Here is a 131,045-nt window from a genome sequence, read left to right as displayed (position 1 = left end):
CAGATGAGGGTGCAGGCACCGCTGACTTCACACATTCCCTCAGAATGTAGCGAAAATAGCCTTGCCATCAGATAGACCACGTCTCACCTCTGGGCAGCAGTCCACGGCTGGGCCCCGTGCCCCACCCCCACCTGCTTTGCTAAAAGCCTGGAAAAACACAGTTAGGGGCTGGAGCTGAAAAGCCCTTCATGAACTGAGTGATCAAGAAGGCGCGTCCCCTGCCCTCGTGGCACTCACATTGTAGCTCCCCACCTGGGGCCTCAGGGGCCAGAACGCAGTCTCCGGGCCAGACAGCCTGCATTCAAGTCCTGGTTTCCCCGCACTCTCAGGGACCTTAGCCTTGTTCCTTAGAACCTCTTGTGCCTCACTTTCCTCACTTGCAAAGTGAAGACAAGCTGTGGGGATTAAAGGACATGATGCTTGGCACATAGCAGGCCCTCAGTCCAGGCCAGCGGTCATTCGTGCTCCGCCTGCCCAGTCCCGGGGCTGCGGAGGACCCTGGGTCCTTCCCACCCTCGACCTCTGCCCCAGGCTGAGCTTCTCCTCCCCTCTACCTGACCAGCTTGGGAGAGGGAAGGTGGTACGAGCCCAATGGGCTAGCTCAGGATCCAGACCTCTGGTCCTCTGCATCTACTCTGGGATATTTCCAGACTCCTTTTCTGCTCCTAGGATCTCTGCTCCCTGAGGGAGCGAACATCACCCAAGGGCCGTCTCCACACCTGCCAGGTGAAGAGCTCCATCTCAGTGTGGGAGAAGCTGGGGTCAGGGCTCAGGTTCCTTCCTGCCGCCTCTGGACACACACCCTCAGACACTCAGCCACGGACTTGTCAGGTGCAGGGTCCTAGGGGACCCTTCCTCTCCAGATGCCAAGATTCTGGCACCCTCCTGAGGCAAAACCAGGGAGTGCAGCAGCGAGGACGATGGCTCACCCCAGTAGGAAACTCAGCCAAGAGAGACCCAACCAGAGGATGCTGCCAGAGCGGCAGGACCACCCCTCCCCACTCCTTTGGCAGATATTTCTTCAGTGTCTACTATGTGCCAGACACTGTTCAAGGCACTGAGAACTCAGCAGGGTGTGAGACAGAGTCCCTGAGCCCACGGAGCCTGCCTTATAATCTACCTCCCAGTGCTTTAAAAGACTGCCCACAAAGGGGGAGGGCAGAGCTCAGTGGCAGAGCCCATGCTTAGCAGGCATGGGGTCCTGGGTTCAATCCCCAGTAGCTCCATTAAAATAAATACATAAATAAACCTAATCACCTCCCCCCTAAAAATAAATAAAATTAATTAATTAAAAAATTAAGTGTCCACAGAAGTAAACATATCAGCCACTCCCCTTCCCAATGCTGGAAAAACTCACAAAAACTATTACTGTAACTAGCCCCTGCAGTCTTAGGCTGGGTCTCCCCAGAAGGCAGAGCCTGAGATACAGGGCATGTATGTGGCCGTTGATGGGTGCAAGGAGCAGATGTAGGGGGCCGGGGAAAGTAACGACAAGGCCAGATAACAAATGCATCACCCCTCAGGTGACTGAGTCAGCACATTCACTCTTGTTTGAGTGGGGATTCTGTGGCTTGCAGTCAAAATCATCCTAACACAAATGGAAGAGAACCTATTAGGAGTGATCCCTGCCACCCCGCAGTGCGTGGCCTATTTGTGGGCTCGGTGGTGTGCAGGACAATCTCTGCCATCAAACCAGTGATATGTCATCAGAGTCAGAGTGGAGGCTTAGGTAAAAGCCACCGGGAGCTTTCCTAGGGGCCAGTATATAAAACAGAACCGGAGTAAACCAGTTATAGAGCAGCCAGTTTACCGCACACCCCGCCTTTGATTCCTTAAATAACTGGTTAAAAGTGAATTAGCCCCGCCTCACTGAAGTGCTGAAAAGCGAGGAAAAAGAACTTCTTGATAACATTGCCTCTTTTTGCTGAATATTTTTGTAGGGCATATTCACTAGAAGTCATTGTCAATTGAAAGTCAGAAATTCCTAACCAAATGCTGCCCAGGGTCTCGCTGGGCATTGGCAGCAAATGACTTATTTTATCATTGACATTGTAAACCCTAGACTATGCCTCCCCAGTAGGTGTGGTTCAGAGAACCCCCTTCCCCTGGATGGAACTCGGAGGAGATAGGACAGCAGCCTTAGCATGACAGAGTCAGCTGGAAGGAGCCTGGGTCCCCAGCACCACAGAGTAGACACCAGCTCCAGTCGGATGACTGCACTTTTAGTTGAGTGAGAAAAATCTTCTAGCCTGTTTCAGCAGCTATTATTTAGAGGTTTTGTTACCTTAGTTCAATTTATATCCAATTAACACACAACCTGAGGCAAGAATGAGGACTGCAGAGGAGTAGGAAATAGGAGGGCTTTTTTTCAGCCTCTGAAATTGAGTCTGTTTCTGTAAACAATCTTTTCTTTTTTTCTTTAAAGCAGCTTCTACATGGCCAAACTAAATGCATGATGATTAAATATTCAAAGACTGGTTTGAAGGGGAGTAAATTACTAGCCTATCTGTGCCCATATTTCACAATCCAACCCTCAATATAAAAAAAAAGTGTTTGCCCACTTTTTTTTTATATAGGGAGTAGTGGGGGGAGGGTATAGCTCAGTGGTAGACTGCATACTTAGCATGCATGAGGTCCTGGGTTCAATCGCCAGTACTTCCATTTAAAATACATACATAAACAAACAAACAAGCCTAATTACCTACCACCTCCCTCAGAAAAAATGTTTTTAAAAATTAAAAAAAGATTTTTAAAGTGCTCGTTGTCTTAAGGTATTTTATGTGGCAATATTGCACAACCCCTTAAGCATATGAAAAGGTACTCAGCATCATTAGTCATCAGGGAATTGCAAATTAAAACCACAATACCATTAGATTACCACTACACACCCACTAAAAAAATCTGGAGCACTGATAATTCCAAGTGTTTTGACAATAGAGCAACTGGGACTTCAGTGCATTGCTGGTGGGAGTGTTAACATGTTCAACCACTTTGAAAAACTGTTTGCATTATCTACTAAAGCTCCACTCCTAGGTATATATTTGTGATAGCTGATTTTGTGTCAACTTGGGTAGGCCACAGTACCTGGATATTTGGTCAAAGATTATTCTAGATGTTTCTCTGGAGGTATTTTTTAAAAGATGAGATTAACATTTAAATCAGTAGACAGTACGTAAAGCAGATTGCCTTCCATAACATAGGTGGGCCTCATCCAATCAGCTGAAGTCCTTAAAAAACACGATCTTCCCTAAGGAAGAGGGAATTTTGCCAGCAAATCGCTGCCTTAAGATTCAGATTACAGCATCAACTCTTTGAGTCTCCATCTTGCCAGCCTATCCTGCAGATTTTGGATTTACCAAGTGTCCACAGTCACACAAGATGATTCTTTGTTCATAATAGCCAAAAACTGGAAATAACCCAAATGTCAACCAATCAATTATCTTTTCTAATTGAAGTATGGTCAATTTACAATGTTGTGCTAATTTCTGATGGGCAGCATAGTGATTCATTTATACATATATATATTCCTTCTTATATTCTTTTTCATTATAGACCATTACAAGGTGTTGAATATAGTTCCCTGTGCTGTATAACCAGTCAATTATGATATCATCACACAATAGAATACTGCCATGCACCACAGAGGTAAATCCCACACACATTACACTAAGCAAGAGAAGCCACACAAAAGAATTCATAGTATATGACTCTATTTATATGAAATTCAAAAACATGTAAAACTAGTTTATGGTGTTAGAAGCCAGAATAGTGTGTAGCTTGGAGTGTATTAACTTTGAGGGAGGATGAGGGAAACTTATGGGGTGTTAGAAATGGTTCTATACCTTGATCTGGGGGTGACTGCCCAGGTCTGTACAGATATGAAAATGCCCAAAGTCCACTTAAGAGCAGTGTACTTTGCAGTATGCACAACACATGTGTAATAATGTATTTATGTATGTATAACACCTCAACAGCAACAACAAATTTTAAGCCCTAAAATTTAAAAAAAAAAGTTGAGGTAAATTTCCCTTTGTTTGCCATTTTGTGCATCAGTTTGCTTTCTGTGAAGCAAAGATTCTCTACAGTACTTGTGGTTTGATAGCATGAGGGCTCCTGGTAGCTCCTTAGACAGTCAGTCCCTCAATCACAAAGACCCAAGATCTCTTTTTGGAACTGGTTTTTCGCTCACTTGCATAGTATACGGGAAACATACTTTACACTTTCAACCCATTGGAACATATGGACATTTCTATAGAAGCCATTTTGTATGTGTTCCACGTGTGCTTGAAAAGAAAATGTTTTCTGTGGTCCTTTGGCTCTTCTATATTATTCTAGTTGCTTTCTCTGCCTGTTCTACCAATTACTAAGAGAAGCATGTTAAAACATCCCAATGTAGAGTGGGAGAAAACATACGTGAAACAAGATTGACAAATCACACACACACACACACACACACACACACACACACACACACACACACACACCGATTGCAGTTTTGTCTATTTCTCGTTGTAATTCCATCATATTTTGCTTTATGTAGTTTGAGGCCATGATATTAGACACATACAAATTTAGTATTTTTATAACTTCCGGAGAAATACTGAGCCTTTTCACATAAACAAAATTCCCTCTATTTTTTAAAAAGTTTTTTATTTGTTATTTGTTTTTCGCTTTAAGGTCCTGCTGGCCTGACGTTAATGTGACTATACTAACTTTCTCCCAGTTGGTGCCTACAGTGTATCTTTTTCACCCTTTTACTTTCTTTCTGTATCTTTCTGCTTTAAATATGTTTCTTGTAAATACAATAGAATTTAACGTTCTTTTGTTTTTCAATCTGATACCCTCATTTAACTAGAGTATTTAAGTCTATTTACCTTTTTTAACCTAAATTTTTTTTTAAAAATTGGGGGGGAGAAGTAATTACATTCATTTGTTTGTTTGTTTGTTTGTTTGTTTATTAACAGAGGTACTGGAGATTGAAACCAGGACCTCATGCATGCCCACCATGCACTCTACCACTGAGCCCGCTGCCCTAAATTTTTTCTTTTGAGATAAGAAAACACCTTGCAAAACTGTAGTGCAGTGTCACACCCAGGACATTAACATTGATACAGTCTACCCAACTTGTTCAGATTTCCCTGATTTTAGTTGGACGCATGAGTGAGTGTGTCTAGTTCTGTGCAATTTTATTACCTGTCCTGGTTGGTGTAGCACTGCCAGTCAGGATCCTGAACAGTTCCTCACCACAGGATTCTCTTACATCAGCTTTTACAGCCACACCCCCACACCTCCACCCCCCCACCCCCCACCCCACTCCCCTCTCCTGTCCTTAATCTCTGGCTACCACTAATCTCTCCTCCATTTCTATAATTTGATCATGTCAAGAATGTTATATAAATGGAATCAAACAGTATGCAACATAATGGGATTAGCTTTTTTTTCGCTCAGCACAATTATCCAGATCCATCCAGGTTGTTCTATGTATCAATAGTTCATTTCTTAGAAACAGATTCACAGATGTAGAGAAGGAAGTGGTTACCAGTGGGGAGAGGGAGGGGGAGGGACAAGACGGAGGTGGAGGATTAAGAGGTACAAACTATCAGGTATAAAATAAGCTACAGGGATGTGTTGTACACCATGGGGAGTAGAGCCAATATTTTATAATAATTATACATGGAGTATAACCTTTAAAAATTATGAATTACTATATTATATACCTGTTACATATAATATTTACATCAACTATACTTCAATTTTTAAAATATGATATTGTAAAATAAATACATAAATAAATTTTAAAAATAAAAATAATACTTCATTTCTTTTTATTATTGAGTTGTATTCCATGGTATGTTTAACCACTCACCCATTGAAGGATATCTGGGTTAGTTCCACTTTCGGGCTATTATCAATAAAGCTTCTCTAAACATACATATACAGGTTTTTTGTGTGTGTGACCACAAATTTTCATTTCTTTGGGATAAGTATCCAAGAGTGTAATTGCTGGGCCATGTGATAATTTGCATGTTTAGATTTATGTGAAACTGCTAAATTGTTTCCAGTGACTGTATCATTTAGATTCCCACCAGCAACACTGAGTGAGTCAGTTTCTTCAAATCCTCACAGGATTTGGTGTTGTCACTAATTTTTTAGCCACTGATCAGTGTGTAGTGATATCTCATTGTTGGTTTAATTTGCATTTCCTTTAGTGGCTGATGAAGTTGAACATCTTTCCATGTGCTTATTTCCATCTGCATATCATCTTCAATGAACTGTCTCTTCATGTCTTTTCCCATTTTCAGATAGAATTGCTTGGGGTTTTGTCAACTGTTGAGTTTTAAGAGTTTTTAAAAAATCTATTCTAGATCCTAGTCTTTAGTTGGATACGTGGTTTGCAAATATTTTCTCCCACTCATAGCCAGTCTTTTCATTTTGCAGAGAAAACGTTTTCATTTTTATGAGGTCCAATTTATCAGTTTTTCCTTTTACAGGTCATGCTTTTAGTGTCAATTCTAAGAACCCACTGCCTGGCCCTAGATCCTGAACATTTTCTCCCCTTTTTTGGCCTATGATAATCTAACTGCTCCAGCACCATTTGTTGAAAAGCCTATTTTCCCTCCATTGAATTGTTTTTGCATCTTTGTAAAAAATCAACTGGGCGTATTTGTGTGGACAGTCTGTTCACATTTCATTCAACTGCTAATTAAATTTGTATTTTAGTCAGTCTCATTTTGTGCTATTTGTCCTGCCTGTTCTGTTCTTTCTTTTCTTTCTTGCTTTCTTTTGGATTGGTTGAGCATCTCCTTCTATTTTTCTTGACCGCTAGTTCATGTGACATACAGTCTGTTTCTATTCATTTAGAGGTACCCTAAAAACTACTCATGTGGTCACCTCTTTGCCTGTCTGCTTTCTTGCATCTCTGTTCTTCCTGTGATCGGTCAGCTTCTGCCTGAAGAACATCAATGGTTGATGGCAAATGAACCACAAGTCAGTTCTTCCATTGTCCCGCACAAGCCCCTCTGCAATGTGAATTTGCCACTCGTCCCATCAGGAGCTAAAGAATGTCTCCACCTCCTGAGGTCTGGGCGTGGCTGAGTGGCTTGCTTTGGTCCACAGGAAATTATCAAAAGTGACACCAGCAGGGGCCTGAAAATCCTCATGTGTTGAGGCTTCCTCACTCTTGCTGCTGGAAAACCTTCTGCCTCCACATGACCAAGCTCAGGCTGGCTTCCTAGAGAACAAGGGGTCATGTGGAAGGAGGTCCCAGGTGTCTCAGCTGAGGCCCAGGCAGTGGGAGGGAGGGCGACCTGCACAGTCAAGCCCCAGTTGACTGGCCTGGACCAGGAGAGCCACCCAGCCAAGCCACAGAACTGGGAGGAATAAGACATGTGAATTGTTTTAAGCTACTACATGTTGGGATGGTTGGTTACATAGCAGACGACAAATATGGTTACATCAATTTGAGGCTTTCTTGGATCCAGTGACATCAGCAAACAGAGAGTAAATTTTTCCTTTGGGAGGTGAGGCTGGAAATGTTCACACGAGTAACCTTCATCGAGCTGTATACTTAGGCGCATCTACTATATGGAAGTTGTAGCTCAGTTAAGTGGAAAAAGAAGAAGACAATAATAATAACGCAGTCCCTTCTCTCCAAAGGCTCCTGGGCATAGAATAGGAAAGCAGACATGTAATGAGCATTCTAGCACAAAATAAAATGTGCCCTTGAGACCTGGAGGCCCAGACAGTGCTTTGGAATCATAGAAGGGAGCACCAGGGGCCAGCTTGAGAGCTGGTACAAACTGCTGGTTTGCCAAGTGACCCTATTAATCAGTGCATTTCGCATCTCAACAGAGTGACTGCAAGGCTGGTGCATCTGTCACTGCAAAATAGCACAGGCCAATCCCAGGCTGCTGGGATCAGCCCCTGCGGGAAGACAAGGAGGTGTTCAAGGTCAGAGGGCATCGGGGCAGTCCTGGAAGAAGTTCACCACGTGAGAAAAGATGTGCAGGCATAGGGGTGCCGTGTGTGAGGAAGGACGGACATCCCAGCAGATGGCCCTTCCCTGTGTGTGTGTGTGGTGGTGGTGGGGGGGGTCATCCAGTCCACTGAGGGCCAGAAGAACAAGAAGTCGGAGGAAGGCTGAATTCACTTTCTGCCTGACTGCTTCAGCTGGACTTCCATCTTCTCCTGCCCTGAGCACTCCTGGTTCTCAGGCCTTCTGACCTGGACTGGAATGTACATCAGCTCCTTGGCTTTCAATCCTACAAGCTACCCCACTGGCTTTCCTGGGTCTCCAGTTTGTAGGTGGCAGATCGTGAAACTTCTCAGCCTCCATAATCATGTGAGCCAGTATCTTATAATACATCTCTCTTTTTTTTTAATTAAAAATAAAAAAATTTTTTTGGCGGGGGGGCAGTAATTAGGTTTGTTTGTTTGTTTGTTTGTTTTTAAAGGAGGTACTGCAGATTGAACCCGGGACCTCATACATGCTAAGTATGAGCTATACCCCCACTTCTATATCTTTTTATATATATATATCCCCTACTGGTTCTCTTTCTCTGGAGAATGCTGACTATTTAAGCAGAAGAATCACCTATCAAGGGCTGTCTCTGAAGAGAGCTTTTCCACCTCTTGTGCTTGGAACAATCAATTTGATTTTCATCCTTAAATAATGTGTTGATTCTAAAAACTGAATAATTAAAAAAAAAACTTGGTTAAAAAACTTTACTTAAAAAAGTAAAGACAAAAACTAGAAAAAAAAAAAAAAAACTTTACTTGGAGAGGAAATCACAACGTAGTAACATTTATTCATTTCATTCTAAACGCCCAAGTGCCCAAATGATGACTTGGCTGAGTATGTCGAACTTCAAGTTTTGCTAGAGGTCAACTGACCATCTATTTCTTTTTTCTCTTGCTCAGTTGTTTATTTGTACAAAATATCTGGTGAAAGAAGAAATGACACTTTCTCTAGATGTTGAGATAGTGTCAAAGCTAGTGGGGGTGACACTATCCACAAAGCTGAGTTCTTACAAAAATTGTTTTCAGCCGTTTATTGAGCACTTATTATGTGCTAAATGTTTTAGGTGTGTTGTCCTGTTCGGGCATGAGCTCAAGAGCACACCACAAGTAAGGGGCAGGGTTGGGACCTGAAGTCACGCTCAACAGCTGTCCTCTTAACCACCGCGGTCTCCTTCCCACCCCTTCAAGGTGAAAGAGCTGCCTGGAAAAACTAACTGCTGGAATGTGCACTGCGGTGCCTGGCTGCCCTGGGTTTGCAGCCAGGAATCAGGGTCATTAAAGGAAAGATTCCTGTTGGAAGGATGCACCTTTGTCCCAAGCACTGACCGACATTTCTGCCCAGTGGCCTCAGAGAAGAGGCCAAGCCTCAACGGAAAGAACCAGGAAAACTTAAAATAGCTCATTAAACCTCAGAGCATCTACTTTGCTTTATGAATCTTTTTGTTAAAAAAAATTTTTAATGGAGGTACTGGGGACTGAACCCAGGACCTTATTCATGCTAAGCGTGAGCTCTACCACTGAGCTATACCCACCCCCCAATGGTGAACCTTGAAATCTGCTCCACTTTCATTCCGCACTGAGGCCGGTTGGTATTGGCCTGGTTCCTGCTCTGTATTACTTATCTGTTGCTGCCTAACAAGTAACTTCCAAGTTTAGCCTCTTGAAACAATAAGCGTTTATTATCTCCATTTCTGAGTCAGAAATTTGAGAGTGGTTTGGCTGGGTGGTTGTCGCTCAGGGTCTCTGCTTTAAATATAGGTTTCATTATCATTTAAGTATGGCAAGGCTAGCAGATCAAGAGATAACTGTCGTTGAAAGATAGTTTGTTCCTCACAGATCCCAGGAGAACAAGGCCTGCCACATCAGGAGGCCACCCGAGTCAGCACCAGGGTCGGTCAGAAGGCAGAGAGAAGAGAGATGGGGAACTGTGGGCAGGAGTCTTTATTGTACTTTCCCCGGAAAGGAACAAGCAAGGCAGGGTAAGCCTTGAGGATTGACAACCCTGGGTAATTTCAGCAGGCTCTGGAGTTACAGGGGCTTTTCCTAGTTGTCCGGTACCTGGTCCTGGAGTGGTTATGGCAGGTAGATAGTAGGCCAGTGTATAAGAGCCCATTAGAGGAGGTAGCTGAGGGTGTCGGCTCTGAATTGGTTAGTGTGTATTTGAAAGGCACACACTCAGGCAAGTTATTTACCATCTCTAGGAATTAGCTAACCCTAGGAGCAGCAGTCCCTCCAGGGTCAGCAAGGCCCCAGATGCCAAAGCATCAGAAAATAGAAAATAAAATTATGTGGTCAATACACTTTCTTACAAGATTCTAATGAAGATGGCAGCCAGGGCTGCAGCCATCCAAAGGTTTGACTGGGGCTGGAGGAGTCCCTTCCGAGACGGTTTGCTCACATGGACCGTGATTTGTGCTGGCTTTGGCAGGAAGCCTCAGTTCCTTATCACCTGAACCTCTCCATGGGGCTGCTTGAGTGTCTTCATGACATGTGGCTGGTGACCCAAGAAGGGGAGCCAGGAGCCTTGAGCCACAGAGCCTTCCATGGCCTGGCCTTGGATATCCGACCCTGCGCCATCGCCTCCACATCTGCCGGTTAGAAGCAGGTCACCAAGTCCAGCCACAGTCAAGGGGGAGGATGTTGGTTCCAAATTCCGAGGGGAAAATTGTCGAAGGATTTGTGGACATATTTTAAAATGATCACAGTCTCTTTTCAGCTTAAGTCACCAAAACCCAACTCTAAAAGAGGCTTTTATGGGGTCATGTGAACAAACCAGGGGAAGGACAAACTTCCCCTGGAAGAAACACACTCCCTCTCTCTCTCTCTCTCTCTCTCTGTCTCACACACACACACACACACACACACACACACACACACACACACACACACACACACTCCACTCTCTCAGCTGTAACCAACCCCTCACAGTCTGTTCTGAATTCACAACCTCACAGACTCTAGTGCAGAAGAGAAAGCTCTGGTCACAGAAGCCTCTCCTGGCGCCTGGCAAGCAGCTCTGCGCTGGGTCAGGGGAGGACTCTGACGGACCCCATGGACCAAGCACTGTGCCTGGGGCTGGGGCTGGGTGACTGGCTGGCTTTGGGTCACATGTGTCTGGGGGGACGGGGCCTGGGACCAGCAGGCGACTATGCGGGGGAGGAGCTGCTCACAGACATTGCCAGGTCGGAGCTGAGTGGCCGTCGGCCATCCCAGGTGTGTGTCTAACTCTGCCTTGGCTGGACTCATGAGCCAAAGTCCCAGTTGCCCTATTTTTGGAGTAACAGGAAAAAGCCTCTGCTTCAGACACTCAAAATGGTAATTTTCCACAGATGTGGCCTGATCAGTTAGTCTATCTGCAAACGCAAACATACTGAGCCTGAATATTTGAGAGGCCACCACCCTCTCATTTTTGACACATTTTTGTGCCAGAACCCAGTCATGGATGCAACTGATAGGTGGACTAAATATCTATTTTATTTTCTCCCCTGGGCCTACTCTGAAGAACAGGTTCGTGTGGATACGCTGCAGGAACAGCACAGATCACGCCCGCAGGATCCTGGTTTCCCGACCTTGCAGAAAAATCCCATCTGGAGATGCAAGGGCTCCCCCTCAATCCGTTCAAAGTCTTCCAACGGAAAGGTTTGGAGTTCAAGCTCCGTTGCCAAAAACACTTCCTGGACAAACACTCGGCTGTTCTTAGGGGTAAACGTCTCCACAGGGTCAAGGAGAGGAGACTCCGGGCTGCACCCGCTCAGCGCGGTTCCGTCTGCGTGCATTTGCAGAGCTGGTTTCCAGCCTCTAGGCCACTAAAGCAAACAGCAAAGCCCAGTGGTTGGACGTGACCTATACCCTTGCTTCTAAAATTCCTGTGGCTTTGACTTGATTGCAATCTGGACATTGAACATTTTACTAGCATTAACATTTTAAATAACCGCTTTGTAGATAACTAGATTCGGCCAGAGCACATTTGAGAGCATTTTCTGAGGCTTTTGGGGGGAAAAGCTGGGCTTCGGTGCATATTTCAGCTCTGACCACAATCTTCTCATTTGTAAAATGGAGATTTTAAGACCTGCTAAGTGTCTGGCACCTAGGAGGTGCTTGGTAAACAGTGTGGTACTTTGTGACCTCCCAGGATGTCAGAAGAAGAAACAGGCCCAGAGAGGTTGTCCATCTGGGCGAGGGCAGACCTCCAGGGCAGGGAAAGGAGTCTTTCAGCGGCTCACCAAGTGGATTCAGGGGGAGTGGGCTGGAAAGGGGAATGGAGCCCAAGCCAAAGTCATCTGGGACCTTGACAGAGCAGGGAAAAGGTGAGGGAGGCAAGGGACGAGGCTGGCAGGGACTGAGCTAAAGTTCCCACAGCTTCCCTGCCTGTATGGTGTGGCTGGGGGAGTGAGACCCACAGGCTAAGACCTGGACGTAAAGCCTCAAAGCAGCCTCGAGTTCTACCCCTGAGGTCTGGGGTGACCCCCTGCACCCCCATCCCCATTCTCCCCAGGCTGGTACCCCAGGAGAGACTCTTGAGTCCCACAGCTGTCACCAAAGGGTAAACCCTTGCATGCACTGATCATCCCCCTAATTCCACCTCTTCTGACCTGACAGCAGCTGACTGGGGACCAGGAGCTGCCAGGAGGACCAGTACTTTTAGTCTGTAACTGCCACGTCATTCCTCCCTAGCTGGGGAGCAAACTCGGCCGTCAATCCGTAAATGTTCCAGCCTTCAAACTGGACCCAGTCCCACCTCCACCCTGACAGGCTGGAAGCCCAACCTTTCTCCTAGGGTTCCTGTCCCCCATATAATTAGGGGGGTCACCAGAGTTACCAGCTTCCTGCTGGGGACTGCAGTCACCCTATACCAGAGAGCCTGAGTTCGAATCCTGGCTTGGCCTCCTCACCAGCTGCACGCCCTCAAGGAGGTCATCTCGCCTCTCTGTGCCTCGCTTCCTCCTCTGTAAAATGAGGATATTTATAGCCTCTACTAAGTGGGTTCTTTTGTGAGGATCAAATGAGTCGATACATGTGAAATGCTCTGGGCACTGCTTTGAGGGAGCTCAGGCCAGGCGTCACCTGCTGCCTCTCCAGCTAGGGGGGCTCCCAGCCTCTCCCCCACCTGCTGATCTCACCACCCCTGTCCTTGCTGCACCAGCTCACAACAGTCCCCAGACTCCCAAACCGAGGCCCTGCCCCTCCCTGGAGTCCCTCCTCTCAGCTGCAGGGGCCTCTTCCAGGCACCTTCTTGGGGTCACAGAGCCGCGCAATCAAAACATCCAGCCCAGTCACCCCAAAGAAAGTGGAAGCAGTTGGTTGCAGGAAGTTTTCAAAAGAGCCACTTTCCTCCTGCTGTCCTGGGACTACAGGACGCCTGAGTGTCCCCCAGGTGGCCTCCCTTGGCCACTGTCCCGTCTGCCTGTGCCATGAACCACGTGGCCCTGGGTGTTGGCATTCTCCATCATGCACACCGGCCAGGGCTGTCGGCCCTCCTCGCACCAGGTGGGGCTGGGGGCTGCACACGCTCTGGTGAATGCCCGGGACACCGAGGGGGCTCACAGGCTGTGGGGCTGCAGGCCTCAAAAGCCTGCAGTGACCCCTGTGCCCTGGGAGTCAACTCCAAGTCCAAAGTGTGGCTCCACTGTGGACTCCAGTGCCCCTGCCCACTCTGCCCCACCCCGGGAGCCTCTGGCCCCTGCCCGTGCCTGGCTCATTCCTGCCCCTGAAACTGGCCTTCTTCCTGCTCTCTCCTCCAGCCCCAACCCCCTCTCTACTTCCCTTTCCAAGGACCACCTGGGAGTTACTCAGCCTCGGGTTTGGATTCCAGCTCTCCCGTTGTGGCCTTGGACAAGCTGCCTTACCTCTCTGAGTTCTGGCTTCCTCCCTTGGGGGTTCGGTGAGATAACTAAGTCCCCGGTGTAGGGCCAGCATGGAGTGGGGGCACCAGGTCTGTGAACACAGACAGGCCTCTGATAGGGGACCCTTATAAAACAGACTTGGCTGATGAGGGAGGGAGGGAGAGAGAGAGCATGGGTGGGTGACTGAGGCCCTGCAGCCTCTCCCATGGAGAGTTCTGGACATAAAGATTTGGCTCTTGCTGGTGTTTGCACACCCACTTCCTGACAGGTAAAGGTGAGTCAGCCACCTCACTTGGGGGCAGGGGAGACAGAAATGAACCTGATCCGGCCTCTGACCTCACAGGAGGAGGGTTGGAGGGGAGACAACGGGGCAGGCCAGGACCCCACAGAGGTAGAGGCAGCAGGCTCAGGGCACCTGGCCGCTGCAGAGGGGCAGTGAAGTGAGCACTGAAGTGCGTGGCCGTGGGGGTCACAGGGACAAAGGTTGGGAGGGGCAGAGCTTAGCTGTCTGGAGAGCTGAGAGCAGCTCTAAATGTGAACCAGGCAGGTGGGTGGGGAATGTTCTAGAGATCGGGGAGGTCATGTCAAGAAGGCCTGCCAGGCTCATCAGGCTGTGGTCTTTGCCAGGAGGGCAGCAAGGAGCCACTGAGAGCTTCGCACAGGCAGTGCCAGGCCTTCTGGAATTGTCTGAATCCACATTGTCTGATGAGCCAGCAGGAGGTGCTGGGCAGGTGGAGGGAGCCAGGCAGGAGGCGGTCATAGCCTTTCTGGCCGGGGAGATGGGCGGGGACTCCCACCTCAGGCTGACAGGGGCTCCCCAGAGCTGGAGGAGACCCCTTGACTCCCATCAGGTCCCCAAGCAGCACGACAAACCCAGAGCTCCCAGGTCTGCCTTCAGTCACATACCTGGGCCCTGCTGGCCACCTGCCATACAGCCTGGGGATGACTGTGGGTATCACATGAGAACGGGCAACATCGACAGGTGTGTGAAACACCCAAGTGTGTGTGTCACTCCCAAGTGTAGTGTATGCGCAGCACCTGAGCCTGCAGAGACCAACCACCCTGCATGTGCCCAGGTGATGGAACTCATCACACCGAAGGCAGGGTTTGTCTGTTACATTCACAACTGCCCTTCTCTCAGATGGAGATGGTTCCCCAGGTTGCCATAACTAGGAGTGTCCCTGGGAGGTCAACCGCCTCCTGCAGGAAGTCCTCCAGGATGGATCTTTGAGGTTTGGAGTCTCATCTTCCTCTCTGGACTTGGAACTTCTCTTTGTCTCCTGGCAGCTCTGGAGGCCTGAAGCTTTTCCAGGGCCCAAACCAGCCCTCATCCTCCCCTGGGAAGGGGCAGGAGACCCCCTGTGGCCACCCAGCCCCTCAGTGATCACAGCACAGCTGTCCTCTCACCGTGTTTATTGGTTCCCTGGGCAGCCCTTCTCCCAGGGGAGGCTGACTGGGCTCATATCTTGCGGCCTCCAAAGATGGGGCGGTTAACATGCTCAGGGGAGGCTAGGAAGGCCTTGAGCTTGGGCCGGGTATTGAGGCGGGTCACATAGGCCGAGAGCAGCGGGAAGGAGTCCAGGCAGCCAGGGACCAGGACCTGGTGACTCAGTAGCAAATCCAGCAGGTTGTAGTCCGCGAAGGAGATCTGCAGGGCAGGGGGCGCCAAGAGGCTTGAGCAGGGTCAGGAGAGAGAGGGGTGGCTGGGAACACTGGCTGCTCCAATGGCAACCTGCCAAATCCACTAAATTCGGAAGCTCAAACTGAAATGAAACCAAATATCCCATGACTTCTCCAAAAATAGTTACAGAATAATTAATTGGAAACCAGAAGCAATCAAAAAAGATGTAGACACACATTTTACAATTTATGCCAAAATTCACTCAAAATTGTCCATTAAACAAATTTCAAATGTAAAACTATAAAAACTGTAGATGAAAATAGAGAAGAAAATCTACCTAACCTTGGGTTTGGTGATGAAGTTTAACACAAAACCCCAAAAGCCTATCCACAAAAGAAATAAAATTCTGAACATGACTTCAAAAATTCTAAATTCTATGAAATGTCTGATTCAGAAAGCCAAAAGACAAGCCACAAACTGAAATATATTTGCAAAATACATATCTGATAAAGGATTTGCACTCAAATTACACCAAGAACTCTAGAACAAACCCCATTTTAAAAAAATTTTTAAAGGGGGGGGGTGCTTGACAGAGTCATGGCCCTGCTCTGGGTCTCAGTTTGCCCTTCTGAGAAACGGACCTATAATGGGTCGGACCCAGCACTCACCTGGTCGCTCACGATGAAGGCCTGGCCCCCCTGGTTCTGGGACAGCAGGGTTTCAAAAGGCTTCAGGTGCCTCGGCAGCTCCTGAACATACTGGGCCTTGCCCTCCTCCTGCAGAAAGGAGCGACCTCAGTGGCGGCATTCAGCGCGTCTGGCCAGGGCGGCCTCCCAGCCCCAGCCCTCAGCACCAGCCACTCACACAGCTGTGGTGGATGAGGTGGCCGCAGAGCCTGCGGAGGTCCTCCACGCCATCGTTCACCATGTCCACCAGCGCTGCCTCCCGCTGGTCTTTGCCATAGAGCCCTGGGTCAGCCGACAGGCAGCATGTCAGTTCTGCCCAGGCGGGTGCCCCTCTGCTCGCCTCTTTCCCCAAAGCCCACAGGCCTCAGATCCCTTGCATTGTTCTGCCCAACTCTGCAGCTCCCATCTCCATGAGTGCAAGGGAACGTACGTAGCTGAAGCCCACGCTGCCTTCGGGGCCACATCTTAGGTCCCTGGGACTCAGGAACTCTCTGCCCAAATAGCCCCAAGCCTCTCCTCCAGGTTGTCCCCCTACAAGGGTGGACTGAGCCTCTGATGCATGCCTCCCTAGGCCTGAGGGGTGGCCGTTTGTGGGGCCTGGACAGAATGTGGCATGCAGACTGGTGTGTCCCTCTGCAGTGCAGGACAGCATGGAGTGGGAGAGGGGGAGGCAGGCCGACGCTGGAGGCCTCTGTCCTCTTACCCTGGGTCCTGCAGAAGTTAGGCTGAGCCTGGGCCTGGCTGCTCCCACTGCTCTTCTGTCCTGTTCCCTGATTGCCACATCCTCCCGGGGACCCAGGGCTTTTCTGGACACCCCCAAGCTAGCCAAAGAAGAGGCAGCCACCTCCCTCACCCATATTCCTGCCACACTTGAAACAAGGCCACAAGCTTGCTCACTGTGAGCATGGGTTTCCAGATTCAGGTGAGGCCAGAGCAGGAAGAAATGGGCAGGAGGTCTGCTTGGAGCCCCCTGGCAACAGCCACAGTGGCCTCTAGCCTACAGCGGCACACACGTGGCGGCTGGTAACTGCTTCTGAGCTGTCATCCAAGAAACAGCCCCTAACAGCCTGGCTAGGGGCTAGCCTGAGATGTAAGACCCCTGCCCAAGTGGACTGGCAGCCTCAGCCCTATAACCCAGACCCACCCTAACCCAGGCCCTGCCCCTTCCTTGGGGACCCTTTGGTCCACCCTCCAGCTGGGCAGGACTGGTGGCTGCAGGTACAGCAGCTCGGCTCCAGGACATCTTGCTGGGACCTGTCAGGTGCTTTTCTGGTCTGGGTTGCCTTCGACCTCAGGACTCACCAAGTGAGCGGCCCAGGTGTCGGAGGATGGCATTGGACTGGTACAGGGTGAGGTCTCCGTCCTGGAACTTGGGGAGCTGCCCGTACAGCTGGAAGGAGGGATGGTTCGGTGAGGGACGCAGAGCTCAGCTGCCCCCCACCTACTGTTGCCTGGCAAAGGCCCAGTACCTGCCCTGCCTGACGCAGTCACTCACACAGGAGGCCTTGAGTGGGCCCTGCAGCCAGGTCTCCTTGGTCACCACCTCCTCCTTCCAGCTCTGGCCCTGGTCAGCTAGCAGCATGCGCATGGCCTCACAGCGCCCTGGGGGAAGCGAGGACCGGGTAGCGGGGATGGGCAGAGACCCCAGCCAGGCAGTGCCCTGGGGGAGTCCCGATAATGGGGACTGGACATGGGGACAGGATAGAAACCCTAGCTTGGGAGGCTGATGCAGCAAAGATGAACTGTGGAGAAAGAACGGAGCCCTCAGCCCGTGCAGTGTCTTAGTGAGGTGGACAGGAACAGAGACCCCAGCCCACAGTGCCCCAGGAAGGGACCAGAGACGGATACATGCACCACCTGTGGCCCCAAGAGGATGCAGCCACGAGGAGAGCTGGCCCTGGCCAGACCCGGCGATCCCGGCCCCGCCCCCGGCCTCCCTCATCCTGCCTCCAGCCCTGGCCAGAGCCCTGGGAGCAGCCTGTGAGTCCGGCCGGCGCACTGTCTGTGCCCTTCGCCCTCCTGAAGGAGCAGTGACCGCACCTCGGGTGGGGAAGTAGAAGATGGTGTAGGGCGGCACTAGGAGAGACAGACAGGACGTTGAAGGAGGACCCCGCGGGGATGCAGGGCCCAGGGGCCGGCAGCCTGGTCAGGGGTCAGACCCCCAAGAGAGGGGGTGGCTCAGCCGGCCCCGCCCTCCACCCTGTTTGGACCCTACTCACTGGCGGCGGTGGAGCGCAAGGGCGGCAGGAAGTGGGGAGGAGCCCGGAGGCCTGATATTTATGGTCCAGCTCCACCCCCGCCGCCCCACCCCAGGGATGCGCCAAGTCACCCGGCGGATTTTGGTCCTGGGCGAGGCTGGGTGTGGCGAGGCGGGGCCGGATGGGCGCACCTGCTCGTCTGCAGGGGTGCATCCTGCCTGCTGGGCTGTGGCTTTACAAGATGCACCCACCTCCTCTCCACACCAAACACACAGAACTTCTCAGGGCCCTCAGAGGGCCAGGATTGAGCACCTGCACACAGTAGGTGCCGCATAAATGCTTTTGGCATGCATGAATGAATTTCAATAAACATCCATTTACACATCCTGTCTCCATGATAAAAATAGCAAACCCTTAGAGGTCTGTGTTGAGAGCTTTACAGATATTAAAACCCTAAGACTTGGGCCTGTTCTGATTCCGCTTTACAGAGGAGGAAACTGAAGCACAGAGTGACTTTCCCAAGGTCACACAGCTAGTGTACAGGTCTGGTTGGCTTCAGGGGTCTCACTTCTAACCCTCATTCTTTTTTCTGCAAGGCCCTGTAATCTTCAAACCGGTTTTTGACCGAGTCTACATGCTCTGTACTCTCCAAATACAGACTGAGCCTGGAGATGTGAGTGGTTGAAAAGACTGGATGGACTGGAACGAGCAGGGCCTCCTGGCCCTGGGAGGGCTGTATGCTTCCAGGCAGAGCCCCATGCCGGCCTCCCTGCAGGCGCATCTTCACCCCGAGCCCAGTTCTCCTGGCTCCCCTTCCCGGTGGCTGGGGGTCGGGCTGGGCAGTGGCGGTCTTCCTTGGGAGACTAACTCAGCCTGGTTTCCCTCTCAGAGCCCCAAGGAAAGAGGAAGGCATCCTTCCCAGGTGTGGAGGTGTCCACCCAAAGCACAGGAAAACACCAAACATGCCTAATCGGGAGGACCCCTTAGCCTCATTGGAGCCCACAGCTGCCTGGGGCTGGGAGTGGGAGGGGGGCGCTGGAGCTGGGTTCCGTCTCTGACTCACAGCTGAAAGAACATCTGCCCAGCATTTAGCAGCTTACAAAGAGCTGTCGTATAAATGGTTTCACTTCATCTCCACAGTACCCTGGGAGGGAGGGAGTCACGCTCCCGCTACGCAGAAGCAGACACCGAGGCTCAGGGAGGTCCATTTATCTGCTCTGGCCTGGAGCTGGCATGTGCTCCTTTTGCGCACAAGCATCACAGACCCGGGGCAGCCTCCTGCCGGCTCGCTCTCTCCAGCCGTCACGTGCAGGTCCCCTGGGCAGGCAGCCCCCAGGATGGCTTGGCGCTGTGCTGTGGTGGCTGCTCTTACCCACAGGCCCAGCCTGTGGCTTAGGTCTGTCGCTACCCTGGGGCCTCCTCTGGGGCCCAGAAGCATAGCTTTCCCAGCCGACAGGGCCAGGCACCTCCCTGTGTCCACCTCCGACCTCCAGTCCATGTACACATCAGTACCTGTCTTTGGTGGGTTTTAAAATATATGTAAGCACTTTATTGCTACATGAAAGTCACCCTCTTAAAGCCTGCGTTCTGTGGTCTTTAGCATATTCAGTGTTGTGCAATCATCACCACTAATTCCAGAACATTGTCATCATCCTCAAAAGAAACCTTGTACCCATTAGCAGTCATACTTCACTCCCCCGCGCCCCATCCCTTGACAACCACCAATCTATTTTGTCACTATGGATTTGTCTGTTCTGGATGTTTCATATAAACAGAATCATACACTATGTGGCCTTTTGTGTCTGGCTGCTTTCACTCAGCAGGGTGTCTTCAAGTTCATCTATGCTGTACCCCGTGCAATACATCATTCCTTTCTGTGGCCAAATAAAATTGGGTGAGATAACACTTTTTCTTTATTCACTTATGCATTGATGGACATTTGGGTTGTTTCATTTTTTGGCTGTTACGAATAACGCTGCTGTACACAGTTGTGTACAAATGTTTGTGTGAAGTTATGTTTTCAATTGCTTTGTGTATGTACCCAGGAGTAAAATTGCTGGGTCATATGGCAACTCATTTTGAGGAACTGCCAGAGTCTTTTCCAAAGTGGCTGCACCATTTTATTAACCCAACAGCAGCATATGAAGGTTCCAACTTCTCCACATCCTCACCAACAATTGTTGTCATCTGTCTTTTTTCACTTCAGCCATCCTAGTGAGCGTGTAGTGATATCTCAGTGTGGTTCTGTGTGTGGTGTTTCCCAGTGCCGAGCCTGGGTTTGGCTTGTGGGTGGAGAAAGAGTCATCCATCATTTTTGCCATCAGAGGAATCACAGCTCAGAGCAGGGGAGATAGACAGACGCAGTCTCCATTCACACGCTGGTTATATGTCTCTGCAGCGAGTGAGCTAGATGTCAGGGGAGACACCGCAATAGGTAAGACATGGCCTCCACCCTAACGGACTCTTTTTTTTTTTTTTAATTTTGGTCTTCTCTACTCTTTTTTTATTTTGGGGGGAGGTACTTAGGTTTATCTATTTATTTAAATTATTATTTTTTAATAGAGGTACTGGGGATCAAACCCAGGACCTTGTGCATGCTAAGCACAACACTCTACCACTAAGCTATACCCTCCCCCCTCCTAATGGACTCTTAATGAAGGATATAAGACCTTCACCAGCAGTCTATCCACCCAGCCATCTACCCACCTCCACCTATCTGTCTATCCATCTACAGAACCATCTACCCAATCATCCAGCCATCCAACAACCAAACGTTAGACCAGTAGTCTGTCAAAACATCCACCTACCCATTTACCCATCATCTCATTTACCTACCCAATCATCCTCTACTTGTCTCTCCATCCATCTCCTCGTCCACTCATCTATCCATCCAGTTAACCATCCATCCAACCATCTATCTATGCAACCATTCATCTACCTACCAACCATTTAACCACCGGCCCTTCAAATCATCTACCCATCCTTCCATCCAGTCAGCCACCCCACTGCCCATTCATTCATCCATCCAGCTTCCCCATCTACGACCTTGCAGAAAACAAGAGAATTCCTGTCTCTGAGGGATGTTTGCAGTGCTGCTGGGGACACAGTGCACTCCTGGCCTCTGGGGGGAGCTGTGACCTGAGGTGCAGAGGAACTGAAGGATGATCCTCACACCCACTCAGGGCTTTGTGGGAGCTGTTGCCTCTGCCTGCATGGCTGCCCTCCTTCATGTGGTCACTCCCTTCATCCCTGTGGTCCTGGCTCACAGGTCACTTCCTCAGCCCCCTGTCACAGCAAGGTCCCCGTTCTCTTCCCTCTCCATCCTCCTCTTGGGTCCCTCCCTGCACTTAGCCTTCCATCTCATTCTGGGTTTGCTGAATATGCAGCTCCCACCACGTGGGAGTTTGCAGGAGGCAGGGACTGGTTTCCAGCACCCAGGAAGGCAGAGCCTCCACAAACATTTGCTGAGGATGGAGCCTCTCTGACGTCTTCTCCAGTCTCTTGCCACACACATCCTTTCCAGGGGCCACTGACCCTGATTTCTTCCTGAGGGCCTCCCCTCACATACCCTGCTGGAATTCATTGCCTGGAACACTCCAGTTCACAGCTGATCCCTGTCGGGAACCCCGGGACTTGCCCAGGACCAAGTTAAATATTGGTGGGCAGTGCCTCATCCGCTCCAGGAAGCATTCCTGAAGCTTTGGTCAGTGCCCCCAAACACTTGGGGACTGTCTGTTGGCCCTTTTCTGAATTAGATGTGTCTGAGAGCAGGGTCTTCAGGGCAGACAGGGTCTATCGTGTGGCCCCAGCAACTGTCCCCGGGCTGGATCCCAGCAGACCTCAGATGTTTGCAAAAGGAATACATGAACAGATGGCCATGCATGGCCAAGAGAGGCCAGAGCCACCAGCTCAGGTGGCAGGTGCCTGGCAGGATCTAGTTCCCTCGGACAAAGGCTGGTGCAGGGGGCAGGTAAATAAATCATGAGAGGCCTGAAGCCGGGCTGGGGCAGGACAACTGACCTCATTCTGGGAGGTGAGGAGCAGGTAGCTGGGCGGTAAGTGGACTGGGGGCATGACAAGGGGCCAGGAGAGGCCCACCCCCACCCTTTTCCCTGAGAAGCAGGAGGCTGGAGGTCAGCAGAAGCTGGGTGGGAGACGTTGGCAGGAGGCGGGCGGTGGGGAAGTGCAGAGGTACCAGGGCACTGAGTGAGGAGAAGGGAGCGTGTCTGGGGCGGGCTTGAGTGGGGATGCTCTTTCCAGAATCCAGGAGGCATCCTGGGAGGAGAGATGGCGAGAACAGGAAATGCAAGGATGGACAGACAGATGGACAGACCAATATGAGAGAGTCTCATGCAACAGAGGGAGGGAACTGACAAAGAGATGGGCACGAGGGGACAGAGAGACACAGCTAGACAGATATCAGCCAGGAGCAGAGGGTGCAGAGAGGACCACAAGTGAGACAGACACAGAGAGACACCCCTGGAGCGGCCGGGACAGAGAGCAACACAGAAACAGAGGTGGAAGGGGATGTGGGGAGGTGCAGAGACCATGAAGAGAAGCCAGGTGACCCAGAGTCGGCAAAGACAGTGTGGTGCGGTAGAGCCCCAAGGCGCAGTCTGTGTCCAGTGTGAGGGCTGGAGGGTGGCGGGTGCAGGAAAGGCTAAGATTTCAGGCTGAGGCTGTGTGAGGGGCCTGGGGAACTAGGGAAGACGTGGGCCTCGGAGGTCCTGGGGCTCCATCAGCCAGTGCAGTGACAAACAGGGAGCAGAGTGGCAGGGGACCACACCACAGCTGCCCACTAAGTCCCCCTCCCCAGGAACAGGGAGAGCGGAGCGGGGCGGTGCCCCTCAGCCAGCAGAAAGTGCCAAGCCCTCGACTCCATGGCCCTTGCCCAGAGCCCGGCAGACGGCAGCCTCCCCACGGGGGACCCCAGCCCCTCTGAGGGCACTCCCGGGCCTAGCCGGACCCCTGCCAGCCCAGCAGCCACCAGGCGAAAGGCACTTCTCCAGGAGCTTGAGGCCCAGGTGCAGGCCGCCTACGGGCAGGTAAAGGGGGCAGGGGTGTGGGGCCATCTTCAACTGGGGGGACCCAATACTACAACTGGGGCCCTGGAGGACAAACCCAGGGCTGAGCCCAGGGAGGGGAACTCAGACGGATGGGCATGTTGACAAAGGGGTCAGTCAGTCAGTCAGCTGCCCAGCAGGGAGGCTGGCGTCCCTCCCCACCTCTGCCCTCACTGGGCCCTGCTTCCAGCCCACAGAGCCCAGAGTCAGCTGCCCTCAGCTCCTCAGCAAAGTACAAGGGCCTGGCAGCTGGTCCAGGCGAGGATGCTGAGGGCAAGCAGGCTGGGCAGATGCTCTGAGGTGAGAGCAAGGGTCCTGGTGGGAAGGCGCAGGGGCTTCCTAGGTTAGGTTTGCTGTTCTGGGAGGACAGCCTGCCCTGGGACACCAGACACACAGTTTCCTCCTCCCAGGTCCAGGCCCTGCTTCTCAAGACATTAAATCTCTCCTGTTGGGAGAGATTAGGGGTAGGGGTGGGGGGAGAGGATGCAGGAGAGGGGGTGTCTAGAAGACCCTCAGGAGTGGGCATGAGGAGGCTGTGCCTTCCAGGGGGCCTTTCACCCGGGGTGGCCCCCCTCATCAGCAGAGATGCTCAGAGATAATCCCGGATTAGGACCCAAGCCCCTGTGCCCAGGGCTCCCCGCCTGCCCACTCACCCCCGATCTTCCCCCACAAAACCCTAGGAAAATCCCCTGCAGTGCTCCAGACTCTCACTGGGAGCGGCTGGGGGCTGGTGGGAGCCCACAGCATCCTCTGAGGCCCAGCTCTGAGCCGCCCCTGGGACTCCAGGCCTGGCATGGTTCAGGGGCCCATGGGAAACTGTGCCAAGCGGCCCCGACGCCGGGGGCCTAAGGTAGGAGGGCTAAGGGGAAGAAGCCAATGCCAGGAGGCTGGACTGGACCCTGGAAGGGTCTGGTGGGGTGGGTGGAGCCCTGTGTAAGGGCTGGGCTGGGGTTACAGGTCGGGCATAGCAGGGGGATGGAGGGATTGCTTCCCATTGCCCTAGACCGAGATTTTTCCCGGCAGCCCCCAGACTCTGGCCCATCCTGGTCTTGACTCCTGCAGACCACTGGACCTCTTCTGCTAAGCCCATCAGGCCCCCAGCCACCCATCCAATGGCCCTGTCCCTACTGCTGTCCCTGTGCTCTGCCAGCTAGTCTTGGCCTGAGGGACTCGGAGGATGTGCTCAGGGTCTCCCTGTGCCATTGGCTTTCTGAGTAACCTTGGCCAAGTCTCTTGCCTTATCTGGGCCTCGGTTTGTTTAACTGAACAGCTTAGAGTGTTGACGGTGAGGGTCCCCCATCCTGTGCTGGGTTCTAAAGCTAAGAGAGGCTGATGAGTGGATGGAGAGGGGCCAGAGCCCCAGCTCACGGCTGGCTCTGCTGCAGGACCGCTGGCAGTGGCTTGGCTCCCCCCCAGGGGCCTCCCGCCACGGCCCAGGCCCCAGCCCCAACCCTGAAGAACAAAGGGGCCCAGGGCCAGGCATCCAGGGCTACTCGGTGCTCAGCAGCCTGGTGGGGCCCGCCTGCATCTTCCTGCGGCCCAGCATTGCCGCCACCCAGCTCGTATGTACGGCCACTGCCTGCCTGCCTCCTCATTTTTCCTCTCCTTGAGTGGGGGCCTCAGAGCAAAGGCACAGAGATCTGGGAGTATGGGGTGTAGGGAGGAGTGGAGAAACAGACACATTATCAAACACGGGGGAGTCCTGGGGAAACATGCCAGGAAAACAAGAAGAGGGGGCAGAGAGAGACCCAGAAGAATGGCAGAGACAGCCACCAAGGGGATGGGTAGGGAAGGGGCAAGACAGGGACAGAGATGTACAGTGACACTGAGGCCCCCATGGCAAAGCCCAGGGTTCTGCCTGAACCCAGACCCACCTCTGGCAAATGGAGCTCCTGGCCCTAGAAGAGGGTGGGCATGGGGGGAGACCCTGGGAAAGATCTGGGCAGGGGACAGGGAAGGGGGGCCCAAGATGCCCAGGCCTGTCAGCAGGAATGGCGGGGGGAACCAAGTCTGAGCAGCGCCAGACTCGGGCCCTGTGCCTGCATGTTGTAGGGGGCTGAGTAGGGGACCTCAAAGAACAAGAGGGGGTCCAGGAGTTCTTAACCCCTCTGTGTCCCCTCAGGACCGGGAGCTGCGGCCAGAGGAGATTGAAGGTAAGCTTTTGGGGAAAGAACTAGAATTTCTAGAGTTGGGGGCATAGGGTGGGGCATACAGGGTAGGGGGCATTGAGTTGGGGCCTGAGCAATCTCCAGGAGGAATGAGGAGCAAGAAGGCTGCAGGGGACCAGAGCAAGAAGATGGGGACAAGACTGAGCAGGGAGGGGTTGAGAGAACCCCCAGCGATCAGTTCCCTCATCTCCTTTGCCAGGCAGGTCACAGTCCCATTACGTTTGTTCATTCAGCAAACCCTTCCCAGGTGCCCACTGTGTGCCTGGCCCTGTGCTGGGCCCTGGGGCCCGTGGCAAATGGGACAGATTTGGCCCATGTCCTCAGAGACAGATGTCAATAAGTCAACTACAAGTACAATGGTGCCAAGTGCTCTCAAGGAAGTGAACAAATGGGCCGAAGGGGACTGAATTGAGAGGGAAGACTTCCTTGAGTCAGTGACATAAGGACCAAAGAGGAGGGGAGAGTGTTCCAGAATGTGAGCTCCATGAGGTCAAGGATTTGTTTTTCTCTCTTTCTTCCTTGCCTCCTTCCTTCCCTCCTTCCCTCCTTCCTTCCCTCCTTCCCTCCCTCTTTCCCTCCTTCCTTTCTTTCATTCTCTTCCTTCCTTCCTTTTCTTCCTTTCTTTCTCTCTTTCTTTCTCATTCTTCACTGCCATATCCCCAGTACCTAGAACAGAGCTTAGCACATAGCAGATGTCCCTTAAATATTTGCAGAAAGAATGAATTAAAAGAATAGCATGTACCAAGGCCCTGAGGCAGCAAAGAGAAATGGGTGTTTAAAAGGAGAAAATGATCGGACCAAGGGGAGAAGGTTCAATCCAGGCTGGGATCCAGGGGCACATGGGGGAAGGGCTGACCTTGTCCTGCCTGGCAGAGCTGCAGGCTGCCTTCCAGGAGTTTGACCGAGACCGGGACGGCTATATTGGCTACCGGGAGCTGGGAGCCTGCATGCGGACATTGGGCTACATGCCCACCGAGATGGAGCTCATCGAGATTTCACAGCAAATCAGTATGTGCTATGCCCCGCCCCCAGTTCTCCAGAGGCCATAGTCATGGTCAGGACAGCTGGACAGCCTAGGGAAGAGGGGTGTCTACACAGGTTGGCCCCCAGAATGACCAGGAGAATCTCACTATCCCCTGGGAGGTGTGTGGGTCAAGGACTATTGTCCCCATTTTTCAGATGAAGAAACTGAGTCTCTGAAAGGTTAAGTGACTTGCCTAAGGTCATACAGCCAGGTCATTGGAGCCAGGACTTGAACCAAACTGAGCTCTTCAGGAACTTCAAGGAAAGCCCTCAGGAAATACAGATGACCCAGCCTGTGAGGCCCAGAGGGAGAGAGAGGCCCATTTAGTGGGGCAAGGGAGAGGGACACAGGCCAGAAGGGGAGGGCAGAGGGCAGGGGAGGGCCAGGGTTGGGCAAGGGTCTCTGATGGGCGTGGCCTCCAGGTGGTGGGAAGGTGGACTTTGAAGACTTTGTGGAGCTGATGGGCCCCAAGCTACTGGCAGAGACCGCAGACATGATTGGCGTCAGGGAGCTGCGGGACGCTTTCCGGGAGGTGCGGTCCCTGGGGCAGGAGGGCGGGTGGGGACTGCGTGTCTGCTGTGAGAGAGGGGCTGCCTGGATGAATGATTCGATCTGTAACCCAACGGCACAACCGACGCAACCACAGTTTGACACCAATGGGGATGGCTGCATCAGCCTGGGGGAGCTCCGGGCGGCCCTGAAGGCCCTGCTGGGAGAGCGCCTCAGCCAGCGGGAGGTGGACGAGATCCTCCAGGACATTGACCTCAACGGGGATGGCTTGGTTGACTTTGAAGGTACTGCCCACCACTCACCACGCTCAGCACCACTTACCCCTGGAAGGGTTTTAACAGAGAAAGAAGTGATGAAGGGAGCATTATGGGTGTGCCCCAGGCCCTGTGCTAAGCACACCTCTGTCCTCTCCCAGTTAATCACCATGAGAATCCAGGAGGAAGGAACTATTATCAGCCCCATAAGCAGGAGGAGAAAGTCAGTCCTTAGGAAAGTGTAGGTCCTTAGCAAAAGAAGTGGATGGAGCCAAGATGTGAATCCAGGCAGCCACCCAGGACCCAGCTCTTCCTCTATGCTTCAGTCCCAACTGAGGGGAAATAAGGATTAAATAATAATAGGAAGCCAAGGAAAAGCAGTATGTAGAAAATCTCCAAAGTAGTGTTCCCAAGCTTCCTAGTGGCCAAAGCAAAGAGGAAAATAGGTTCAGTTACAAGATTTTTTTTTTTCCCATAAGACAAAGCCCCTCTTCCTAGGCCTTCCAGAGGCCTATTCGCTACCAGATCTAGGGGACTCCCTTGCAGGCCCTGCCCTCAACTACACCCTGTCCCACCCCAAGGCCAGTATATTAGCCTCACCTCTAGGGAGGTCAAGAATAGCAGACTCAAAACTTTGGCTTTGTCATGGCAGAGTTTGTGCGAATGATGTCTCACTGAGCCTGCACAGAAGCTGGAGGCAGCAGACAGGACTTGGGACAAGAGCCACTGCCTGCCAGTGTGTTCCTGGAAGCCCATCACCTCCCGCTGGGACCCACCTCCTCTTTTCCCCTACAACCCCACCCCCTCGCCTGTGTGCAATGCCCTTGACTGCCCTCATGCCAACTCCCCACTCCTCCACCAAGCCCCCTTGCCCATCTGTTTCTCTGACAATAAAGCATCTTCGAGCTGGGGGAGATAGCTTCACTACTCACTTGTTCACCTTGTAAGACCCAGTATTTGGTCCCCAAAAGTGAAGTCCTAGACCACAAGCTCCCTTGACTGTGAACTTTGGGTGGCTAGGGTCCCTCCCTGGATCAGGGGCCTTCCCTGGACCCTGTGGCCAGCCCAGAGCAAGTGCTGGGAAACAGCCCTGGACGAGTACATCCAACCTGTTTCTCCTGGAGCTGGGTGTGTGGTGGCCCCACATCCTGCGAGTGGCTCCTGCTGGACCCAGGATTACAGCAGAGGAGCCAGTGCGTGAGGGCTTCTCCCACGCTCCATCTCATTTCGTCTGAGAGGGATACTGCTCAAAGCTCCCTTCAGGAAAGAACTTGCTGGTCAGCTGAGAGGAGTGAGTGAGCTCACAGCCCCCTTCAGAATATACCTCAGCTTTTGGGCTAGTGCTTCGCCCTTCTCCGGAGCCGGGAGCCACTGACCTAGCCGGCAGGGACCAGGCTGCGCACGTTTTTGACTAATGGGAGGCTCCTCTTGCAGGTGGTCTGTGCTCTGAGCTCCCCTCCAGGTTAGCCGAGGTGTGGTCAGATCAGCCTCGAATCAGAGGCTCTCCTGCCCAATCCTGCTTCTTCCTGCTTTCTCTTTTTTGTCTCTCTAACTTCATCTTAATGTCTGCTTCCTGGGAAAACCAAATGACACATTTCCTCACTCCACCCCTGCCATGGTCTTCATGGCCCCATTTTCCAGATTGAGGACCCCCGGAGGCCAAGTCCCATAGACTTGCTGGAAGTCACGCCGCTCCACTGCCATCTCTCCCCTCCAGTCCATGCAGCACTGGATTATTCTTCCTAAACTGCCATTTGCATTTCATCACACTCCTATTCAGAAACTGGTCATGACCCCCTGTGGCCCCCAGGATGATCCAGCCCCTTTGCCAGGCACCACAAGTCTCTGGGAGGATGAGGAACTGGCATAAAGTCACACACATTAGGATGAAGCAGAGGTGGGACTTGCACCAAGGCCTGGGGACTATAAAGTCACAGTGCCAACAAGAAAGGGTGCCACCAGGTCAGCATGGACCCAAGACAGGCCCCAGGCTCTTCGAACTACGGCCAAGTCCTGGCTGGTCTGTAGAGCGTGGCCTGACCAGGTGTTCCCACCTGCTGGGAGGAAGCTTTCAGTGCTTGTGTCTGGTCCTCACCATCTCTGTGGCTGACAAGATAGCCTTGAGACAGAGTAGGCAGGCAGCCACCGGTGCTCCGCCCCAGCCCAGAGCTTAGTACCGAGGTGCCAGGGCTGGCTGCAGCAGCCTCAGTACCACTTGCCTGGCAGATCACAATTAATCCTTAATCCTCAATTAGGTGATCTCTCCTGCCAGTTTGGCAGGCCTAGGGATGACGAAGAAGAGTTGCCCCAGCCCTGCAGCTTCTCCCTCCCACCGCCCTCCACCGGCTGGCACAGATGGCATCACTGCCTGAAAAGAAGTCTGTCCCCTCTGCAGGGGCTGGGGATAGTGATGGACATGTGCCAGGGGAAGACCAGACCCCACTCAAGGTCAGCCTCCCACAGACCCCTGGCCCCAGCTTAGCAGGCTCTGTGGTTGGAGTTGGGGTTGGGGGGCAGTTGGCAGGATGGTCTTAATTGGCTACAGTGTGACTGCTGACATCAGAAGTGCCCACAACGTCCCCCAAGTCTCACTCATGCCCTGCCACCCCAAAAAGGCTACTAGCCCGGAAGTTCCAAACAGACATAGCTGGAGCAGGGACCACGGCTGGGAAGAAACAGTCAGCAGGCAGCAACCATGCCGAGCCAGGAGCCCCTCCCCACCTGAAGGGGCCGTCTGCCACCCAACTCAATTGGTTGCTGCCAGCCGGAGCAAGCCAGAGCCACGGGTCTTCTGGTTTTCCAAAAGAAGCCATAAATTGAGATTTTTACATTAAGTCCACTTTAAATAGTTTGAGCATAACGCATATTCAGTGATGTGTACAAATCTTAGATGTACAGTTCAGTAAATTTTGACATGTATATGCGCATGGGTAACCATCACCCAGATAAAGATATTACATTTAGTTGTTTTATTTTAGAGAAGTTCTAGGTTTACAGAATTATTATGAAGATAGGACAGGGAGTTCCTGAATACCCCACATCCATCTTCTGCGAAGTGTTAGTCAAGGTTCTCCAGAGAAACAGAACCAATATGTGTGCGTGTGTGTGTGTGTGTGTGTGTAAAGATATTTATTGCAAGGAACTACCTCAGGCAATTATGGGCACTGAGTTGTCTTAAGATCTGCCATCAGCAAGCTGGTGACACAGGAGACCTGGCGGCATAGTTCCGGTCCAAGTCCAAAGACCAGAGAACCAGGAAGGTTGATGTCGTAAGTTCCTTTCTGAGGGTGGAAGACTGATGACCCAGCTCAATGATCAGGCAGGCAAAACTCCCTCTCACTCAACCTTTTGTCCCTTTCAGGTCTTCAACCCACACTGGGAAGAGCCATCTGCTTTACACAGATTCAATGGGTGTTAATTTTGTCCAGCTACACCCTCACAGACATACCCAGAATAATGTTTGCTCAAAGGTCTGGGCAGCCTGTGACCCAGTCGAATTGACACATAAATTAACCATAACACTCTATTCACATATTGCATTAGAATGGTACATTTGTCACTGTTAATGAACTAATACAGACATTATTATTAACCAAAGTCCACATTTTATGCACATGTCATCTCTTTTCCCGATTGTCCTTACTCTCTTCCGGAATGCCATCAGGGACATCACATTACATTAGGCATCATGTCTCCTTAGGGTTTTCTTGGTCATGATGGTTTTACAGATTTCCTTTTTTTTTTTTTTTCAATCTTGACAGTTTTGAGGACTGGTCCCTAAATTGGGATTTGTCTGATGTTTTTCTCACGATTAGTCTGGGGTTATGGGTGTGGGGGAGGAAGACTACAGAGGTAAAGTGCGGTTCTCCTCCCAACATGTCAAGAGTGCACACTATCAACATGTAATCACCATTAATTTTGACCTTGATTGCCTTGCTTAAGATAGTGTTTGTCAGGTTTCCGTACTGTAAAACCACTCTTTCCCCTGTTATGTACTATACTCTTGGAAGGAAGTCACCATGTACAGCCTGCACTTAAGGGATGGAGGGTTAATAAACCTCCTCATTAAGGGCAGAATTTCTACATAAATTACTTGAAATTCTCCTGTCCAGGAGATTTGTCTCTTCTCCATTTATTTATTTTTTCAATCATTTATTTATATCAATATGGACTCACAAACATTTATTTGATACAAGTTATAATCCAATACTATTTTATTTATTTTTTCCTCAAATTACTCCACCTTTGGCCATTGGACACTCTTTCAGTTGGTTCCTGTGTCCCTTTGACATACTCCCATCATTATGGGGTTTGGAGTTTGGGGTTTTTTGCTTTGTTTTGTTTTGTTTTAGCATTTTCTTACTTTCTGACACGACTAGATGCTCCAGAATCATCTTGTATATTTCCTGCCCCAGTCCTAGCATCAGCCATTTCTCCAAAACACTCTGGTTCCTTTTATTGGGAATGGTATCAGAAACCAAGAACTGAGTGCTGGGTTGCCTCTAGGCCCTCTCAGTTGATGGAGTGAGGAGACATATATATGCACACTAACCTGTAAATTTTAAAATATTTCTGTATGTAACCAACTGTATTTATATTAAGCTAAACATGAATTCATGCTGATATTTCCAACTCCAATCCATGACCACATAGATCATTCTAGCCTCCTCCCCTTGCTTACCTGTAACTTATTCCAAGAGAGAAGTCACCCAGTCTACATTTACATTTTTGTCTTTCTTTGTTCTTACAGACTCCACTCATTTCCAGCTTAGCACCTTATTCCCCTCCTCCCTTCAGTGAGGCTGCTTCATACATTTGTGATACAGCTGGATTTTTCTGTTATATTCTGCATTCCATCCTGGGATCCCTTGATCTCCTAAATAATTTTTAAAGTATGCACACATTAAAGTTTCCTCTTTGACAAATGCTTAATGTCTTGTATTTACCATTACAGTCACACAGAATCATCTTACTGCCCTAAAAAAATTCCCTATGCTTTACCCCTCAACCTCACTTTGGCAACCAGTAACTTGTTCACCTTCTGTATAAGTTTGCTTTTACCAGAATGTCATACAATTGGAATCATACAGTATGTGGATTTTTCAGACTGGCTTCTTTCACTCAGCAATATGCCTGCCTGTGTCTTTTTGAGGCTACTAAGACTATTTCCTTTTATTGCTGAATAGTCCATTGTATAGCCATTTCATGCTTTACTTATCCATTCACCTATTGAATGCCCCCGCCTCTGGGAAGACTTCTGGATGTCACGAGACAGACCCCTTCCTCTAAGTTCCAATGCATCTTGTCCCAGTTTCCACATTGTCTTACTGTATTGTGTGCTTTTGCTTCTCTGTCTGTCTCTCCTTGAGACTAGGAGCTCCTTGAGGACAGAAGCTATGGCCAGTTCACTTTTGTATCAGTGTCCAGAACAAGGTCTGAGATGGAGGATGAAGTCAGAAAATGTTTGTTGGATGAGTGAATGAATAAATGTCCTGGGAGTGAGGAAAACCTATAGACCTGGGGGCATCAAGGGTACACAAGGCCAGAGAAGTTTTGGGGAGAAGTAGCCTGGCAGGAAGGGTTAGTGCTTGGAGGACAGTCCAAGATCTTGGGTTGTGAGAAATAAGATTTGAGGGGAGAGGTCTGGGTGGAGAAATGGATGGGGAAAAGTAGGATGAAACAATAAGCAGTCTATGAATATTCATTTAATCCACACAAGAACCTTATAATTATTAGCGTCCCCATTTTACAGATGGGGAAGCTGAGGCATATCATCGAGGTACTTGTCCAAGTGCAAATCGCTAGCGGGGGTGGGGGTGTGAAATTGAAACCAGATGGTGCATGGCCCATGTCCAGGATGGTCCGTGGTACAGGGCCTGGCATGCAGCAAGTATTCAAGGTTAGCTGTTCCTGCTATTGTCCTTATGAGGCACAGGCCTGGAGCCTTGGAGGTTGGGGGGCAAGTTGAGGAGTCTTTGAGGTCGCCCTTGAACGTTACACTAGCCTAGACCTGACGTCCAGACAATTGGGAGGAGCAGGCGCGTCTGTAGCGTTGATGAGGGACCCGTTGCCATGGGAACAAATGAGGCCTGAAGAGGGCGCATGCGTGGATCGGGGACAGGTTGCTGAACCGGTGAAAGGTGACGTAAAAGCGCACGGGGTGGGGCGCAGGGCTCGGAACGTCAAAGCCCTGCGTCCTCCGGCCCCCAGAGCGGCGGAAAGGCGTGCGCGCGCGGAGGCGGCGGCTGCGGCAGCGACAGCGACGGCGACAGCAGCCCCAGCTGGATGGGACGGGCAGCGTGAAGCTGACGTACAAAGCGAGTGAGGTGTGAGGTTGGCACCCGAGCCCGGGAAATACCCGCTCTGCGCGAACCGCGGCGGACCAGACCCAGGTCCGGGTTTCCGAGGCCCCGCCTCTCGGGCTTTGGGACTAATCGAATTGAGAGCGCGCCTGTCCGGGCCGCGAACTCGCCAATTGCGGAAGGCGTCGGCCGCCGCCCAATCCGGAGCAGACAGGTGCGAGGTCCGGAAGGCGGGGGCCAATCAGCAGCGGTTGCGGCCTATTGGGTCAAGCCTCTGCCAATGAGAAGGTCCGAGTGACATCTTCGCGCGCCAATCGGGAGTGAGGGAGCGTTCCTGCCCTCCCGTCCTTCCGGCCTGAGCTCTATTTACCAGGGGCGTGCTGCCGGCTTGCCAATCAGAGCGCGGCTGAGCGGCCAGGCAGCCAACCCGGGAGGAGCGGCCGGCCGGCGTCTGCCGCACCCAGGAGTTGGGGATGTCCTACAAACCCATCGCCCCCGCCCCCAGCAGCACCCCTGGCTCCAGCACCCCTGGGCCCGGCACCCCGGTCCCTACAGGTGAGGATCCACCCCTGCTCTCCTGCCCGGGCGGTCGATGTCTCGAAGAGAAGACGGCCTAAGTTCTGCAACACTGGGCCTGCTGCTTACCCTCCCTGAGCCTCAGTTTGCTGGCCTGTGAAGTGGGCGTGGTCACGTAAGGGCTTGTTGGTGAAGCGCAGGGGGAGGGGTTTGTCTTGAAGTTAAGCAGCCTGACTGAAGCATTCCTTTGCAGGGAATGGTGTGAATCCGGTCGCCGGCTTGAACGCCGGGACGAGGCGTCCCTGCCCCTCGCTGACCTCTTACTCTTGCATGTTGCAGCCGGAAGTGTTCCATCGCCGTCGGGCTCGGTGCCGGGAGCCGCTGCCCCTTTCAGACCGCTGTTTAATGACTTTGGACCGCCCTCCATGGGCTATGTACAGGTGAGTGGAGCTGAAGGATTGCCTATGGATGGGCACTGGAGGCCCCCTCTTGGCCTAAGATCACTGCCCTATTCTCTTTTGACATAGGCAATGAAACCACCTGGCGCCCAGGGTTCCCAGAGCACTTACACGGACCTGCTGTCGGTCATAGAGGAGATGGGCAAAGAGATCCGGCCCACCTATGCTGGCAGCAAGAGCGCCATGGAGCGCCTGAAGAGAGGTAAGTGAGACCAGGCCCACCACCCCTGCCCAGAAGACTAACACTGGACAGTCCTTCACTAGGGAAGGGAAGACATCTGAAGGCCATCTGAGCCAAGTCTAGACTAGGGCCAGTATCACTATCCAGAGAGGCGTTTTGAATTGAATTGAAATTGAGTCAATTTCCAGGGAAGGGCCAGGGAATTTATATTTAAACAGAGAAGTTTTGAAGATTATCCAAACTTCTTATCTCATCCAGCCCTTCATTAGATTATAGTCCCTTTTACTGAAAGGAAAGGAGATAGAGGGAGGGGTCTTCCTCTGGAGGATGGGGGTGGGACTGTGGAGGGTCGCTGAGATCCTGTATGTTACTTCCCCATTCCCACTCTAGGAATCATCCATGCCCGGGCCCTAGTCAGAGAGTGCCTGGCAGAAACAGAGAGGAACGCTCGCACGTAACAGGACTAGACTCCACCTCAGCATCTGGACCTTTCCTGGCCACTGCAGAGCACCTGCTTCTCCCTGGCCTTCACCCCGAGTTGCACTTCCCATCCTGGGCTTCCTGACTTGTGTCCTCTGGTGGGTGCCCTCCAGGAACAAGTAGGCGGCTCTCACTCCAGTCGGCAGCACTAACTGAAACCCCTGAAAGAGTTAACAGCGAGGTCACTGTGAGTCCCATCCATGACCTGCCAACAGTGTTGATCCAACTGGAGCTTTCTCCTTTCTGCGGCCCCCACCACTCAGCACTTACCCAGGACTTCTCACCACTTTCCCCAGACCCCTTTTACCCCAGCAGGGCGTCAGAAGGCCTGTTGCCTCCCTGCCTCATCTCCTGGGCCATAGCGACTCTTTTCTCAATGTCTTTTGCTAAAATGCCATTTTTGTATAAATAAAAGATAATTTGGAATTGTTCTCTCAGCTCGTAGTCTTTCTGAGTCTGGTGCTTCTGCTAAGCCTGGATGGGTCAGGAAGAAAAAAGGGAAAGAGGAGTCTCTGGAAGGGGGTAAGGGGTGGTGCAGTGGGTGGGACAGAGACCAGCTGAGCCCGCCTTTGCCTTTCTTCCACTGTCCATTGACCTTGAGTGGTACTCTGTCCTCTGGCCTTCAACCTTCCAGCTGTAGGTAGTGGAAAGGGTTGAGCTCCATTAGCTGAGAACCCTGCCCTCCTCCACATGATGCCACCAGGGGGCAGTGCAGGGCCTTGGCTGCCTCTACAGCTGGAGGGCACTGTCTCCAGCCTAAGCCCAGAGGGTTATTCCTCTAGATTAGCCATGATGCCTTGCAGAGTGGAAATGCCAGTTCATTTAAGCCACACCCTCACATGCCTTAATGCCCTAACATCCTAAACTCGAATGAGCCCTGGAGGCTCTGAAAACACCCCAACTCTGCATCCTGAGGAAAGGGAGCACTGCTGTTTCCTTCCCCCCAGGACCTGAGAAAGTCAAGGAGAGAGTACTAGCCTCTGACGTGGGTGACCCAGCTCAGTGCTGCCATACACTGTCCCAGTGCCTTCTAGCCAACTGGGTGTGGTCCCAGGAGCCCAACCCTCAGCTGTCTCAGCTTTTGCCTGGGATCTGGTGGCTGGCTGTTGGCCAAACTTGTAGACCCGGAAGGTATAGGTGGGAAAAGCCATGGAACCCTATTCTGGGACTAGCCCAAGGATTTGGTGACTGCAGCCCTCTTCTGCTTGGGTGTGTAGCTGAATGACCCTAGAGGTGTGGGGCCCTGGAACCAGCTAGGTAGAGGCAGGTCAGAGACCAGCTTCTGGCCAGATTTTGGACGGGGAGACATTTCCCCCACCCTGGGTCCCAGGTTACAAAGGCCAGGGAGGTTGGGGATGGGACTCTGTCATATTTCCATAGTACACAGGGTCTGAGCCACGGTGCAGATAGGAACCAAGAGTGCTTTGGGAATCCCAAAGAACAGCAGGAGTAAAAAGCGCCAGTATTTGGAGAATGGCCTCTTCCCCGTCGCCTTGGGGAAGGAAGACGGGCCGCCCTCCTCCGCCGCGGGCGGGGCTGCCCGGACCCCGCAGGGGTGGGGAGGGCTAGCCGGGCCCAGGAAGGGGGCGGGGCGGCTGCAGTGACGCGGCGGGCGGTGGGGAGGGAGGGCAGGGGAGCCGGCGGGCAGACCGGGAGGAAGGTCGGGGCCATGGGCCCGCGCTGCTTCTCTAGAGGGTCCGGCTACTGCTGGAAGCCAAGGCTGGGGCTGGGGGCGCTCCGGGCCCCGACCCACAGCCGGTCCGCCCCTGTCCGTACCGGGTGAGGGGCCTCCGCTGTAAACTAGAGGTGAGCCGGGACGTTATCGGGCGGGCCAAGAGCACGGCGGGGGGCCGGGGCTCCGGGGAGCAGAGGGAAGTGGGGACAGCGGGGCCGCTACACTGCTCGCTGGGTAAGAGGTGGGGGTGGAGGCTGGAGCGAAACTGAGGAGCAAGTGGTCGGAGCGGGTCCCTTAGGACAGGGGCTTCGTGGGATACTTTTGCCTCACCCTGAAGAGGGGTCAGCCCCCAGGAAGGATGATGGGGTGGCTGCAAAGACGAGTGCCGAGGGTCCAGGGAGGATGCTGGGAAGGCGAAAGTTGAGGGCTGGGCTACCGGCCTGGGTGGGGAAGGCAGGTCTAGGGGGCGGAGGTGTTAGTTATCCGCTCCTAGAAGGTGGGTTTGGGTGCGGGGGGTGGGGAACATTGACAGTACGCTGACAGGAGGGGCTCACCGGGCTGCTCTGCGGAGAGACATCCTGGGGGACAAGGTTCTAAGTAGACGTCCATGAGTGGGGGACAACGGACCACATCAACTTGGGGAAAGGGATGCAGGGGGCGGGCCCCGAGGGGCCCGTTGTGGAAGGCCGGCCCGGAAGGAGGGGCCCGGGGGCTGCTGAGGGCGGGTCCCCAAGAGATGCTGTTCTGAGGGGGCTTAGGAGACTGCGGCGGCCGTAGAGGCCAGGTTGGCCCACTAGCCCGCCGGCCAGCGCCCGCCGCTCCGGGGGGGCCCGCGTCAGCGCGCGGTTGCCATGGCGATGGGCGGGCGGGGGGCGGGGGCTGCGTGGAAAAGAGGTCAGCGCTCAGCCTCGCCGCGGCTCCTGGCCCCCCGCGGCGCTGGCTGCACTGCTGGGCTGGCCTCCGCCTCCCCGGTGGAGTGGCCGGGCATGGGGTCCCGCGGTCCGAGCCCCTCGGCCGGCGGCCAGGGCTCGGGGCCGCGCGCCGCCGCCCCGCACTGACAGCCGCGCGGTGCCCTGCGCCAGGCGGAGCCGAGGCCGCGCGCGGCCGGCGGAGCGTCTTCAGGATGCTCATCAAGGAGTACCACATTCTGCTGCCCATGAGCCTCGACGAGTACCAGGTGGCTCAGCTCTACATGATCCAGGTGAGGCCAGTGAGAAAAGGGAGACCAAGGGGGAGGCCACGCTTCATGGTAGGGTAACCTCAGGAGCTCGCAGGCTACACCTGGGACAAGGGGGGCCGGGCCCAGCTTATCCCCCGTCCAGTCCAGCTCCGGGGCTTGGATGGGCTCAGAGGCTGGAGGAGGAGAGAGAGGTTCCCCAGTTGGATGTAGGAGCGGGGGTGGTGGTGGTTAAGGGCTGTGGGAAAAGGGGCAGAAGGGCCTAGTGGTACCTCCCCACCCTCTAAGTGCCCAGCTCCTGCTTTATGCTCAGCCCACATCTGATCTCCTTTAATCCTCAGAATCTGTAATCCTTTGAGGGTAAGGAAAGGCGTGCACAAGGCGGCAGGAGTGGGAGGCAGAAAGTGAGGAGGGGTCCCAGATGGGAGAGAAAGACTGGGAGGGGGATCCCAGATCGTGAAGGATCCTGGCAATCTCAGGCAGTCAGGGACGTGGGATGAGGATCAGGCCCCAAAACTGTGATGGAGAGGGGCAGGCAGACCCCGGAGGGTGAGGTCTGGGCTAAGAGGAAGGGGGTATGGGTCTGGGCTTGGGCTGTGAGAATGAGCAGGGCAGGCTCTCAGGAGCAGAGAGGAGAGACCTATTCCAGATGTGCTCCCCAGAAATGGGGGCCAGAGTCTGAGCAGGCAAGAGGGCTGGGATCTGGTCTTAGGGGGGTTGAGTGGGCCAAGTTCAAGCTCCAGAGCCACATAAGGGCAGGACTTGAGTGCTAACTATGAGGGATGGGGTAGGCATTGGTTTTGGGGTCCTAGAAAGGTGGGGACCCCCTTTACTCTCCTTGATTCTTCCAGCCCACCCACCCTGGGCCCCCTTGCTAGGAGCACATGCAGCATGTTCCCATCTCAGGAGCTTACACTGGCTTCCCCTCTGCCTTGAATACTTCCCCCACCTCACATCTGCTCAGCACTCTCCCTCTTCCCAAGACATATTCAAATCAAGGTCATGTTATCTTCTCAATGAGGGCTTCCCTGACCATCCTATGGAAACTGCAACCCCCAACTCTATCCCTCTTACACTGTTGTGTGCTTTCTTTTTACCATAGCTCTTACCACCTTCTAACATACCACATAATTTCCTTTTTTTTCTGTTATCTGTCTCCCTCCACTAGAATGTAAGTTCCACAAGGGCAGGCAGGGGCCTTTGTTCTGTACATTAACAGATCCCAATTAATATAATCCCAGATAATGCCCAGAATAGAGCAGATGACAATTACTTGAATGACTGAATAAACACTGGCTTGCAGAACCCCTTAGGGGACTGGACTCCTGACCCCAGGAGCTACCAGGGACCAGGGTAGGGTTTCCAAGAGTTAGAAAGGCTGGGACTAGGGCCTCAGAGCTGCACAGGGGGCCAGGCCTAGCTGGGGATCCCATCCCGAGAGCTGAGCTGGAGCTGAGCTGCTCATTTTGTTCTGCCCTGGACTGCAGAAAAAGAGCCGAGAGGAGTCAAGTGGCGAGGGCAGTGGCGTGGAGATCTTGGCCAACCGGCCCTACACAGATGGGCCCGGCGGCAGTGGGCAATACACGCACAAGGTGTACCACGTGGGCTCCCACATCCCAGGCTGGTTCCGGGCGCTGCTGCCCAAGGCTGCCCTGCAGGTGGAGGAGGAATCCTGGAATGCTTATCCCTACACCCGAACCCGGTGAGTGGGTGGGGCAGGCCTGGGGCCATGAGGGGAACAGCCCTGGTGGGCACAGTAATAACCCTCACCCCTGCCCTCTGCCTAGGTACACCTGCCCCTTTGTGGAGAAATTCTCCATTGAAATAGAGACCTATTACCTGCCTGATGGGGGGCAGCAGCCGAATGTCTTCAACCTGAGTGGGGCTGAGAGGAGACAGCGCATCCTCGGTGAGGCCTAGAGCCAGTGGGGGACCTGGAGCCCCTCTCAGGCCACCTGCCCCCTTGACAGGCAGCCTCTGACAAGTCTCAGGCTCTCCTGGGCCTCGGTTCCTGTGCATGAAAATCTGCCCTCCCGATCCCTAAGTGGGGAAGGGGTGGCAGGGGCTGGAGGGGGCTGGTATTGCTCAGTGCTGCTGGAACCCCCTCAGATACTATCGACATTGTGCGGGATGCAGTGGCCCCAGGCGAGTACAAAGCAGAAGAGGACCCCCGGCTGTACCGCTCGGCCAAGACGGGCCGAGGACCGCTGACTGACGATTGGGCACGCACAGCAGCCCAGACGGGGCCCCTCATGTGCGCCTATAAGCTGTGCAAGGTTGAGTTCCGCTACTGGGGCATGCAGGCCAAGATTGAACAGTTCATCCACGATGTTGGTGAGCACCCAGCCACAGGAGATTCCATTTACCTAGCATGCACCGGGCCCTTGTTTGAGCCAGGGATGCTCCCAGTCCACTGGGGACACAAACATAAAGCCATTGCTTCCATTTGATGTGGTGAGTGCTGAGGCACAGGGGAGCAGTGCTGCCTAGCCAGGGGTTGGGGGAACCTAGCCGTGAGGTATGGGTAAGAGTCAGGAGAGCAAGAAGCTGGAGATATGATGTCTGAAATTCAGAGATGCTGCTTCTCATCCATTAAGATTCTAAGCCTCTCCAGTATTCTGTGGGTCAAGTGAGGCTTAGAGACCCTCAGGAGGGTCACTAGCTCTAACGGGCATGCTAAGGAGTGTAGGCCAAAGCTGTGACTCTGTCATTCTCTCGGGAGTCCCTCCCACCCCTAGCTCCAAGCCCCATCCTCTGGCCCTGTTATCAGAAGGCCCTGTTTCACACCCCCTAAAACTAACCCAACAGCTTATCCCAGGTCTGAGGGTGGGCTACCTGCATGTAGAAGGATGGGGGTATCCAGGGACCTGGGTTCAATTCCACCACAGACTCACAGAACCTCTAGTGAGACACTTCCCATCTCTGCACCTTAATTTTCCCTTCTGTAAATGAGGAAGAGGTTGGGCCAGATGTTAAAAGCTAATATTGATTACAACATGCCAAATCCTCTGCTAATCACTTTTCATGCAAAATCTACTTTAACACCCACAACACCCCTCAAGGTAAGGACTAGTATTCCCATTTTACAGATGAAGAAATTAGCTTAGGGAGTGATACAGACTCCTCGTCTTACATTTGGAAAAATGCCAAGAAGCAGAAATAACAAAATGAAATTCACCCATGTATAACCACTATTAAGATTCTGATATATTTCCTTCCAGAAGTTTATAATTATAAGTCAATCATTATTACTTTAATTCCTAGATATTGAAATTTCTAACTTTATTTCTCTGCTTAAGATGAAAATATCCCAGAATGGCTATCATGTTTTGCTACAACCTTTGTTAAGTGCCAACGCTTCCATTAACTATTAACACCTTCATTAACCATCAACAATTTCATTAACTGTTAACGCCTTAATTGTTAACGTCTCTGAAGAAGTCAGCAGGAAGCCAGCTGAAAGAGATCAAGAACACACATTTGTCCCAGCTTCCCGGGGTGCTGGGTGGGCTCAGTGCTCAGAGTTGGCGTGTCCAGAGGGATAAAAGAGGCAGTGGGCAGGGAGGGAGGTGGGGCAAGAAGACACATGCCCCAGTTTCCACTCCCATCTCCTGGACCGCACTTGCCCTGCCCTACTTTGCTCTGGGTGGGTGGTGTGCCCAGGGGAGCCATTACCCGAACTCAAGGGCTGGGCATGTGGCTGCAGCGGCAGGAAAACTCAGGATTGGGGGTGAGGGTGGTTTTGATGCCTGGGCATCTACAGGTCTGCGTCGGGTGATGCTGCGGGCCCACCGCCAGGCCTGGTGCTGGCAGGATGAATGGACAGAGCTGAGCATGGCTGACATCCGGGCACTGGAGGATGAGACCGCCCGCATGCTGGCACAGCGCATGGCCAAGTGCAACACAGGCAGTGAGGGGCCTGAGGCCCAGCCCCCAGGGAAGCCAAGCAGTGAGGCCCGGGCTGGGGCCAGCCATGCTGGCACCCCCGATGGGCCTGAGGTCCCCCCAGGCCCTGATGCCTCACCAGATGCCAGCTTCAGCAAGCAGTGGTCCTCATCCTCCCGTTCCTCCTACTCATCCCAGCATGGAGGTATGGTTGGGGCATAGGGATGGGAGGGAGTGACCCTCAAGCTGGACTCCCAGGCTAAGGCCGATATGGCCCTGCAGGGGGCGTGTCTCCCCAGAGTTTGTCCGAGTGGCGCATGCAGAACATTGCCCGAGACTCTGAGAACAGCTCTGAAGAGGAGTTCTTTGACGCCCATGGTCAGCATCACAGCCCTTTGGGGTGTGGGGGTCCCTAAGAAGCTCCAACCACCCCATAACACAGGCCCTTGTCCCTTCAGAAGGCTTCTCGGACAGTGATGAGGTCTTCCCCAAGGAGATGACCAAGTGGAACTCCAATGACTTCATTGACGCCTTTGCCTCCCCCATGGAGGCTGAGGGGGCACCAGGTAAAGATCCCACATTGGGTTGCCAGCCACCAGCACCTCGTATGCAGTGGGGACTTGGAGAACAGCTCATTCTGAAAATTAATGGGGTCCTAAAATGAATGTAAATCCAGAAACGGTGCTCCTTAAATACACAGGTGGATAATGGGTGGATGGATGGATGGATGGATTGATAGATGGTTGATGATTGGAGTGTAGTCAAGGTTCAGACACAGCATGAAGATTGGAGTTAAATTTAGAGTTCAGGAAGGCTTCAAGTGGGAGGTGATGTCTAAACTGGATTTTGAAGGATTGGACCAGCTCTGTTCAAAAGAACTTTCTGTGATGATGAAAATGATCTAGCCACTAGCCACATGTGGCTGTCAAGCACTTGAAATGTGGCTAGTGTGACTGAGGAACTGAATTTTGTATTTTAATTCATTTCAATTTGAATAGGCACGTGTGGCTAGTGGCTACCATATTGGACAGGGCAGGATTAGAAGGAATTTTCCAGGCAAACAGGCATTGTGGGGAAAGGCATCTCTGTCAGCAGCATGTGCAAAGGCCCAGAAACGTGAAGTGACCTGGGAGAGTCGGGTGAGAGGAGGTCAGAGGAAGATGGGGAGCAGATGGGGGGTGCTCAGGCAGACAGCAGAGCAAGGGTACCTGAAGTACCAGATGAGGGGATCCCCACAAACCCCTCAGTCTCCTACACTGGCTTTCCCCATCCTACAGACCCTGGAACTGAGGCCACCAAAGACATTGGGGATGGGGCCCGAGCACCCAGGGACTCAGAAGTGAGTATGGTTGGCCACCCCACATCGCAGTTCCGCCCACCAGCCGGCCGGGCCACTGCTCTGACACCCCTGGCACCCCATTGTGCCCCGCAGGGCCCAGATGGAACGGGGGATCTGGGGGCTGAGACATGCGCAGTCCACGCCCTCTTCCTCATCCTGCACAGTGGCAACATCCTAGACTCGGGTCCTGGAGACACCAACTCCAAGCAGGCGGATGTGCAGACGCTGAGCCTGGCCTTCGAGGCTGTCACCCGAATCCACTTCCCTGAGGCCCTGGGCCACGTGGCGCTGCGCCTGGTGCCCTGCCCACCCATCTGTGCCGCTGCCTATGCCCTTGTCTCCAAGTACTTGTCGGGGTGGAAGGGTGGGGGACACACAGGGTCCCCAAAGTGTGGAGAGCCACTTGGGGGCTCCTGGGACCAGAGAGGCCCCATGGGGGGAAGGGGAGGAGGCCAGGAAGCCAGACACCTAGGCCAGTCACACACCCAGCTGGACCTCAGTTTCTAGTCAGTGGCTCCATCATAAAGGCCTCTTGGATACTGACTGTCTTCTCCACAAAGGCCCCACAGTGCTGGGACTTGCCAACAGGCCAAGGGGACTTAGAAGGGGCAGTGGTGGGCCTGGAGGCCCCCCGCAACCCATTATACCCACTCCTCCTACAGCCTGAGCCCCTACAGTCATGACGGCGACAGCCTGTCTCGCTCCCAGGACCACATTCCACTGGCTGCCCTGCCGCTGCTGGCCACCTCATCCTCCCGATACCAGGGCGCTGTGGCCACTGTCATCGCCCGCACCAACCAGGCCTACACCGCTTTCCTGCGCTCGTCTGAGGGCGCCGGCTTCTGTGGGCAGGTCAGGAGTTAGGGATGTTCTTGGGGAGCCTGCCACTGGAGCCCACCGTCCGCCCGCCTCTGATGGCACTGGCCTCTCACCCAGGTGGTGCTGATCGGAGATGGCGTCGGAGGAATCCTGGGCTTTGACGCGCTCTGCCACAGTGCCGGCGCGGGCCCTGGGAGCCGGGGCAGCAGCCGCCGAGGAAGCATGGTCAGTGTGGCTGGACCCCATCTCCTCAGGAGGGGATGTCTCTCCAGCTCTAGGTCTCTGCCCTGGGAATATGACCTCTCTCACGCCTGTCCCCTGCTGCCTCTTTCCATCCCCTCTGGGGCTCACTGGCCTGCTTGGTTTGAGTCCCTGCCCAACCCTCAAGCCTCTTTCCTCAGTTTCTCATAAGTAGAAATCAATTGTCTCCAGTCCTAAGGATGTTTCTGTCCCCTATTCCATCTAGAACAATGAGCTGCTCTCCCCAGAGGTCGGCCCAGTGCGGGATCCCCTGGCAGATGGGGTGGAGGGGCTGGGCCGGGCCAGCCCAGAACCCTCGGCCCTGCCCACACAGCGCGCCCCCAATGACATGGCCAGCCCTGAGCCCGAGGGCCCTCAGAACAGGTGACGTTCCTGCCCCATCACCCCCACACTGGACTTGTGCTGGGCTGTGGAGGCAGCAGCACTGAACACCCCACCTGCCCCACAGCCTGCAGACGGCTGCCCCAACCACCTCTGGAGAGCCCAGGCGGGCTAGCACAGCCTCCTGCCCATCTGCTGCCGCCACCTCTGAGGCTCCTGATGGTCCCACTAGTGCTGCTCGCCTCGACTTTAAGGTCTCCAGCTTCTTCCTCTTTGGCTCTCCGCTGGGCCTGGTGCTGGCTCTGCGCAAAACCGTGATGCCTGCCTTGGAGGGTGAGCCCACACCTTCGTCCACTCTTTCCCCTTCTCCTCCAATTTTTATCTCACCTGAAATGTGGGTGTTAATGCCATTCTCCACTGTACAAATTAAGTGGTCTGGCTAGAGAGGGGGAACCTGAGGCCCAGAAAGAAGGGACCTGCCAAGGCCAAGTTCCCCAAAGGGCACCAAGAGGAACTCATACCCACAGATACTCTTCATGAGAAAGGGTCCAACAGGCATGGGAAATGCTTCATCCTGAATCATATCAGTAAATTGAAGGCTCTGATCTCTTTTTAGACAAGAGAACTGTCTCACTCTAAGCAGGACCCCAGTAACCTCCCAGGGAGTACAGTCTGGGAAGTGCTGGTTCAGGATCACACAGCATGTCAGGGTGCTGCTTCCCACACCCCCTCCCAAATGCCCAGCTGAACCCCCCCCCTTTATCTTGTGGGTACCAGTGGCCCAGATGCGCCCAGCCTGTGAGCAGATCTACAACCTCTTCCACGCGGCTGACCCCTGTGCTTCCCGCCTTGAGCCCTTGCTGGCCCCCAAGTTCCAGGCCATCGCCCCACTGGCTGTGCCTCGCTACCAGAAGTTCCCCCTGGGAGACGGCTCATCCCTGCTGCTGGGTATGCCCCCAAACAAAATAAAGGGGAGAAGGAGGAGGGCACCAACTGTGGGGGTGGGGGTGGGGATGGGCCCCCTTAGCCAAGAAGACATGAGGTAGTTCCCACATTGTTAGTACCATCTCATGTCACCACTCCCAGGACCAGGAAGCCCTCCCCTGGCCCCTTGGGCAGTCTGGATCCCCAAGACCCTCTAACATTCTCTACCCAGAAGTTGGGGGGCAGTGGTGATGACTGGGCTAGAGAGAGGAGGCAGGGTGACCCTGAGAGTGGCCGCCCACCACGGAAGCTGGGGTGTGGCTCTGTCTGTGTATCGGGATGCACTGTGGCTCCATCTGCACTGGTGTTTGTGTGTTGGTGTGGGGTGTGTACTCATGCATGCAAATGAGTACCCATTTGGCCCCATGAGGCAAGTGGGCCTGCACTGGGGTGGTGATGGCAGGCATTCTGGCTGGCTGTTGGAGTGGGCTAAGAGGAGAGAATGCCCCCCTCCACTTCCACCCAGGTAGCGGGCAGTTCAGGCTTGGGGAGGGCTGGCAGGGAAGGTGGTGGAGGTGTAGGGGCCAAGCTGTCCTGGAACCTTGGGTCAGAAGACAGGAGGGCAGCCTGGCCCAGTCTGCCACTGAGGTTGCCCCTCCACCCCCAGCTGACACTCTGCAGACCCACTCAGGCCTCTTTCTGGAGGAGCTGGAGATGTTGGTGCCCTCAACACCCACCTCTGCCAGCGGTGCCTTCTGGAAGGGCAGTGAGCTAGGCAATGATCCGCCAGTCCAGCCAGCTGCCCCCAGCACCACCAGTGAGGTGGTTAAGAGTAAGTCAGCCAGCCACTTGGCCCAGGGAGGGGAAACATTCCACCTCTAACGCCCAGTGGAAACACCCCTGCCCCCAGCATTTGTTCTGAAAGGAGGGGGCCCCAGCACCCAACTCCGGACTCGGCAAAGAGCAGGCTTGGTGGAAAAGAGGGAGGGAAGAGCACTAGGGGCCAGACAGGTGTGCACGGGGTGGGAAGCCACCCCGACTCACTGCCCACCGTGGCTGTACAGTCCTCGAGCGCTGGTGGGGGACCAAGCGGATTGACTACTCGCTCTACTGCCCTGAGGCGCTCACCGCCTTCCCCACCGTCACGCTGCCCCACCTCTTCCACGCCAGCTATTGGGAGTCAGCGGATGTGGTGGCCTTCATCCTGCGCCAGGTGGGCCTAGGGATACTGGGTGGGAGAGGGAACTGGACAAGGATAGGGTCCCGTGGGCTGGGGGAGAGGCAGTCCCAGGCACCCTTCCCCACTTCACATGGCCTCGCTGGGTCCCATCCTGCACAGGTGATCGAGAAGGAGCGGCCACAGCTAACAGAGTATGAGGAGCCATCCATCTACAGCCCGGCCTTCCCCAGGGAGAAGTGGCAGCGCAAACGCACCCAAGTCAAGATCCGAGTATGAACCCTTCCCCTCCCACCCTCAAGAGCGAGGCCACATCCCCACGCCCCTCAAGACTTTCCTGGTTGCCATTCCACCCACTGTGGCCCTGGCCCCATCTCCTCAGCCCAGCCCATGGGCACCACTGGTCTCCCCTCCTCCCTCCGCCAAGTCAGGTCTCGGATTGGCCCTCACCCTGCCTCACCCTCTGCACCCCACCCTGTCATGACTCTACCCCTTCAGAACCGCAGTCCACGCAGAAGCCCTCACGACCTCAGAAAGAGGTCAGCAAAAGCGCCCACCCCTCAGGCCTCGCCCCTCTCGCAGCGTCCTCACCTCCTCCAGGCCACGCCCTACTGTCTTGGCATTGGTCCCTACCAACAGCTCTTCCCGCATCCCTGTCATCTCCTTGCTGTGGGCTCACTCTGTCTCTTCCTGCCAGAACGTCACTTCCAACCACCGGGCGAGCGATACGGTGGTGTGCGAGGGCCGCCCCCAGGTGCTGAACGGGCGCTTCATGTACGGGCCCTTGGACGTGGTCACACTCACCGGAGAGAAGGTCAGGACACAGTGGCCTTGGCTCCGGGTAGACCGGCCCCCCTCAGACTAACCTTGCCCCAAGCGGGAGCTCCCGGTCCCGCCTCCCGTCCCCTGAATAGCTCCTGGTCCCACCAGCTTGAGCCCCAAAACCCATCCACCCCCTAGAATAGGCCTGCCTCGGCCCTCCTCCACTTAGCGTCAAGGGGACCCTCTCCCCGCTAGGTGGATGTCTACATCATGACGCAGCCGCTTTCGGGCAAGTGGATCCACTTTGGCACTGAGGTCACCAACAGCTCGGGCCGCCTCACCTTCCCAGTGCCCCAAGAGCGTGCACTGGGCATCGGCGTTTACCCGGTGCGCATGGTGGTCAGGTGAGCGCGGGGGTGGGGCGGGCCACTGCGGGGAGGGGCTCCTCTGGGCCCCGCCCCCATGTCACTCACGAGGCCCACGCGCCTTAGGGGCGACCACACATATGCAGAGTGCTGCCTGACGGTGGTGGCGCGTGGCACTGAGGCCGTGGTCTTTAGCATCGACGGCTCCTTCACCGCCAGCGTCTCCATCATGGGCAGCGACCCCAAGGTGCGCGCTGGAGCTGTGGACGTGGTCAGGTAGGAGCAGCCACCTCCCAGCTCACTGCGGTGACTAGCCCCTACCCCCAGTGCACAGAGTTAAGCAGGTAGGAGCTGACGGCCGCCCCACCCCGCAGGCACTGGCAGGACACTGGCTACCTGATTGTGTACGTAACCGGTCGGCCCGATATGCAGAAGCACCGTGTGGTGGCCTGGCTGTCACAGCACAACTTTCCCCACGGCGTTGTCTCCTTCTGCGACGGCCTTACCCATGATCCACTGCGCCAGAAGGCGATGTTTCTGCAAAGCCTGGTGCAGGAGGTGCTGCAGCTGGGAAGGTTCCCTCCCCAGGCTGTGGGACGGGGAGGTCCATTTGGTCCTAATGCCATCACCCCCAGATCAGACCTAACAGAATGGAAGGGCTCCTATAGTTCCCTTGTGGACCTAGAGGCCCCTTATCCTTAGGGCCAACTAGGGAGGTCCAACCAGTCCCTCCTCGAGCTGGGGCCTGGTGAGGTAGACTATATAACCCTATCTGAAACAATCTGAACCCAGACACCCATCAGCCCCCACCCCCAGCCTTGTGACTCCACCCCCCCGGGGCTGCTGACTGGCCTCTCTGGCCACAGGTGGAACTGAACATCGTGGCCGGCTACGGGTCCCCCAAAGACGTGGCAGTATACGCAGCGCTGGGCCTGCCCCCAAGCCAGACCTACATTGTGGGCCGCGCCGTGCGGAAACTGCAGGCGCAGTGCCAGGTGAGGACAAAGTGAAGGTGGGGACTGCAAGGCAGCCAGGGAGTGGGAGCCTGGGTCTGGGCCATAAGGACCACCTGTGCGTTAACAAGCACCTGAGGGGGCTGGCTGTGCGAAGGCTCAAGACCTTGAGTGCTGGTTCCACTCTGGCATGGCCCTAGGCATAGGCCTTGACCTTTCTGTACCTTAATTTCCTGTCTGTGAAATGGAAATGATAAAATGGCACAGACTTCAACAGCTATCCTGAAGATCACGTGATTTGCTGCACATCAAGAAAGCAAGTGCTTGCTAAACGTTAGCTGCTGTTATTTCCCCTCAAGAAACCATTTCACAGATGAGGAAACTCAAGATGAGGCCCAGAGAGGGGCAGAGCTAGAAGTAAAGCCAGGGTGCCCTGCCTCCCAGCCTGGGGCTGGGCAGACTATACCAGCTCTGCAATACAGCTAGCACTCCCAGGAGCCTGGGAAGGACAGGTGAGGGCAGCTTATGGGCCTGAGACTGGCCATCCCTTCATCCTGGACCACCTCTGCCCACAGTTCCTGTCAGATGGCTATGTGGCCCACCTGGGCCAGCTGGAGGCAAGCTCCCACCCTCATGCCCCCGCGGGATCATCGAGGGCCACCCTGGCCAAGAGCAGCTATGGCGGGGCTGGCCCTGTGGACTTCCTCCGAAAACAGAGCCAGCTGCTTCGCTCAAGGGGCCCCAGCCAGGCGGAGCGGGAGGGCCCAGGGACGCCGCCCACCACCCTGGCTCGGGGCAAGGCCCGAAGCATCAGCCTCAAGTTGGACAGCGAAGAGTGAGGCCTAAACTGTGGCTGGACTTGGACTATTTATTCACACACTTGAGGGGCCCAAGTGGCCGCATGTGGAAGGCTGGGCCCCCAGCCCCACATCCTGCATCTTCGCCTGCCCCTCAGTGTTACTTCCCTTTCGTGCTGGGGGCCAGCCCTGGGAGTGGGAGGAGGGTCCAGAGGCTTTTCCAGTGTGTGTAAATCCATGAAAATAAACACCACCTGCAGCCTACCTGATTGCCCACCTGCCTGGCATCACAGGGCAGCCCAGCCCACGTTTATAGTTTGATGGAGATGCTGAAGGGCAAAGAGAGGCCAGGAGGTGCCCAGGGTCATGCGACAGGCCAGACGACAGGGCCAGGATTGGGGCCTGGGCCTCGGAGGTCTTGTGAAGAGCTCTGTCCTCCACTTTCCACAAGGCCTCCTCCTGGAGAATCAGCCTACCCCACCCCTCCCCAGCCTCCCTACCCAGGCCAGCCTTTCAGTTCGCTGGGGCCCAGACTTGGGTCCTCACTGGAGCCTCTGTTCCCAGAAGCTGAGCCCATGGGACCATGGGATGAGAGCAGGGAGGGCTGCACTGGGAGCCCACCTCACCCGGACACAGCCTCCTGGCTTGAGCTTCCTTTGACTCCATCTTAAGACTGAAAGCTCCCAGAAGCCTCAGCCATGGGCAGCAAAAAACACTTCCTTTGTGACAAGATCATCCTCCTCATTTCTCTCTTAGGGTTGCTGAGGCCCAGAGAGGTCTCCAAGCTGGTGAAAGGGGAGCTGGGATTAGAACCCCAATCCTCTGCCTCTCAAAGCCACCCAAGTACCAGGAAAAGTGAGGTGATGACCCCGGCTCTCCCCATGGATCAGCTCAGTGGGCCCAGACACAGAGAGATAAATAAGGCTTTTATATACAGAGAAGCATGGTAGAGTTGGGGCGGGCGAACTGGCGACAGCAGCAGTGGGCTAGGCAGGGTGGCCGGGCCAGGCAGGACCCCATCAGTGGGAGAAGATGCCCCGGAAACGGGCCTTGTCCTCCTCATCCTTCTGCCGGATCCGTGCCTCGAGGGCCCGCAGCTCACGGCTCACAACGGGCGCCAGGGCGGGGTCCAGCTCCAGCACCTTGGCAAAGTCAGCCTGGGCCTCTTGGGCATTCCACACCGCCGCGTGCGCCTTGCCCCGTTTGAAGTAGGCCTTGACGTTGTCTGCAGGGGGTATCAGTGGGCAACATGCACACCAGGGCATGAGGTGGGACCAGCCAGCTTCCAGACTGACTTCTGACACCAGGCACCCATCATAGGACAAAGCCCTCCTGACTTGAGGATGCCAACCCCACCCCCAAGCCCCGTGATGCCCCTGATACCTCACTGGCACAACACAGCCCATGGCCCTGCCTGGGTGGGAGAGATTTGGTCTGAGCTCCTGTGGGAGCTCAGAATGCAAGTGATACTAAAGGCTCTGCCTTGTGCCCCAGTGCCCACTGGTGACAGAACAGACTGCTCGCCTGACCACCCACTGGCCCGCCCTGGCGGCCCAGTGCCCCATGCTCACCATCATACTTATTGAGGATGGAGGAGCAGTGGTCCAGCACTTCGTAATACTCTTGGGCCACCAGCTTGCACTGACAGTAGTTGAGCAGCAGCGGTGTGATCTGATGATCCAGCTGGATCCAGTCAGGGGACCCAGGCTGTTCCTGGAGGCATGGGGCAGGGAGAGGACAAAAGATACTGAAACCTGGGCCCCCCGGCCCCCACCTCCCCACCTCCGCTCACCCACTGCAGCCTCCAGGCAGCACCTTCATCTGAAGGTTCTTGAGGCAGGCGATGGCGTCGTAGTACTTGACGGCAGCCTCCTTCACGTGGCCCTCGCGGTACAGCCGGTTGCCCTCCTGATGGATGACAGGCACTGCCTTTGCCTTCTCCTCATCCGTCATTGCCCACGGGTCCTGCTGGTATGTGCCAGGGTTCTCCACCTGCCGAGATGGAGGCCAAGTCGGGGTGAGTGCCACAGCCTCCCCAGCTGCAGACCTGAGCAGCCTCTGGGCTGGCCGGGCCCAGGACATCTCCTATGTGCCCAGCACTGTGCCAGGTTCAACAAGATGGTGAACATCCCTGCTCTCACAGAGACCTGAAGGAAGGGGAGGGGCCTGAGGAGAAGATCCATAGGCACTGCCAGCGGTTCCACACAGGTGTCCTTGCACCCATCCTGTCCCAACAACCCACAGTCACTGAGCCCACCAGCTCTGGGCAGGCAGGCAGGGCCAGCACCCACTGTGAAGCTGGGTGGTGGTGGTTTTGTCAAGGTGTCTGGGGCTTGGTGGCCCCTCACCTTAAGCATCTCGATGTTGAAGATGAGAGGCTGGGGGTTGCGCTGCAGGGCGTCCAGATCAGCATGGCCCAGGGAATTGTGCTCGTGCATCTGGGCGATGCCGCAGCAGTGCCGCTGGCCCTCCAGGGGGTCCTTGCCGGCTGCGATGTTGCGTAGACTCTTGGCCACCAGGGGATACAGGACCACATGCTGCAGGAGAGTAAGTGGGCACCAGGTGCTCTGTCAGCGTGGGCCCAGGAGTCCCAGCCCCCTGCCCATCACCATGTAAGAAAGGACACTGAGGCCCAGAGAGGGGCAGCAACTGACTCAGGCCCCACTCCACAGAAAGACAGGAGAGCTTTCCCATCAGGACTACTCCGGCCTCCCAGCCCCATATTCAGTTCAGGCCTCACTCTTGCCACCCTTTCTGGCCACCAAACCAAGTCAAACACCTACCCCTCCACCTCCCACACAAACACACTCCCACTGTCAACCTGTCTCCCCTGTCCTTACAAACCCAGTGGAATTCTTATCTCTTTCTCCTCTTCCCAGGGTTGCAGCCCGCAAGCTGGACTCCTCACCATTACTGGGGTCCCTGCACATTCTGTTCCTAGTGTCTCTTCTTTCCTGCCCCACCCCAACTCCTTTCAGGGTCCATCTCAGAACTGGGTTCAGGGCAGCAATTTTAAAACATTCAGCGGAGACCCTCAGGCATAGGGGACCTAGCTTCTGACCTTTCACAAGGAACATCTGCTGGGATGGTGGGAGCCAGACTACCCCCACCCCAGTCTAACCAGCCCCTCCCACTGACTCTGTTGCCTGCTCAGCTAACGTTCATCCAGCCAACAGATGCGTCCTGGGTCTTGGCTCTGGGCTGGCCCACACTGGGCATTGTGAAGCTAAGGTAAACAGGCCCAATCCCTGCCCTGAAGTAGCCTAGACACAGAGGACCAGATCCTGGCTATGCGGAGCATGAGGGGTTGGAGGACCCAGAGGAGGGTGCACCACCAGTAGTCACAGAAGGCTTCCTGGGGGTGGCAACCCAGGAATTCACTTTGAAGAATGAGGGAGGATCTTGGCCAAGAAGGGGATAGAAAAGCAGGGAGGTGAGTGGCAGGGGGAGACCTGCAGGGCCACGTGACCATCTATAGCTTATGCTTTTGCCCGACAGTGACCAGGAGCCATAGAGGTTTGAAGCAAGGAGTTGTATGGGTCATTGCATTCTAGAATCAGTCCCCTGGCTGCAGTCTGGTTAATGGAGAGGAAAAGGCAAAATAGAGGCCAGGACGCCAGTGTCCTGGGGGTGTGGTACCCTGGAGGGAGTTGGTGGTGACCTAGCCAGGCCAGAGGCCCTGGGATGGGGAATCGGGCCTGGCCGGACAGACTGCAGGGAGGCGCGGGACATTGGGTACCTTGACGTCGCAGTAGAACTGAGCGATCTCCCCCTCACGCATGGTGCACACGATGGTCTCCCACACGGGCAGCTTGAACTTCTTGCCGATGATGAGCTCCATGGGCTTGCCACGCACCCGGCTGTCATCCAGCACGGTGCCTTCCTTGTCACTGTGCAGAGTCCGGTAGTGGAAGGTGGCCTGAGGGTCACATATGGGATCAGGCAATGGTACAGCCCTCACCTATCCCCCCAGGACAAGCCCAGCTCTCAGTCTGCAGGTGGCACAAGGGACAGGTCTTACCCAGGGGTCACCACCTGACGTGGCTTCACCATGCCACCCAGGTGAGGAAACTGTCACAGAAAGGGAAGTAAGGGGCCCAAGTCACACGGCTAGTGGATGAACAGGCTGAGATGGGAGCCCAAGCAGTCTGGCTCCATTCTTTCAATAAATATTTACTGAGCACTTACTACATACCTGAGCTCTGTGCCAGGCCCAGCAGTGAGCAAGACAGACAAAAGTCCCTGCCCCCATGGCACGCACATGGAACTTGTAGAGGAAAGAGACGGGCCTCACCCAAAACAATGTGCTACGTGGGTGGAGTAAGTGCTAAGGCTCAGAAAACAAAATGCAGCAGGTAAGGCAGGGCGAGTTTCTGGGGGCTTGGGGGGGTGCTCTCTGCGAAGGGAACGTCTAAGCACAGATCTGAAGGGAGTAAGGGAGAAGCAAGCCAGACAGGTGCTGGGATAGAAAGGGGTGGGAATTTTCTAGGCCAGAAGAACAGCAAGTGCAAAAGCCTTGCAGAGGGAGAGTGTGTGGTGTGCTCACGAAGCAAGAGGCCAGTGTAGTGGGGGGGTTGGGGGTGGGGAGTATGCATCATGAGGTCACCAGGTCGGCAGGGATGGACCCAAAAGGGCCTGCAGACCGTGGTGAGGACTTTGTTTTTTCACTCTGAGATGGGAGCCACTGGGTGGCTCTAAGTAGAGGGACATTTCCTGATTCTGCTGGGTTCTGCTGCTGCTGGGATGAGAACAGGTTGGAGGGGGGTGAGGACAGAAGCAGGAAGGTGACTTAGGAGGTTACTGCAATACGCCAAGGGAGAGACAGCGGCAGCCTGGACCAGACTGGTAAGGGGAGAAGTGGTGAGAAGTGGTGAGAACTGGTCAGATTCTGGGTGTATTTTAAGGAGCTGCTGTGGGATGTAAGGAGAGGAGCAGCAGAGACTGGGAGGTTTGGGGCCTGAACAACCAGAAGGCCCGGGGCTGCCCTTAACTGAGATGGGGAAGGCTTGAGTGGAACAGGTTAAATTTAAATTGCCAACCAGACATCCAGGTGGAGATGGTGAGTAGGGAGCCAGATATCAAAATTAAGGGAGAAGTAGCTATCCATTTGGGAGTCCAGACATGGGGAGTTTTTTTTTTAAAGAGATGAGCCTGTATGAGATCAGCTTAGGGTGAGTGAAGAGAGAGAAGGTCTAAAGACTGAACGCTCGACAGGATATGGTTAGAGGAGCCCACAGTCTTCCCCACCCCTCCTCTGAACTCTGTTTCCGCATCAGTGAAATGGAGTCAACAATAGTAGCTACCCAACATTGCAAGAATGACAGAAAATAAAAATATGAAGCATTTAGCACGGTGCTCCTGTGAGCATTCAATCACCATCAGTGACTGGTTATTTAATTTACCTGTCCCTATTCTTTCTGTCATTGTTCACAGATCTTTGCTATTTTTACAGTGTTTTCTCCATCTGGTGTCTGTTCCCTCCAGGAGCTCCCTTGCTAGGAACTCCTTCAAGTCCACCAACCCTCCAGCCCACAGGTGAATCCACCACATCCACATCCGTTCTCTCATCTCGGAAAGGATCCCTCTTAGGATCACTGATCACCAGAGCTACGCAGCTCCCCTCTGCCCTCACAGCACTGACACTGGGCCTGGCTAGGATCTTTACCTGCCTGATCTTGGCATAGTTCTGGTCAGGGAACATGCCCTCATTCAGAGTAGCTCTTACTTTTGGTTTCCCCAGCCAGGATCTTTAGTCATTTGCTCAATATGCATGTCCGTTGTGACTGCTCTGCTAGGCACAGGGCCTGCCCCCATAAAGTTCCTTACTCTACAGACAAGTGGCAACTGGGAAAGGCACTCCCGGTGGAGGGCACTGCATGAGCAAAAGCAGGGAAACCTGGAGATGTACACTGATTGGGGGAAGGGGCCAGAAAGGCTGGAGCTGGGGGCCTGGATGTACAAAGGAGGAAGATGTGAGGCTCTTTACTTCCCAGACTTTTTCTGTCCCGAGCAATGCCACGTAGAGCAGTCGGAACGCTGCCAAAGGGTTCTGGTCTGGCAGACCTGACCTCTGGGCCTGTTCTGTAGATTTGCGCATTCCAGACCCTCAGTTTTCCCATCTCAACAATGGGAGTCCGTCTATGTTTTCAGAAGGCCCTTCCATCTATAAAAGATCTTGAACCTTGCAATCGGGGGGCCTCTCCCCAGTCCCGAGGCCCTCCCCAGGACCCGGGTTTCGGGTTTCGGGTCTTCTCCAGCGCTGGGTCTGTGCAAGCAATGAGGTCAAACCCCTACCCACCTCCTGCAACCTGTTTAATGATAACTGCCGGCCACCACGCCCAATGCGGCCAGACAGCCAAGTCAGGGGGCGGGGCAGGCGCGTCCGAATTCACCCTCTATTTAAATGCAGACCAATCAGCGTCGAGCTCAGCATGTGCGCGGTAGGGTCAGCGACCACTACTATCTGGGCATGCGCAATCTCTCGCCTAAGGCCTCCTCCCGCCTCCTCCCGCCTCGCATGCGCACCGCTCGCGGCGGAGGGGTTAAAGAGAGGTGAGTAAACACGAACCTTGGTTCCATCGTGAAAGTCAGGCAGCTCTCCTCGGCCCTCCTGTATCACACGCTTTTGGATCCCGTCCTCCCGGAGTCTTGCGATGATATGCGCCATCCTCCTTCCCCGCTGCTCTCTTTCGGCAACTTCCGGATTCGCTCGGCAGCTTCCGGACCTGCTTCGGCAACTTCCGAGCTGACGCCATTTTGGCTAAGGGCAGACGGCGAAAACGACCCGAACGCGGAAGCGGACGATTGTTGGCTCTCTGCGCGGCGGCTGAGTGTGCGTGTCTGGCCAGGGGCGGGGCCTGAGACTTTCTAGGGGAGGGGAGTGACTGGGGCCTGTCAGAGAGACGCGGCCGGAGTCGGCCCGGCGGGGGCGGCTCTAGCGTTTGTGTCATTGATTTGATTTGGACTGGGCCCTCCAACGTGGCCTTCTGCCAGTCTATTTAAAGTTGTAGAAGAAGTGTCACAGCATTATAGAACTAGCATGGGGCGGGGGGAGCCCATCCGTAAAGCCACCGCTTGAAACTACTATGTTTGCGACGGGAGGTTGTAGCTCAAGTGGTAGCGCGCATGCTTAGCATGCAGCAGGTCCTGGGTCCAATCCCCAGCACCTACATTAAAAAAAACAGAAAAAAAAAAAGCTAGTAATAAATAAATAGACTCACTGATCTCCCCCCCAAAGTTTGGGGAAAAAAACCAAAAAACTCCTATATCTGTGTATTCCTTTCTGGGCTTTTCTTTTAGCATATCCAGCACAGTAGTCATGACTTTTGCACCCTGGATTTTTCCCACTAAAAAAAAAGAAATAAAACTAGGAGTAAGAAGGAGGGGAAAGAGGGTTTCACTATTCCTGTGGGAACTGTAAACTCCCCAAAGGAATGACAGCCCCTTGTGGAGTCCCGCGTGGGTGTGTTGTCACCACGGAACCCTCCATGGTGTCTGGCACATAGTAGGTGCCCGTGAATATTAGGGAATACACGAATGCTAGAAGTGAGGTACTTAGGAGGCTAAAACAACCTTTCTCTCCGCCTCTGGAAACGAGCTGTGAAAAACAGCTACCATGAGTCTTCCTCTCCCACTTTCCAGGTTTTAGGTAACTGAACACAGGAAGTGTCTTGGGGCGCGTGGGCTGTCTTCATCTCATCCCCATAACTGCGAAGGATATTGTCTGTCTCCTTTGACCCACATGCTAAGTGCTTCAGATACTTAGACTGGTACATTTCCCACAAGTCCCCTGAGAGAGGTGGAACCTCGGGGGTGAAAAGGAACCACGCTTTATTTGTCTATGCTTTTGTTTTTTACCCACACAGGAAGTTTTACAGGCAAGTTCTGCCAAATTTTGAAGCAACAGTCTGTCTTACAAAATTGTTCCAGAAAATGGTAAAAGAGGGAAAGCCAACCAACATTTTATGAGGCTTGTTTAATATTGATCCTGAACCAGATAAGAATACCATAAGGCAAGAAAAGTATACACCCATTTTACTAATAAATATAGGTGTGGAAAATCCTAAGAGAATGTTAAGCTAGTTGAAGCCACTAGTATATATAAAAACGCATCAATAATGCTAATGAACATCATTCACAAAAAGATACTATATGATTCCATTTATATGAGGTACCTAGAGTAGTCAAATTCATAGAGACAAAGTTGAATGGTAGTTGACTTTGGGGAGGGGGGAAGTGAAGCATTGTTGTGTAATGGATATATAGTTTCAGTTTGCAGGATGAAAAACTGGAGATTGGATGTACAACAATGTGAATATAATTAATACTACTGAACTATGCATTTAAAAATGTTTAGACAGTAAATTCTATGTTATGTGTATTTTACCACAATTAAAATTTTGAATTTTTTTCTCAAAAGAAATAAGCATCAAGATCAAGTAGAGCTCATTCCAAGAATGTAAGAATGGTTTCATATTAGAAACATCCACTATTTAATTCATCACATCAGGGAACTAAAAAAGAAAAGTCAAATGGTTATTTCAAAATATGCAGAAAAAGCATTTAATGAAGTTGTGTGACTATGACAAAAACTCACAGTTAGGAAAAAAGAACAACTTTCTCAGGTTGCCAAAAGTCATGTGCAATTAAGTATGATGGAGTAAGTATTGACATTCCCTTCAAGATCAGGAACAAACTAAAGAATGCTCTCCATTGGTAATGCTGTTTAGCAAAGTATTAGAAGCACTGGTCAAAGCAAAAAAACAAGAAAAAGAAATGAGAGTGATTATATCTACATAGAAAATCCAACAGAATCTATAGACTATTTTAACAAATTAGAGAGTTCAGCAATGTTACAGAGATATAAAATAAGCTACCAAAAATTAATAACACTCTTAACACTGTCCATAACCCACCCAATAATGCAGTAGAAAATAAGGTACCATTCACAACAACAATAAAAACTAAAAGTATTTAGGAAATAAAAACACAGCCCAGAACTTTTTGGAGAAAAAAAAACTTTTAAGGATATAGAAGAAGATATAACTGAAGTAACATACCTCGTTAATGACTAGAACAGTTTAACATTTAAAGCTGTGATTTCTCCTGAAATTAATCTAGAAAGTAAATGAAATCCCCGTGAAAGTTGGGAGGATTGTTGAAGATTTTTGTCAAAGTTCTGTAAAGGAATAAAGGTCCATGAAAGACTAGATCAAGTTTGAAAAAGATGACCAAAGCAGGGGACTTGCCCTGCCATCTTAAACCACACTGCAAACCTCAGTAATAAAAAGCACATGATACTGGCTGACAATTAGTCAAGCGGACCAAAGGAACCAAAAGAGAGCTTAACAAAGATATTTATGTTAACAACAATATACTTGGTATGTGATAAAAGTGCCACCACTGTTCAGAGGAAGAAAAAACTGATTATTTGGTAGATAGTGCTGAGGAAACTGGTTCACTCTACCTTGAAATCTAGGTCTTTTCTTGCACCACTTTCAAAGGTACAAACCATAGGGTTAAGGATCTTTTGAATTGTAATAATACCTAACATTGATCAAGTACTTAATATATGCCAGGCACTGTGTTATGCTCCTTACTATGTATTAACTCATTTAATCCTAAATTAATGCTGTGAGGGAAACACTATTATTACCTCCATCTGACAAATGAGGAAACTGAGGCACAGGAAGATTGTGTAACTTGCTCAAGCAAGGCCAGGACTGGAGTGAGGTGTCATGCAAGGTTGAATCCTTTTTTTATTTTTAAAAATTGGTATTTTGTTCATCATGGATTTTTGCCTTATATCAAATAATTTTTTAAAATAATGCATTAAGATATTGATCTTGCTTACTGAGTTTTATGGTGTCCCCTTAAATTTTTCACCCAAGGGGACTTCTTCATTCCCCTCACCCTAGTCCTGGTTTTCCAAGATCCCAAAGGTAGTGAGGAGAAGTCGGGAATTCCAGTACAGGCAGCTTGGCTCCAGAGTCAGTGAACTATTTTGTTGCAAGCCTTTTCTAGATAGTAAAACTATCAGGCCAGTAGAATAGATGTTGGAGAATATCTTTGTAACCTCAGAGTGAGGAAAGACTTCAAACAAGATTCAAAGAGCACAAACCTAATGGATTTGACTATATAAAAATGAGAGCTTTTCTTTAACTAAGGGTACCTTAGACAGAGTGAGACAAAGACTGACAAGGAGGAATTATATGCAACATCAAACCCTGCAAAGGATTAATACTTAGATATGTATAGACATACAAATCAGAAGGGAGAAGGGCTAGAAACCCAATAGAAAAAAAAATGGACAAAGGCTTTGAACAATCCACAGAAAAAGGACCACCAGAGCATGAAGAGCTGTTCACATTCTCCCATCAACAGAGAACTCAGATGAAAACGAGCCACCCCTTTAGAGTCATCAGATTGGCAAGCCATTAAAAAGCTGGAATACCGAATACTTAAGAGAAAACCAGAACCTGCGTGGTGGGTGTACAAATTTGTACAACCACTCAGGAGACCATCCATGGCACGTACCATAAACGGATGGTGTGAAGATGTTCACAGCAGCAACACGTGCGATGGGGCACTGAGGCCAAGCTAAGTGTGCATCACTGAGGGGTGCATAATAAAAGAGCTGGATGCTCAACATGCACAACCACATGCAGCTAGTAGAAGCAAAAAATGAGATGAATGTGGAAAACAGTGTTGAGTGTAAAAATGCAAACAACAGAATGAGTATTATACACGACGCCATATTTGTAAATTGCAAACATCCACAAACGAGCCAGTGCCATGTGCAGTAGAAGGCCAGGCAAGATTCAAGGATGCTGAGCCCACTGAAGTGGGTCCCAGTGAAAGAGAGGGGGGAGGAGGAAAAATGGGGAAAGGAGGAAGATGAATTAACATAATTCAGGAGGCCTTGTTCATAGTGAAGATGTGTCACAAACTGAGAAGCAGGATTGACTCAACTCTGTACATGAGGTCATAAAATGAAGTGGGGTGGAGAGATGGAGGAGGATGAGTACCCCTAGAGGTAGCTGAACCTGGATTCAAATCCCAGTTCTACCACTTGCAGGGATTTGGGCAAAGCACTTGTTCACATCTTTCACAAATATTTGCTGGGGATCTATTTAGTGTCAAACACTGTGCTGGGCACTGTGGACACAATGGTGAATAAGACAGTGGGAAATAACTTTAAGTAGGTGCTGTGTGATGTGAAACTGACTTCAGATTGCTTAGTCAGGAATGGCTTCTCTGAGAGGTGACCCCGCTGATGAAAGAGCAAGATCCAGTGCTTTCCAGGCATAGAAAACAGCACGTACAAAGACCCTGAGATGGGAACGAGCTTGGCCTGTGGCTGAGTGAGCTGAAAGACGGACAGAGAGGGACTTGATGAGATTGGGAGAGGGAGGCAGGGGAGAGAGAGGCAGGGACCAGGGCATTCAGAAATTTGTGGACCTTAATTAAGACTTCAGATATTCTAACCACAATGGGAAACCAATAGGTGGTTTTATGCAGAGTAGTGACTTGGCAGCATACTTCAAAAAAAATTTTTTTTAATTTAAGACTAACACGCAGGGAAAAGGGTCAGATATGCTTTAAAAGACCACTTAGGCTGCTGCGTGGAGACTGAATTTGGGGAGAGTACAAACCACATAAGCTCTCTGAGCCTGTTTCCACACCAGCAAGGTGGTAGGAGTACCCCTCCCGTGCAGGGCTGTGGTGAGGGAGGGTGGGGAACAGTTGCCAGGAGTCACCAAGGCACTCGAAGAGCGGGCTGGGATGCAGAACGCTCCATCTCCGGCCGGGGAGCCTGCGCCTGGCAGCCCCTCCATGCCCCTTGCACAGACGCAGGCGTAGCTTCCGAGAGCAGCCCCCGCTGTCTCTCGCCGGGGCGGCCGCTGGGCGGCGCTGCGAGCCCAGCTCGGTCCGGAGGAGAAGCGCCCAGTCCACTAGTCTGCTCGGCGCTCGGCAGCTCTGCCCTGCTGAGGGCGGGCGGGGGCGGGGCCGTCACGTAGGGGCGGGGCCTTGGCCTGGGCGCCGGACCGTCGAGCAACCTAGACGACGGGGCGGGGCCTGCGCGCATGGGCGGGGCCGCGGCGACGCGGGGCTGGCTGGCTCAGATGGCGACAGCGCAGGGCGCCTGAGCGGGCCGGGGCCATGAGCGCCTCCCGGCCCCAATTCAGCATCGATGATGCCTTCGAGCTGTCCCTGGAGGACGCGGGCCCTGGGCCTGAGTCCAGCGGAGTCGCCCGCTTTGGGCCGCTGCATTTCGAGCGCCGGGCCCGGTTCGAGGTGGCCGACGAGGACAAGCAGTCCCGGCTGCGCTACCAGGTGAACGGCCCGGCCCACCTCACCCTGCCTGGCTGGGGCGGACCCTAGAGAACCCCAACTTGGAAGAATCTGACTAGAGGCCTCAGCCGGAGCGGGAGACCGCCCCCCGGACGTGGCCACTGATCTGTGTCCCTTCCAAGACCCTCTCAGCTCTGATTTTGGTCCCCAGTCACCACTGGAGAGCCCAGAGTCCAGACCTGGGAGCTCGGCCCCCACCCTTAGCTGGAGATCCCAACCTGGAGTCCACCGATTCTGGGTACTGACCCTCCCTCCTCTTACCCCAGAGGGTAGGGGAGCTCTTCTGTACCTGAACCAGACTTAGTCCACACTCAGAAGCAGCCCTCTGAGTCCCAGGCCAGATGATCTAACAGGAACCAGTACCCCGTCTTTTGTGCTGGAAGTCCCCACCCCATCCTTCCCCTTTAAGCTGGAGGACCCCGCTCACATGATGAGTCCTTGCCTATGATTCAACTCCCACTAAACTGGAAGTCCCCCTTTTCCCAGAGGACATCCACCAACTCTAGGATCCTTTTCTTGGAAAATTAGTCCAGATTCCTTTGCCTCAAACCTGGAAATCACTGGCCTGTCCTTCCCTGGCACCCCAAATCCAGAGACTCTATCCTGGGCCCCTGAAATACCATCCTGACAACTGCACCCTGACTCCCAATCTTGGGAGATCTCCTGGCTCTGGGACCCCCGCTGGGAGCCCTCAACCAGCCCCTGCCGGCTCCTCCCTGCCAAAGCCCCCAGCACCCACCTCCTACCTGGGTTTCAGTTTCTGTGAATCATCAAACCTGTTCTGCGGGGAGGGCGGAGGGCCAGGTGAGCAGCTGTCAGGCAGCCAGGCAGCCAGCTGTGTGGGCTCACCTTCCTCCTCTCCATGAGAGGGGAGGAAGGACCTGAACTCAGTAACCCCTAAGCCCTGTGTTCTGGAATAGAACCTGGAAAACGATGAAGATGGAGCCCAGGCATCTCCAGAGCCGGATGGGGGAGTCAGCACCAGGTCAGGGCCAGGTGGGGACCCAAGCCATACTCCTAGCCCCATGCCTCTGCTCCTGTCTCCAGGGCCCTGCTCACTCCTCCACCTCACCTCACTCAGTTCTCTCCCATCCTGTCTACAAGGGACCTCTACATGGGGTCCTCTGTCCTGCACCCTACCCTAGTGCCAGCCTCACCCACTCACCCCCACCAGGCTCTTTATCCTGCAGAAACTCCCAGCCCTTGAATTCATCTTCATCCCTGTCCTTTCTCAGTGTCCCCTATCCTGCAGGAACACCCAGCCCGAGTCCCTGCACCATCCCCCACCACATCCTCATTCCCGAAGGGTCCCCTTCCTCACCTCCTCTTCCCCCCTCACTGGGCCCACTTGTCCTGCAGGGATTCTGGCCAAACATCCATCCGCAGCTCCCAGTGGTCCTTTAGCACCATCAGCAGCAGCACTCAGCGCTCCTACAATGCCTGCTGCAGGTGAGACCCTGTCCTGCTCATACCACCTGTGGCCTCGGCCCCAGCACAGGCAGCCCTGGCGAGTCCCCCTCAGCTCTCCGGGTTGGGAAAAGTGACAGGAGGGGCTGAGCCCACTACCACCTCTTTCACACCCACCCTGCTCTCCTGCCATCCAGCTGGACTCAACACCCTTTGATCCAGAAGAACCGCCGGGTAGTGCTAGCCTCCTTCCTGCTCCTACTGCTGGGGCTGGGTGAGTGCCCCTGAGGGCCCCCTGTATATCCTGCCTACCCCCATGGGGGGATCCACCCTTCTCTTCTTCAGGCTCTGTGTGCCCCCTGGCACACTCAGCCTCCTAGCATCCTGAGGAGGCAGCTGGCTGCCATGACCCCACCCCATTTTACAGGTGAGGAAACTGAGGCCTTGAGAGGAGCAGGTCCAGCCTCCAGGTTGCACAGCCAAGAAGTCAGACATAGTTGAAAATGGAACCTGGTTCAGTGCTCCAAACGTTTCCTTTCCTTTTTGGTTTTTGTTTTTGGGTTTTTGTTTGTTTTTTAGCCTGTTTATCAGAGAACAGAGAGTAACAGCTACCATTTATTCTACTTCGAGCCAGGGGCCGGGCAGGCTTATTTTCCATCCTTATAGAAGTCACGCAGCAAGTGAGAGGTTGGGCCACAGCCCAGAACTTATGTAGGGGCGGGTGCTCAGAGATATGCCTGGCCCCACAGCCGGGGCTGCAGAGCGCCCTGCCAGCCAGATCCACAGGGCACCTGTCACTCCCCCTTCTGTGGAGTCTGAGAGCTGACCAGGACCTATCTCCCACCCCCAACACTCAGATGGGGAAACTGAGGCCCAGAGCAGGCAGAACCACAGCCAGATGTTTTCTGACTCCCACGCTCCTCTTTATATAGGGCTGAGGAGTCAGGGTCCCCAGAAGGGATCTAGGGTTGGGATCAAGAGGAGCTCATGAGGAGGGCCAACTGTGGCAGCTGCCCTTCCTCCTCCAGGAAGGTCAAAGTTCCTTGGCCAGAAAGCTGGGCAGCATCCTCACCTCAGCTCTGGATGTCTGTGGGCAGGAGAGGGAACCACTGCTTCCCCAACACCTACTGCGTGCTGGCCACGGGTCACACCGGCCACATGCCTTATCTCAACACCCGACAGGGCAAGCATCACTACCCTCCCTCCCAGTTCAAAAATAAGGACACAGACTCAGGCAGGTGAAGGGTCACAGCTGAGAAGTAGATGAGCTGGGAGTTAAACCCACATCAGTGACATTGCCAGGCCTGTGGGCCACCACAGACCCATAAAGAGCCTTTGTAAGAATTAGAAATAGATGCCTCCTCCGCGTGGACAGAGCCCAAAGCCCTAAGCCAGGGTACAGGGAGTGAGTTTCAGCCCCATCCCACCCTTTTTGAGGTGCTCTGTGCTGTACCACACCCCCTTGCTGCAGAGCCCAGCTCCCCTCTTCCCCCCATCCCATCCTCTAACTGGGGACCCAGGACTCTCTCTGGGTCTGAAAAATTGATCCAGCCATGACCTCCCCAACTTCCCCAGTGCCCACTGTCCTCAGCCAAATTCTGCATCCCTCCCTAGGGCTTACAAGCCCTGCCAAACTCCTCAAGCCTGGACTCTTGCCTCTCCAGTCTCGCCAAAAGCTGGAAGTTCCTAGAAAGCCCCAAGTTCCCTCCAGACGCTGGGCCTTTGCCAGGCTATTCCCTTTATCCAGAATACTCCTCCTCTCCCTCTCTGCCTGTGAGATGCCCATAGCAAAGCCTCTGGAGTCAGATCACCTCCACCTTCCAAATGCAGCCCTGGGCAAGTTACTGCCTCTCTATGCCTCAGTTCCCTCTTCTGTGAAATGGGGATGATAATACCTGTTTGATTTAGTCAAGGTGACAATTAAATAAGGCATCTCATATAACACACTCAGCTCAGTGCCTGGCAGTACCTGGTAAGTGGTCACTAAATGGTAACTGCTACTGCTGCTGCTGTCTCTGCTCAGCTTAGATACTAGTGCCTCCAAGAAGCCCTCCACGATCTCCCAGGCTCCTGTGCTGCCTGATCACCAGGGAGGTTCTTGTCAGTTGCTCCACTAGGGAAGGGCCATGGACGCAGGGACCTCATCTGCCTTCCCCCCATGGGATTCCCAGTACCAGGCACTCAGCAGTTGCTCCATTAAATGTTTGTTGATTGATGAAAAGGCCACACCAAGAAGCAGACAAAAATCTCTCCTTTCACAGACTTTTCCCAGGGCCTGCCAGGTGCCCTGCTCTGGAAGCACAGAGCTTGGTGAGCCTGGGTGGTTCTCTGCCCAGGGGACCTTCAGCTCAGGTGGGGGACACCATTCCTCAGGCCTAAGCTATGTTGGGGGTTGCGGGTGAAGGTCCCCACCCTGCCACCTGCCACTGCCCCCCTGCTCCTTCCCTCACCTTCGCGGCTTCGTCTATGTGCAGTGCTGATCCTGATCGCCGTGGGACTGGAGGTGGCCCCCTCGCCAGGTGAGTGCCCCCTCCAACCCCCGCAGGCAGCGCTCACTCCCCTCCTGTGCTCAGGAGTCTTTGGCAAGCCCTTACACCTCCCCAGCACTCAGCAACCCCCCCCCCCGGCAGGAAACGGCCCCTTTTACCTCGGAGAGTGAAACTTGCCCAGGCAGTGACCCCGCAGTCCCGCCCGGGAGCCTCCCTGCCCTGACCCGGCCCTCCTCCCATCCCGCAGGTGTCTCCAGCGCCATCTTCTTCGTGCCTGGCTTCCTGTTGTTGGTCCCGGGAGGTGCGAGTGGGCGCCGGGCGCGGGCGGGGCGGGGCGGGGCGGGGCGGGGCGGGGCCCCGGCGCTGACAGACCCCGCCCTGCAGTCTACCACGTGATCTTCATCTACTGTGCGGTGAAGGGACACCGGGGCTTCCAGTTCTTCTACCTGCCCTACTTCGAGAAGTGAGCTGCCGGCGGTCGGCGGGATCCAGCGTAGGCTCTGAGAGGCCCGGTGCGGCCTCCTCGCGCCCCTAGAGGGCGCCCCTGGGGCCCTCAAGGGAAAAGTCCCTCCGGGACCCTCGAGCCCCCAGTCCCCTGGGGAGTTTGCTCAAGAAGTTTGGGGCATGCGGGCCTCGGGCCTGCAAAAGTCGCCCCCTCCCTGCTCTGTGCCTTAACTTATTCTCGGGCCCTGGGGTTGCTGGGTTGGTGATATTTTGTGCTAATAAAAGGGGTGCTTAATTCCAGCCAGTGGTTGCTTTTTGCTTCCCACTAGCCCTGGCCAGCCCACCAGCCTGACCCTGGAGCTGAAGGTCTCCAAGACTGTCTATCTCCCCATGGTACACAGGACAGTCCACAGGATGCTCCAAGACTTGGCCAAAGTCACACAGTGTGTTGGGGCAGAGCTGGGCCTGGGACTCTTCTGCCCTGCAAGCCTGGAGGAGGCTCTCCCAGTCTCCCTGCTCCTCCAGCCCTTAGCAGAGTCAGTCCTGCTCCATCTCCACTTGGAGGGGCAGTATTGGTGCCTGCCCTAGTGGCCCTGGCCACAGGCACTCAGATGACACAGGCCTGGGGCCTGGAGGCTGGCTGGTATCCTGGTTCCAGCCTGGCTCTGGGGCCCTGGGCTGCCACAGCCAGCTCCGAATGTGGGCCACAACCAGGCAGCAGCCTGGCTTCCTCCACCCACTGCCCTAGTTCCCAGGCCCTGGGGTTGGGAGAAGTAGAGGGCAAAGGACATAGGAAGCAGAGCCCGTATGACAGAAATCCTCAGTGAGCAAAGACTCTTAGAACCACAGAACATTAGAAACATACCATCTCAGAATTTTGGAAGGTCCAAGCATCTCAGAATCTCAATAACCAGGAAACAGAATCTTTGAGAACCCTGAAATCTGAGATCATAATAGCGACCATTTATTGAACTCTTAGGAGGCACCAGGTCCTGTGCTAAGCACTTAACACAGGTCATTTCTGGCAATCCTCAGAGGAAACTGAGGCCCAGAGAGACTGGCTCAGCCAAGGGCAGGGCTTTCGTGACTCAGAGCAAGGTGGGCGTCACTAAGCTGGTCTGGTCCCCAGCTGACCAACTGAGGGGCTGGCTGAATGAGTGTGGGCTCTGGAGACCCTGTTCACATACTTACATGTTTACAGTCTGTCTTCCCAGTAAAATGTGAGCGCCGTTAAGAAGGTATTTGCCTGGCTTGGCCTCCACTGTATCTGCAGCGGCCAGGACAGTGCCTTTAGATTTCTGTGACTTTGTTGAAAGGATGAACACCCAGACCCCTGCTCTTGCTCCTGCTCTCCTGGCCCACACAGACTCCCCACCCTCAGCCACCAATCAAGGCACTTTAGGAGGCACCAGTTGGATGCAGGAACTCCCAAATCAGTGGTTCTCAAGTCAGCTGTGGCGAAAGGACCAGTTTTCATTTCTAATGCATCATGGACCAATACTTTTGTAAGATAAAAATTAGAAAAGTGAAATAAAGATACATAATAAAAGCCCACAGTTTGTATTAACAGAGTAATCAGATTTAAAATTTCGTTTCAATAGATATAATCAGAACAAACATGGGAAAAAAGAACAAGGTATGAAAACCATTCACTTAAAGTGGGCAAATTAGCAAATTAATATAGAGTTGCTGCTACACTCATAACTTCACAATCTTAACTAAACAGAAAGTGATTCCAGAAGTGGTGCTTTTCCATGTTATAAGACTTTCAGAAAAAAAAATTTTTTTTAATTAAAAAAAAGACAATTTCAGGGGTCAGCAAGCTATACCCCATAGGCCCAAGCTAAGAATGGTTTTCACAGTTTAGTAATGGTTGGGTAAAAGTCAAAGGATAATAAGATTGCACGACACAAAAAAGTTAATAAAATTCAAATTTCAGTGTCTATAAACCAAGTTTAATTAATTATTATTAATTAAATTTCCAACACAGCCACACCTATATGTTGACTCTGGCGCTCAGCCATACAAACTACAGAAACCACATGGTCCCCAAAGCCTAAAATCTTTACTATCTGGCTTTTTACAGAAAAAGTTTACCAATCCTCGGTCTATGTGAACATGTTGACAGAACACTGAATCGCAAGGTTTAAAGTTTTAATGTGACCAATGTACTTGATTTTTGCTGGTTAATTGATCTAATCCAAGTTGACTGACAGCAACACTATCCTCAGGCAATAATGAATACTGAAACTCTATGAATTCCTTTTAGTTGGAAAACACATTAAGAGTTGCACGCGGATTAGGAACATTAGGTTTCCTCGGTGAATTGTGACTCAGTTTATCCCTAGTGCTTTTTGCCCCAGAGCTCATTTTGTCTGACATGCCTAGAGTTACACAAGCTTTCTTTTGGTTAATTCTCTCCTAGTAAATCTTTGCCCAAGCCATCACTTTCAGCCTTTCAGTTGTCACTATGCTTCAAATGTGTCTCATATCCTGCGCTCGGCTGTGAGGAAGAGCCTAGTATCTGCCTTTTGGGATCTGCTCTCTGCCCTTGTAGTAGAAGAACCTCTGGTTTCTGGCTGGGCACAAGGCCACTCAAAGACTGCACTTCCCAGCATCTTTAGCTTCTAGGCGTACCAGGTGGGGAGCCCTGCCTACTGGGGTATAAGTGGGTCATGCTCTTTTCCCCCTTTCCTCTTTCTTCCTGTCTCTCTCCTGCCAGCTGGAAAGCAGATAAACGTGGGCACACTGGTGGAATGACAGAGCAGCCGGCAGGAGGAGCCTGGGCCCCTAAAGACACTACAGCTGGATTTCATCTGAGACTCTGGGGAAAATACACCTCCATCCAGTGTAGGCATTGTTATTTGGGGCCTCTGTCACTTACAGAAAGCCCAAGCTAATATTAGTCTTTTCTTCTGGGACTGAGACTCTGTTAACCGAACAATTTTTCCCTTTTATTTGTTTATATTTTGGGTGTGGTTGGGGGGGCAGGTAATTAGGTTTATTTATTTTAAAAAATTTTAATGGAGGTACTGGGGATTGAACCCAGGACCTCGTGCATGTGCGCTCTACCACTGAGCTGTACCCTCCCTCCTTAACCAAATGACTTAATCTGCTTATATTTATTGTAATTTTTGGTTTTTTAAGCATTATTTCTACCTTCTATTTGAATGTTTTCTATAGATTTTGTTTTTCTTTGCCTTTTTTCCTCCTTCTCAGCCTTCTACTGGCTTAATCAAGAATTCTTGTTGATTTGACTATTGAAGGGAACATTCCATCTCAATTTCTTTTATATTAATGGTTCCCCTTACACAGTTAACAAAGTCTAAAGTTAATCAATGAATCTATCCTCCTCCAGGAAAAACAAGAAAAAGACTTCAGTATGTCTAAAGTATCCCCTTCCATCTTTTATTTTATTTTTGTCTATTTTTTAGCCCCTCCTTGTTTTTAAAATCCCCCCAATTTTTTTTTATAGTTAATGCTTCTTTAGATACACGGATATGTTTACTGATTTCCTTCCTGCTGCCTAGTACACACTCTGCCTTGAATTTCCTTCTTATTGAAGCCAGCCCTTCAACAAGAGTTTGTGGGTGGGAAGCCCTTGAGACTTGTTTGTTTTTGTTTTTTACTCTTTTTTTTTAAATTCAAGTATAGTCAGTTTACAATGTTGTGTCAATTTCTGGCGTACAGCACAGTGCTTCAGTCATACATGAATATACATATACTCAACCTTCATATTCTTTTTCACATAAGCTGCTACAAGATATCGAATATAGTAGCCTTTGTTTGTTTATATTTCATCTTCATTCTTGACTAGTGATTGAGCTAGGTATAGGCTTCTTGGCTGGCAGTCATTTATCCTCTGCACGTTGAACAATTTATCCCATTGTCCTCTGGCATCTGCTGTTGTCAATGAAAAAAGTCTTTGGAGAGTCTAATTGCTAATCCTCGGGAAGTAATCTGACTTTTCTCTTGAGTTCTTTACAAGATTTTTTCCTTTTATATTCTGCAGTTTCACTGGGATGCATCTAGAAATACATTTATTTTTATTTCTCCTTCTCTGGCTCCAATGTACTCCTTTAATCTGGGCTCTTGTCTTTGTGGAAGTCTTTATGGAAAATTTTCAACCATCATCTCTTTGTTGCCTCATGCCCGCTCTCTATTTTCTTCTTCTGAGATTCCTAATGACTTTTAACTACTCTTTAATATATCCCTCAGTGCTACCTTATGGGTGATTTCTTAGCTATAGCTTCCAGTTCACAATCTTTTCTAAAATTGTGTCCAATCTGCTGTTTAATTTATCCCTTGATTTTTCATTCCAATAACTATATCCTCTAGTTTTAGAAGTTCTATTGTTTTTTAATCTTTCTATTTTCATATTACACTGTTTCTGCATATTGGTCTCTCCTCCTTCTTTTATCTCTTTCTCTTTTTTTTTTTTTTTTTTTTGCATTGACTTAATAGTCTCTTTTGATTGTTTTATTATTTACACTTTGCTGATTCTCCTGTTTACTGCATCTGCCTAGTCCCCTCATAGTGACTTGTTTCCCTATGTGCTTTGTAATTTTTCGTCCTGAGTTCATCTTCAGAAGTGACAGGATTTGGGGTATTTTTTAAATCCCATGTGCCCTGGGTTGAAAGAGTGCCCTTCTCAGCAGTTTTTTCCTATTTCTTCAGCTTTTTCACACTATGAGGACTGCACTCCTGCTTGACATGCAGGCCTTAGTTTCAGGTTCTCTAGGGTAACTTTTTCCACTCAAGGTCCTGAACATCTGTTCCTTGCCACTTTCTCAGGCTGGTGGGTAGAGGTATATTTTGATCCCCTTTTCAAGAACAGGGTGCCTCTTTGAGGTCCTGGCATGTACTGGGGTCATGTCTTGCTCCCCAGCCTCTTGCAGGTCTTTTGTCCCTCCTGAGTGTCAGAGCCTAGGCTCCCAAACCTCCCCTCCTCTGAAGGCCCTGTGGCATCTGCTCCCTCCCGCCACCCAGCTTTGGATTCTCTCTGTCTTTGGTACCTGGGGTCATCTCTTTCTTTCAAGTTCAGCTTTCTTCTTTTTTAAATAAAGATATCCACACATAAGTAGTGGGAGATGTCCAACCACCCTCTCAATTCACCATATTACCAGAATACCCCCCCCAACACTGCCCCATCTTGGAAAGCTGCCAGTGCCAGGGAGCTCCCTACCTCCCCGGGGGCTGGAGAGATCCAAGTCTTGCTCACATTGGGGAATGATGGGTAGTTGAGGGCAGGGTTCCTCCAGGCAGATCAGATGGAGGGGAGGGGAGGGGAGGACGAGGCTGGGCAGGTGACATCACAAGCCAACTCTCTTGCCATATGTTGTCAGGAACAGAAGTCTGGGGCTGCTGGGTCTCTTTCATCCTGGGGCCTCATGAGGAGGGTGTGCCGCATGGACCCTGCTGGTGTCTGGGGCCAGAGGAGCAACATTCTCCTTCCTGGAGCCTCAGTGGGTGGTAAGCATCATCACAAATTCTGCGGGAGAAAAGGGGCAGTGCTTAGGCTGGTCCAAGCCAGGGATCCCAGGACGCATTGGGCTCAGCCTAGGAGCTGCAGGGATGCGGGGGGTTGGGGGGGATTGTCTGGGAAGGAGACTCACCATCAAAGTCTACAGTGCCATCCCCATTGAGGTCCACTTCTCGAAGCATTTCGTCCAGCTCAGGATCCACCAGCGGCTCCCCAAGCAGAGCCGGTGCTGCCTGTCGCAGCTCTGCCACCGTGATTCGCCCATCCCTGTCCCTGTCAAACTGGAATTCCGGCAGTCTTCACTCCCTCCTACCCAAAGCTGTCTCGACCTGCACCGACCTCCACCTTGCCACATCCTGTGCCTGGATGTCCCTATCTTTGTCCATCTACGCCTTCCTCTTCCTCCCAGGCAGAGGAAGTGAGCCCCTCTGCCCCAGGAAGTCTCCTTGGGTGGATCCCCAAGCTGGGAGTGAGCCAAACCCTCTCCGACCCTTCCCTGGCCCTAGTCCCATCAGCTTCAGGGCTCTGGGCTTCCAGAGGCTGAGGCTCCCAGTTTCTCCTGGCCTCAGTGGGAGGCGAGTAAGGGTGCTGCCCAGCCACCCACGCACCCTGGAGGATGCTCCACACCTCACGGAAGGCGATGCGCAGCTCCCGCACCCCCAACATGTGCGCCGTCTCCTCTCTCAGCTTCGGGCCCATCATCTCCACAAATTCCTCGAAGTCCACACGGCCACCCACTGCAGACCCAGGCAAAATGTCACAGTGGTGAGGGCTGGGGCTCAAGGAGGGATGTCATGAGGGCCAGCCGCTCCCCAGCTCTGCATCCAGGAAGGACACCCATGTAATGGCCCCAGGAGGGTAGGAGGTTGCAGCCCAGGGCTCTGCTGGAGGTGAAATGCTCAGGAAGTACTCTCAGCAAAGCAGCCAAGTATGTGAGAAAGAGACCAGGCTGTGCAACCAGACAGCCCCAGGTTCGAGTCCTGGCTCTGCCACTAATATTGTGGCCCTGGGTGACTTACTGAACCTCCCTCCTCATCCAAGGACAGGGTGCTGTTGGGGTTGGAGTTCATGGCTATAAAGTGCTGGAACCTCATTGGCAGCAGTAAATATCCCTTAGGAGCATATCCACCTAGTCCCTGGATTCTAAGATGCCATCAATTATAAAAAGTACCAATGATCAATTAATAGCTTTGAGGAAAATAAAGAAGTATGACACTAAATATTCACGTTAGTTGTAAGTCACATCCTATTTTAGAAACTGTAAAGAAAAAAACAAATGCAGGTGTCCTGGGATGAAGGGAATATGATATTTGACAAATCAGCTCATGCTAATCACACAAGTGCAGCCCATTGGACATTTAATTGCAAGGAATGGTAAGGACTCTGTCACACTAGTCCTCACTCTTTTCAGGAGCCTTGGGAGGGCCAGAGAGACAGATAGACAGCCCAGGTGGCTGTTACCAGCACAGACCACTTGGTCTCAGTTAGAGATGGGGTCCTCGGTCTGAGCCCCAAGGGTCTCTCTTGGCACCCCGTGCTTTCCTTGCCCCCCAACCCCCGTCTCCTGGCCAATGTCAAACTATCCTGAAAATTGCCACCCCCCTCACTCCATCATCACCCCTGCTGTGCTCCCAGAGCCACCTCCCACCATCCCTCTGGGGTGGAGCTGACCAGGGCTGCAAAGCCAGGTGGCTCCCACCCTCCCCGCCCCATTCCACCCCAGGCCGAGGGGGGTCAAGCACTGACTTCGCATCTTGACGTGCTGGGAGACCTCAATGAGCTCCATCTCGGTGGGCATGTAGCCCAGCGTCCGCATGCACTCGCCCAGCTCCCGGTAGCCGATGTAACCATCATGGTCTGTGTCAAACTCCTCAAAGGCAGCCTGAAGCTCTGCAGGGGAGGGAGGTCAGAGGCAGGCAGCCAGGCTCTGGGATACTTCCCACCCACCACTGCCGGCAAGGGCCACTCACCATCCAGCTCCTCAGGGCCCAGCTCACGGTCCTGCAGGGGCAGAGTCCAGCATGTCGCCAGGGCCAGCCAGGGCTTTGGCCATCCTTCCTCCTCCAGCCCCAGCCCGTGCTGGCCTGGGCAGAGCCAGTCCCACAAGGGCGGGAGAAGGCAACTGAAGTCCCATGGGTCTCAGGAGAAGTGGTGACTCCCTTCCTGCTCCTGGGGCCCCAAGCTCCCACAGAACCCTGGGTTTGAGATCTGGCTCCACCCACTGCCCAAGCTGCCCAAGACCTACCCTTCCCCAAAATGCAGAAACCCTGCCCCCACAACCCAGGCCTGCATCCTAGGGGCAGGGTGGACTGAGCCTGAGGCCAGGAGTCCCCATCCCCACCCGCAGGACCCAACCCTGCCCTGCCCAGGCCCCACCTGACCTTCCCGAAGATGCGGTTCAACAGGGGCCCATATGTCCTCTGAGCAGCATCATGCTGGGGGGCAAGACGATGCCGGTGGGACTGGCGACGAGAGGCCGGCCTGGGGGCTGCAGGGGCTGGATCTTCCTGCCCTTCTCCAGTCTTAGCTGGGTTCTTACTGCTTCCCAGGGCCTCGGGGCCCTGTGTGGGGGCCTGCTCCCCGGAGCTGTCAGTGCTCTTTCTGGACCCTCGGAGCCCCTTCTCCTTCTTGCTCCTCCTCCTGGTCAAGGGGGGCCCCTCAGCACCGCTACTGGAAGCCTGGGGGCTGGGGGCTGGGGCTGAGCCATGCTGTCCCCTCCTTTGCTCTGTGGCCATGTGGAAAGGGGTGACGGGGCTCAGAGACACAGCACTAGAGAGCACCCTGAATCCCAGGACCCATAAAGCTGCTTACACACCCCCACCTGAGAGCTGATGGCCACGGATCGGGCCCTGAGGGGGATTAGGGTAAGTGAGGTAGGCAGCCCAAGCCCTAATCCAGGCCCTCTGCCTTGGGGTGGCCAGGGCAGAGCCAGCTGGGTCAAGAGAACAGTTCTCAGCAACATGGGGTGCCAGGACACGGTGGCCACTGTGCGCTTCGGACTACAGTTCTACCACTTATAAGCTGGGAGACCTGGCAATTTGTCACTAAGCCTCAGTTGCCTCATTTATAAAATGGGGACAATATTGCTGGAGAGTCGAAGACTCAGCCCTGTTGTGTGCCGTGGGCAGGACGTAGCTAAGTGAGGACATGGGGAGGCCTCTTAGGCGGGAGGAAGAGTGGGGGCAAAGGCTGGGAGGTGGGAAAGGAGAGGAAGGGTTGCCCACTGTGGACCCCCATGGGTGGCATCCTGGCTGGAGCAGAGGCTGTGTGTAATTGAGGAAGAGAGGCCAGATCACAGAGGCCTTGAATCACAGATGATTGAGGATCATGGGAGTGTCACAGGAGTGACGTCAGACGAGGGGGACCCAGACCCTGCCCGATCTGGAGGGGCCCAAGGTGAGGAAGTTTCAGCCACCTGGCCCTGTTGAGGTTTGGTGGGTGCCTGGCTGGTCACTTGGCCCTACTGGGCTGGGGTTAGGGTTTCCCGGCAAACAGCCCCATGAATGATTGATGTCCTCTCAGCTTGGGTTTCATGCCGGCCGCCTTCGTGCCGCCGGGCGCCATGCAGCAGGCCCCGGCGTGGGGCCGTGTGGACAGCTAGACCTCCAGGCAGGCAGGCAGGCACGCCCTGCTCCTTCCAGCCAGCAGCCTGCACTTCACAGGTAAGCCAGACCTCACCAGTCGGGGCCCAGGGAGCCCAGGGCTCTGATCCAGTAGGGGTTGGAGCCGGCAGAGTTGGGGACTGCCTGAGTAAGAGCACTAGGGGTGGGGAGACCATTAGGCTAAAGGTCAAGTGGCCGGAGCCATGGGCTACAGGCAATATGGAGCCTTTCTGGGGCATCTGGTTTCCCTACCTTCAGAGGGAAACTCCCACCCCCAGCTAGGGAAGGTAGGGTGGGGGCAGCAGGCCTCTCAGGACCCAGTCACCCTTATCCTGGTCACACTGCTGAGACTCTTGCCCCCTTTTCTGTTTAGTAGCCCCATGGAACAAATGAGAGCCATCCTCTGCCCTAGACTCCCTTACCCACCCTTGGATTTTACCGGCCCACGGGACCCTGAGCCCTCCCCACTTTGACTCTTACACTCTTGAGTCCAGGATGCCAGGCAAAAAGGAACCTGCGATGCTCTGACCAAGGGGCTTTTAAACTCTGTTCCCTGGAGCCCTAAGGGTGCTCTCCCTCCTTTAATCTGAGCACACCCTTTTAGTTCATAAAAGAATCCCACTATAATATTTTATTGAAATATATTTAAAACCTCTGGTTTAGTCTATTTGGACACAATGGGATGCCCTGTAGCAGAATGGTTAGTCTGAGTTCTAGTGCCCACATCCCTACCTCTGACCTTGGGTAAGTCACTGATCCTCTGAACCTTCCTCTCCTTACTTGTAGAGTGGATTTTATGAGGACTAGGTGAAGCAATCTATTTAAAGACTCTGGCAAAACATAATCACACCAAAGGTGATGATGATGGACCAGAGAGAAATAGTGACTTGCATGGAGAGGCACAGCATCCTCTCTCTCATCAGTCATTCATGCTTTCATTGATTCACCAGGTGCCCACTCCATGTCCGGTGGTACACTGGGGACCTCAGATGGACACTGCAATGGAAGCTAACCTGGGTGCCGTGGGTCACGGGCCCCGTACAGACCTTGAAGATGAGGACTACTACCCCCAGGGTGGCTGGGACACGGTCTTCCTGGTGGCCCTGCTGCTCCTGGGGCTGCCAGCCAATGGGCTTATGGCATGGCTGGCTGGCTCTCAGGCCCAGCAGGGAGCAGGCACGCGGCTCGCCCTGCTCCTGCTCAGCTTAGCCTTGTCTGACTTTTTGTTCCTGGCGGCAGCAGCCTTCCAGATCCTGGAGATCCAGCATGGAGGGCACTGGCCTCTGGGGACGGCTGCCTGCCGCCTCTACTACTTCCTGTGGGGTGTGTCCTACTCCTCCGGCCTCTTCCTACTGGCAGCCCTTAGCCTGGACTGCTGCCTCCTGGCGCTGTGCCCACGCTGGTACCCTGGTCATCGCCCAGCCCGCCTGCCCCTCTGGATCTGTGCTGGGGTCTGGGTGCTGGCCACCCTCTTCAGCGTGCCCTGGCTTGTCTTCCCTGAGGCCGCCGTCTGGTGGTACGACCTGGTCATCTGCCTGGATTTCTGGGACAGCGAGGAGCTGCCGCTGCGGATGCTGGAGATCCTGGGGGGCTTCCTGCCTTTTCTCCTGTTGCTCGTCTGCCACGTGCTTACCCAGGCCGCTGCCTGCAGGACCTGCCACCGCCACCAGCCTAGGTCCATGGCCTGCCGAGGCTTTGCCCGTGTGGCCAAGACCATTTTGTCAGCCTATGTGGTCCTGCGGCTGCCCTACCAGCTGGCACAGCTGCTGTACCTGGCCTTCCTGTGGGACATCTACCCCGGCTACCTGCTCTGGGAGGCTCTGGTCTACTCTGACTACCTGATCCTGCTCAACAGCTGCCTGAGCCCCTTCCTCTGCCTCCTGGCCAGCGCCGACCTTCGGGCCCTGCTGCGCGAGCTGCTCTCCTCCTTCGCGGCAGCTGTCTGTGAGGAGCGGCCAGGCAGCTTCACGCCAGCTGAGCCACAGACCCACGTGGACTCTGGTGATCAGACTCTGCCAGGGCTCACGGCTGAGGCTCAGCCACAGGTGAACCCCACGCCCCCGCCACAGGAGAACCCCGTGGCCCAGCCACGGTTGGATTCCATGGCTCAGCCACAGGCAAACCCTATGACTCAGCCACAGTCAGAGTCTGTGGTCCAGCCTCAGCTGAACCCCGGGGCCCAGCCACAGGAGAACCATGAGGCCCAGCCCCAGCTGGATCCTGTGGCCCAGCCACAGGCAAGCCCCGAGGCCCAGACCCCTGGGCCCACTGCCAGCCCAGTCCCCAGCCCCTGCGATGAAGCCTCCTCTGCCCCATCCACGGATTCCACCCCAGAGGTCCCTGTGAACCCAGCCACACCTGCCGCCTCAGCGGGAGAAAGCCCCAGCAGCGTCCCCCAAGAGGAGGCCCCGGGTACAGGCCCTACGTGAGGGTCCAGGAAAGCCCAGGCCCGTCAGGGCAGCAGAAGAACCAAGGGAGACAGAGGAACCAGCCAGTCAGAGAGGAGGGCTGCTGTGAAGGAGGTCCTCGTGGAGCACCCCACCAAGGCCCTTGGGCCTGGCAGGTGGACTCGGGGGAAGTGATCATGAAGCAGCCAAAAGTCCCGGACAGTTTGTTGCCACCCTCGCAGCCCCGCCCAGGTCCCAGCAAGCTCCTCCATGCTTGGCCCACACACAGGGGCCCGAGCGCCCCCTGAGCTATCACAGCCGATGGTGCCTTGCTGGGCTCTGCCCTCCAATGTCCCCCAAACCCCACTGACAGTTTCCCCCTTAGCTTTGGTCCTGGAGTAGAAAGACAAGCAGGCTGACTCCCCCAGCTTGATCTGACCTCCCCTTATCCTTCCCTGCCTCCCCTCCTTCCTGTTCCATCCTCTAACCTGGGCACCAGGAGCCGAAGGAGGGAGTCCCTGTAGAGAAGGGAGGCACTCAGGAGCTATCAGGAGTCCGGGGTCTTAGGAGTCCACAGGCTGGCCTGACATGGCCAAGCCCTCTCCACCAGCCCCCTGCCTTCAAGAGGCAGTGATGCTGGGACAGGACTTCCCTCACTCAGCAAGGTGATGGGAGTAGAGGTGAGAGCTAGCAAGCCTGGATTCCAGTCAGGCTCTGGGTGACTCTGGACAAACAGATTCGCCCTCTGAGCTCCTGTTTCATCTGCCATTGTGAGGATTAAATGAGAAAGTGTGTGAGGTGCCTGCCAGCAACTGGCTCACAATAGGGGCTCAGTGAACAGAGGCTCTTCCTTCACTGACAGCCAGGGATGTCCCTGCTGGGGCTCGGGATTGATGGGAGGAGGCACTTGGGATCCTGTGTGCTTCAGGGGAGATTAGCTGTGCCCGTGACCAGCTCTGGGCTGCAGACACCCTGGTGGCCTGAGGGAGTATGGGGCCACCTCTGTGCCTTGGGCAGCTCAGGGGACTTCCAGGTCTGCTACATTTAAGGATTCAACTAGTGTTCACCTGTCCCCTCACTGTGGTGGAGGCTGGAGGTCCAGAGTGCCCTGATTCTGTCACCACCAAGCCCCTTCTATACACTCAGCCCAGATGCAGAGATGGGCGGATGTCGAAGCAGAGAACTCTGGGGACCAGTGGCTCCAGAGATAGCCCAGGCCCCTTGGAGGTCACGCAGTGTCTCTGGAACATAGCCAACCTCTTCCCTCTCAAGCTGCAGACACTGCTAGAAAAAGTAGGAAGTACTGAAGGTCTATTTTCAAGCCCTACCCCACTTCCTTTTCACACCCACCACTCTCTTCTGGCACTCTCTCCACCCAGCTTTCTTTCAACCCCCAGGGCTTCAAAATCATGAACCTCTTCCTCTTCAATGCCCCCCCCCAAAACCCTTCCCTTTAGCTCAGGACTGTGACCTTTAGAAGCTGAGAAATGCCCTTACCAGTAACTGTAAGTGACAATAACATTTTACATGCTACCCTTCCCAGGGGTACTTGCATTTTTTAAAGGCAGCAGCCTGTACAGGCAGCCTGAAATGGCGCAGTCAGATCTGTCCTCTGGTTCCGAGGCCTCTCAGTTTTCTTCTCTGTAAAATGAGGTGATAATGTTCCCCTTGCAAGTTTGGCTGTTGTGATCATTAACCAAACCCAGGGATGGAAGCGCACTGGGTGGTGGTGGTGATGGTGGTGAGAATACTAGCCGAGTTATAGCATTTCCTAGAATTGTCGGCACTGAGGCTGGTGGAATAGAGATTTCTGGACAGGCACAAATTTGTTGAATTCACTAATTCAGCAGATATTTATTGAGCACTTGTTAGGTACCTTTCCAGCCAGCCTTCCATTTTGGAGACACATGGGTGGGGTTAGGGCACAGCTCCTAGTGTAGCTCAGAGGTGGTTTGAATCCTGGCTCTCCACCACTCACCAGCTGTGTGACGTTCAGCCAGGCTCTTGGCTTCTATGGGACTCAGTTTCCTGATCTGTAAAATGGGGACCATAATAATAATTCCATTTTCTAGGAGTATTAATTCCTATGAAGTGCTTGGATTCTTGCCTGGCACAGAGTAAGTGCTTCATAATTGTTAGCCATTAATTCAATTGTGCCAGTGGACACCCCCAGGCCTCACTCAGGCCTGGGACCAGCACTGACCCACCAGAGCCCATGTGGCAGCACTCTGTCCACCAGGCATGGTCCCCACCACCACACAGCCTGTTCTCCACTTTCCATTAGAGTACACACTTCCTGAGGGCAGGGTCTGGACTTACGACCCCTTTGCAGAGTGCCCCTCTTCCTTCTCCCAGGTGGGGGTCTCAAAGCCCTTTCATGGGGCAGGCAGATCAGGGACTAAAACCTCAGTGCCAGACACCCGCCTTCAGCTCTGGTCCATACTCCAGACCCCACCTTTGGAGAGTGGTCCAGCCCTACCTCCAAGGCCCCAGCAGGGAACGCTGCTCATAATGGATACTTGTTATTTAGGAGAAAGAGTAGGGCCATGAAGGGTTTTGTGAGATAAAAAGGAGTTCTCCAGCTGGCCCACAAAGGAGAGTTTTGTGTTGGATGAAACATGCACACCCAAGGCCAGAGAGGATGAAGGGAGGACTTACCCCCAAATTCCCCAGCTCCTCTACCTCACCCCTAACACACTCCAGGCGCCTGGGCTCCCTTGCTTCTGGAATATTCATTCTTCTATAGGTGGGAGACACACTTCTCTCTCCTTTGTAGGGACCAGACATTGACTATGAGAATTGTGAATATGAACATTTTTCAATTCCACATTCAGGGCTGCTGTTCATTCATTCATTCAATGTACACTCATCGAACACATCCTGTGGGCTTGGTCTTACTCTAGGAACTGGGGATACAGGGGGGAAAAAGGCAAAGTGCGGCCCTCAATTTGCTGACATCCTAGTGGAGCAAGGCAGACAAAAAGCAAATATACAAATAATTATACAATATAATATCAAGTAGTGATTAAGAACAATACAGGGGGGATGAGTAAGGGCCGGAGAGTGATTGGTGAGGCGGGTGGTCAGGCAGGGCCCTCAGAAGAGGGGACATTTGAGCAGAGGCCTGGAGGAAGTGAGGGATGGAGACTTTTCAAGATCTGGGGGAAGAGTTTCTAGATGGAGGGAAAAGGATGTGCCAAGGCCCTGGGGTGGGAAGGAAGGTGGTGTGTTTCAGGGATAGGCTGGTCAGTGTCACTGTGCCACATGCAGGGAGAGGATGGAGGAAGGTAAGAGGTGGAGGGGGCGGGTGGGCAACAACCGTGGATGTGGTGATGAAGAGCAAAGGGAGGGCCCAGAGTAGGGGATCTGGTGTGGGCTTTAGACTGGCAGTTGCCTTGGGGACACAATGGAGAGGGAAGCTTTGTGGCTGCATTCCCTCTTCCAAGCCACCCACATTCCTGCCCTGGGCTGAAAAGATTGGCCTGTCTTAGGGTTTATGGAAAAAGCAAGGACTTTGGAGTCCAGCAGATGGGGATCGAATACCAGATGGAAGGGGCAGATCCTGCCTGTGTGACCTATAGGGACACCTAAGTCTCCCAGGGTGGGATGGGGAGGTTGTCGATCTGGGAGGCCAGCTGGGCTCCTATCTCAGGAGCTGGCTAACAGGAGGGAACCATCTATGAACAAACCTCCAGGCCTCCGTGGAAGATGGCTGAGGAAAGGAAGGACGGTGTGAGGGATCTGGGGGTCATGGCTCTATTACTATTTCTAATAAGGAGGCCAGGCAGGACCCAAGGATGCTCATCGCGAAGAATGAGATGGCTGGGGTCTTCCACTCACCCCTTAAAATACCGATGTTTTTATTTACATTGTACCAAGAGCATGTATCTTCGTACCTTAAGAAAAGGCATGCGAATATACCGACTATCCTAGTAGATAGTACATTTTGGAGTCAAGGTGGACTAAGGGACCCGGAAGTATGCATTGAGGTGGGGGTTTGGGGGGGCCGGTCTCCACCCAACTCTGGCGACTCCTGAGGACTCCGACAAAAGGAGCAGGATGGGGAAGGGGCCCAAGTCTGCCGCCAGGCTGCACCACTCCGGCCCCATCCCTGCCCCTGCCCCTGCCCCTGCCCCTGCCCCTTTGCCCCTTTGCCCCAGAGTGTCCCGGAGGCCGGCGGGGCGGGGCTCGCCGAGGCCCCGCCCCGCTCCCCTGGCGCTCCCGCCACCTCCGCGCCCCGGCACTCCCCGCACTGCCGGCGCCCCCAGCCTCCTGGTTCCAGCTCACAGCCTCCCGCCCCGCCCCTCCGCGCGTGATTTCGGCCCCGCCCCCGTGAGCCCCTCCCCGCTCTCGCCCCCGCCCCCCCTCGCTCCTCTGTCACTTCCTGATTCCCGCTTCCTGCTTCCCAGAGACTGGGATCCTGAGCCACCCGAGGCTGGTGCTGCAGCTCCCGGCGACCCCGGTAAGCGCAGCGGTCCGGGGCTGGGGGCGTGGGTAGGAGGTTGGGCGGGATTTCGGGGGCAGAGCCGTGGGGAGCTAGGATGGGGGTCGCGAGTCCGAGGAGCCCTTCTCCGCTGCGCTCCACCCTCAGTCCCAGCTCCCCTTGGCCGCATAGCCTCTCCCCTCCTGGGCCAGAATCCCTGGAAGTTGCGCTCCTGGTTCACCTTGGACCCCGCTCTGAGGACTCTCGGGGATGCTCTGTGGCTGGGAGCGACGTCCTGACCCCCACTAAGTCCCTGCCAGGTCTCCTAGGCTGGTCTGGGGCTCACTGCGTATTCCTGCAGGCACTGCACATTCCGTGGGACCCAGAACTGGGGCTGAGCGCGGTCCCACAGCGGAGACCATTTCTGTCTGTCCTCCCCATTACCTGGCCTCCAAATTCTGCGCAGGAAGGAGACTGTTGGGAGTTGACTAGGACCCACAGAGGAGCTAAGCTTGCTCTGGCTTCAGCACCTCACACCTCCTCCATACACATACCAGTACCTGGGAGGGGCCCCAGGTTGGGTCCTGCAAAGCCCCTGAGGACTCAGCAGTGTAGGCCTGAGGTCAATGCATTTCCACCTTCAGATACCCCTTGGGGAGAGGCAGCCAGATCTGTGCAGGGATCCTTTTCTGTAACTGGGGAAACTGACAGCCAGGTGGTTATAATGCCGATGCCCCCTATTGCATCCTCCCCACCTCTCTTCAGGCAGCTTGGGAGGGTTGGGGCTTCTTGGGATGGTCTTGGGATGGGTGGAGGCTGACCCCTGCTTCTCTATCCTGCAGTCATGTTCCGCAAAGTAGTTCGGCAGAGCAAATTCCGGCATGTGTTCGGGCAGCCTGTCAAGAATGACCAGTGCTATGAGGACATACGAGTGTCCCGTGTCACCTGGGACAGCACCTTCTGCACCGTCAACCCCAAGTTCCTGGCGGTGATTGTGGAAGCTAGCGGTGGGGGCGCCTTCCTGGTACTCCCCCTAAGCAAGGTGGGCCCCATTGGGACTGGGGAAAGGCTGGAGGCAGCCTGGTCTCACCTGCCAGGCCTCTCTGCTCACTTCACAACCCATAATTTGACCATCCCCACACTGCTGGACCAGTGTTGTAATCCAGATTTACTGCCTGGGAGGTGTTAACTCAGATGGAGACAGTCTTTTATTGCTGCAGAATCAGGGTCAGAGGCAACAAAGATTTCCTGCTCACCTGGTGATACCTGTCAGGAAGAGGTGGGTCAGGTAGACGCAGAGTGAGAGTCATAAGTGGTCCACCTGTGGGCCAGGGCAATTGCATCATTTCACCTCCATGGAGGGGAGGGGAGACTAAAGCTCTGGGAAGGATGGAGCCTGGTCATCTTAGATCCACCTTAACTGCCCACCTCGTGCCTACAGACGGGCCGCATTGACAAGGCCTACCCAACAGTGTGTGGACACACAGGACCTGTCCTGGACATTGATTGGTGTCCCCACAATGACGAAGTCATCGCCAGTGGCTCGGAGGACTGCACAGTCATGGTGAGGCGTGGGGCTGTGGTTGGGCTGGGGTCACAAGTGTGGCTCAAGGCTCCTGGCAGCCGGGCCAAGCAGAGGCCTCAGCTGACCTCCCCACCCCTCCCTAGGTGTGGCAGATCCCAGAGAACGGGCTGTCCTCCCCGCTGACGGAGCCGGTGGTGGTGCTGGAGGGGCACACCAAGCGTGTAGGCATCATCACCTGGCACCCGACGGCCCGCAACGTGCTGCTCAGCGCAGGTCTGCACCGCTGCTCCCACCCCACCCCTTGCCACACACAGCTCCGGAACACCCCCCACCCTCTCCCAGACCCATCCGACACCCGGGAAGGCTGAGGCCCACAGAGGTGGAGTGCAGGGTCTGGTCCCAGGAGGGTGGTCAGAGCGGGCCTGGTGGGCTGATGGCCCCCCGCCCGGCAGGCTGCGACAACGTGGTGCTCATCTGGAACGTGGGCACAGCTGAAGAGCTGTACCGCTTGGACAGCCTGCACCCCGACCTCATCTACAACATCAGCTGGAACCGCAACGGCAGCCTCTTCTGCTCTGCCTGCAAGGACAAGAGCGTGCGCATCATTGACCCCCGCCGGGGGACCCTGGTGGCAGTACGTGGCCCTGGAGGGTGGGGATGACAGGGTGAGGGGTTCTATTGGGGCACCACGCTGACCACTCCATCTCCCTTGCAGGAACAGGAGAAAGCTCATGAGGGGGCCCGGCCCATGCGGGCCATCTTCCTGGCTGATGGCAAGGTGTTCACCACAGGCTTCAGCCGCATGAGCGAGCGGCAGCTGGCGCTCTGGGACCCAGTGAGTGGCTGTGGCCAGTCTGAGGGGCAGGCTCAAGACTTGGGCTCCACCCTGGGCAAGGAGGGGAGGGGTCACCCTGGAGAGGCCTGTTGTTCCCAGGTTCTCAGCCTGGCACCCAAGGCACTCGAGAACCTGAACCCTGCCATCCTCTCCTCTCCTTGCCCCCCGCCCTCTGGCCTCCCCCACCGCCTGCAGCCACCTCCACATCTGCCCACAGTGTTCTTGCCCTTTCCTCCTTTGCTTGTCTGTTCCCGCCCGGCTGCCCTTTGAAATCCAGTACAGAGGTCCCCTCTTCCAGGAAGCCTCCCAGCCCTTCCCCGGAAGTGCCCTGCCCCACAGCCTTATCCTTCTGTATAGTGACCTCCAAGGGCCTCTCTGAGACAGGGACTGGTGCTGCATGGCACCCCTGGCTCCCATGTGGTGGGGACTTCCTCAGCATTTGCTTGGTGGCCTAGGAGTATTCTGAAGTCCTGGAGTAGGCAGGGAAAGTGGGACCATGGGAGCCAGGAGGGGATGGTGGGGCACTCTGTGTGGGCAAAGGGTGAGTGTGGTAGGGGCAGTGCCAGCCGGCTTGTGAGGCTGGCTAGGGTCAGTCCTCATGGGGAAGGAGGAGGGAGGTTCTGGCCTGGCTTGACTTCCCCTCACCCTGTGTGCTAGGAAAACTTCGGGGAGCCTATGGCCTTGCAGGAGCTGGACTCTAGCAACGGGGCTCTGTTGCCCTTCTATGACCCTGACACCAACGTGGTCTACGTCTGTGGCAAGGTGAGGCTGGGCAGGGCTGAGGGGTGCAGGGAGGAGAGAGGCAGGCCCGGGTGTTGACCCCTGTCCCCTCCCACCCTGCAGGGTGACTCTAGCATCCGGTACTTTGAGATCACAGATGAGCCCCCCTACATCCACTTCCTGAACACGTTCACTAGCAAAGAGCCGCAGAGGGGCATGGGCAGCATGCCCAAGAGGGGCTTGGAGGTCAGCAAGTGCGAGATTGCCCGGTAAGAAGGGCCCGGAGGCAGCCGGCCATAGCGTGATGGGTCTGCCTTTGGGGCAGGAAGTGGACCATGGGCATCCCAGGTGAAAGGTCAAGTCACAGGAGGTTGCTCAGGAGCGTGAACGGGGCCCCAGGGTCAGTGGGAGGGGCTGGGATAAGGACTAGAAGTGAAGCGTGGAGGCAGCTGGGAGAGCTGGTGAGGGGAGGTTTCACCCATGGGTCCTCCCTCCCCTCCTTTCCCAGGTTCTACAAACTGCATGAGCGCAAGTGTGAGCCCATTGTCATGACTGTGCCAAGAAAGGTGAGGCCACCTGGTTCCCTGCCCATCCGCTCCCTTCTGTAGCAGACAGGCCACACATGGGTGACCAAGGTGAGGCCTGTGAATGGGACATGGCCAAGTGTGGGTGCAGCCAGGGGGCTAGACGGACTCCAGCATGCCCGGCCAGGGGCAAGCAGGGATGAGACACGCAGTGAGCTGAGGCCTTGCCCTGGACAAGCTGCAGGAGACAGATGCTGGGCAGCCTAGGAGGTCTCCCTGTGGGAGGCAAGGCAGGACTGAGAGCAGGGCTGGGGCAGGGCCTCCAGTGAGGGATAGCAAGCCAGGCAAAGGCACGGAGGTGGGAATGGAGAGCGGAACTAGGGTTCTAGCTGCAGGGAGGCTCCCACAAGTTGAGGATTCGGCCACATGTGGCTTGGCCTCAGATCCCCAGCCAAGAGCCTTGGACGGGCTTCATTTTTCTCCTGCGAGCATTTACAGAGTGCACAATTTTGCATGCCAGGCACGTCCGGGAGCAGAGCTGTGAACGGGTTTGACAGGGCCTGCCTCAGGAACTCCCAATCCACAGAGCACAGACGTGGCTCCCAGAATCCCACAGAACCACGTAGCTGACCCCTGCTTGGAAAGGTTGGGGGAGTCTTCAGAGGGAACTATTGATGGTGTCCAGAAGGGAAGTGAAAGGGAAGATTTGAGCTTTAAAAATGTCCTAGGGGTCAGGCCTTTGGAAGATAAGTTGACAGGGTGCAAGCCTGGAGGCCAGGAGAGTGAGAAGGAGATGGCGACTCAGGATCCAGACAAGAGGACCCTGCAGGTGGGCCCCCAGCTGATCTGGACCTCTCCCTGCCGCCCAGTCGGACCTCTTCCAGGATGATCTGTACCCTGACACAGCTGGTCCTGAGGCGGCCCTGGAGGCAGAGGAGTGGGTGAGCGGGCGGGACGCCAACCCCATCCTCATCTCCCTGCGGGAAGCCTACGTGCCTAGCAAACAGCGGGACCTGAAGGTCAGCCGGCGCAACGTGTTATCAGATAGCCGGCCTGCCAGCGGCCCCTGGCTCCACCCACCCGGGGGCCTCTGTGTCTGCTGCCTCCACCAATATTGCCACCCCCAGCAGAAGCCTCGCCGGAGCTGGGGTATGTGCCGCTTAGTCAGGGGTGATGTTGGGAAGCCCCAGTTCTGCTGTGCATGCCTGAACCATTCACTGCCCTTCTCTGAGCCTCAAGTTCCTGCCTGATAGTAGATTTGGGGAGGGCTGCAGCTCTGCAACCCCTGACCCCGCTGATGCCCCTGCAGGAGGCAGGGAAGCTGGAGGAGGTGATGCAGGAGCTGCGGGCACTGAGAGCGCTGGTCAAGGAGCAGGGTGAGCGTATCGGACGCCTGGAGGAGCAGCTCGGCCGCATGGAGAATGGAGACGCGTAGGACCACGGACTCTGTGGATGCCACTCCCCACTCACCTCCTCCTCCTCCTCCTCCTCCACCCCCTTTCTCACTCAGCCTCTGCTGGCAAGGTCACACTGACTCCAACTGGCTGCCCCTTGCCCCCTACTGAGGGTTTCTGGGGCAGGTTCAGGGGCCAGTCTGCACCCTGACCCATCCTGTGGGCCCAGGCTGGAGCCACCACCTGGCTTTTGTCACTGTTACTGTGGAGGATTTTTGTACCAAGGAGAGCTTCTATTCTGAGGAACCATCTCCCCCGTCCCCACCTAGCCCCCCTGCTCCCTGCCCTGAGGAAGCTGGAGGGATCAGCTCTATATTTTCATTCCAAATAAAATTCTCTTTCTAAAAGCCAGGTTTGCCCTTCTGCTGCAAGGGTGGGGCTGGGAAAGGAAGTCTGGACACCTGGGGACATAAGTGGCCTCTTGAGATCATAGATCAGAGAAAGATCTGGGGACTGTGAGCATCCCCCATAGTCATCGAGTCCCTGACTTCTGCCAGGTTGAGAAACAGGCAGAGGGTCACTGGGTACCTCCAGGGCCTTGTCCTGCTTCAAGCTGGGTGCCCAGTTCCTCTTGGAGGCCTGGTCACAGGCCCCATAGCTCCAGCCTTGCTGGGTGAGAGACCGGTGAGGATCTGGTGTAGATCGGGGTAGTGCTGAGAGGCCCAAGGCCCCCCACGGAGGTGGGGGATGATGGGGTGTTGTGGGCAGGAAGCGGAAGCACTGAGTAACCCCTAGCTGCAGTCGAGAGCGCGAGAGCTCACTTCTCACTCAACACAGCCCGAGCTGGAGGTGGGCACCCAGTGCTGAGAGGCCCACGGACCATGGTGAGCGATGGCACCTGTTGGGTCCTTGGGGTGGGGGCCACAGGGGGTCAGAGCTGGAATGTTTGGGTCCCGCAAGCTGAGGAGAGATTGTCTGACTGGGGCCCAGGGGCAGGAACAGCCAGTCAAGGGCAGAGGCGAGAGACTCAGGGTGAGCACAGGGCAGAAACTGGGCCTTTCACCTCGCTTTAGATGGTCCTCCCACGGACTCAGGGTGTGGGCCCCCAGTGCCCTACTCCACGCTTGACCCCCAGATAGGCCCTGTCGCCTGCTCTACCCAGGAGCTGGGACTTGAGCACAGTCCCAGCTTGCCTCCCTAGAGCCTGGGCAGACAGCCGGGGGTGGGGGGGAAGTATTACTTGCACCCCAGCACCCCTCCCCCTTCTCCCCGCATCCCCCACCTGACTTGTTCCGACCGCAGGCTTCCTCTGGCAGCTGCACCTGCCTCTCTGAGCCCCTGGCCCTTCGAGCCTGAGGCCCCCAGGGACAGAGAGTTGAACGGAAATGCTGCAGCTGGGGCAGTCCCATGGCTGGGGGGAGGAAGAGGGGTCTCAGGGACTCCCATCCCAGGACCTGGCCCAGTCCCTTGGCTGGGGCCTTGGGAGGAGCCAGCCCCAACACCAGCCTCGCAGGCATCTTCCCTCCCTTCCATCTCCCACTCCCAGGTGGCAGTGTCTTAACACATTCAACCAGTATCTATTGAGCACCCGCTCTGTGCTATGAATTGTTTAGGTGCTTGAGCCAAAAAGACAATAAACACGATAAACAAGCAGAGTGATCTATAGTGTTGGGGAGTGGGTAGGAAAGCAGAGCAGGGCTGGGCTGGCCACAGGGGTAACTGTCAGGGTAGAAATCCAGGTCTGGTTAGGCCGCACTGAGGTCCTCTGAGCCAGGTGAGCAGGCAAGCCATGTGGCTCTCAGGGGAATGCAGCATTCTGGACAGAAGGAACAGCCAGGGAACAGGCCCTGGGCAGGAGCAGGCTTACGTGGTGCAGTGGGAGTGAGGAAGCACCGGTGGTCAGATATCACAAAGCCAGGAAGGGCCTTGTTGGCTAAGGACGGGCTTTTCTGCTTGACTGTCCCCATTTTGCCCAAGAGGCTGCCAAGCACAGGCAATGAGCCCATGCCTGTCTCCCCACAGGACCTGCCCTGTGCCCTAGGGCTCTGGACACTGCTGGCCCTGCCGGGGACCCTGGGCTCAGATGGAGGTGCCAAGGACAGCGGCGGCTCCAACTCAGTCACTGTTGTCCTGCTGCTGCTGCTGCTCCTGCTGCTGGTCACTGGCCTGGCACTGGCTTGGCGCCGCCTCAGCCGGGACTCGGGGGGCTACTACCACCCGGCCCGCCTGGGTGCCGCGCTGTGGGGCCGCACTCGTCGCCTGTTCTGGGCCAGCCCGCCAGGCCGATGGCTCCGGACCAGGGCTGAGCTGGAGTCGCCAGATGAGGAGCCAGAGCGGCAGGAGGATGAGCAGGACATGGAAGATGACTACGACCTGGGAGTTAGCCGGGAAGAGGCTGAATCCCAGGAAGAGGAGCAGCGATGCGGGGAGAGGCCCAGCCCACAGCAGGTCTCAGAGCCGGCTTTGGAGGCACATAACGATGATGCCGAAGGGGGCCTGGGCCTGGCCTCCCAGGGGCCAGCAGGATCAGGGGGCAGTGCCGAGGCCCTACTGAGTGACCTGCACGCCTTTGCTGGAAGCGCAGCCTGGGACGACAGCGATAGGGCAGCTGGGGGCCAGGGTCTCCACGTCACCGCACTGTAGGAGCCAGCCCTGGTGCTGCATCCCTGCCACTGTGCCTCTGCTTCCCAAGCTGCCATGTCTGGACATGGCCTACCCTGGACACATTGTAACCCACACCCCCACTTGGAGAACCTCAGACTGTCATGCCCCCCACTAGTTCTATCCCCGAATGTGTGTATCCCTGGCCCCTCCAGGAAGGCCACCCATCCCCAGGGGCACTGGGCAGCCATCTGAAATAAAACCTCTCCAGTCCCATAGCTCTGTGCTCCTGTTGTGACCTCCCCCACCCGCTGGCCCCAGAAGTCTAAAGGAAGAGCCAGGTCAGTGCCATGATTCAATACTTTAATTCTCCAAGGGCACAGCTCAACTGCGAGAGGCCAGGTAGGTGGCCCCTCGACCAGCAGCCCTTCATGATCATGATTCAGGGGCACAGCCACCCTCCCCAGAGACACACATTCCCACACACACTCACTCCTGTACCCCCAGCCCCAGCCCCAGGTCTCTGAACTGGCCTAGGGGCCCACTGCCCTCACGGCTTAGAGGGAGGGGTCTTCCTGGAGGCCTTCGCCCACCCGTCCTCCTAGCGCCCAGGGCGCCCACGGCCCCTCTTGGACTTCTTGGTCCCTGAGGGGGGTCGGATGGGGAGAGGGGCAGTGCTCGAGGGTGGCGGTGGTGGGGGCGCTGGCAGGAGAGGAGGTAGAGGAGGCTCCATGGGTTCTGGTGGGCCAGGGCTGGGCCGGAATCCCTCAAAGGGCGAAAACTTCAGGGGGCTGCAGGGGAAACCAAGGCAGAGTCAGTGCCTACTGGCATGGGGTCGGGAGGGCCGACTCCCTGCCTGGTGCTCAGGCTGTGAGGTCAAGTGCCCCTGCCGCTGGAGTCCCCTGCCCTGCGGTACCTGATGGGGGTCCGGGGGCTGCTGTTGAGGCGCCTGGGGGAGCGCAGCTTGGGCTGGAAGGAGAAGCCCTCTTTGATGCTGTCCAGCACGGAGGGTGCCACGTACGTGAAGCCCTGGAGGGGCAGAGGCAGGGCCGGGCGAGGCTCAAGGTCCATTGCTCCTTGGCCACAATCCCTGCCCGTGACCCTATAACCCTCAGGGCCCCGGACCTCACCAGGAAGGCCTGGTTGGCACTCTCACTGAGTGCCGTGTCGTCTGGACTGTCCACTGGTGTCTGCCTTGTGAAGTGGGAGTCAAACTGGCTCACGTCTTCCTCTGACTGCTGTGGTCACCCCGGCGGTGGGGGGAGAGGTCAAGGGTGTCCAAGGCAGGGGCCTCCACGCACCCACCCCAGGGCCAGTGGGACCTCCACTCACCAGACAGGGCCGGAAAGGGGGGTCCATGCGGCGGGCCAGGAGGTCGTCCCAATTAATGTGCCGGAAGAAGGGGTGCCGCTGTGGGTGGAGTGCCCCCAAACTTGACAACATTTCACCTTCCTTGGCTCCCTCAGAAACTCCCTGTGCCCTAAGGCCCCACTCCCTGCACAGGGCACCCCTCAGGGCTCAGCCCTGCCCTCTATTGGTGGCCCCAGACCCACCTGCACCTCAGCAGCGTCTCCTGGGCCACCCCCAATCCGTTGGCTGGGATTCCGCTTCAGAAACTGCAGGACAAGGGCAGAGGGTAAGGGTCTGCGGGAGAGGTATAATCGAGTGTTCCCGAATGGCCTCAAGGGAGTGATGAAAGGTGAGACAAGGGTTGGGGATTGGGGGGTTTGCTCTGGAGTGTGGTCTCCACCTACAGACACCGTTAGGACCTCCCAGATTTGGTCCAGTGGCCCTTCTCTGTGAAGCTTTTGCAAAGGTTGCTGGCACGACTCCAGGGCACTTCAGTGGTGCTCCACCTCGAAATCTGGGCGGGGCGCCTACCCACCCACTTTCATCCCCAGTGATTGCCTTTTTGGTGACAGTGACTAGTTTGTCATGCACATTTCACCAATTAAGACTCAGACTAGGGACCTGTCTGGGGTTGGCAGCTGGTCTGCATCAGAGCTGTCATCTTGGACACCAGAGCCAGTGCTCCTTATCCAATGGCAGAGTCTACAGGTAGGGGTGGACCTGCAACTGGCCCAGGGAGACTCAGGAGCCCATGCAGGGCCTGTCAGGGGCAGGAGGAAGCCCACATTTTTGGGGTTTTTTGTTTTTGTTTTTGAGTAAAGGTAGATTTATTTAAAGAAATACATACTGTATAGAGTGTAGGCTGTTTCAGAAGGCAAGAGAAAGGCCACAGGATGTGGGGGTTGAGTGCTCAGGTTAAAGTAAAAGTAGATACACACCACATAGACAGAGTGCGGGCCGTCTCTGTAGATGAGGGAGTGAGAGAGGCGGCCAGGAGCCCACCTTTTTGACGAGGTCCCGGGCATCCGGGGTGAGGTAGGGGGGCAGCAGCCAGCTTCCCTTTGATGATCTTGTCCATGGTCTTCTTCCGGTTCTCTGCAGTGAAGGGTGGCTGGAGAAGGCAGAGGGTGAGGAGCCTTGTGGGCCTCCCACCGGGCCCTGCCCTGCCCCAGGAGGGGGCCCTCCTCCTGCCCCCACTCCCGCCCCCGAGGAGGCTGGACTTGCCGATCCAGTGAGCATGTCGTACATCAGGGCGCCCAAGCTCCACCAGTCCACCGCCCGGTTGTGGCCACTGCGCACCAGAATCTCAGGGGCCCTGGGGGCCGAGTGGAACAGTCTGTCAGGCCAAGTCTTGCCTGGCTGTTCTCCCGACCGCCGGGCCCTACCGTCTACTGCTTACATGTACTCGATGGTGCCACAGAAGGTGTGGGTGACGGCGCCCTCGTGAATCGACTCCTTGCACAGTCCAAAGTCGGTCAGTTTGATGTGGCCTGAAGACAAAGTTACAGGGGTAGGACAGGGCCCCAGCCCACCCCACAGGGCTCACAGGGCTCCCTGGCCCTCCCAGCGGGTCCTGACCCCGGACTCGCAGCTGCGAGTGCGGCGGACGTGTGCGCACCCTGGCTGTTGAGCATGATGTTCTCAGGCTTGAGGTCCCGGTAGATGATGCCTTGGGAGTGGAGATGGCCCAGGGCCAGTGTGATCTCTGACAGGTAGAAACTGCAGAGACAGGACAGGATGAAGGCCAGGGGCGGGGTAGAGCCAGGCCCTGTCGGGGAGGGATCCCTGGACCCCCTCAGGAGAGAGGCAGGAGGTAACACTCACCAGGCCGTGTCTTCCAGGAAGATGCCCTCTCGCTCCAGATGTGTGAAGAGCTCACCACCTGTGACACAAACACGTCAGCAGCTGCATGCTGGGACCAAGCTCTTCTGCTCACTGAGTCTTGGTTTCTTCTCGGGGAGAGTAGGGCTCACAATTCCCACCCTACCTGCCTCAAAGAGCTGCCGTGGGGATTCAATTCAATTCAGCAAACATCTACCGATGCCTACGCGGTGCCTGGCCCTGTGTTGGGTGAAGCTGGGGACACAGAGATGAAGAGACCCAGCCACTGCCCTCAGGACGCTCAGTCTACTGGGAGACAGACACGCACGCAGCTGCTCTGATATGCCAGAGGCAACAGTTTCGAGAGCTTAACCCGAAATCCCTCAGGGGAGACAGGGAGACACAGCAAAGTGAGGGGAGAGGGAAAGTCTGTAGTAGCGGTGAGAATTTAAGAGGATGCTGAGATGGAACACAGGGGATGAAGCTCACAGGGGCTCACTGGTACAGATGGGCTCAGGGGGCAGCAAGCAGACCCGGGCCACTTTGGTGAGCAGGGGACACCAGGCCATGAAGGCCAGACTCAATCTGAGGAGTTACAGGGAACCATGGTATTCTGAGCAAGAGTGCTGGGGACAATCCTGTGCTCTCAGAAGATAACCCTGGAAGTTAGTGAAGGAGACACTAGGGAGAGGGTGAGCTGGAGGTCTCAAGTCCAGTTAAGAAACAACTGTGACTCCTCCCCCGCCCCCGAGAGAGCAGAGAGAATGGAGAATGCTGCAGAGAATGAACCACCTGGATCTGGGACCTGACTGGTTGCAGGGCACACAGGAGAGAGGACCAGGACGTGAAGAGGGAGTGGAAATGGACAAAACAACCCTCTGGACTTCTATACAAACTCCCACCATTCCCACCCACCCCCAACACAGGGGAGAGACACAAGAGGCACTGGACAGATGTTTGCTGAATCAATGAATGAATGAATGGACCAATGGATGGATGGAGTGGGGACCACCTGTCTATTCTACACACCACATCTCTCCCAGCTTCCCCCAGTGCTCCCTGTGCTGGTTCCTTGGCCTTGCCTACACCCCTGGTTGGGCCCACACTCATACCACTGAGGCACTCAAGGATGAGGTAGAGTTTGCCGCCAGTTTGGAAGGCATAGGCCAGTTCCACAATGAAGGGATGCTTCACTGACTCTAGAATGTTCCGCTCAGCCCGTGTATGTGCCGTGTCCTTGGCGTTGCACACAATCTTGGCCTGGAGAGGCAGGAATCGGTTAGAAGGTGGGCACCCAGGGCTCCTTTAGCCCCTCCAGCCACCACCCTTCTGCCATCCTCTCTAACCCCACTGTACTTCTCCATAATTCTGCTGCTATCAGCAATCATCCTTTCCAGGGACTGGTTCTTCCTAGTAGCACAGTGTGTCTCAACCACGGCACTAACGACATTTGGGGCAGATAATTCTTTGTTGTGGGGGGCCGTCTTTTGCACTGTAGGGGATTTAACAGAATCCCTGGCTTCTACTCACTGGATGCCAGGAGCCTCCCCTCTCTAGCCACGACTCGAAAATGTACACAGACATTGCCACATGTCCCCTAGGAGGCAATACTGTCCACGGTTGGGAATTACTGCAAAACAACAATATCACAACCGACGATAAACAAGCAAATGCCCACGACAGTGACCACCTCCTCCAGCACGCTCACCGCTGTCTTCCCAAAGCCTGGTGTTGTGCATCGGGAAAGGCAACCACTCAGTGAGGCTCTGTTGGCTGAACAATGACTCACCTTCCTTAAGACTTTCATGGCATATATTTTGCCCAGATTGGTGCCCTGCACCTTTCGCACCTGGAACACCTGTAGGGCAGGGGAGACGGGATCAACCTCCCTTTCCATATCCTATCTTCAAAAAGCCCCACCCTCAAGCTCTGGCACAGGGATCCAGAGGCCTAGGCCCACCCAAGGGTGGGCTATAAAGATTTCAAGTCTGAGAGGATTTACTCTTCCCTCCTTTATGTTTTTATCTCTGAGTTCTATCAGAGGCTCTACTGATTTACAAGTCTAATTTGTTTTGAGACCCTTTGCTGTAGCAAGAACTAAGGCTGTGAGAAAGGAGGGAGGGCCGGTACCTTGCCGTAGCCCCCCTTCCCTAGCACACGCAGCAGCTCAAAGCAGTGGGGTCCAATGCGCTCAGGGCCCGGGTTCACACTGGTTTCAGTCAACTCCACCTCCTCATAGTGTCCCACTGGCCTGTGGGCACAAGAAGTTAATGGGAGCAAGCTTCAGTATTCTTCAGGTCCCCTTCCCCAGCCCATTCCCTCCTCCCTCAACACAACCCTCACTCACTCCAGGCCAGCTGCCCTCAACTCGGCAAGGGGGCACACGTCCTGTGAGAAACCGAGGGGTAAGAGCCAAGGGAGGTTCCAGGATACCTCCCCCGCCACCCCCTAAGGCTGGACAGCTCAGCCCAGGAGGAGGGGATCAGCAATGGGAGCTGGCAGGAGATGGGCCAGGACTTGGGAGGAGAGGCGAGAGCGGGAAAGGGAGACTCAGGGGAAGGGCTGGGGGCCTGCAAGGCAGGTCAGGGTGAGGGTGGGGTCAGAGCTTAATAGTGGCGGGGATCTCAGACAGATCCGGGCCTGCAGGAGCGGAGCCCACTCCAGGTTGGGGGAGCCCGGGAGATCCCACCGCCCGGGTAAAGGGATCGACTCCGGGATCGAGCCGCGCCCAGGCGAAATACTCACCGCGGAGCTTAACTCTGGCTCGCCCTCGCCCTCGCTGCCTTCCTCAGTCTCCAGGTCCAGGTCAAACACCGCCGCCATAGCGGCGCCGGCCCCGCGGGCCACTCGGCCGGTACCCGGCCGCGATCTGACTGACAGGCAGGGGCTGGGGCTTATACGTCATCACTCCGCGACGGCCGCCTCGCGCACCGATGACGCAAGAGGTTGTCCCTCCCTCGAGCCAGCCGCTTAGCGGGCGAGGAGAAAAGATGGCGTCTATCGCAATGCATCTCGGGAATGGTAGTCCCAGAGTGCAGGGGTACTAAGTAAGGCCTTTCACACTCTTCCGCGGGCCCTTCAATCTTTCCAGCACAGCTTCACCGGGGCGGCACCGGACAAGGGAGGCCTGGAAGGCGTCTATCTTGGTTCTGGGAAGAGTTTGGGTGGGGCAGAGTCAGAAGTGCATGCATGTGTGAGTGTAAATGCAGTTCCCAGCAGCCGTGCCCTGTCAGGCTCTCTGAGTGGCGAGAGGCAGATGGCGTATATTCCTCCGTTCGCCCCCGAAAGGGAGCCGACTGCTGCATTGTGATCTCCCTAACGTGCCTCTCGGCTCCAGGACCCTGCAAATCAGAGCCTCTACTGCTCCATACTCTGCTCAATGCTGAGTTTTGTTGCCGGATTCCTTACTGAAAGGGTTTGGGTCTCATTGATCCACCAGGTAAATATGAGTTTGTGCTGGAGTTTGCCTGTTGCCAATTTAAGCACATTTAGTCGTGATTCGGTTACCTGGTACAGAATAGGTGCTTCATAAAACTTTACTACAATATTGAATGAATGAACACACCAGACTTTGTCTGTGAGTTTAGATTTGGACATGTATTCTTGTTGGATGGGGTTCTGAGGGGGTGAATTGGGCCAGACCAGGCCTTGGATGAATTCTGATCATTGGAAGCTGTCTGGATGTGCATTCCAGTTGGACAGGGAAGGCTAGGTATGAACTCAAATGGACAGAATTCAGGGGTCCCCAGGCTGGAGAAAGGCTATCTGGTTGGGTGTGGCCCTCTGGTTGTAATCTCACCCTTGGGAAACTCAGGTCTGGGTCCTGGTGTAGGTGCCCCTGGCAGGCCTCCCACAGGTCAGCTCAGAGGCCTGGCCAGTGTGGCGGTTTATCCTTAGCTCCAGAGGCTACAGGTATCCCCTAACTACCTTTCCCTCCCCCTTCCTCATCCCCTCCTCTAGCTGACCCTGAGAAGTGCTGTCCGAGTCGCAAGAACCTATCCCAGACTCTGGACAGTTCACTAGTCCACAAGCCTTTATTTGGAGAGGGATGCTTGTGGCGCTGTCCACAGCTCCTGTGCTGCACAGAGGCAAGAGTTCTTAAAGCAGCCTCCCCTGAATGAGGAAGTGTAGCCTGTGCTAGTTAGGTGTGCCTGAGGCCAAGCACCAAAGCTTGGTGAAGGTGCATGGTGCATTGGGGGGAGGGGGGAGGTTCACACATCTCAGGGCCACGTGTGAGGGCAAGGAGGTGAGTTGGGCCTAGAAGCTGAGTGGGCACGTACAAGTTAGTAAAAGCAGAAACCTGGACCTTGCATCTTGTCCCCTGACCCTTCAACCACTGTGCTATGACATGGAGGCAGTGGTTTTTCCTCTCTGAGCCTGTTTCTTTTTTTGTAGAATGGGGCAATAGTGTCTGCCTGGAGGGGAGATGGTTACTGCTGACCCCAGTCACCTGCTTCTACTGCTCATGCCAAATGAGGCAGGTGGGGCAATGTCAGAAGTTGTCACCAGGCATTCTAGGCCTGTCCTAAAATTTGTTAAATGAGGGCATGAGGAGAACAAAGGGTTCTTGGGATGTGTTCAAGGCCAGCGGCCAGCCAGGTTCTCTCCTGCAGACAGCAGGAAGAGAGACAGACCTGGAGGGGTGGGGAAGATGGACTGGGTTTAGGCCCACTCCCAGCAACCTGGGGGCAGGGTGTGTGTATGTGCAGCTGTTGTTGCTTCTCCATGGGTAGAGTCCTGGGACAGCTGTGGGCTGGACTGGGGCTTTGGGGAGGGCAAGAAGGCCTAACAGCCTCCCAGATACGTTCTTCTGTGCTCCTCAAGCCCAGGAGACCTTGGTGTCAAAATGGCCCTGCCACTCTGGAAGAGACCTGGGGCCTTGGAGTGGACCTGACCAGGGTTGGGGCAGGGCTTTGGCAAGAGATGCTGGGAGAGCACCAGGGAGCAGAGGGCACTGCAGTGCCCCTTCCAGCACTTTGCCCCTGCCCTCCGGCCCCAGCACTATTTGAAGTGGGACAGGAAGTAGGCAATGGGGTAGTGGGGCCCATCAATGCCGAGGCCCTGGCAGAGGCCCAGCAGGCGGAGACGGGCCTCGGCCGGGCTGGGCCCAGCACAAGCCACGCTGCAGTAGGGTTCCTCATATTCGCCAGGCACCAGGGCCTCCTCCAGTAGATTGAGGCGCAGCAGGCCCTGGTCGTGAAGAGCCTGCAGGGTCTCGCGGCTGGTGGTGGAACTCAGGACCTGCAGGTGCTGGGACACCAGGCACATGACGCCCACCAGGTGACCACGGGCGCGTGGGTGGGCAGGCAAGGCGGGCCGCAGGCCACAGGCCACCATAGCAGCAGCCAGCAGGAGGTCCACACCATAAAGCTCCAGGATCCAGTCTCGTAGGTAGAAGCCGCCCATGCGGGGGTTGATCTCGATGAGCCGCGGCCCAGCCCCAGTCAGCTTGAGCTCCACATTGAAGACACCATCCAGCAGCCCGCAGCCCAGGCAACAGCGGAAAGCTGCCTGCACCAGCTGCGCCTCCTGCTCTGGTGCCAGCCCAGTGGGCATACACGCGGCCGTCTCAGTGAAGCCAGGCAGCCGTGTGGGGCCATTGTCAGACACGAAGGCAGCCAGCAGTCGCCCACCAAACAACACCAGATCCACATCGTGTTCAGTGCCCTCAATGAACTCCATTAGCAGCATGGCATTGCCCCAGCCCAGCCCAATGCCGGGATGGTCGGCCTCGCCCTGCAGGTCACGGGCGATCCGGGAAAAGTGCTCGTGGCACTGTGGCGCATCCTCCACTAGCCGTACACCTACAGCGCCTGCCCCAAACTCCAACTTCATGACACCTGGCAGGGGTACCTGGCGGACAGCCTTGTCCACGTCAGCCTCACTCTCCAGTGGACAGCAGGGCACAGCATAGAGGGAGGGCGCGGGCCAGGGTGGGCCATGGCGGCACAACAGGTGCAGCTGGGTGCGGCTCTTCTGCTTGGCCAGGCGCATGGCGGCCGGCGGGCTGCAGGGCAGACCCAGCTCCTGGCAGAGCAAGGCTGTGAGCACCAGGCAGTCATCCCAGTAGGAAAAGCAGCCATCTAGCTGCAGGCCACGTGCCCGCACCAGCTCCGCCAACAACCGTGCATTCTCCTCATCCCTCTGGTGCTCTGTTACATCAAAGTGGATGAAGGTCTGCACCAGCTGGGACGCAAAGTGGTTGGGGTCCGACTCCACCAGGTGCAGCTGCAGAAACCACAGGACGGCAACACACTGAGATGAGCTTTTGCTGGGCGCTGGGCCATAGGATGGGACCTAGAACATAGTCCTGGCCCTCAGGGGAGACAGGCTCACCAATGCTAGGTGCTCCAAAAATATTTGTTGGTGATTATATGGAAGGTACAGAGGTGGGACACTTAATCCAGCCTAAAGGGGAGGGAAGGCAACCTAGAGGAGGCAGTGTCCAAGCTGGAAACTGGATAAGAGTCGGCCAGAGGAAAGACGGCTTCAGGAGAGAGAGGTTGTGAGCAAGGTGGGAGGGGGCTCGAGTGCAGAAGGGAGGGGTGACAGAGTGCAGAAGGGTGGTGGACTCTTTCCCATAGGCAGGCTCAGTCTGGTCAAGACTTGTAGGGGAACCTCAAGGGTTAGGGCTTGGGACTGGTGGTCTGGTGTCCCGGAGGCTTTTCACACCTGGCGGGAAGAGAATTCACCTAGAGGCCAAAAACAGTTGAGACTGCCCACCTCGGCGGGGCCTATCGCCCAGCCAGCCCACGCCTGAGCTCTAGGCCTCCTGCTAGAATGCCCGGCGCAGTCCCCGCCCCAAGGTCAACACCGCCCCGGGCCCGCCCCCGGGGCCCTCCTCCACCAAGGCCTGGACTTCGAGCCCCGCCCACCTTGAGCCCGTAGTCGCGCGCCGCCTCCCACACGAACTTCTTGCTAACGCCGCCGGCGCCGAGCAGCAGCAGCTGTTTTCCCTCCATGAGGTAGCGCGCCGAGCGCCTCAGCATTGTCTCCACCAGCGGCGCGGCCGCCGCCTCCTCGGCCACCAGCCCCGGGCGCGGTGCGGCCCACAGCCCCTCGAGCGCGCCGCACGCCTCCAGACATAGGCCTCCGTTCAGCTCCAGGGCCACGGGGGTCAGCGCGCGGCCAGCCACCGTCAGGACAAAGTCCACCCCTGGGCCGGGCACGGGGCGCGGGCTCAGTGCGAGCCGCCCTCGGGCCTCCGGCCCCCGCCCCGTGCCCCACCCCCGTCCCAGTCCCCGGCGTCCCGCACTCACCGAGGAAGTCAGTGCGGGCTTGGCGCCCGCCGCGCTGCTCAGCGCTCAGGCCAGCCTCCAGGGCCAGCACGGCGGCTAGCGCAGCCTCGGCCGCCGCCTTCACGCGCCGCCGCACATCCGTCACCTGCGAGGCCTCACCCAGGCTGCACTGGGCTAGCGCCACTTCCAGCGTACGTGGCAAGGAGTTCTGGTGCCGCAGAGGCCGGTCCCCACGGCCCACTCCGCATACCACCTGGGCAGGGTGTGGCTCAGGGGGCTTGTCCAAGAAGAGTCCTCTCGGGACTACCCCCGGCCCCCAACACACCTTCCCCTCTGCCACGATCCAGGCCACACCCCTCAATGGACATTCAAGAAGTCCTGTCCTCCAGTGCGACTTACTGCGTAAACTACTCATCTGGTCTCTAGACCACTAGGGGGATTCTAGCCAAGCTTCCAGGCCCAGCTGGGGTCTCTGCTCCCTAAGGTCTCCAAGCATGCTTGCTTCTAGTTCCTGCAGCCCTGGGGGCCTGTGCCACCCTGGTGGGCCCCAGCCCTAGAGCTCCTTCTCTCTCTGCTTGGCACAGAGATATGTCCCCAGGAAGGGAACCCAAGCCTCCCTGACCTCCCAACTTGGAGGGCCCTCCTACAGGGCTCCAGGCACTGGAGGTTTATCAAGGACCTTGGGTCAGCCTCTTCTTGGGCAAGAGCTCCCTAGAAAGAGAATTCAGCCCTGGGTCCTTGTACTCAGCGCAGGATACCAGGTAGGGCTCCTGATGTGGGGGGGGTACAGGGTTGGAGAGGAGGGAGAGTGTCAGACTCAGTTCTCCTGGAGGCAACAAAATGCCCACAAAGATTTTGTCCTCTCTCTGCCCTGGGGCCCCCCCATCAGCCCAGTGGAGCTGGGCTGGGGTGTGGCAGTAGGATCATGACCTGAACCTGAGCCATGCTCACCTTGCTCAGCAAGGGCCTGTCACCCTGTGTCCGACACACCACAGCACAGATACGCAGAGCCAGCTCAGGGCCAGGTGGGGGACTACCTGGGGAAAGACAGTGAGGCCTGAGCCCAGCACTGAGTAGCCAGAAGGCCAGGCCAAGCTCCACCCTTGGCCAGCCCAGGTGGCTCTCACCTGGGAAAGGGAGTCGGGCAGGTGGGCACACAGCCTCAACCAGGACACTCTCCTCCTCCTCCAGTTTCTCCAGCAGTGCCAGCACTGTGTCCACCACTGGGTCCAGCTCTGTTCGTGGGTACAGACGCAAAGCCTGCCGTCCCCGCCAGCGCCAGCCACTGAGCTTCACGGCTACCTGCAACAGGGAGGGGAAGGGGGCATCCTCACCATCCCATGTACCTGCAAGATGGGACACACATACCATAGGAGCTCATGAACAAACTGAGGTAAGGCAGGGGACTGCTACAGAGAGATGGGGCAGTGGCAGGGCTCAAAGCTGGGGACACTTTCCCAGCAGGACTTGGTAACCATCCATGGCTCCCATCCTGCTGGCATCTGTACAGCCTCAGGGGCAGTAGCCTGTTACCTGCAGGGCATCACCCAGGGCCTCGGAGTGCAGGAAGGCCCCTACTTCCTCCTTCACCAGTGTCTCCTGGCCCTCTTTGCCATTCAGCTCCACCAGCCGTAGTCCCGGGCTGGCATCCCCTCCCCGCAGCAGTGCTGGTGGCTTGTAGGTGAAAGCCAGGGTAGCTGGCACGGCCACGTCACCCTGCTGAGCCAGCAATCGCCTTGTCAGCAGCCGGTCCTCCAGCAGCCGGGCCAGCTCAGCCGAGGCTCCTGTGGGGCAGGTCAGGTCGCGGGCGAGCTCAGCTGCCTCTCGACCAGGGCCAGGCCCCAGCCCCAGGCCCGCCAGGAAGTAGGTGGCCCGGCGCGGGGGGACAAAGTCATCCAGGAATGTCAGGCCCCCCGGGTGGAAGCTCACAGCCTTGGAGACCAGCAGGGCTGCCTCACCGGGCTGCCCTGGTGCTGGCACCTTTGTCAGCCAAGCAGGGGACAGGCAAAGGAGCATGTTTCCTGTGGGCAGAGGGAGGAGGGTTGCTGGCCAGGGAAGGCTTAATGCCCCATGCCCTCCACCTCCAGCCTGGGCCCCTGGGTCGTAGTGGGCAGCTGCTGCCAGAACCCACCCCCACTCAAAGCAGGGCAGCTGGTGTGGTGGAATGCAGGCAGTTGCCAGGGTTGGCGGGTATTTTGGGATGTGGCCGGGCCAGGGCAGGACTGCCCTTTCTGTAGGAGGGGGTGGGGGAACTTGGGAACACACTCACCCGGGCTCTGGACCCCACCCTCCAGCAGCACGGACAGAAAGGTGCAGGGGGATCCCAGAATGCACAAGGTCACCTCCGCCCCAGGGCAGCCTCAGGGAAGAGAACATTGCCAAGCTCACCAGGAGCTCCCCTTGCTGTCTTTCTGCCCACTTTTCCCCACTCCCCTAGGCCTGCTCATACCCTTGGACCCCCAGATCCTTCCTGGGTATGGGATGAAAAGAGAAAGGGGACAGAGGAGGCTGGGGAGGGAGGGGGAAGCTGTCTGCCCACCCCTGCCCCGAGAGGCTGGCTCCTTTCTCTCTGTGGCTGGTCCAGAAGGCATGAAGGCTGGGTGACTGGAGACCTGGGTTCTAGCCTGAGCTCTGCCACTGACTTTCTGTGTGACCCTTGGTCCCTGTGCACCCTGTGCAGTGGGGAGAGGAGTCTCTGCACCTCAGTTTCCCCATCTGTAGAAGGGGGCAAAGTCTGAGATGGTCATGTATTCTAGCTGTAAACCTTCCGTCCACACAAAATCTTCTGTGGCTGCCTGGTACATAAAACAGATAAAACAAGGGAGGAGTTTTGGATCCCAACTGCTAGCTGGCTCCACAGCAGCTCCCAAGATATTTCTGTAGAAGCTTTGGCTCCACAGAACATGGATTGCAAATCCCAGGGCTGGATCTTCTGGGGGTGGGAGGGGAGCCTTGATATCTGAGTTTACTGGTGCCAGATGCCCTTTGAAATGCCTGCCTGCCTGAGGTTGACTGGCCTTGCCTCCCTGGCTTCAGATTGAGCCAGAGCCTGGGGGAAGGGGCTGACTTTGACAGAGCTGGAAAGAAGGCTGGGCTGAGGGTGCCTCCCTCCTCCCCAGGGATGCCCCCCTCCACGGAGCCCTTGGGCACCTGTGCGGGGCACCTGGCTGCGGTCCTGAGTCTCCGGAAGGCCAGCTTGCTGCAGACAGCTCTGCAGGAGGCTGTAGTAGTAGACAGTCCAGGCCCGGGCCTCTGCTCCCTCAGGGGAGCCCTTGCAGTCCAGGCCCACTTCATGGCTCCAGGAACCAGGGAAGAAGCCTGGGGGTGGCAGGCCAGAGCCCCCGCCCCATGGGCCCTCCTCCTCCTCCAGGTCCTTGGAGCCCAGGGGGCAATCCCACTCGGGACCCAGTGGGTCCAGGGAGAGCTGAGGGGGGCAGAAGTGGTGGGTCTTGGGCAGGGTGAGCAAGAGGCACATTAAGTCACCCAAGGGTATAAGCCCCCTACTGTCCTGTCCTTGGGTGGACACTGTCCTCGGAACCAAAGAGGATGGGGCTGGATTGGAGGATGAAGGCTGGACACCAGGGACATGTAGATGGAAGTGCTTTGTAAACGGTATGTGTGGTGCCCCCGGGGGTGGGGGCAGAAAGCAGTGCACTGCTGGCTGGACCATTGCACCCCCCACATCCCACACCCAGGTCCATCCCAGCTTGGTTCACAGGGGCAGAGGTTTTGTCTGTTTTGCTTATTGAGGCAGCCCCAGCACCTAAAACAGTGCCTGGCACACCGTAGCTACTCAGTGTTTGATGACTGAAGAATAAATAAGCAAATGAACCAAGCAATCAGTTGGGCTGCTCACTTCTCTCTGGCCTCAGTGACCCATCTACCATCATGGAGTTCTGCTGAGACCTAAATATGTAGGTGAATCTGTTCCATCATCATCCCCAAGCAGGCCCGAGGATGTTCTGAGTCATGAAAATGCTTTCTTTGGATGAAATCTTATACCCTGCCCCTTTCTGAGGCTGGCTGACTCCCAAATGAGGCTGCACAGAGGCTCAGTGTGAACACAGGCGGGGACACGGGTGGGCCTGTCCTCCGGGGGACAGGCTTGGCCTCCTTGGACAAGTCACGAGGTTTCTTTGAGCCTTGTGGGTGCCTGGGGCCTGTTATGTCCGCCCCCATGGTGCTGATGAGGCTTGGACCTAGGGAATCACCTCAGTCATTGGGAGACAGCATACTGCAGGCGGCCGGGAGAGCAGAGGTCTGGGCCTCTGACTTGGACTTGAACCCCAGTTTGGCCAGTGCCAAATTCTGAGCTTCAGTGCCCTCTCTTAGAAGTTGAGTTCCCTGAGAGCCCAGACTGGGTTCACTGCTATGTCCTCAAACTTAGACTACGGCAAGGCGCACGGTAATATAAATATTGCAGAATGAATGAATGCCGAAAGGGACCAAGAGTGCCTGCCTCCCAGGGCTGGTGGGGGAGAGATGGAGGGCCTGGCACACAGCCCCTGCTTGTCCCATGGCACACAGAGTGGGAAGTCAAGGCGTATGTGTGCAGCTGGTCATGGGTTGGAGCTGTCTGCCAGGCAGTCCCAGGGCTAGGCTTTTACGGCCAGGTGCTGCCCTCTGGGCCCTCCCTCTGCTTAGGGGCTTGGGCTTTTTGTCCGGAGGGGCCAGAGAAGACTCACCATCTTACAGGTGGAGAGGCTGAGAGGAAGAGAGACAAAAGATGGAGTCAGGGCAGCAGGGTCTCTACCTCAGCACCCTGCCCCTAAGACGTTGGGAGCTGAGAGGTGGCCGCGACAGTGCTTCTCTCCTGTCCCAGACAGGAGGTGTCCAAGGCTACCCCACCCCCACCCCAAGGAAGCAGAGGTTTTCGGAAGCCCAGACCCCATGGGACCCACACCCCGATCTCACACATCCTAAGTTGCGCTGGGCAGTGCTGAGGGTCCTGGCACTCAGCCCTTCCAGAGGGGGGCGCGCTGGGTCCCCGCCTGTGTGTGCGCGTGGTGGGGTGGGCATTGCAGGTAGTGTCGCGGGTCCCGCTGAGGGGCGCGGGCGCTTAAAGTCCCTGTCCCGGCGGCCCCTGCCCCGCAGTCCCCTCCCTGGCTCTCCCCGGGGCGCAGGCAGCAGCCGGGGTACCTGGCGGGCGGCAGCGGCTTGGCGGGGCTCGGTGGGGCTCGGCGCGCGGCGCGGACCCGGCGGAACACGGTGGCGGCGGCACAGCGCCGGGTCGAGGCGGCGCCGCTTTATATAGAAGCGCCCGGGGCATGCCCAGTGCCGGGCGGGGGCGGCGCGGGGCGGAGGGGCCACTGCCTGTCCGCCAGGGGACCTGCCCCGCCCCTCCCGCCAAAACCTCCGCCACTCATCCCGAACCTGGGGTCCTGGGGCTGGCGGCCCGACACGGCCAGAGGTAGGGCGCCGTAGGGGCCAGGGAGAGAGAGACAGGGGACCTTTAGAGACACACGAAGTCAAACAGAAGACCAGAGATCCTCAGAGAAGGTCACAGACCTAGGGCCGTGGGAAAGACAAGACAGGACAGAGGGTAGGGGAAAGAGAGACCCATAATGGAAAAGAGATGGAAGAGGGGGGAGGGGAGAGCTGGAGCCGGCAGAGACTGGTACCCGGGCTTGCCATTGGGGGTGGGGTGGCCAGGAGAGTGGCTGGGGCACAGTCTGGAGCTCTGCCCTTGGATGGAGTCCTGAGCTCCCCAGCACACACTGCAGCGGCTGTCCGCCCACTAGCCCTTTGCCCTATGGCGGGGAGCTCTCCCAGAAAGGCACCTTGGGCAGGCAAACCTGTAGGTCTGTGGGTGGTCCCCTCCTCACCTCTTCTGGCCCCTACAAGAGTAGTGACCACTGGGTAAGACACCCCCCCAAGAGCAGTCCCAGTTCCTTGAAATACCCCCTGCCCTGCAGGGAGCCAAGAGGGAAGGGGGTGGTCAGGCTGGGAGTTCCAGTGGGAAAAGAAGTGGGGTGTCTGCAGTATCTGCCCTGCCCATCAACACCCAGGTCAGCTGGACACCCACAGTTACACCCACAATCTCTCCAAGACATACATCCTTATCCCCAGGTGCACCCACTCAAATATGCAGACCTCAAGAGGTCTGGCTCACAACCACAAATTCACCCCAAGAAACACACCCAGAGACTCACATCCTCTCCTCAAGTATGTCCCACTAGGGAGGTTCCAATCCGAGCTCCAGGTTTGGGACCTGGGCACCTCTCCTTACTGGTCTGAACCTCACTTTCCTCCTGCCTAAGATGGGGCTACTTATCATCTTGACTGTGTTGAGGATTATCACAACATCCTGCACCCAGCACATTTAGGCTATTGTTAGAATTCTTCTACCTCATCCCCACAAACTCAGGCTTTCTTTCCAGAGACCCCTTGGCCATTTCCCAGAGCCTCCTGGGCTGGGGGAGGGTACTGATAGCCCCACAGCACTTGTGCAGGCAAAGGTGGCTGCTTTGGGCCTTTTCAAAAACTGTATACAGAGCAGCCTGTGAGGAACCACTCCTGTCTACCAGTGAAGTTACTCAGAGGGGAGAAGTGAATTATTCAGGGCCCCCCAGCCCAGCCCGCATTCCCCACACAGCTTTCCAGGGCTGCTCTGGGCTCCCCAGCTCCAGATCCACGTGACCCCCCTCCCTGTGGCCAGCCCAGGCTCCTGGAATGAGGCAAATCCACCCTAGAAGATTCATTGCATAATTGCTTGGGTAACCTGAGCTCCAGGGCCATCCCACAGGAGGGCGCAGGGTTGGGGCATGGATGTCGTGAAAGAGCATGAGTTTTGACACTTAACAAGTGTTAAAAACCAAAATTCAACTGAGTAGATTTTAAAGATCTTATTGGGTTTATTCAATGAGTTATGAATTGGGCAGCATCCAATCCAGCAGCTAGAAAGGAGCTCCAAGGAGCTGTGCAAAATGAAAGACTTTTATAGCCAGAATGGAGCAGACACAAAGGACTTATGTGAAAAAGAGGGTTGGTTACTGCAAGGTCGCTTTTCTTTAGGGGATGGCAGATGATCCCACTAGTGCTGGTCAGGCCATTCCTGATTGACTGGTTCAAGATACTATTCCCAGGAGATCTGAAATTGTAATTAAGTCTTGGTTTGGTGATGTGGGGCTTAGCATAAGTGACTCCATTTTGGGCCTGTTGTCTTGTTTTTAACCCAAGCAATGCAGCATCTATGGACTCAGTTTTCTCATCCTCAAATGGGGGTTATAATGCATACTTTAGCTCAGGCTTGGATGGGCAGGGTGTGCCTGGAAGAAAGTAAGCACTTGGTAGCCATGTCAGCAAGCATTTCTTGACTTGTCCCTGGTACCTGCAGAGGGCTTCAGTGAGATACACTTACCCCTGTGAGGTAACAGTTATGAGTCTCTACCTTTTACAAATGAGGAAATCAAGGCTCAGAGAGGTGATGTGATTTGCTCAAGGCCACACAGCTGATGAGAGGCAGGGTTGGGGTCTTTGTGTGCGTACGTGCATGGAGAGCAGCGTTGTTCTGTGCTCACTCCCAGACCGCCCTGGCTGGGCACTGGCTGTGATGACACCAGCTGCCCAGCTCAAATGAACAATAATTATCGTAATAATGAGACTGGTAGAGCGCTCTTGGGGCCAGGGTAGGAACTACTATTATCCTATTATCTGTAGGAGAAGATTGAGGTTCAGAGTGAGAGACCCTTTCCCATTCAGAGACTTTACAGGGAGTCCAAGCCTAGCCTCTGGCTAGTGTTGGGGGTGAGTGGCTGTCAGGATGCAGACCATGCCCTCCAAACCAAGGGGGGTCCATTTACCCTTCCACTTCTTTGCTTTCCCCCTACACCTATCCCCTAAGCTGAGCCAGGCCGATGGACATCGCAGGGTGCCATCCCAGCTTTGGTCCCTGTAGGCTGATTACTCTCAGGTTCATGCCTTGCCTTCTCTGAGCCCCTTTTCAGGCAGGTTTGTGGGGAGCTGGGGCTGCTAGGTTCACTGAGTATGGTTGTGCAGGTTGCTCACTGCACAAAGGTACCCAGCTGAGTGGTCATGTCATGTCCCTTCTGCTATGCATATGGCTGGAGGGGGGCATCTTTTCCCAACTAGTGCACAGGTGCCTTAGGGGCTAGCTCAGCCCTGTCTGTGGGAACAGAGAGAGTTAAAAAGTTTGCACAAGGAAGGAGCTGATCCTCCTCTGGAGCCCTAGGGCTCGGGCTCCCCAGGGAGATGATTGATAACAGAACCTGCAGAAGGACTACCCAGGAAATGCTTCCCTGATAGACAAGGCAGTGATTCAACCCTAGCTGGAGGGGTCCTGCTGGAGATAACCTGCCCCTAGGGTCTATATCCAGGGGAAACCGCTGCTACCATGGCCCCTCTCCAGACTCAGGATGGATTCTTGGCCCCAGGGCCAAGGCTGCTGCTTTCCTGCTCCCCAGCCTCCCAGCAGAAGAGCTGAGAGTTCACGGGTGGACTCCCTGAAGTTTCCCGCATCCTTCCTGCTACAACACCTGAGATTCCATTAAACACCCTCTCTCAGCCACAGGCATGGGCTGGCGGGCTGTGCCTTCACTGTGTTCCCAGGCTGTGTGCTCAACCTGGCCACTTGCCCCTTTCTCTCATGAGGCCATCGATGCCACCTGCAGAGAGAGGGTGTCTGGGGTGAAGTGAGGAGGGGGTCTGAGGAAGGGTTCCAGGAGAGTGTGCTATTATTAAGCTGCAAGTTACCCTAGTGGCGTGGGGAGGAGGGTGGGAGGGCTCAGGAAGTTCTCTTCAACTCACAGGACACTCAGAGTGGGGCAAGACTTGGGGAGTGGGTGGGAGCAGGACAGAGAGCACCCCCAGGAGGACAGACGGAGGTGGATGCCAGGTTGATGGCTGTTGATGTGGGGTGGGGGTAAACCTTAGGTCTGCCATGGGCAGCAAGGCTTTGGCCAAGTTGCGTCCCCTCCTGAGCCTGTTTCCCCCAGGCAAACTTCAGTCTGGCTGTGCGCTTCCGTGAGTCCCTCCTCCAGGCCATAAGCTCCTTGGGAGTGGGATGGTCTGCCCCAGAGCCAGGGCCTGGCCAGTCACACAGTCAAGGCCACAAGACTGTATGTAGAGGGAGTGTATCTCTGGAGCCTTTGGTCCTGTCACTAGACCATCCTGAATCAGGGGTCTGACAGGTGTCAGTGCTCTCATACAGCCACTGAGACAGTCAGATCAAGCCCTCTGCCATTTAAACAGACTGCAGACACTTTCTCCGTGTACTCCCGAGTCCTGCCATGCCGCCAACCCTCCATCCTTCTAGGGAGGGCACCCAAGGAGGCAGGGAGGAATGAGCCCTGCAGGGACACAAGCCTGCATCGGAACCAGCCCCGTTGTCCTGGCAATGGCTCCTGTCCCAGGCACCCAAGGCACCCCCGGGGGCAATTAGCGAGTGTGGGAGGGGGTTTCCATGGTGGCAGTCTCGAGGGGTGTGGCCTGGGCTTAGGGCGGGGGCAAAGGCGGGCGGGCCCTTTCTCCTTTGTCCAGGCACACTAGGCCTTTGTTCTCGCCTGGCTCTCTGAGGACCAGCCCAGGACTATGGGTAGGGGTCTTGAACCAGCAGAGGAGTAAGCAAAATAGGGAATAGAGCCCCACTTCTAGGCCCAGCAACCACTTGGGGAGCCCTCCTCCCACAGGTACAGGAGCCTTATCTGCCCCCAAGAGGCAGGGCAAGGCGCTTCCTATTGGTTCCTGCCGATGGTAAACACCTTCCAGCAGCCAATGGGCAGCCTCATTGTGCCCTTGGGTGCGAGGGATGGACTAGGAGAGGTGGGCTGTGAGGGGAATGAGGGCTGGAGGGGAAGTAGCAGCTGGTCTAGGGGTGGGGATAGGGGGCATTCGATCCAACTCCATACAGGCTTCCACTCAGACTTTATTCCAGGCCTCCCCAGGGGCCTTTCAGGGTCCCCTCGCCCAGCCCACGCCCTTACCCCCACGCTCCTTCAAGCACCAGCTTTTTGCTTGCAAAGGCTCAGGCATCTGGACAGCTCTGTGGGCAGACGGTGGGCCAGGGTCCCTGAAACCTCACTCTGTGACCTTCCTTCATCCTCGTGCCTGACAGAGTCCCTGAGAAGGGAGCTGAGGCATCAAATCCCAGCTGTAAAGTGCGGTGCCCACTTCAGGGCTGGCATCATCCATTTTGGCAATTGGGTTGGGGGACACTGAGTCCGTGGTACCTTCAGAATCGGGTGTCCAGGAAGGAGGTCGAGCCTCGATGGGACCTTGAGGGGCTCTCAATAGGGGGGCCCCTGGGCCGAGTCAGCAGCCCGTGGAAAGTCTTTCCTCGGGTCTGGGGCTTGCGCCGAGGCGGCCTGGGCTCTTCCGGGGGCTGCACCACGATGCGGGGCACCTCGGGCCTAGTGCCTCCCCGAGTTACTGCCAGCTGCTGGGCCTCAAAGATGGCTTGGGCCCCAGGCAGGCGGGCCTGCGGCCTCGGGGGTGGCCCGGATGCCGTCGCAGGCAGCTGGGCTAGCTGGGCCTTGATCTCCCGTTGCAGGTCATGTTCGGACAGGGCCACGCTGTGCACCTGTGGGAAGCAGTCGGTACTGAGCCTACCTGGCCTAGGGGAGGGCAGGAAACGATGAGGTCTCCGGGGGGCGGGCAGTACACAGCCCCAGGAAGTGGCTGAGGGGCTGAAAGACTTGCTAAGGGAGTCACAGAAAGCCACTTGAGGCCTGAGGACAGAAAGCGAGTCCCAGTTCTTACTCTGACTTCCTGCTCTGGGACTCAGTTTCCCCAACTGTGCAGCAGTGGTTGGGCCACTGCAGAAGGACAGGCAGGGGGCACCAACCTGGGGCATGAAGACCTCCTCCTGTAGCTGGGTGGGCGGTATGGCTCGAAGGGCGCCAAGTGTCTCCAGGAGTCCTGAGCAGGCCAGGCGCTGTTCAGTAGTGCCCAGCGCCAGGCGCACCAGCGTCAGCCCCACCCGGAACAGCACCTTCACACCTGCAGGCCAGGGGCTCATTCAGTGGGGGCCAGTCCTGCCCTTCCTTGGTCTGCATCTGAACCTACCCTCAGCCAGACTCCTTCCCTGCTCCTACAGCTCTGCTGCCGAGACCCAGATCAAGTATGTCTCAGCAACCACAGACACTTCTGACCAAAGCAGCCCGCCAGGAGCCAGGGGCTACTGACAGGCTTGCACCAAGCCTTTTCATTCTGGGGTTCAGCACCTCATCACTACAGGGAAGGGCTGGGTGGTGACACAAAGACCTTTCCAGCTGAGATCTGTGACTTGATTCCAGAGAGGTTCTAGCCAGAGCTCCTTACCCCTAAGCCAAGAGCACAGTGCACACGTGTGCACACACATGCACGCACATGGTGTGACCTTGGGCCTGTTCCTGGAGCCTCAGAATCCCTTCCTGGCAGCTTTGGGTCTGCTGAGAAAAGCAGTCAGGGGACCAGTGAGGCCTAGTGACTTTAAAGAGATAACAATGACTACTAACGTTCTCACTGTTATGAAAGGGAGCCTGCAGCAGAGAACAAGGGTAGTTCACCAGCCTGATGGGCCCTGCCCCACCCTCCGGGTCTGAGTCTGCAGGGGAGGACGCGTAGATGGTGACTTGGACACCCATGGCCAGAGCTCTAAGCTAGCCTGAAGCCAACTGGGCATACAGCAGGTGCTCAACAACGGTATTGATCGATTTCTACCACTTTTTAGGTGCAACCGCCTGACAACCCACATAGAAAAGAATGCAGGCGGGTTACTGATGGGGGTATCAAGGCAGAGCCCCAAAACCCGAAAGAGTCCAGCTCAGCTCTGCCCCAACTCCTCCCACTCTTGGCCACCCTCTCTCCATGTCTGGACCCCTCAAGTCATCTGTATCCTGGACCCTGTGGACAGTGTCCTTCCCGGCCTCTCAGCCTCCACAACGTCCCTGCCAGTTTGCCTCTTCCACAGTGCAGCCACAAGCATCTTTAAACAGCACTCGCCTCCTGCTGCTCCCCTACACTCTGGCACACCCTTTGTTTTATTTTCTTCGTGGAACTTATGACGATCTATAAATATCTTGTTAATTTGGTTACTGTTGCCTCCCATCCCCACCCCCACCAGAATGTAGGTCTCGCTCACTCAAGTGGCCCTGGCTTCCAGAGAAGCGACTGGGCTCTGTGAATGCTCACCCAGTGCCTGTGAGCTCCATCAGCCATGCCCCGACCGTGCCCAGTCCCTGAGCTGTCCTACTGCTGTGATCTCCCCAGCTCCTGCCCTGTCTCCTCATGGAAGCCTCCCTGACTCCAGCCTTCCACCAAGTAGATGCCGCCCTCTCTATGGTGGGCTCATTGCTGAGAGGGCTAGCATTCATTACATGGGTGGGATGTGGCCTCAGCACACCCCGGCACCCATACCAAGGGCCAGGATCGGCAGTGGCGGCGGGGCAGAGCAGAGTGGGCACGCTCGTTCCCTGGGCCCACCAGGCACCCGAGGCTCCAGGCCCCAGTCCCCCCACCAGTCCCCACCCACCTGGCCGGCCACCCACTCACCCTCGCTAAGGAAAGCGTCCCAGACACGCAGCACCGTGGGGAAGGGCAGGGAGCGGGCGAAGAGGCACAGGAACCACTCGGGCAGGTAGAGCAGGGGCCCGACGCCCACCTGCTGCAGGTGCTTGTGCACGCGCGGGAGCAGCCGCCGCAGCAGGGCCATGAACACCTCGGCGTCCAGCCGCACAGCCTCCTGCAGCCACGTCCGTCAGCACCTCCACTCCATTCCCAAACCCCTGGCTCTGCCCCACCCTTTTCCCCAGGCCCCCACTCGCCCACCCAGACCTCCCTCTGGCCCTGTCCCAGCCTCTCACCATGTGGGGCCCGTAGTAGCCAGGGAGATAAACCTCGCAGATCTGTACCAGGCACCAAAAGGCCTCCTGGGGGTGGGCACAGGTCTTGAGTACCCACCGTGGAGGAGACCACAGAGGGGACCACAGGGCAGAGGAAAGGGGCAAAGGGGAGGGCCTGGACCCAGTGGTGTCTGGAGTGACCCTGGAGCCGGAGCCTGGACTCAGTGCTGGGGTGGGTTAGGAGAAGTTCTTACCAAAAGCTTCCCCTTGCCCAGACAAAGGCCTACCAAGGGATTTGGGGGGTTAGAAGTCACAGGGCTCAGGGTGCTGAATTTGAGGGTCACAGGGTTGGTGCTCACTGGTCAAGGGTCAGGAGGATCCCAAAGTTCAAGTCCTGGGTTCTTGGGGTCACTGGGGTCAGGGATCATAGTCACAGGGTTCAGAATCAGGAGTCATGAGATCAAGGTGACAATGTCTAGATTCCTAGATCACTGGGGAAAGGGTCAGGGATCAGAGTTCCATGTTCCTGGAGCCAAGGCCATTGGGCTTGAAGGTCACTGAGGTTGGGGGTCATGAGGCTCTGGGTCACTAGGACAGGACCTGAGAGTCAGAGATCACAGGTCTCTGAGGCCAGAGTTCCTGGGGGTGGGGAGTCCGAGTCTTGGGTTGCTCTGGCAGGGCTGAGGGCACTCACCTCTGGGGGCAGATGCATGAGCAGCACGGCAGCCACGGGGCCCTGGGCCTGGCAGTAGCCCTGTTCGGGCCGGTACAGGGTGTAGGCTTTGAGTACCTGCAGGAGCCCCTGCTGCCTGTGCCAGAAGACCCCTTTAGGGGCCAGTCCTCCAGGCATCCCTTCCCCACCCTCTGGCGACCCCTGTGCAGGCCTCAGTCCCCACACTCCACCCCAGGGCCTTGCTGGGTCCTCTGAGATGCAAGGATAGAAAGTCAAGGTGAGGGACTAGGCCAAAGAGCCTGGGGGCTGTGGGGCTGGGGGTCCCTGAGCATCACTGGCCTCGTACCCGTGACCCTGGGGTGACACAAACATCTCATGCAGAGGGAATTGGCGATGCAGGTCCCTGCCAATGGTTTCCATCCACTGTGGGTCTCCAGGGGCCTCAGCAAGTTCCTGTGGGTGGGCATGAGGGTGGATGTGAAGGCTCAGGGGAAGGGCCTGGGAAGGGGAGGTGGGACTCCTGCCAGTTCCCTCACCTGATAAGTGCCAGGGTTGTTCTTCTGACACACGTGGGCCCCGCACAACAGGGGCCAGCACCGAGCCCGCAGGGCCGAGGGGATGCCTTTCCGGCACTGCATCTTTACCTGTGGGTGAGGCCAAGGGACCCTGTTAGGCCAGCCACGCCAGCTTCCCCAGCTCCCCCTGGCAGGCCCCAAGCACAACCCGTCATTGGACAAGAGCCATTTTGGGTAGGAAGGAGAAAGGCGTGAGGTGCTGGGACACGGAGGGGAAATTTTGCCAGGGCATGGCCGAGGCAAATGCGGATGAGCCAAGGAGGCCTGGGCGGGACCCCTCTTCTCCTCACCTTTTTGTACCGCCGAGACATGGTTTTCTCCCAGTGTGAGGTCATCTCCACCCACTTCATCTCTCGCTGGCGGATAAGGTCTGCAGGAGGGTGACCTGGCCTGGGGGGACATGGCACAGGCATCCAGACGCTGGGCAGCTATTACCTAGAGCCCGTATCTGCCACTCTTAATGTTACCCAGGTGAGCCCACCTCCTGGCCCTGGAGATCTCTGGCAAGCCCTGGGGGGCTGGGGGTGGGCAGTGACCTGTCACCCAGGAGTTTCCAGTGGTTGTCATGGGGACAGGAAAGGATGTGGCTCTGATGTGGGCAGAAGCAGGAAAGACTGAAAGGGGTGTGTAGGTGTGTGTTGGGGGAGGGGCTGGTTGGCTGTCCCCCAGGATGGGGACACAGTCAACTCACAGGGGAAGTTGGGTAGACAGAGCCCTGGACTAGAAGCCAGGAGTCATGAGTTTGCATCTGATTTTGTCTCTGTTTTGCTGTGTGACCTTCCTATCTGTCTTTGGACTTGTTTTCTTGTCTGTATGCTGGGAAGGGGGAGGGTTGTTAGGGGAAAGGGTGTAGGTTCTTTAATTTGGAGCTGGGATTCCTGGGCCAGAGATTAAAAGGGGAAGAATGTTAGCCCCAAGGGGGGTGCAAACCCTCAGAGATTGGAAGTAAAATAGGCATATAGGAAACTGCAGCCCTGCCAGACTTAGGATTCTACCTGGAACCTGAGGAGGGGTGACACCAGCTGAGTCCCCAGACCCTCCCAAGACCCTCGAGTTTGGGCTTCACTCTAGAATTCAGCCCTCAGCCCCCACCCTCTTTCCCAGCATCCCACCCCACCCCATCCCTTCCCCACTTACCCTGGTTCTGCTGAGCTGCCCCCAATGAAGCCATAGCGGTCAGCCTGGCGATATGGGCCAGGCCCACTCAGCTCTGAGTCAGATCCCAAAGAGCTGGAGTCATCCTGCAGCTCACAAGACTGCACCAGGTCCTCCCCCAAGGCCTGGGCCATGGTGCCACAGACCCCGATACCACAGGCTGCAAGATGTCGGCAAAGTCAATGTGAGAGGCAGCTCCTGGCCAGCCTGGGGCCTGGGCTCCTATCCAGCCAGGCCCTAGCCCCAGGTCAGAGGGGGCAGATTTCAGGGTATCTCACCAAGCCCTTTCTTTTATTGTAGGATGATAGTGGGGTAACACCCAGAAGTGGCAGAAAGGCCAGACCCCCTGGACAGAGACCAGGGCCCAGCCCCTGTCCCCACCAGCCCAGCTTACCTCCCTGCTGTATCTCACCTCCTCCTCTCACTTCCTCCTCAGCCACAGCTTCAGCAACCCGCTGGGGGCCCCTCCCAAATGTGTGTGGGGGGTTACCCCTTCCTCTCCCAGGCTCTTCCGGCCTGACCCAGTGGCCCTGGACTCCTCCCCCCATCCCAGTGGGCTGGGTGGGTACAAGCTTGGGTTCCAGATTTGAGGTTACTGGCACATAAGACACTCAATTCAGGGTTCCAATGAGAATTATGGTTTATTTAACGTTTGCTCTTTACAAAGTAGTACTTTTAACATGCACACAAGGCAGCATTACTATGCTGCTCAAAAGACAAAAATGAAACACACAGAAAATTAATTTAGTATACACCACAGGCAATGTGGACCAGAATGTGATCAGCGGTCAGCAACAGGTGTCTGGGTGGTCAGTTGTCCGGCGGCCACAGAGACTCAAGAAGTAGAGATCCTCCGTGAATGTGGCTTTGAGGCCCAGTCTTGGACCAGCCCCTTGCTATCTCTGAGCCTCAGTTTCCTTTCCTGTACTTCAAGGACTTAATTCGCAGTATTCGGAGAGGTGGTTACCAATGAGCTCACACCACCCTCCTGCCCCCGAAGAAAGAGAAAAACAACTTCCACAGTACTTCCGGTCCCATACCCTCCGAACAGGGGTGGGTGACTCCTCAAGGGCGGGACTAGACTCGACCTCGCCCCACGAAGCCCCGCCCACTGGGCAGGCTCCGCGCCAGAGTACGAATTCATTCCAAGTCCCGCCCCGCGACCGAGGCTCCGCCTCCCGAGCCTCCGCGGCCGCTGCTCTTGGCGTCCTGCGGAGGCGCTAGAGCGCTAGGGCAACGGGCGGGGCGGGGCGGGCGGCCGAGGAGGCGGGGCAGGCGGCCGAGGAGGCGGGGCGGCGGGCCGGGGCGGGCCGGGGCGGGCCGGGGCGGGCCAGGGTGGGCGGAAGGAGCGCCAGGCCGGAAGGAGTTAGAGGGAGGGCGGGAGGCAGGAGCGGGCCCGGAGCTGCTGGGCCAGAGCGGCGGCGCCGCCATGTCCGACAGCGAGAAGCTCAACCTGGACTCTATCATCGGGCGCCTGCTGGAAGGTTGGCCGGGTCGGGGGAGGTGGGCGCCCGCCGCGCCCTGGCCCCCTGCCCGGCCCGGAAGTGGCGCGCGGGTGGACCTGCCCCTCCTAGGGCTAGCTTAGACTGGGCGGGGACGGGCCGCGAGGTCCCGTGGCTGCAGCCGCTCCCCGAAGTCGCGGCGCGTCTGGGAGCAGGGCTGGGGGCTCACGGGTTGGCCTAGGCTTTTGGGGTGAGGGAGAAACACAAGAAGCCTAGCGCCCCAGGAAGGGGTCCTGCGCTATGAGATTTTGGGTAACAGGCCCCTGCGCACAGCAGCCCCCTCTCCAGTGCCTTGAGGGTAGTTGGGGTCCTGTCCCGGAGGCTTGAGGGGGGATCCCAGGAGGCTCAGCAGCGACAGCTGCCCCAAGGCAAGCAGGGGCCCAGGAAGCCGAGGTGTCCCAGAAGTGCCCATGGGGTCACCCGTGTTCTTGCCTGAGGGACCAGGGGCCTGACGCCTCATGCCACCCCCAGTGCAGGGCTCGCGGCCTGGAAAGAATGTCCAGCTGACAGAGAACGAGATCCGTGGTCTGTGCCTCAAATCCCGGGAGATTTTCCTGAGCCAGCCCATTCTTCTGGAGCTGGAGGCACCCCTCAAGATCTGTGGTGAGCCCCCTGCCCAGGCCCTTTTGTTTCCTTAAAGTGGCTTTGGCCCCCCCCTACAAAGTCCCTGGATCCCTCCTCCCTTGAACCCAACCCTGGCCCTGCATTCAAGTTTAGACTGCACCTAGTACTGACCTGGTTCTCTGGGTCACAGGTGACATCCACGGCCAGTACTACGACCTCCTGCGGCTGTTTGAGTACGGCGGCTTCCCTCCAGAGAGCAACTATCTGTTCCTGGGGGACTACGTGGACAGGGGCAAGCAGTCTTTGGAGACTATTTGCCTGCTGCTGGCCTATAAGATCAAGTACCCCGAGAACTTCTTCCTGCTCCGTGGGAATCACGAATGTGCCAGCATCAACCGCATTTACGGCTTCTACGATGAGTGTGAGTAGGCTTCAGGCCTGGGGCTGCCAAGGTCCTAAACGGCCCTGTCATTCAAGGGGATCCTCATGTTGGCCTGGTGGTAGGGGTATCCGTGTCTGACAAAAACTTGTCAGGCTGAGCTCAGTGAAGGCAGGGCCAGGCCAATTCATGTCTCTGGGCCCTGCCCCCCTCCCCCTGCTTTCCCCGCATGGATCCTGGCACTCCGGAGGGATCTGGTGAAGCTGGCTGAAGGGCTGCCACTATTCTAATGCAAGGCCTTGCCTGATGACATTTCCCTCTAGTACATCCGTTACTTAAGCACTTAGGAAGCTTGTCTGGACTGGACTCTGTTGGCCAGAAGCTGAGATAAACCAGACGTGGTCTTGGCCTGGCCCTCCTCATGTGCTGGGGGTGGGTGCCAACTCTGAGGTTGTTCCAAATTGTAACTGTGGGGTTCCTGGCAACTTGGCTGCTTTAGAAATTCCTCCTGGAAAGCTGGTAGGCAGTTGGGGGAGGGGGGTTTCCCTTCTCGCCTTCCATTCTCTTCTCCCTGCTGTGTCTGAACAGCACACAGTGTGCCTTGGAAGGCCCAGAGACCCAGGCTGAGGGTGGGGCAGACAGGCCTTCTCATGAGCCACCTCCTTCCTCTGGGCAGGCAAGAGACGCTACAACATTAAACTATGGAAAACCTTCACCGATTGCTTCAACTGCCTGCCTATCGCTGCCATTGTGGATGAGAAGATCTTCTGCTGCCATGGAGGTGAGGGCAGCTCTGGGGCACATAGTGAGGGGATGCTTAGCAAGAGCCTGGTCACATCCCTGGGGGCTTTGGGACAAAGGTGTTAGCTGGAGAATGTGTTCCCAGTCACATTCCAGCTCTCTCTGGAGTCATGGTTTGGGTATCACTTCTTCCACTAAGCACCCCCACACCCCAGCATTAGACTGCACTTACTATTGTGGCCTTGGCATCATGCATGGATGCTTTGTCTCCTTTCTCCAGGGAGCTTTGTGCTCCCTGAAAGGACAGGGACTTGAAGAGGTAGAAGGTGATGAGTTCTGCCTGTCAGGGCTCCCAGGAATCCAGGAGGGTGGAGGGGTAGGGAACAGGGGCTGATTGGCCAAGGCTTCCTGGAGGAAGGAGAGTCCTTGTTTTGAGGCTTCAGTAAACAACCTGCTCCCTGTGCCCCCCAGGCCTGTCCCCGGACCTGCAGTCCATGGAGCAGATTCGGCGTATCATGCGGCCCACAGACGTGCCTGACCAGGGCCTACTGTGTGACCTGCTATGGTCTGACCCTGACAAGGACGTGCAGGGCTGGGGCGAGAATGACCGTGGTGTCTCCTTTACCTTCGGGGCTGAGGTGGTGGCCAAGTTCCTGCACAAGCATGACTTGGACCTCATCTGTCGGGCACATCAGGTGGGCTGGCAGCTCTGGTTGGCTGGGAGTGGGGTCTGGGCAGCCAGCACCTGCTGAACCAACCACTCCCACCCTCATCCAGGTGGTAGAAGATGGCTATGAGTTCTTTGCCAAGCGGCAGCTGGTGACACTCTTCTCAGCTCCTAACTACTGTGGCGAGTTTGACAATGCAGGCGCCATGATGAGTGTGGATGAGACGCTCATGTGCTCCTTTCAGGTGGGGATGGGGACAGAAGGGGCCAAGGGCCTGTGGCTCAGCCTCATGAGTCTGACCAGCTTGTCTCTTTTAGATCCTCAAGCCCGCCGACAAGAACAAGGGGAAATACGGGCAGTTCAGTGGCCTGAACCCTGGAGGCCGGCCCATCACCCCACCCCGCAACTCCGCCAAAGCCAAGAAATAGCCTCCATGTGCCCGCCCTCTGCCCCAGATGGTGGATTGTACAGAAATCACATGGCTATAGAGGGGTCACGCTGGCCCCCCCAGGCCCACCTGTCACGGGGAACACGGAGCCTTGGTGTATTTTTTCTTTTTTTTTTTTTATGAATCAATAGCAGCATCCAATCCCCCACGGCTCTCTCTGCCTGCCTCGACAGTGGCTGCAGGCAGGATCCTGGGGCTGAGGCTGCAGCTCAGGGCAAAGCAGGGCCAGATTGTGGGTCTCAGGCCTTGTTTGGCCTCAGGGCTGGCAGCCGGATCCTGGGGCAACCCATCTGGTCTCTTGAATAAAGGTCAAAGCTGGATTCTCACTATGGCCTCTGTGTCCCTTGTCCCAAACACTGGGCCTGGCAACCCTTCTGCCCAGAGCCACTTGGAGGCTTACTGGGCATGGGGCCCCAGCCAGGAAAACTCCAGCCACACACTCAGGTCCACAGGGGCCCCTGGAATTCCAAGCCAAAGCCAGAGAGTATTGGAAAAGCAAGCAAAAGTATCTGTGCCAGCCACAGGGGTTTCTAGAGGTGTGCCCAGGATTTGAGGAAGGGACAGGTCATGATTAGCAGAGAAAATGAAGCCCCACTGTGGTTTTTTTTTTTTTCCCCCTTAGGGAGGTGGGCTTAGAGGGCAGGCTCTAGCCCTGGCTATACACCTGGCTGGATTAAGAGGTGAGGGACCTCCTGGCAGGTGGCAGCTCAACACAGAGCCTGGGAACAGACATGACTTGGGGCTAGAGGGAAATGACAGGACCCCGGCCAGTCACAGACAGCCAGGCAGGGCCTGGGGGAGGCTGCAGGACCAGCCAGCTCAGCTCCAGCACAGCCCACCTTTGCCACCCACCCAGGAGGAGAGCTGGCCCTGTCCCTGCTGGCACTGGGGAGAGGCGGAGGCTGGGGCTGCATCTAGTCCAGTCCTCCCAACAGGGGTTCAGCCTTCACCCTCACTGTCTTCAGCCAGCACAGGGCTGGGGCCCTGGGGAGAGTGTGCAGGGGCCAGGATGGAGCCAAAGAACAGCGAGCGGAACTGGGAAGAGAACAGAGGAAGCCGAGTGAGTTCTAGAGGCTGTTCCCTCCTCCTCCTCCTCCCCATCTCTGTCTCCAGCCCCTACCTTCTTGGGTGGGGGAGTCCCAGGCACTGTGCTGGGCTCAGCATCATCTTCCTCCTCTGAGCAGGGGCCAGGGCTACAGTGGGGCTGGAGGCCAGGTGAAAGGGAGATGGAGGGCAGTGCCCGCGAGCCCTCACTGCCCACGGAGGTTTCCATGGCAATCATGTAAGAGTCAATGTCGTCAAAGGCAAAGTCATCCAGGTGGGGTGTACTGTAGGCAGAGACAACATCAGCAGAGAACTGGGAGGGAAGTGGGGTACAGAGGCAGGGCCCCACCTTAGAGGGCTCGGGGGGGGGGGGGGCGGGCGGCTGCAGGGGCCTTGTGACTATTGGTGACCTCTTGGTTTTACTACTTCCTGGTTTGGTTGGAGGGGAGGGGATGCAGGGGTTAAGTAGCTGCTTCCTGGAAGGGGCGGACCTGGAATCCTTTCCTCAGAGTTCAGGTAGAGGCCTGAGGGAGGCATCCCGGCAGCCAGATTAGCTCAGCAGGGGGAGGGGAGCAGCAAGTCCTGTGAGCTGGGCCACCTGGGGGCCAAGCCCCCACCTTCCCAGGAGACAGGAACTGGAGAACACTGGGGCCCAGGGACATGCTGGGCGGGTGGCCAGACCAAACTTCCTCTGCTTCAACTACACTGGGCCCATCCTTCCCCAACCCACCTGCCCTTTCAGCCACCTGCTTCCCCCATCCCAAGCAACCCCCTGCCTCCCAGCAGCCCTTTCCCTCCTAGGCCTGGGACAAGGCTCAAGGGGAGGCCTCAGCCAGAGAAGGAAGCCAGCCCGACCTCGGGACACTTCCCTGGGTAGGAGGGGTCTGAGTACAGCTGACTGGTGAGGCTGAGCCTGTAGGGGCTGGGGCCTGACAGGAAGTGGGGGCGGGTGGGGGGGAGTGGGGGGTTGTGTAGAAGCTGGAAGCAGCAGGCTCAGGCCAGGGTGCACAGAGGTGGGGTGGGGGAGGAATGGGTGGGTGGGCGCTCTACCTGTGAGCCTGAAGTGGAGGTGCTGGCCGCTGGAGCTGTGGGGAGTGCAGATCCTGGGCGTGCAGGTCTGGCTCTAAGAGCGTGGCCAGGACAAAGTGGCCCTCCAGCAGAGAGTCCTCGATGGCAAAGATGGCTGGCCTGGGCAGGTGATGGGTCCAGGCACGGTCAAGGCCCTTTGGCTCCTGGCATCCCAGAACCCTCCCCTCCCTGTCCTGAGGCTGGGAATTACCTGCCCGGAGCATCGAAGTAAATGCTGAGAGACAAGTTTGCTGACTCTGCGAAGCTCAGGAGCCCCTGGGAAGGGAGAGGCAGAGCAGTGAGGCCCTGGGCGCGGCAGGGCGGAGAGTGGACAGGGTGGTGAGTGTGTACGGGGGGCCTCACCCGGAATTCCTTGAGGCAGAAAGTGATGGCTACCCCTTCCTGGGCCTGTAGCTGCTGGAAATCCTCCTCCCCGATGCTCATCTCAGTCACCATGGCTTTGACGGTGCTGTCTATGGGGGCAGGAACAGGAGGAACCTGGACCCAACCCCTTCCCACCCCATCTCTGCTCCCTGTGCCGGGCCGTGTCTGGCTCCCTCACCTGCCTCCTCCTCCTGGTAGCTACGCAAGATGACCCTGCGGCCGCGGCCAATGCCCAGTGTCACTTCGGCCAGTGCGGGGGGGAAAGGCAGAACAGCCTCCCCCAGGACCCTGTGAGGAGGGCACAGCATTACACCCAAGGCTCAGTCCTGCCCAGTGGCTCTGCTCTCAGAGGCAGGGCAGTGACACACCAACATCCAAAGAGAACCCAACCAGGCCTTGCATGTCCGAGGAAGGGGACAGGAGAAGCAGGACACGGTTCCTGCCCCATCAAACGTTTCCAGGCTGTTGTGGCAGAGAAGCCTGCTTGCAAGAGATGGGGCAGACAAGAGCGGAGCCCAGAAAAGGATGGGCTGTTCGGACTGAACCAAACCAGGCAGGCAGCACCTGTCCACCCAGGGGTGGGAGACCATACCCATACTGTCCGCATAAACCCGGCCTTCAGAAAGAGCCCTCAGATCCTTGTCTAGTAGGATTTAATATTTACAGGTGAAAAGAAGACATCTGGAATTTACCTCAAGGCAACTGTAACAGGAGTTGGCATCTACTTTTATGTACATTTGAAATTGTTCATAAAAAAGAGAAACAATTGCTCATTTAAAGAAAGAAAGAAAAAAAACCCCAAGACTCAGACCAGAGACTGATTCCATCTTTCTTTACCCAAATCCTGGTCTATATCAACAGAACTAAGAAAATCAGAAAGTCAGAACCCAAAGGGACCTGCCAGTTACCATGTCCTACACTACCAAGAGAAAAGAAACAGAAGACCTTGGGTAACTCGAAGGCAAGCAGCATCCAGCGTGTGGGGTGGGGAGGGAAGAGGAGCCACTCCTCTCTACGCTAGTCTTTGCCAGGGACCTTTGCATTCACTGGAGTCCCCATCTCCCAGGCCCTGCACAGCTCCCCGGTGCTCTGTGCCCAGAGAGGCTCCACTCCTACAGCTGCTTATCCAGGCAGCCCTCCTGGACCACAACCTCCCCGCCCAGCCTCCTGCCTTGGCCTGGGGACTCCAAGACTATATACAGCCCGGTCGGGTATGAAGAGAGGCTGCCCTTGAATGGGAAACATCCCCAAGAGGACAACCAGGACAGAGAAGGATTATGAGTCTCTGAGCCATAAAAATTAAGGGACCTTCCAGGGTGCTCAGGTCAGAGGAGATTTGAGGGCAGGTCAGACACCTGCTCTCTAAAAGAGGAGTCAGAATGGGTCTGAGTGGTCAGAAAGCCAAGCCAGAACTGTGAGGTGGAGAATACAGGCTCCGGAAGACAGCGAGGAGCATGGAACAGGGGAGCGCCTGCCCTCCTCACTCCATCCTCTCCCTGTAAAGAGTCAGAGAAGGAACTGAAAGCGAACGGAGCTGGATGAACTCTGAGGTTCACAGAAATTCTGTGAAGATGGAGGAGGGACCTTTTTAAACTGACCCCTGAGGCCCCAAAATGGAAGAGAGAAACCTAGGGCTCAGCCTGCAGCCAGGGGCGTGCTCACCTTGCCGGGGCACGGAGCACGTGGGGGCACAAGGCTGGGTCGAAGACAGCCTGCAGGGACTCGCAGTCCTGGAAGGACAGGTTGTGAGTCTTCCTCACCCCTGGATGGGCAGACAGCGTCTCAGTGGGCCCCGCCAACCTCCACCCCCGCACCCTAAGGACCCAGCCAGTTGCTCACTCACCGTATTTGCAGTGCAGCTGAACTACCAGGCGGCTGCTCCTGCCATTCAGGGAGATGCAGCATTTCTCCACGGTCTTCTCCAGCATCGCCAGCGAGCGGAAGACAGACAGGAACGACTGAGTGGGGAAAACACATCAGCCCAGTATTGCGTCTCCACCAACCAACTCTCACATCCCCTCAGGCCCTGGCAACATCGTGGGCTCAGCCCTGTCACACCAGGAACGGACCTCCCACACATGCAGACATTTATGCCCTTCCAAACCTTTGTGCTGTTCCCCTCGTCTAATGCCCTGAAAGACCTGTTTACTTTTTAAGGACCAACTTGAATGTCATCACTCTCTCAAGGTCTCCGGCAGAATCAATTACCCTCTCCATATCTCCTGTTACCCTCTGTGGATGTCTTCGCTATGCGCCCCCTCACTGCATTTTATACTGGATTGCTCCTACGTACATCTCTGTCCCCAGCTGGCGTCTACTGTGTGCCCCAGAGCGCACGCACTGCTGTTAGCGGTTCCTGAGGGAATGAGCTGCCACTTCTGAGGGAAGGGCCTCACCTTCATCAAGATCTTACAGCGCAGCGGGTCCTGACCAGGGGTGGCCGCCTGGTACTGCTGGAAGAAGAGCGGGGCAAAGAGGAAGCAGGCATAGGCAGAGCGGGAGGAGTTCACAGTCCGGAGGGAGAGCTGGGCCAGGAGAAGCAGGGAGCGGGATGCAGTCATCAGCAGTGACAGGCCCAGCTCTCGGCTGGCTTTTGCTCACACACTTGCCCTAATGTCCTCCACTTCCACCATCATCTGTTGAAATCCTCCCTCTCCTTCCAGTCAGCAGGTACCTTCGCCATGAAGCCTTCCCTGAGTCGGCCTCCCACCGCTCCCACAGCAAGGGCTCCACCCAACGGGCCCAGCACGCTCGGCCTTTTACCTAGTTACCCCCACCCGCCACCAGGCACCGGGCACTTCTGGGGACTAAATGCTCTCAATTCACACACCAGCCTGGGAACATGACAGAGCCCAAACTGATGCCCCAGCAACAGGAGAGGAAACTAACTCAGCAGACAAATCTTCCCACCGGCATCCTGCCTGATGCGAGCGAGACTCGAGCCCAGGTTAGGGTTCCCAGTTGGAATCTTACCCACCCCAATACCCTGGCTCCTCACCCCGTCTTCCAAGGGCTCCAGGTAGAGTTCATCCCCTATTCGGGACAGGGAGTGCACGGCCTTGCCGAGCACTGCGGGAAAGAGAGGAGAAACATCAGTTGGGCTGGCGCACTGGGCCGTCCCAGCCCGCAGGCCAGCCCCAACTCACCCTTTACGTTGCCGCCCGTGACCAGACACTTCATGCTGCCCCTCGCGACCGGGCTCAGACTGGCGCCGACCCCACACTGGGCCCCCGCTCGCTGCTTCCCTCCAGGTCTCGCCTGCCGCAGCGGATGCCGGGGGTTCCCTTCCCGCGCACCGCCCCCGGCAGCCCCGCCCCCGCCTCCTCATTGGGCCGCAAGCACGCACCTCCGTCACGTGAGAAAAACGTTCCGCCGGCTGCGCATCACGTGATGGAGTCCTGCCGGTGGCGAGCCCTGGTCACGTGAGCGCCAATCACCGCCTCTTGTGGTCCAGGCCCACCCTCCGCCCTTCCGCGCCCCTGGGGGAGCCGGTCTCGTCAGCTGAGCCCCGCGCGGCTGCGCACCCGAGCGCGAGGAGCCCCGAGGTCGCGGGGGAGCCTGAGATGTACGGGCGAGCCCCGCTGGGTCACTAATTTAGTACGGATTTCCTGGGCGTTTATCGGTTCAAAGCAAGACCGTCCGCATCCAGGCCGGGGACACAGACAGAAGCAGCAACCACCACCTGTAAAAATAAATTAAAGCAATTTGCGGCAGGATCCTGGGGTGGGAAGTAGCTGTTGGCTATGGCTTCGAGGATCCTTCGTTGATCCTGAAGAACAGAAGATGCTCCGGGCAGAAAGGGGTAGAACGGTGTGGCTGGCAGGGGAAAACGACAGTAGAGACTCAGCGGGTCGTGGGGCTTTGCCCCTTTGGGAGGGACGTGGGTCTGTGAGAGGAGGGGTGGGTCTATGAGAGGAGGGGTGGTGGTCGCCAAATGATGAGGATCACTGATGGGAAGCACTGGAAACGTTGTATGAGGGTAGACTTATGCTATGTGGCCATTTAAGAAAGACCAAGGGATTGCAAAGGAGGGGGTTCAGCAGCTGGGCAGGTCTTCCCCTGGCCCCGGGCCTCAGTTACCGGGTGTGTGAAGTGGAAGGGAAGTCCCAGAGGGGCTTTCTGACCTCTAGTTCCTTAGAGGGGCAGCGCCCGGTTCTATAGTGCTTTGAAGGGCCCTGGGCATCCCTGTGTTCCTTTATGGCCTACCTGGCCTTACCCCTCTAGTACTGACTGCAGTGAGGAAGCCATATTCATTCGTCTGTGAGCCCCTTGCCCTCCTGCTCCTGGCCTGGCTCCCACTTCTAGACCCCACTTTCCTTGCCTTCAGCTCCCCTCCCTCACCAGGTTTCCCTAGGGTACTGGGGGAGATTATTCTTGCTTTCTGAGGGAATCAGGTAAATGATACCACCTCTACCCAGGCATTTAGGTCACAAAGTGGGAGTCATCCTTGACCCCATGCTCTCCCACACCCTGCACATTACCCACCTTCAGCAAGCCTTGACTGCTCTGCCACCCGAACAGATGGCAACTTCACCCTCCTCTTCCATGTTCACAGCCATCAGCCTGGCTCAGGCCATCACTTCTCACATGAGTGGTCCCCTGCCTCCAGCCTGTCTCCTCCAGTTCACTCTGTACAGCACCGAAATGACCTTTCTAAAATACCAATTGTGCCACGCCTCTCCTTTGTTTAAACCCTGCAGTGGCTTTCAACTATTACCCTTGCCATAACATCCAAACTCCTTACCCAAAAGGAGCTGGCCCCACCCATCTCTCCACCTGTCTCTGGCTTTCCTGTGTAGCCATGCTGGCCCAGTCAGTTCCCTGAACCAACCACATCCTTTTCCGCCTTGGGTTCTCTCTGTACATGCTGTCCCCACCACTTGGAATGCTCTTCCCACTTTTCACACGCTGGCTCCTTCTCTTCCTAGGGCTCAGCTTCAGTGGCCCACCCTCCGATGGGCCTTTTCTGCCTCCCCCTCCACCACCCCTCTGCTGTCTGGGTAAGCCTTTACTCTGGGTTGTCCACAGCGCTGATCACAACTCAGCCTTATTTCATACATATCTACTTTAATCCCTGTCTTCCCTACTCGTGTGTCAGTCCCATAAGGGCTGGGACCAAGTCTCTTGTTTGTTGCTCTGTCCCTGTACCTCGCACGGGGCCTGGCCCTCAGGAGGTGACCAGTATGTGCTCAATGGCTAGATGTGTGAAGCTGAGTTGCCTCTGGTTCCCACTTAGTATGATACTGTGATGAAAGAAACAAATCCAGCTTCCAGCCTCTGCCCACAGCCCCACCCTGCCCTGGACAATAGCTCTCTCCCCACATTCTGTCCAGAAAGCCCCAAATAACCTAGCATTATTATCCCCTTCCTTATTTCTCCTCCTTCTCTGTGGGTCTCTCTCTTTGTCTCAGTGAAACTCAGCGTAGCCTTCACGGCTTCTCCACCTCTTCCCCACAGCCATTACCTGAGCATCCCAACTGGAACAGGAGGTAGGTGCCAAAGCCCCCTGGGAAGCAGGGAGGGGAAGCTGTGACTCATCACACAGTTGTGTCCCTGTCCCTGACACCTATGGGGCTGTGGGGTCCTTTGGCCTGGAGGTCTTTGAAGCAAGGCCCAGGGGAGGAGGCGAGGGAAACAGACTCTGTTAGGACTTTTAATAACTCTTTCTTCAGCTGCACACACCTGCAGAAGTTTAGGAATTGCCTGACACTTCTGAAGGGCTCAGATAACAGAAAGAAGCCTAGAGTCCTGGGTTTCCAGCCTGTGCTTCAGCACCCACCTGCTGTGTGACTTTGTGCAAATCCCTCCTGTCTCTGTGGCTGTAGAACGTGGTTGGTGGCAGGAGATGCTTACTGAGGTCCCTTCCAACGTTGACCTGCTGTGACTTCCCAGGGGGCCCTCCAGCTTCCCTGAGCCCCTCACCCAGCCACAGCTCTGGAGAGGAGCTGGAATTGGTTGTCCTGATTCCCCCAGGCTAGGGGGCTGGAAGGGGGCTCTCCAATCAGAGGCCAAGCATCCTCTCCAGGCTTGCAGGTGGCAAAGCAAGGAACACCTTTCAGGTCTGGAAGGAAGGACGTGCAGTGGGGGGATGGGAACTTTGTGACTCCAGCCCTATTCACAGATAGCTTCCAGCAAGTCAAGGCCTTTGTCTGCGCCTGAGTTTCCTCCTTGATAAAGTGAGGAGATTGGATGAGATACTCTCAAGATCCTTATAAATCTCAAATTTTTAGTCTTCGCTGCATCCCACATTAGAGTTGGCTTCCTACAAGTACACACTTATGTGAATATGTGAGAACGTGTGTGTGTGTGTGTTGTGGGTGGATACGGAATAGAGGGAGGTGGTTATCATTTCAAATTTTTAAAATAATTATCTGACTGGAAACTTCTTCCTCCCTTCAACTGTCACTTCTCATCCAATTTTTTAGGTTTGACATGGCAGAATCCTCAGAGCTCAGTAATTCATTCATTTGACACACGTTAGACACTTTCTAAGCGTGGGAAAGAGAGCCCAGGACAAAAATCCCTGCCCTCGTGGGCTTCTGCTCGACTGGAGAGAGACAGATGAGGGGGAGTGACTGCCACGGCTCTGATGGCGTCTGCTGGGCTGTGCACACACACGGATGAGATTTGCACGGTTACTCTGGGGTTACCAAGTGGGCAGAGGAGCTCTGAGTTGCTGGGGTACTGAGCTGGTGGGGCGGTATAATGCATTTGTGGCACACTGGGTGCTTTCAGCCCCACAGGCAAGCCCTGCCCAGGCCTTTCTTGTTCCCCGGCTTTTCTCCCAGCAACCAGAAAAGGCTTGGCACATGGCAGTGGTTTAATAAAACATGTTGGATGACCGAAGGGTTTAGGATTCAGAAAGATTCCAAGACTTGAGCCTGGGTTGTCTGTCGAGGTGGACAAGGGGGTTCTAGGCACCAGGCTGCCCAGGTCTGAATCCTGGCTCCATCACTCTCAGGCAGTGTGCAAATGGATGCATTGCTTATATTCCCTGCGCCTCAGTTTCCTCATCTAAATTGAGGGAGGAGGGATAACAGTCCTGACCTCAGAGGGCGGTGGTGAGGATTAACATAACCAGCGTTCGTAAAGCTCTTAGCACACATCGTCCGTGTCACTGTTGTTGTTATTGCTGTGTGCTGTCCCCACCATCTCTGGAGTGTACCCTCCAGTTTCTAGGGGATTCTCTGGTCAGGACCAGGGACAAAATCAATCATCAGCACAGACGAGGCCAGGGTGAGTCCACAGCAGGAATGCGGGAGGGAAGTTCCCACGCAGAAACATCACAGAGGGATGATCTGGAGGCCAGGAACTGGAAATACTCAGAGAATTAGGGTGGGGACAGAAGTCGGCCCAGGGAATAGGTGCGTGGGGGGGCTGGGTGCTGCCCCTTGGGCCCTCGGTGCCCTCTGCCTTGTGAGGAGGGTGTGAGCCCCTGCTGTCTCTGCTGGCTGCTGGAGGCTGTCACGAGGCAGCCACTGCGCCCACAACGCCAGCTCCAGGCACAGATGAGGGACCAGGGCTGGGGGTCGAGGGGAGACGGGGTGGAATTTTTTAAACCCACAGACGGGAAGGGGGAAGCTCAGGCTTGTTCACCAAAACCTGGCAGGCTGGAGTTACAGGGCCCCCTTGGAGTGCAAGTGAGGTAAGTTTAGGACAAATCAAAGGCAGCGCACTTCACCCAGCAGGGGAGGACACCGATGGAACTCATTACCCCAAGATGTGGTCTCGGCTGGAAGTATAAATAGCTGCACAAAAGGTTTAGATAAATCTGTGGATGACAGCTCCATTCATGGGTTAGAAGGGGAAGGAGGCTATTTGGGGCCTGCTGGCCCATGGGGAAGGCATCGGGGAGGCGACCTGGCCTCCCTAAGACTACCCCTCCGGGACCCTGCTGGAGGCAGGCTTCACGCCACCAGGGCCCAGGAAGCAGTGTCAGTGTTCCTACAGCCTGGAGTCCCCAGGCCCTTTCCTCACTGCCCCCAGTGCTTGCCATCCACTCTTCGGGGAGACGTGGGCACTGCCAGGTCTGGGGAGAGCAGCCAGGCCCGGCTGTCCCCTAAGGGACCAGCAGAGGGAGACAGACACCGCGTCCAGTCCCAGCTTCCAGAACAGAAGCTTCCCTGTTCTGCCTCAGAGGGCAGGCAAGCACCCAAGGGTCCCAGCTCAGGGCTCAACACCGGGTAGGGGCCCAAGGAGAGAGGGGGCCGAGGAGGTGTCCTCCCTGGCCGAGATGGGCTTACTGCAGGGCAGGTGGAGGAGGGGAGCCTTCAGGGAAATGGGGGCAGGGCAGGGAGGAGGCCGCTAAGAGCAGGGCGGCTGTGCAGCCATCTTGCCCTCTGTGCCCGCAGCCCCAAGCCCTGGGGTAGGCAGGCAGTCTGCAGGTCTCAGTAGGCCCTGCCACTCCACAGGGCACATACAGGAGGTGCTCCAGAGAGCCCTGCGGGGTGACTGGGCCCTATGGGCCTGAGTGCCAGCTCCTCCTCATCCCAGGAACCAGTTCCAGGCCAGGTGCTGTTCCCACTCTGGCTGCTTGGCTTCTCCACAGCCGCTCGCAAGGTCGCCTTCCCAATCCTCTGACCTCTCCCTTCTCTCCCTTCTCCCACCTTTCCAAGCTCCTTACTCCCTGTTTCACTGAGCAAATTTTGCAGGGGTCAACGGCTGGACCTGATGTGTGCTCAGAGTGCTCTG

At 55.6% G+C, this 131,045-nt stretch overlaps 15 protein-coding genes across 36 annotated transcripts; 8 read left to right on the top strand and 7 right to left on the bottom strand.

The window, feature by feature from the left end:
- Window positions 1-15,265: 15,265 nt before the first annotated feature.
- On the bottom strand, window positions 15,266-18,487 carry GSTP1 (glutathione S-transferase pi 1). Of its 2 annotated transcripts, none has more exons than XM_032489993.1 (7): window positions 18,389-18,487; window positions 18,210-18,245; window positions 17,665-17,771; window positions 17,472-17,559; window positions 16,348-16,451; window positions 16,152-16,259; window positions 15,266-15,625 (listed from the first exon to the last, which is right to left on the bottom strand). In XM_032489993.1, coding segments are annotated over exons 1-7 (708 nt in total). In that variant the 5' UTR covers window positions 18,390-18,487; the 3' UTR covers window positions 15,266-15,361. The 2 variants fall into 2 exon arrangements, with proteins under 2 accessions (XP_032345884.1, XP_014407230.2); XM_014551744.2 differs by having other exon boundaries at window positions 15,266-15,510; window positions 18,389-18,485.
- Window positions 18,488-23,247: 4,760 nt separating this feature from the next.
- CABP2 (calcium binding protein 2) lies at window positions 23,248-28,300 on the top strand. 3 transcript variants are annotated; one of them, XM_032490473.1, is made up of 7 exons: window positions 24,224-24,280; window positions 24,816-24,992; window positions 25,553-25,583; window positions 26,472-26,606; window positions 27,045-27,154; window positions 27,269-27,416; window positions 28,039-28,291. In XM_032490473.1, the coding sequence occupies exons 1-7, from the start codon at window positions 24,224-24,226 to the stop codon at window positions 28,062-28,064; spliced, it is 684 nt and encodes a 227-aa protein (XP_032346364.1). In that variant the 3' UTR covers window positions 28,065-28,291. The 3 variants fall into 3 exon arrangements, with proteins under 3 accessions (XP_032346365.1, XP_006176051.2, XP_032346364.1); XM_032490474.1 differs by lacking the exons at window positions 24,224-24,280; window positions 24,816-24,992 and adding an exon at window positions 23,248-23,412; XM_006175989.2 differs by lacking the exon at window positions 24,816-24,992 and having other exon boundaries at window positions 24,053-24,280; window positions 28,039-28,300.
- Window positions 28,301-33,542: 5,242 nt separating this feature from the next.
- Window positions 33,543-35,760, top strand: CDK2AP2 (cyclin dependent kinase 2 associated protein 2). 3 transcript variants are annotated; one of them, XM_006175988.3, is made up of 4 exons: window positions 33,543-34,243; window positions 34,544-34,644; window positions 34,732-34,864; window positions 35,234-35,760. In XM_006175988.3, the coding sequence occupies exons 1-4, from the start codon at window positions 34,162-34,164 to the stop codon at window positions 35,299-35,301; spliced, it is 384 nt and encodes a 127-aa protein (XP_006176050.1). In that variant the 5' UTR covers window positions 33,543-34,161; the 3' UTR covers window positions 35,302-35,760. The 3 variants fall into 3 exon arrangements, with proteins under 3 accessions (XP_006176050.1, XP_032345882.1, XP_032345883.1); XM_032489991.1 differs by having other exon boundaries at window positions 33,578-33,712; XM_032489992.1 differs by lacking the exon at window positions 33,543-34,243 and adding an exon at window positions 34,356-34,379.
- Window positions 35,761-36,951: 1,191 nt separating this feature from the next.
- Window positions 36,952-50,042, top strand: PITPNM1 (phosphatidylinositol transfer protein membrane associated 1). Of its 4 annotated transcripts, none has more exons than XM_032489983.1 (24): window positions 36,952-37,129; window positions 38,081-38,199; window positions 39,663-39,877; window positions 39,963-40,084; window positions 40,312-40,509; window positions 41,939-42,265; window positions 42,343-42,438; window positions 42,519-42,626; window positions 43,338-43,399; window positions 43,493-43,743; window positions 44,062-44,251; window positions 44,336-44,443; window positions 44,685-44,842; window positions 44,928-45,133; window positions 45,578-45,748; window positions 46,392-46,556; window positions 46,789-46,937; window positions 47,064-47,174; window positions 47,599-47,715; window positions 47,919-48,067; window positions 48,155-48,304; window positions 48,403-48,586; window positions 48,895-49,023; window positions 49,557-50,042. In XM_032489983.1, exons 2-24 carry the CDS (start codon window positions 38,122-38,124, stop codon window positions 49,818-49,820), a joined length of 3,708 nt encoding a protein of 1,235 aa, XP_032345874.1. In that variant the 5' UTR covers window positions 36,952-37,129; window positions 38,081-38,121; the 3' UTR covers window positions 49,821-50,042. The 4 variants fall into 4 exon arrangements, with proteins under 4 accessions (XP_032345874.1, XP_032345873.1, XP_032345872.1 ...); XM_032489982.1 differs by having other exon boundaries at window positions 40,285-40,509; window positions 42,522-42,626; XM_032489981.1 differs by having other exon boundaries at window positions 40,285-40,509.
- Window positions 50,043-50,683: 641 nt separating this feature from the next.
- On the bottom strand, window positions 50,684-56,504 carry AIP (aryl hydrocarbon receptor interacting protein). Of its 2 annotated transcripts, none has more exons than XM_032489985.1 (6): window positions 56,347-56,504; window positions 53,518-53,697; window positions 52,127-52,315; window positions 51,594-51,770; window positions 51,350-51,491; window positions 50,684-51,016 (listed from the first exon to the last, which is right to left on the bottom strand). In XM_032489985.1, exons 1-6 carry the CDS (start codon window positions 56,443-56,445, stop codon window positions 50,931-50,933), a joined length of 873 nt encoding a protein of 290 aa, XP_032345876.1. In that variant the 5' UTR covers window positions 56,446-56,504; the 3' UTR covers window positions 50,684-50,930. The 2 variants fall into 2 exon arrangements, with proteins under 2 accessions (XP_032345876.1, XP_006176048.1); XM_006175986.3 differs by having other exon boundaries at window positions 50,684-51,003.
- A 4,881-nt stretch (window positions 56,505-61,385) lies between these two features.
- TMEM134 (transmembrane protein 134) lies at window positions 61,386-66,772 on the top strand. Of its 5 annotated transcripts, XM_032489986.1 has the most exons (7): window positions 61,421-62,114; window positions 63,053-63,117; window positions 63,492-63,581; window positions 63,737-63,813; window positions 66,014-66,058; window positions 66,276-66,329; window positions 66,413-66,772. In XM_032489986.1, the coding sequence occupies exons 1-7, from the start codon at window positions 61,941-61,943 to the stop codon at window positions 66,493-66,495; spliced, it is 588 nt and encodes a 195-aa protein (XP_032345877.1). In that variant the 5' UTR covers window positions 61,421-61,940; the 3' UTR covers window positions 66,496-66,772. The 5 variants fall into 5 exon arrangements, with proteins under 5 accessions (XP_032345881.1, XP_032345879.1, XP_032345880.1 ...); XM_032489988.1 differs by lacking the exon at window positions 63,737-63,813 and having other exon boundaries at window positions 61,390-62,114; window positions 63,053-63,128; XM_032489989.1 differs by lacking the exon at window positions 63,053-63,117 and having other exon boundaries at window positions 61,397-62,114.
- Window positions 66,773-71,555: 4,783 nt separating this feature from the next.
- On the bottom strand, window positions 71,556-74,689 carry CABP4 (calcium binding protein 4). The gene is made up of 6 exons (XM_006175995.3): window positions 74,336-74,689; window positions 73,925-73,955; window positions 73,701-73,844; window positions 72,582-72,691; window positions 72,088-72,235; window positions 71,556-71,963 (listed from the first exon to the last, which is right to left on the bottom strand). The coding sequence occupies exons 1-6, from the start codon at window positions 74,687-74,689 to the stop codon at window positions 71,935-71,937; spliced, it is 816 nt and encodes a 271-aa protein (XP_006176057.1). The 3' UTR covers window positions 71,556-71,934.
- Window positions 74,690-76,545: 1,856 nt separating this feature from the next.
- GPR152 (G protein-coupled receptor 152) lies at window positions 76,546-77,985 on the top strand. The gene has a single exon (XM_006175985.2). It carries the CDS (start codon window positions 76,546-76,548, stop codon window positions 77,983-77,985), a length of 1,440 nt encoding a protein of 479 aa, XP_006176047.2.
- A 4,271-nt stretch (window positions 77,986-82,256) lies between these two features.
- Window positions 82,257-87,771, top strand: CORO1B (coronin 1B). The gene is given in 12 exon segments (XM_032489976.1): window positions 82,257-82,405; window positions 83,209-83,408; window positions 83,808-83,930; window positions 84,035-84,164; window positions 84,344-84,525; window positions 84,607-84,726; window positions 85,384-85,488; window positions 85,570-85,715; window positions 85,955-86,012; window positions 86,840-87,028; window positions 87,030-87,119; window positions 87,280-87,771. Coding segments are annotated over 11 exon segments (1,467 nt in total). The 5' UTR covers window positions 82,257-82,405; window positions 83,209-83,210; the 3' UTR covers window positions 87,406-87,771.
- Window positions 87,772-87,905: 134 nt separating this feature from the next.
- Window positions 87,906-90,242, top strand: PTPRCAP (protein tyrosine phosphatase receptor type C associated protein). The gene is made up of 2 exons (XM_006175994.3): window positions 87,906-88,248; window positions 89,387-90,242. Exons 1-2 carry the CDS (start codon window positions 88,246-88,248, stop codon window positions 90,005-90,007), a joined length of 624 nt encoding a protein of 207 aa, XP_006176056.2. The 5' UTR covers window positions 87,906-88,245; the 3' UTR covers window positions 90,008-90,242.
- A 69-nt stretch (window positions 90,243-90,311) lies between these two features.
- On the bottom strand, window positions 90,312-96,579 carry RPS6KB2 (ribosomal protein S6 kinase B2). Its single transcript, XM_006175983.3, is given in 16 exon segments — window positions 90,312-90,756; window positions 90,882-90,994; window positions 91,096-91,203; window positions 91,298-91,375; window positions 91,519-91,581; window positions 92,318-92,362; window positions 92,364-92,426; window positions 92,540-92,630; window positions 92,715-92,805; window positions 92,934-93,034; window positions 93,140-93,197; window positions 94,249-94,396; window positions 94,926-94,994; window positions 95,267-95,387; window positions 95,484-95,524; window positions 95,882-96,579. Coding segments are annotated over 16 exon segments (1,458 nt in total). The 5' UTR covers window positions 95,960-96,579; the 3' UTR covers window positions 90,312-90,566.
- A 133-nt stretch (window positions 96,580-96,712) lies between these two features.
- On the bottom strand, window positions 96,713-105,604 carry CARNS1 (carnosine synthase 1). 5 transcript variants are annotated; one of them, XM_032489973.1, is made up of 10 exons: window positions 105,514-105,604; window positions 105,060-105,078; window positions 103,525-103,798; window positions 102,644-102,733; window positions 101,908-102,395; window positions 101,502-101,676; window positions 101,326-101,411; window positions 100,396-100,627; window positions 100,012-100,292; window positions 96,713-99,433 (listed from the first exon to the last, which is right to left on the bottom strand). In XM_032489973.1, the coding sequence occupies exons 2-10, from the start codon at window positions 105,060-105,062 to the stop codon at window positions 98,138-98,140; spliced, it is 2,925 nt and encodes a 974-aa protein (XP_032345864.1). In that variant the 5' UTR covers window positions 105,063-105,078; window positions 105,514-105,604; the 3' UTR covers window positions 96,713-98,137. The 5 variants fall into 5 exon arrangements, with proteins under 5 accessions (XP_032345864.1, XP_032345861.1, XP_032345862.1 ...); XM_032489970.1 differs by having other exon boundaries at window positions 103,525-105,078; window positions 105,514-105,576; XM_032489971.1 differs by having other exon boundaries at window positions 96,713-99,364; window positions 103,525-105,078; window positions 105,514-105,576.
- Window positions 105,605-110,239: 4,635 nt separating this feature from the next.
- TBC1D10C (TBC1 domain family member 10C) lies at window positions 110,240-116,047 on the bottom strand. 3 transcript variants are annotated; one of them, XM_014566308.2, is made up of 10 exons: window positions 115,969-116,047; window positions 115,539-115,716; window positions 114,692-114,791; window positions 114,363-114,470; window positions 114,173-114,279; window positions 113,848-113,962; window positions 113,175-113,240; window positions 112,864-113,053; window positions 111,176-111,330; window positions 110,240-110,911 (listed from the first exon to the last, which is right to left on the bottom strand). In XM_014566308.2, exons 2-10 carry the CDS (start codon window positions 115,688-115,690, stop codon window positions 110,564-110,566), a joined length of 1,341 nt encoding a protein of 446 aa, XP_014421794.2. In that variant the 5' UTR covers window positions 115,691-115,716; window positions 115,969-116,047; the 3' UTR covers window positions 110,240-110,563. The 3 variants fall into 3 exon arrangements, with proteins under 3 accessions (XP_014421794.2, XP_006193100.2, XP_014421795.2); XM_006193038.3 differs by having other exon boundaries at window positions 115,951-116,019; XM_014566309.2 differs by lacking the exon at window positions 113,175-113,240 and having other exon boundaries at window positions 115,951-116,019.
- Window positions 116,048-116,882: 835 nt separating this feature from the next.
- PPP1CA (protein phosphatase 1 catalytic subunit alpha) lies at window positions 116,883-120,184 on the top strand. The gene is made up of 7 exons (XM_032489980.1): window positions 116,883-117,040; window positions 117,530-117,661; window positions 117,813-118,043; window positions 118,678-118,782; window positions 119,214-119,437; window positions 119,520-119,654; window positions 119,728-120,184. The coding sequence occupies exons 1-7, from the start codon at window positions 116,986-116,988 to the stop codon at window positions 119,836-119,838; spliced, it is 993 nt and encodes a 330-aa protein (XP_032345871.1). The 5' UTR covers window positions 116,883-116,985; the 3' UTR covers window positions 119,839-120,184.
- On the bottom strand, window positions 119,965-125,668 carry RAD9A (RAD9 checkpoint clamp component A). 3 transcript variants are annotated; one of them, XM_032489978.1, is made up of 11 exons: window positions 125,501-125,663; window positions 125,353-125,423; window positions 124,751-124,879; window positions 124,198-124,312; window positions 124,017-124,116; window positions 122,533-122,642; window positions 122,334-122,443; window positions 122,182-122,246; window positions 121,953-122,090; window positions 120,979-121,186; window positions 119,965-120,893 (listed from the first exon to the last, which is right to left on the bottom strand). In XM_032489978.1, exons 1-11 carry the CDS (start codon window positions 125,532-125,534, stop codon window positions 120,798-120,800), a joined length of 1,176 nt encoding a protein of 391 aa, XP_032345869.1. In that variant the 5' UTR covers window positions 125,535-125,663; the 3' UTR covers window positions 119,965-120,797. The 3 variants fall into 3 exon arrangements, with proteins under 3 accessions (XP_032345869.1, XP_032345868.1, XP_032345870.1); XM_032489977.1 differs by having other exon boundaries at window positions 122,182-122,443; window positions 125,501-125,668; XM_032489979.1 differs by lacking the exon at window positions 124,751-124,879 and having other exon boundaries at window positions 125,501-125,665.
- Between the last annotated feature and the right edge of the window lie 5,377 nt (window positions 125,669-131,045).

This window comes from Camelus ferus, chromosome 10 (genome assembly GCF_009834535.1).
Source record: "Camelus ferus isolate YT-003-E chromosome 10, BCGSAC_Cfer_1.0, whole genome shotgun sequence".
In the NCBI taxonomy this organism is placed as follows: domain Eukaryota; kingdom Metazoa; phylum Chordata; class Mammalia; order Artiodactyla; family Camelidae; genus Camelus; species Camelus ferus.
Note: the sequence above shows the minus strand (reverse complement) of the source record. Positions and strands in the feature narration are given on the sequence as shown.

Excerpts from the sequence above, each read along its gene's own strand:
- GSTP1 (XM_032489993.1), bottom strand. Across the intron at positions 16,452-17,471 it reads ACACCTGGGCCGCTCACTTG|GGCTCTATGGCAAAGACCAG; the intron begins GTGAGTCCTGAG and ends CGGCTGACCCAG. Across the intron at positions 15,626-16,151 it reads CCTTCATCGTGAGCGACCAG|TTTGAGCTTCCGAATTTAGT; the intron begins GTGAGTGCTGGG and ends GTTTCATTTCAG.
- CABP4 (XM_006175995.3), bottom strand. The coding sequence starts at position 74,689 with ATGGCCACAGAGCAAAGGAGGGGACAGCATGGCTCAGCCCCAGCCCCC. Across the intron at positions 73,845-73,924 it reads GGGCCCTGAGGAGCTGGATG|AGCTTCAGGCTGCCTTTGAG; the intron begins GTGAGTGGCCCT and ends CCTCCCCTGCAG. Across the intron at positions 71,964-72,087 it reads TGGCACTGTAGACTTTGATG|AATTTGTGATGATGCTTACC; the intron begins GTGAGTCTCCTT and ends TTTCTCCCGCAG.
- PPP1CA (XM_032489980.1), top strand. The coding sequence starts at position 116,986 with ATGTCCGACAGCGAGAAGCTCAACCTGGACTCTATCATCGGGCGCCTG. Across the intron at positions 117,041-117,529 it reads CATCGGGCGCCTGCTGGAAG|TGCAGGGCTCGCGGCCTGGA; the intron begins GTTGGCCGGGTC and ends TGCCACCCCCAG. Across the intron at positions 118,783-119,213 it reads GATCTTCTGCTGCCATGGAG|GCCTGTCCCCGGACCTGCAG; the intron begins GTGAGGGCAGCT and ends TGTGCCCCCCAG.
- CDK2AP2 (XM_006175988.3), top strand. The coding sequence starts at position 34,162 with ATGTCCTACAAACCCATCGCCCCCGCCCCCAGCAGCACCCCTGGCTCC. Across the intron at positions 34,244-34,543 it reads CGGCACCCCGGTCCCTACAG|CCGGAAGTGTTCCATCGCCG; the intron begins GTGAGGATCCAC and ends TGCATGTTGCAG. Across the intron at positions 34,865-35,233 it reads CATGGAGCGCCTGAAGAGAG|GAATCATCCATGCCCGGGCC; the intron begins GTAAGTGAGACC and ends TTCCCACTCTAG.
- CABP2 (XM_032490473.1), top strand. The coding sequence starts at position 24,224 with ATGGTTCAGGGGCCCATGGGAAACTGTGCCAAGCGGCCCCGACGCCGG. Across the intron at positions 24,993-25,552 it reads GCATTGCCGCCACCCAGCTC|GACCGGGAGCTGCGGCCAGA; the intron begins GTATGTACGGCC and ends GTGTCCCCTCAG. Across the intron at positions 26,607-27,044 it reads CGAGATTTCACAGCAAATCA|GTGGTGGGAAGGTGGACTTT; the intron begins GTATGTGCTATG and ends CGTGGCCTCCAG.
- TMEM134 (XM_032489986.1), top strand. The coding sequence starts at position 61,941 with ATGAGCGCCTCCCGGCCCCAATTCAGCATCGATGATGCCTTCGAGCTG. Across the intron at positions 62,115-63,052 it reads AGTCCCGGCTGCGCTACCAG|AACCTGGAAAACGATGAAGA; the intron begins GTGAACGGCCCG and ends GTTCTGGAATAG. Across the intron at positions 66,059-66,275 it reads GGAGGTGGCCCCCTCGCCAG|GTGTCTCCAGCGCCATCTTC; the intron begins GTGAGTGCCCCC and ends CCCATCCCGCAG.
- CARNS1 (XM_032489970.1), bottom strand. The coding sequence starts at position 104,044 with ATGGTCCAGCCAGCAGTGCACTGCTTTCTGCCCCCACCCCCGGGGGCA. Across the intron at positions 101,677-101,907 it reads CCCTGGGTGATGCCCTGCAG|GTAGCCGTGAAGCTCAGTGG; the intron begins GTAACAGGCTAC and ends TCCCTGTTGCAG. Across the intron at positions 100,628-101,325 it reads ACAGGCCCTTGCTGAGCAAG|GTGGTATGCGGAGTGGGCCG; the intron begins GTGAGCATGGCT and ends CACCCTGCCCAG.
- TBC1D10C (XM_014566308.2), bottom strand. The coding sequence starts at position 115,690 with ATGGCCCAGGCCTTGGGGGAGGACCTGGTGCAGTCTTGTGAGCTGCAG. Across the intron at positions 114,471-114,691 it reads TGTCTCGGCGGTACAAAAAG|GTAAAGATGCAGTGCCGGAA; the intron begins GTGAGGAGAAGA and ends CCTCACCCACAG. Across the intron at positions 113,054-113,174 it reads GCTACTACGGGCCCCACATG|GAGGCTGTGCGGCTGGACGC; the intron begins GTGAGAGGCTGG and ends ACGTGGCTGCAG.
- AIP (XM_006175986.3), bottom strand. The coding sequence starts at position 56,445 with ATGGCGCATATCATCGCAAGACTCCGGGAGGACGGGATCCAAAAGCGT. Across the intron at positions 52,316-53,517 it reads AGTTCTACTGCGACGTCAAG|CATGTGGTCCTGTATCCCCT; the intron begins GTACCCAATGTC and ends ACTCTCCTGCAG. Across the intron at positions 51,771-52,126 it reads TCAACATCGAGATGCTTAAG|GTGGAGAACCCTGGCACATA; the intron begins GTGAGGGGCCAC and ends CCATCTCGGCAG.
- RAD9A (XM_032489977.1), bottom strand. The coding sequence starts at position 125,534 with ATGAAGTGTCTGGTCACGGGCGGCAACGTAAAGG. Across the intron at positions 124,313-124,750 it reads GCTGTAAGATCTTGATGAAG|TCGTTCCTGTCTGTCTTCCG; the intron begins GTGAGGCCCTTC and ends TTCCCCACTCAG. Across the intron at positions 122,643-124,016 it reads GTGCTCCGTGCCCCGGCAAG|GGTCCTGGGGGAGGCTGTTC; the intron begins GTGAGCACGCCC and ends CCCTCCTCACAG.
- PITPNM1 (XM_032489981.1), top strand. The coding sequence starts at position 38,122 with ATGCTCATCAAGGAGTACCACATTCTGCTGCCCATGAGCCTCGACGAG. Across the intron at positions 44,843-44,927 it reads CCCGAGGGCCCTCAGAACAG|CCTGCAGACGGCTGCCCCAA; the intron begins GTGACGTTCCTG and ends CCTGCCCCACAG. Across the intron at positions 47,175-47,598 it reads GCACCCAAGTCAAGATCCGA|AACGTCACTTCCAACCACCG; the intron begins GTATGAACCCTT and ends TCTTCCTGCCAG.
- GPR152 (XM_006175985.2), top strand. The coding sequence starts at position 76,546 with ATGGACACTGCAATGGAAGCTAACCTGGGTGCCGTGGGTCACGGGCCC.